General features: G+C 38.7%; 16 protein-coding genes and 1 non-coding gene across 21 annotated transcripts in view; 10 read left to right on the top strand and 7 right to left on the bottom strand.

The window, feature by feature from the left end:
- Positions 1-204: 204 nt before the first annotated feature.
- Positions 205-9,865, top strand: LOC135581189 (polyadenylate-binding protein RBP45-like). 2 transcript variants are annotated; one of them, XM_065114311.1, is made up of 8 exons: positions 205-297; positions 418-801; positions 1,943-2,420; positions 7,647-7,702; positions 7,779-7,909; positions 7,998-8,094; positions 8,182-8,346; positions 9,527-9,865. In XM_065114311.1, exons 2-8 carry the CDS (start codon positions 418-420, stop codon positions 9,527-9,529), a joined length of 1,314 nt encoding a protein of 437 aa, XP_064970383.1. In that variant the 5' UTR covers positions 205-297; the 3' UTR covers positions 9,530-9,865. The 2 variants fall into 2 exon arrangements, with proteins under 2 accessions (XP_064970383.1, XP_064970384.1); XM_065114312.1 differs by having other exon boundaries at positions 222-297; positions 427-801.
- Positions 9,866-10,486: 621 nt separating this feature from the next.
- Positions 10,487-13,749, top strand: LOC103989399 (purple acid phosphatase 18). The gene is made up of 5 exons (XM_009408226.3): positions 10,487-10,708; positions 11,672-12,340; positions 12,834-13,022; positions 13,111-13,199; positions 13,316-13,749. The coding sequence occupies exons 1-5, from the start codon at positions 10,535-10,537 to the stop codon at positions 13,533-13,535; spliced, it is 1,341 nt and encodes a 446-aa protein (XP_009406501.2). The 5' UTR covers positions 10,487-10,534; the 3' UTR covers positions 13,536-13,749.
- Positions 13,750-18,510: 4,761 nt separating this feature from the next.
- LOC135615590 (uncharacterized) lies at positions 18,511-31,361 on the bottom strand. Its single transcript, XM_065114310.1, has 20 exons — positions 30,590-31,361; positions 28,153-28,621; positions 27,969-28,051; positions 27,672-27,785; positions 27,400-27,588; positions 27,073-27,138; positions 26,736-26,792; positions 25,749-25,871; positions 25,532-25,651; positions 25,356-25,463; positions 25,087-25,267; positions 24,026-24,202; positions 23,785-23,945; positions 23,394-23,706; positions 23,017-23,261; positions 22,804-22,932; positions 19,933-20,122; positions 19,291-19,516; positions 18,864-19,019; positions 18,511-18,739 (listed from the first exon to the last, which is right to left on the bottom strand). Exons 1-20 carry the CDS (start codon positions 31,301-31,303, stop codon positions 18,646-18,648), a joined length of 3,915 nt encoding a protein of 1,304 aa, XP_064970382.1. The 5' UTR covers positions 31,304-31,361; the 3' UTR covers positions 18,511-18,645.
- A 3,535-nt stretch (positions 31,362-34,896) lies between these two features.
- Positions 34,897-39,594, top strand: LOC135615589 (protein FATTY ACID EXPORT 5-like). Its single transcript, XM_065114309.1, has 3 exons — positions 34,897-35,239; positions 37,456-37,543; positions 39,240-39,594. The coding sequence occupies exons 1-3, from the start codon at positions 35,041-35,043 to the stop codon at positions 39,310-39,312; spliced, it is 360 nt and encodes a 119-aa protein (XP_064970381.1). The 5' UTR covers positions 34,897-35,040; the 3' UTR covers positions 39,313-39,594.
- Positions 39,595-40,184: 590 nt separating this feature from the next.
- On the bottom strand, positions 40,185-42,399 carry LOC103989846 (polyphenol oxidase, chloroplastic-like). The gene is made up of 2 exons (XM_065114308.1): positions 41,483-42,399; positions 40,185-41,172 (listed from the first exon to the last, which is right to left on the bottom strand). The coding sequence occupies exons 1-2, from the start codon at positions 42,344-42,346 to the stop codon at positions 40,294-40,296; spliced, it is 1,743 nt and encodes a 580-aa protein (XP_064970380.1). The 5' UTR covers positions 42,347-42,399; the 3' UTR covers positions 40,185-40,293.
- A 5,281-nt stretch (positions 42,400-47,680) lies between these two features.
- On the top strand, positions 47,681-50,167 carry LOC103989397 (protein LHCP TRANSLOCATION DEFECT). The gene is made up of 2 exons (XM_009408224.3): positions 47,681-48,032; positions 49,771-50,167. The coding sequence occupies exons 1-2, from the start codon at positions 47,769-47,771 to the stop codon at positions 50,026-50,028; spliced, it is 522 nt and encodes a 173-aa protein (XP_009406499.2). The 5' UTR covers positions 47,681-47,768; the 3' UTR covers positions 50,029-50,167.
- Positions 50,168-51,616: 1,449 nt separating this feature from the next.
- Positions 51,617-54,162, top strand: LOC103989396 (large ribosomal subunit protein eL42). The gene is made up of 4 exons (XM_009408222.2): positions 51,617-51,742; positions 53,338-53,517; positions 53,791-53,865; positions 53,945-54,162. Exons 1-4 carry the CDS (start codon positions 51,740-51,742, stop codon positions 54,002-54,004), a joined length of 318 nt encoding a protein of 105 aa, XP_009406497.2. The 5' UTR covers positions 51,617-51,739; the 3' UTR covers positions 54,005-54,162.
- A 1,182-nt stretch (positions 54,163-55,344) lies between these two features.
- On the top strand, positions 55,345-57,261 carry LOC103989845 (vascular-related unknown protein 1-like). The gene is made up of 4 exons (XM_009408791.3): positions 55,345-56,344; positions 56,465-56,758; positions 56,851-56,916; positions 57,008-57,261. Exons 2-4 carry the CDS (start codon positions 56,465-56,467, stop codon positions 57,143-57,145), a joined length of 498 nt encoding a protein of 165 aa, XP_009407066.2. The 5' UTR covers positions 55,345-56,344; the 3' UTR covers positions 57,146-57,261.
- A 2,343-nt stretch (positions 57,262-59,604) lies between these two features.
- LOC135613779 (NDR1/HIN1-like protein 26) lies at positions 59,605-60,731 on the top strand. The gene has a single exon (XM_065110818.1). It carries the CDS (start codon positions 59,814-59,816, stop codon positions 60,474-60,476), a length of 663 nt encoding a protein of 220 aa, XP_064966890.1. The 5' UTR covers positions 59,605-59,813; the 3' UTR covers positions 60,477-60,731.
- A 3,334-nt stretch (positions 60,732-64,065) lies between these two features.
- LOC135615588 (receptor-like serine/threonine-protein kinase SD1-8) lies at positions 64,066-68,259 on the top strand. Its single transcript, XM_065114307.1, has 7 exons — positions 64,066-66,247; positions 66,322-66,432; positions 66,499-66,701; positions 66,938-67,145; positions 67,225-67,462; positions 67,563-67,713; positions 67,799-68,259. The coding sequence occupies exons 1-7, from the start codon at positions 64,960-64,962 to the stop codon at positions 68,102-68,104; spliced, it is 2,505 nt and encodes an 834-aa protein (XP_064970379.1). The 5' UTR covers positions 64,066-64,959; the 3' UTR covers positions 68,105-68,259.
- A 195-nt stretch (positions 68,260-68,454) lies between these two features.
- On the top strand, positions 68,455-68,536 carry TRNAS-AGA (transfer RNA serine (anticodon AGA)). The gene has a single exon. It is a non-coding gene; the product is annotated as a tRNA-Ser (tRNA).
- A 1,068-nt stretch (positions 68,537-69,604) lies between these two features.
- On the bottom strand, positions 69,605-71,288 carry LOC103989392 (transcription factor MYB102). Its single transcript, XM_009408219.3, has 3 exons — positions 71,016-71,288; positions 70,815-70,944; positions 69,605-70,719 (listed from the first exon to the last, which is right to left on the bottom strand). Exons 1-3 carry the CDS (start codon positions 71,146-71,148, stop codon positions 69,927-69,929), a joined length of 1,056 nt encoding a protein of 351 aa, XP_009406494.2. The 5' UTR covers positions 71,149-71,288; the 3' UTR covers positions 69,605-69,926.
- Positions 71,289-74,674: 3,386 nt separating this feature from the next.
- LOC135615587 (F-box protein At1g61340-like) lies at positions 74,675-75,883 on the bottom strand. 2 transcript variants are annotated; one of them, XM_065114306.1, is made up of 4 exons: positions 75,675-75,883; positions 75,245-75,570; positions 75,090-75,164; positions 74,675-75,008 (listed from the first exon to the last, which is right to left on the bottom strand). In XM_065114306.1, exons 2-4 carry the CDS (start codon positions 75,458-75,460, stop codon positions 74,808-74,810), a joined length of 492 nt encoding a protein of 163 aa, XP_064970378.1. In that variant the 5' UTR covers positions 75,461-75,570; positions 75,675-75,883; the 3' UTR covers positions 74,675-74,807. The 2 variants fall into 2 exon arrangements, with proteins under 2 accessions (XP_064970378.1, XP_064970377.1); XM_065114305.1 differs by having other exon boundaries at positions 75,245-75,478.
- Positions 75,884-79,660: 3,777 nt separating this feature from the next.
- Positions 79,661-81,791, bottom strand: LOC103989390 (uncharacterized). Its single transcript, XM_009408217.3, has 2 exons — positions 81,722-81,791; positions 79,661-80,063 (listed from the first exon to the last, which is right to left on the bottom strand). Exons 1-2 carry the CDS (start codon positions 81,789-81,791, stop codon positions 79,843-79,845), a joined length of 291 nt encoding a protein of 96 aa, XP_009406492.2. The 3' UTR covers positions 79,661-79,842.
- Positions 81,751-97,853, top strand: LOC103989389 (uncharacterized). Of its 2 annotated transcripts, XR_001978240.2 has the most exons (4): positions 81,751-82,309; positions 82,973-84,539; positions 95,524-97,221; positions 97,303-97,853. XR_001978240.2 is itself a non-coding variant. In XM_018826848.2 (3 exons), exons 1-3 carry the CDS (start codon positions 81,853-81,855, stop codon positions 96,857-96,859), a joined length of 3,360 nt encoding a protein of 1,119 aa, XP_018682393.2. In that variant the 5' UTR covers positions 81,751-81,852; the 3' UTR covers positions 96,860-97,275. The 2 variants fall into 2 exon arrangements, 1 of the variants encoding a protein (XP_018682393.2); XM_018826848.2 differs by lacking the exon at positions 97,303-97,853 and having other exon boundaries at positions 95,524-97,275.
- A 2,235-nt stretch (positions 97,854-100,088) lies between these two features.
- Positions 100,089-105,089, bottom strand: LOC135615586 (early nodulin-20-like). 2 transcript variants are annotated; one of them, XM_065114303.1, is made up of 8 exons: positions 104,565-105,089; positions 104,404-104,476; positions 102,652-102,851; positions 102,110-102,307; positions 101,662-101,988; positions 101,465-101,580; positions 100,958-101,392; positions 100,089-100,793 (listed from the first exon to the last, which is right to left on the bottom strand). In XM_065114303.1, the coding sequence occupies exons 5-8, from the start codon at positions 101,867-101,869 to the stop codon at positions 100,677-100,679; spliced, it is 876 nt and encodes a 291-aa protein (XP_064970375.1). In that variant the 5' UTR covers positions 101,870-101,988; positions 102,110-102,307; positions 102,652-102,851; positions 104,404-104,476; positions 104,565-105,089; the 3' UTR covers positions 100,089-100,676. The 2 variants fall into 2 exon arrangements, with proteins under 2 accessions (XP_064970375.1, XP_064970376.1); XM_065114304.1 differs by lacking the exons at positions 102,110-102,307; positions 102,652-102,851; positions 104,404-104,476; positions 104,565-105,089 and having other exon boundaries at positions 101,662-102,041.
- A 13,890-nt stretch (positions 105,090-118,979) lies between these two features.
- LOC135613672 (serine carboxypeptidase-like 42) overlaps positions 118,980-121,896 on the bottom strand; it is a 5,860-nt gene continuing 2,943 nt past the window's right edge. Inside the window, exons 3-10 of the mRNA XM_065110706.1 lie at positions 121,707-121,799; positions 121,447-121,539; positions 121,282-121,367; positions 120,924-121,202; positions 120,660-120,793; positions 119,902-119,994; positions 119,693-119,810; positions 118,980-119,351 (exon numbers count right to left, since the gene is read on the bottom strand). Coding sequence (XP_064966778.1) covers positions 119,187-119,351; positions 119,693-119,810; positions 119,902-119,994; positions 120,660-120,793; positions 120,924-121,202; positions 121,282-121,367; positions 121,447-121,539; positions 121,707-121,799 — 1,061 coding nt within the window. The 3' untranslated portion in view covers positions 118,980-119,186. The remainder of the gene's footprint in view (positions 119,352-119,692; positions 119,811-119,901; positions 119,995-120,659; positions 120,794-120,923; positions 121,203-121,281; positions 121,368-121,446; positions 121,540-121,706; positions 121,800-121,896) is intronic.

The following is a 121,896-nucleotide window of genomic DNA, read 5'->3' as shown; positions in this document are numbered from 1 at the left end:
GTATATTTTAGATTTTTTTAAATTAGAGATATTGTTTGGAAAAAGAAATAAAAGAGGATATACTTTCGGAAAATACTCAAAATATAAATATTTTTTAAAAAAAATCGTCGTGTATATATATATATATATATATATATATATATATATATATATATATATATATATATATATATATATATATATATATATATATATATACACACACACCTGCCCTCCTTGTATCCTTTCTTTTTGGGTCAGGGTTTTCTCCGACCCCGTTTCTGCCCGTACCCTATTCCGTTTCCTCCCATTTCTAGGGTTAGGGTTCTATCCAAATCTTAAATCTTCAGTGGCTTGATCTCCTTCGGTCGCTGTTTATCCTATGATATCAGAGACAGGATTCGGAAAAATTGACCTTTTGTTTGTTTTGGTTCCAAGATGATGCAGCCTGCCGGCGGGATGGTGCAACCCTCTCCGATGGACCAGCAGCCGCAGCAGCAGCAGTGGATGATGATGCCACCGCCGCCCCCGCAACCACAGTACTACCAGGCTGCCCCGGCTCCGCCGATGTGGAACCAGCAGCCCTCCCAGGTTCCCCCCCCGGTCTCCCAGACGATGCCGCAGCCCCAGCAGCAGTACCAGGCTCCGAATCTGATGCCGCCCCCCCAGATGCAATACCAGGCGGCGCCAGCGCCGGCCGCAGCCCAGCCTTTGGTGCCGCAACCAGCGTCGGCAGATGAAATCCGCACGCTCTGGATCGGGGGACTGCAGTTCTGGATGGATGAGAACTATCTTTACAGCTGCTTTGCTCATACTGGAGAGGTATCTATCTTTATCTTTTTTTCCATATGAGTTTTTTTTTTCTCGATTTCTCTGGGTTTTTTTTAATTTTCAACAGTGTTATGTGGATTTCTTTGATCTTAATAGCCAGATTAATGGCATGTTGATGAATTGCTTTTATGAAAAGAGAAGGGAGCAAGTTCCCTTCCCTCGCTGATAAAACATGCGTTCTTTGTTTTATTTTTGTTTTGAAGTCGTTACTACTTTGTGGATAACTGAGATCAGCTTGACTATGTCCAAGTGTTCCAACTTAAAATGGTAGGCTAATGTCTGGAGTCCTTTTCTTCTAGTTGACAGTGGGTTCCGTTAGCAGGGTAAGTGGAAGCTTCTTTTTTAAGTAACTACATCATGAGGTTCCTCTTTGGAGCGTGCAAGTCTTATCAATGATTTACTTATGCAGCAACGTTTAGAAAATTAATATGGTCTCTTCTCTATTCCCTAACTTAATAATGAACGAATTGCATTTCTATAGTTGCTTTAAGCATTCTGATCACTAACTAAAGCACTCAAAAGGACACAAAGCACTGGATTAACTTTATGCATTTACTGAACACTACATAGATACCAATGTCCAGTGTTGCATCAGTATTTAGATCAAATTTAAAGTGTTGGTGACTCAAAAATGAAGCTATAGGAAGGACATAGAAACCCAAATCAACATTAATGAAATTAGGGATTGTATGCCATATGCACTGAGTTGGCACTGGTTGAATCTTGCCTAGGGCCTTAGGCCAACAAGCTTAGGTTTGACACTTGAATTATGATTGTGGACAATAGCATGTACATAGTTATCACTTTACCTAGTTTGCTCAGACATAGGTTTGAACGAAAATCTAAGTGCTACTTCAACTATCAAAATGTTGTAGAACTTTTAATATTAAATGCTGTAACAAGATTACTAATCCTCTTTTGTTCAGGCAGTTCAAGTGCATATTTTCTAATATTTATGTTTTGGCAACAATAGACTTTTTTCCTGTGAGATATTAGTTTGGTCTTTGTTTAATATGTTGTGAGTTAGGCACTCTGATATACCTCCAATTCTTATTCTTGTCTGGGTCTGTGCCACACTATTAGTTTCTGCTTAATGCTTTGGTCTTTCTGATTCATGTAATTAATGATGCAGGTGGTTTCAGTTAAAATTATCCGCAATAAGCAGAGTGGGCAATCGGAGGGTTATGGTTTTCTTGAGTTTGTATCTCATGCTGGTGCAGATCGAATTCTTCAAACTTATAACGGTCAAGTGATGCCTAATACAGAACAAGCTTTCAGACTGAATTGGGCAACATGTGGAGCAGGTGAGAGACGTGGCGATGGTGTCGATTATACAATTTTTGTTGGGGACTTGGCTGCAGATGTCACTGACTATTTGTTGCAAGAGACATTCAAGAATCATTACTCATCTGTTAAGGGTGCCAAAGTTGTCACTGACAGACTGACTGGGCGCTCCAAAGGTTATGGCTTTGTTAAATTTGGAGATCCGAATGAACAAACAAGAGCCATGACTGAAATGAATGGAGTTTACTGTTCAACAAGACCCATGCGGATTGGTCCAGCTGCCGATAAGAAGTCTTTGGGTACACAACAACAGTATCCTTCAAATGGTATGCCTCTATGCAATGTTCCTGTAATTTTGATATCATATGTGCTTTTTTTTATGTGCTGCTTATATGGAGTTCTGCAGGTATCTTATATCTAAGTTTCCTCTTGTTCAGTTGGTTGCATATAGAGCTAATTTGTTGTTAATTGTATCAGTTGAATGATCGGTGTGATAGTGGAATCAGATAAATTAAATATTAAGTTTTTTTTTATTTTTCAATCATAGTTTTCAAGATGAGGGTGTTGCTTTGGCCGATGTTTCCTTTGTCAAATTGGGCTCGTTGAAACATGGTTATTAGTGAAGAACACTTATAGAAACCTCATGTGGTCTCTAAGCAGGATTTCATTCTTATATTCATTTAGGGCTTGGAACTGACTTCAGCTGAGATGCATATCTCCTGTAGTGGTGGCCCCAGTTAGGTCAGTGCTTTGATTATGTTGTTATTTGGTTCGTCCTTTTCTTGTGGCATAGTTTGCTACATTTATTTTATTTTTTAATTACTTTACAGAAGCTCTCTTTAATCTCATTTTTCAACCTCCCACTTATTTTTCCATTGTGGTTCCTTCATTTTCTTGCATTTGTACCTATCAGTCAAGTTATATTACCATCAGTTTTGATTTCCTTTTATCATTTGGTTGAAACCTTCATCCGGTTACAGCTATAAGCATCTTGTAGATCAAAACTTGTCTTTCTGTTCTTTTCGCTGAAATTTGCATGATTCTATTCCTATACTATCTTCAGATTTTTAATTGGTATTCACATTCCTTTCTATTCTGCCGTAAGAAGAAATATCAACCTCTTTTAGTTGGTTTTCTTCTTCTAAGTTCCAGAGCTTACGATGCTGATTATAGTTCTGTTGCCTGGATGTGGTCTCCTTGGTTGTATCTGGGTTAGGGTTGTTACCATGTGATGGTTGTTTTTTTTCCCCTCTCTCAAAATAGTGCTTGTGTTGATGCGTTTAATGCAAGATCAGCTTGGTAAACGATGTTTATCCAATGTTAACAAGTTCCTTGGAGCCTATGCTGAGATTTGAATTGCTAGCATCCATATTCCATATGAAGCTATGTTTGATTGTTGGCTTACTGTTGAAATATTGATAGTTATTGTGTTGTCTTTCACTTGGTAGCAGTGGTTTTTACTTTTTAGTTAGAATGATGACTACTTTTAGGGACGGTAGCAAATGCCATAATCATTAGTTCAACAGCTTGTATATACTGTTCTCTATTAGTCAAATTCGTGATTCATATTTTTCATTCTTTTAGCTAAAATGACTTGGTGTTATGCCAAGGATTGTAACTAATAATTGTTGTGTTATCTTGTACACTTCTTTTTTAGGTCAAGAAAGATCTTCCTTTGATCTTGAAATCTGTGTTTTAGCTATCAATAATGGGGAAATCATACATTGGAGGTGGTCTAAACTCTAAAACATGTTCGATAGTCATACTCTACAACAGCCTTATCAAAGGATCTAGGCGCAAAAAGGCTCCAAGGTTCCAAAATGCCTTGGCACTAAGCACTCACCAATATAAAAAATAATAAAAATATTATTAAGAAGAAAGTAAGACAATATATGAGTTCCATGTAATTTCATATTCAAATTATAACCATTAAATACTGAATGACATTTATTTAACCATCTACAAAACATTAAAGTACTGAATTGTTTGAGTCTAATAACAAAATAACAAAATAACAAAACAAAAGAAGATTAACATCAAAATCAACATGTTTCAAAATTATAGCAAAAATTAACATTAAAATTAGCAAGTACAAATACTAATTGAGGGTGATGAAAGGGCTTGGGCTAACAGCGGGCAACAGGAACTGGAGGTGAGGAGGGATCGCCAAAAGAAATATAAAGGCAGAGAGGGTCGTTGAAAGTAAAGGGAGAGAGGCAAACCCCGAAAGAAAGAGGGAGGGGATGCCATTAGAAAGGGAGAGGGTTGTCGCCTCTGCCCATGGGTGTGAGTGAGGGCTATGTGGAAGCACATATGTGAGCAGGAGTTGCCTCTCAATTTGGGGGGATGCTGGGATAGAGAATACAGGGGAAGAGGGAGATAGAAAGCAAGCTAATTTCGGGAGGGTGGGGGCATTGCGAGTGAGAAGAGGGAGGAGGGGGTCTTTGCACCACCAAATAGAGGGAGAGAGAGGGGTCAAGGGAGCAAGAGAGAGAGAGCTAAGACTCGCCATTGTGGGAAGGAGGCATCTTGCTGCACTACCGCCATTGTAGGAGAGTCAATCATTCAAGTCGTCGGTCGAGTTGCTCACAATAGAGAGGAGACTCGGAATGCCTAGGGTTTCTTACGAGAGAGAGAGGGAGAGAGTCACACAAAGGGTTTGGGGGTTATACGGTATTAAATCACTTACCTGATTGAATCTAATCGAGCTTTAACTTAGGTGTGATCATACTCGAGCACGTGCTTTAGGCCATCTAGTGATCAAGCTCGGATGCACGCTTAGGTGTTGCCCGAGTAAAAGCCTGCCTATAATATATGAAAGGCACTCGGACCTCGCCTGGGCACCTAGGTGAGCACCCATTGATAACACTGCTTTACAAAGGAGTAATGATTTTATATCGCAAGCATATCCTTGTTGTTATCTTTTCATCAATATAATCTTGTTTGTTTTACTCTCCCGGTAGCACATATTGCCACAACCAAAGCTTGAAGTCAGGTATATTTACTTTTTTAATCTCTTATGCAACCAGTTTTTTGCTAACTCCGTTCTTCTATGGTATACAAAATATAATGACAGCAGTGCAACCATAGAATATTTTTTAGATGTTAGTTATACCCACATTACAAACTTATTTATCGGTCCAATCAATGACACAAATTAGACCATACTTGTCAGTTATTATTATTTATCACTTGTTTACTGTAATATTGTCCAGTACAGGTCTGATTGCTGCTTTTTTTACCAGTACTTTACTGGTCAATCAAATACCAAAACCAATATTGACTCTTTGAAAATTTTAAAGTATATTTTAATGGCGCCATTGCCACTTCCCCTTTGCAAAAAAAATTTCTTGCAAAATAATTAGTTATTATATTCATAACATTATTTCATAAATATTCTAAAAGTTCATTAATCTTCTGTGCTTGGCTGTATTCACTGTATTTTATAGAAGAGAAAACTAGGGTATTGTTGTATACTTGTATATCAACCTGGATGTCCAATTGAGTCTATTTAAGATCATCTAGCAAGGTTTTCATAATATTTTCTTATAAATGCTTCATTCTTTTTCCTCTTATCTTTTACAATTGGACAATTTGATTGCATTTCTAGATAGGTTATAATCTTGGTATAATAAGGTCAAAACTATGATGTGATTGTCAAAAGATGCACAATTGTAAAAGTAAAATTAAATACCTCATCTAGGAGGGGAATACAATTGTAATATTAATCTATTCATTCTTTTCAATTAAACTTTTTTACTTTTTCCGAACAGGTGCAAAATTTATGTTTTCTGGTCTGTCCTGATTGTTATAGCTTAAATTGAGCAACCTTTGGAGATATGCAACTTTGTGGTACTATGAGTCTATATAAGGCATATCCTTGTGTACACATTAACCTTTTTAATGTACATGCATAATATTTGAATGTACATCCTTATTTTGTTTACCTATTGAAATTTTGGCATGCATAATATTTGAATGTTTTTTCTAGTTGGTACTTATTGGACATGGTATGAATGAGATTCATATGTTATATTCTGTTAAATTTATCTCTGGCTTAGTGTCAATTCAATTCTATGATGTCAGTTCCATGAGTATCACTTATTAGAAACCAATTGTCTGATAAAAGACTATGCAAGTCTAAGAATCATAAATACTGAACTGAAGGGATAGCTTTTTCCACCCAAGCCTTATGTTTATCTCCATCAGAAGGTCACTCTGAATAAAATAAAATGTAATTTAGCAATTATGTTGAGTAGGGATCTAGGCCATATAATCTTCAAAATCAAGGTATACACCTTTATAAATCTTTTTTTCAGTGACAAATAAGGAATCACAATAGGACAAATACATAACCATGTAATATAGCTTATACAATAATTAGATGCTAGTCACATGCATCTGATTATTATATAAGCGTACTGAGCTCTGTTCGGTACGGTATGTACCGGTATATACCGTCGGTACGTTAGGGCGTATCGATGGTACACCCTAGAACCTTAAAAATACCTGCACCTATCATGCCAGAGCGTACTGATCGGTATGCCTCGGTAACGGTCGAAATCCGAGACGATACTGGTCGGTACTCCTCGATACCAGTCGATATGCCTTGGTACCAGTCAAAACACTGGTACTGCCCGGTAGAGGATCGTCCGCGTACCGGTATCCTCTCGGATTAGTACATATTGTTCGTACCGGACGGTACACATCGAAATTGAGAACCCTGCCATCATGTACATCCAACATCACTAAATAATATAGGCATAAAGGTCGAGCATCTGATGGTGCACTTGGATTATATTTTATAAAAAAGTATAATTGTTTGTTATTTGCTCTAGCTAATTGCTGTTAAGGTAATGACATTCTGAACATTTATCATGTATCTTCGTCCTCGGGGATTTGACAATTTCAAGTAAGTTGCAACAACGTTCTCGATATTGAGTTAATGCTGATCCCTGTTCTCAAGCTTGTCAAGAACTATTTTATGCACGATATTTTACTGGAAAACACTTTTTGTGTGCTTTTTTGAATTTTTATTTGAAATGAATTTTGACCTAATATGAGTTCTAAATTTCTAAGAAAATCTTTGAGGATCAATCTGCCAGGACAAAGTTACAACTTAGGATTTTGTTTGGGCCAGATTGGATCAGATTTCTGAATCTTTTCGGTTATAGTCGGGCTGGGATTGGTCAGTATCAATGGTCACTGATTTCCAATGCGATTCTGACTTGACAGATACTTTATCAGGGCTTTTTGTGATTTACCTGGTTAAGATTAGCTAACCATATTAGGAGATGCTGAGTGCTGATCCTCAAGACCATGATAAGAATATCATTAACCAAGCTTTTTATAAATGAGCCAAACTAGACATTCATCTATGAGTACATGTGAATACTAAAGCGGATTGGTTGTGGTATTTGCATTCCGAATCATAAGTTGTGTTGGGTAGATTAGCTTTCCTTCAAACTTTTTTTTCTTTCCTTTTGTTTTTCATCAATAAAACTTTTCATGACTAGAATCAATTTACAAAGTTATTTATGCTGTTTTTGCAGCTTCCTACCAGACCACACAAGGTGCTGAATCTGAGAATGATCCAAATAATACCACTGTGGGTACTTAGTTTAGCTTTCTACATATATGTAGTGATGGTATTGTGATTTTGCAATTTGCTATCTGGCTCACAGATATTTGTTGGCGGACTGGATCCAAATGTTACGGATGAACATTTGCGGCAGGTTTTTAGCCCATATGGAGAAATAGTTTACATAAAAATACCTGTAGGCAAGCGATGTGGGTTTGTTCAGTTTGGTAACAGGTTGGTTCATGAATTAAAAACACTGACGGGATGGATAGCTCTGTAAGTTTTGATGATTCTTTTGAATATTCTTAATTGATTTTTTCAGGGCCAATGCTGAGGAGGCTTTGCAGATGCTGAATGGGACCTTGTTGGGTGGACAAAATGTTCGGCTCTCATGGGGACGTAGTCCTACAAATAAACAGGTTAGCTATGCTTACCTTCTTAACAGATCTTTTTTTTTCTCTCTCAAAGCTGAGCATTCATTAAACTTAATTCTCTTTTGTTATCAGCCACAGCAGGATCCCAACCAGTGGAATGGGAACTACTATGGGTACACCCAAAGCTATGATGCCTATGGATATGCCCCACCTCAAGATCCTAATATGTATGCTTATGCAACATATCCAGGATATGGAAACTATCAGCAGCAGCAGCCGCCACAGCAGCCACCTCAGGTAACAGACTGTTGATGACATTAGTTTTGCTGAAAATAGGAATTGAAAATATAATTCATATTATATGGTATGACTGTTGATGAACCTAATATAATTCTTTTAATTTTCGTAGCATTATTGAAAATAGGAACTTCTGATGTTAGAACTGTTGTGTTGTGCACAAACTAGACATAATCCTGGGTAATGAACTTTGGTATGACGAGTCAACATTGAGCTTGCTGATCAGCTTGTGATAAAAATGGCAACAGTTGCTTTCCCTTTTTTGCTTGCCAACTTGAGGTGCAAGGTATTCTCAGCCATATATGGGACTCTTCATAATTGTGGTTCTCGGCCATCTAGATCAAGTTGCATACTGCAGATCCTATCTGTTTTTTCTCCTTGGACTCAACCTATTAGGTCAATCTGCTAATTTGAACAATCTGTTATGAAAACATGCTGTTACTTTTTTCTCGTCTCTCTTTCTCGCCCAGTCTAATTGGAATTCTACTTTTCCCACCTCTATTATGCGTAGTAATTTCAGATTCACAAGCCAATCTTTGTTTGCATATGGTTGCTGATCTGATATCATCTTCACCAGCGTGCTATAGTACTAGTATCTTGTTTGCTGCCTCCATTCATTCTCTCAAGGAAAATATCTTGAAATAGACAAATTGAATAATCAAACTGCCTTTTTTTGGGCTTGATTTAGTTCAGTTTTCGTACTGTTCGACTTCATTTTCTGCTGAGATCAGAAACACTGAGCAGTTTTATCTTTTTATTGTTAAAAATTCAATTGTGCCAAATCTATTAGTAGTAGACAATGTTCTACAGGGTGGTAGTTGCATGTGGACGGTCAAATGTATCACATATTGAACATCAATGTGATATGTAATCAAGACTAAATAAAATTATAATAATCAAGATTCATTAATTAATTGATAAATAAGTGAAATTTCTAAATCCTTTAAATCGATGAGGGTGATCAAGAGTGATCATGCCATTGTGGAAATTGTATATCCTTAGGACAAAGCCATGATGGGTATTGGCTTATATACAGTGGCATCACCTTAAAAACAAAAGAACAAGTTGTAGTTTAGCAATAGGCCTTTTCAATAACTCTGTATCTTGATCTCCGTGTGGCATTTTCCTTGCTTGTTATGTTCCCAAGTATACTGAGTAACATGTCAATATTACTGTGCAGTGAGTTGGTAGAGACCTGAAGAGGTGCGCAGTATATGGTAATGGCAAGCAGTTTCCACAGCTCCTGAACATGAAAGATTTAACCGTGCATCCGTTGAAAAAGCTCGTTGGTCATGTCCATTACTCCGTAGGTTTCTCTTCCCAAAGAGCAGCAGTTGTTTGTTTGAGTTACGTTACTTCGTCCCAGGCGTTTGATATCTGTAGTGTTGAGACTATGTTGCTTGCTTTGCTGCCATTTTTCATGACATTTTAACTGTTAAGTAGTCTTTCCAAATCTGAACTAATATTTGTTATGTCGTGGACCATCTAGTAATGATATGATTGCTTTGTTTGATCATAATTTGCCCATGTATTATATAACTGTGATATTGAGCAGAAACAGGCTTTGTTTCCCGCGGGTGAAATCTGCGGTGAGCTTGATGTCTTCTGCAGAGAGGGCATCATCGTTTGTTCAGGATTGATTTGACACCACGAAAATTGGATAGGTATTATTACAGCATCCATCTCAATTCTCTCTAGGAATTCCTCTGTGAATCTAAGACATTGTTGCAAGTACGTCTTAAAATATTATTATGTTCGAGTACAATGTATCTTAGAATGAAATAAAACTGATAACAGTGCAGGTTTTAATTAGTTTAATTTAAACATGGAATATAATGAAAACTATGGATTAACACTTTTTAATTTATAAATTGATGGAATTCATTTCAGACTAATAATTTATGTTTGTTATTTTAATAATTCATAAAATTTTAATTCATTTCAAGCACAGCTTTCACAGAGGATTTGTCCTGTCGTGTCTCCTCAGAGAAGCACGTGCGTACCGCGTGCACTAGTTCATAAGGCTCCGGTGGAAGGATGTTCACGTGCATTGCACCTGCACTACTTCGCTATTGTCCGGTACTCGTCGCTCCAAAAGATGGAATTTAAATTGTTTTATTAGCGATACGCATTTATTATAAAGGAGGAGAGAGAGACGCGAAGAGGAGAAGACAAAGGAGAGGATCAGATGGGGCTGAGAGCGACACGGGCTACGATTCTTCTCTTCCTCTTCTTCCTCTCTTCCCCTCTTCCATCTTCGACGGTGATCGCAGGCGGGAGCGGGGAGGACTACGTCCGGCCGTTGCCTCGGAAAACCCTAAGTCTCCCGTCGAGGCCCAAGCGTTCTTCCGATCCACAGCAGGTGATCGTGTCAACTACCGGTTTCTCTCTCTCTCTCTCTCTCTCTCTCTCTCTCTCTTCTGGTTGAGCTATTGGGATTATGATTTTTAGCTGTTCGGATCTGCTGCTGCTGTTGCCTGGCCTCCTTGACTCTTTCTTTCTCCTTCTGGATCGGGATTCTTACTGAAGATTCTGTTAAATTCTTCTGAAGTAGAATTCGATTCTTGCATTGTTCGGGTTCTCAGAGATATGATATCGAAGGGAAACTTACTCGAGAACTGCTTAAAAAGTCAAAGACGGAGTCTTTTTATGTCTATTGAATTATAGGATTGGGATGGCCGAGCGGAGGGAGGGAAAGCCGATTCAAGAGCTGCTTAAGAATTGAAGGACCAAAATTTTTCTGGTGAATTGTGCAAATTGAAACTGCAAGGGTCTGAGAAATACATGCGTGTACAAAGTTGCTTTTAAATTGCAATGTCTACATGCTCTAGGCATTAATAAAATAGATATGATGTTTTCTTATGCACACGTTAATGCATCACTCGTATGTTATTGCGCGCACTAAAGTGGTATTAGATATTCCGTAAATATGCAAACAAAATTGATCAGAAAACATAGAGTAAAACCTTGAAGTTAATGGTTTGACCAAAAGTTGAATAATTCCATCCAAAAATACTTAGTTTCCATAAATCAAAAGTTAAATAATTTCAACTAAGAATTAATCACAGATTTGAATAGCTGATCTGATGGCGTGATTTGAGTGGTTGATTGAGGGAAATCTCTCCCTCAAAACCTGTATAAATATTCATCACCTCAGTGAATAAAAATCATCCTTTTTACAACATATTCTTCAATTCTACATGTTATATGTAGTTGTATGTTAGCAACATCCTCTTTGAAACAATAGAGTATAATTTTAATAACAAATGACATTATATTTTCTGAGGCAAAGGCATTTAGCTGGCAATCGATTTGTCTTTTTCAGGTTCACATTTCTTTGGCAGGAACACAGCACATGCGAATAACATGGGTGAGTGATGATGAATTTTCTCGTTCAATAGTTGAATATGGAACTTCACCAGGAGAATACACTTCGTCGTCTCAAGGAGAGAGTGCATTTTACAAATATTTACTGTATTCTTCTGGGAAGATAAATCATGTTGTTATTGGGCCCCTTGAAAGTAGCACCACTTACTTCTACCGGTGCGGTGGACAAGGTCCTGAGTTCCAGTTTATGACCCCACCTTCAGAATTTCCAGTAACATTTTCTGTAGTTGGTGATCTTGGGCAAACAGGCTGGACAAAATCAACTCTAGATCACATAAGTCAATGCAAATATGATGTGCATCTTCTCCCTGGAGATCTCTCCTATGCTGATTACCAGCAGCATTTATGGGATTCTTTTGGTGCACTGGTGCAGCCACTTGCCAGCTCTAGACCATGGATGGTAACAGAAGGAAACCATGAAAAGGAGAGTATAGTATTTTTTAAATCTGGATTTCAAGCATATAATGCAAGATGGAAGATGCCATATGAAGAGTGTGGGTCTACATCCAATCTGTATTACTCATTTGAGGTTGCAGGTGTTCACATTATCATGCTTGGGTCATATTCCGATTATGATGAGAACTCAGATCAATATGCTTGGTTAAAGGTCAGTTAATCTGTTCCTTCCCTCTTCATGGTTCAATGGTTTTCATGCTCAACTCTTCTTCTTTTTCTTTCCTCATCAATTGTTGCAAGTTACAAATTATTTGTTAATTATTTTGAATGATTTTTTGAAATCTGAATAAGATAAAATGAATTAGTTGCCTGATTTTTTCAATTTGTATCATGATGATTCCTCCTCTCAATGTGTCATGTCCATGAAATATCTCAGGTTTGGTTCCACCAATTGTGTCTTCTATTCTGTTGAGACAGTGATAATACTAACTTTTAAGAGACATATACTTAAATTTTGGATGGGTAATTCGGTATGTTTAAATTAATATTTCTACTCTCCCAGATTGGTTATTGTATTTTCCTGGTAGTCATAGTCTTTCCTACCTATACTTCTTTATAATTTTCATACTTCTGTTAAATTCTAACTAAAGAGGTATATTGATTTCTGATCCATAGGGTCTATTCTCTTTGGTTTGATTTTACAGACTGATCTTGCTAGACTAGACAGGGAAAGGACACCGTGGCTGCTAGTTCTATTGCACGTACCATGGTATAATAGCAACTGGGCTCATCAAGGTGAAGGGAAAAGCATGATGGCTGCAATGGAACCATTGCTTTATGCTGCTGGTGTCGATATATTTATTGCTGGCCATGTGCATGCTTATGAAAGAATGGTAAGCCAGCACCTCCTGAAATCCTATGTTACATCCACTGCCATAACTTTGTTATATGCTTCATTTGATCTACTTATACAAACCACAGGACCGGGTCTACAATGGTGGTTTAGATCCTTGTGGTCCTCTGCACATAACCATTGGAGACGGAGGCAACAGGGAAGGTTTGGCTCATAGGTAAACAAGATCTTTCTGAATCCTGCTACTAGATAGTGTGAACTAATTTCTTGGGTTTGTGTTTACCTGTGTCCGCAAATGCATCTTCTGTTTTATCTTTGCATCCAAATCTGCAGATTTAATCACCCAAAGCCAGAGTGGTCAGTTTACAGAGAAGCAAGCTTTGGTCATGGTGAACTGAAGATCGTGAACTCGACACATGCAATTTGGAGTTGGCACAGGAATGATGATGATGAATCAGTAAAATCAGATGAGGTTTGGATCAACTCTTTAGCTAGCACTGGATGCATCCATGAGAATAGGCCCGAGTACAGGAAAATTCTGATGTCTCCTTAACATTTACACCCTGAAGCATTTACAACCAAAAGACATCTTGTCGCTAATGTACATATGTATCATAAAACCTATGTAGACTAAGCTCACTGCTGTGAAATTTGATGCTTGTAGAACAATACCCTTGTCGACATCTACATGTAAAAGGCTACAGTCTGGTTTTGCTGGTACCGAGGATGATAATTTCGGTTGTAAAAATGCTATATTTGGTTTAGCACGTCGCATGCTATAGTGGCCTTGTTCTGGGCTCTGCTGCTGCTACGATGCATACTTCAGTGATTTTAAGAGTGTTTGGCATCAAAAGTGTCAATGTCTGCTCTAAAATATTAAAATATAAAAAACATATCATATAATTAATAAATATGATTATATAAATAAAAATATGATATTAAATTAACTAAATAAAAATTAATAGTATTAAAATTAAAAAAAAAAAAGTATATTATCAATCTAGTAAATAGAGATTACTTTGTGTTGTATCTATAAATAGAGATTACTTAGTTAACAATCTAGTGTTAATAGTATATTATTTACTATTAATAGTGGTTAGAGAGGAGAAAAGAATTATTAATAATAGAAGAAAAGGATAAATGTGTCATCGACGGTGGAAAGTGGGGAAGGAGAAGACAACGGTAACGAAGGAAGTTGCGAATGGCAGCAGCAACAGCGAAGGGTTCAATTTAAGATAGTTGCTCGGTAGTGGAAGAAGCTACAAGCTATCACGAAAGTTAGTTTTGCCTAAGTCGTGTGGCACCCTTGTGTGTCCGTCTACAAAGGGTTAGTCTTTCCGAAACCTCTTAAGATCCTTAAAGAAAAGATGTATCAGAGAAAACGTTTAACTTGGGATCCACAAGCAACTATTTCAACAAACACACTGCAAGTATCCACGTGACACTACTCCAGAACAATGCAACAAACCAACTCTATATACTATCTCAAATGCCCATCCAACTATGTGCCACCCGGGTAAGTCCTAGGTGCTATACTGGCTGACCCTCCGCACTACTCTATGGAGCTAGAAAACCCTTAAAATGACTGCTTGGATGGTCTATTTGTAGATAGTTTTGCCTTTGTATGATGACTGCACACAACCTACGTTTACAAGCTCGAAATGGCCATAAAAGCTAACCAAACTCAAGTTATCAAACTTTCTACAAGTTTTCTACATGTTGTGCAAAGCATGAATATAAATTGAAAGACACGAACATACATGAGCATTACATCAAATACCTCGTTTATGGTTTTGTCCATGATATTCTCTCCCGCTTATTCATTTGGCATCCTCGTCGAAGCCTTTGCAGATGTTGTATCTCTTCGCTTTTGCTAAATCTTATTTTTTCTGCTCCGACTGTAATACGCCTCTTGGCTCTTAGCTTGACTTCGCCATTGTTATTGAGTAGTCAAAGTTTGATCTAACATGTTGTTTTAATTCATTAATGACTCTAACTCCAGTGTGGGGTCAGTCGCATTGTGCTTATCTTTGTTAGTTCCTATAGATCATTCAGATAAAGGAAAAGACCTTCCTTGTGCTAGTCTCTCAAATGTCTCATGTAGCTTGAATTAGATAAATGTCTATTAGAGCTTTAACGAATATCTCCTCGTAGACTTTAAAGGTTTTTGGGTCTTTCCTCTACAAAATTTGCTCATTCGATTTCTCTTCTACTTAGTTGTCGCCTCCAAGTAAGTTCATATCACTTCCACTTTAGGCTAGCATTCTGTTATAAAATGTTAAGTTTAGGCTAGCACCAATCAATATTGGTGATGATTTGATAATTATTATCTTTCACTAAGTTTTATTAAAGAGTATTTAAACCTATGCAGAGCTCCTCTGCTGAATAAATAAGAGAACTAGTGTACTCGATTTTGCTCATTTTCGTAAGAATTGAGAAGACAAAAGCAACTCGACTTTGCCTACCTACTTGAGGGTTATACTCCATCCATCAAGCTGGTTGCTAACCTTGACTTGCTCTTTTCTCACACTTCCGAAGCATCAAAAGTGTTTTCACTCCTTGTGTTGAGTTAGATACTACGATTCACCTCCTCATTACCATTGAACTTTTGAAATACAATAAGTTTTACTCAAAAAGAGCAAAATTTTACCCCGACTTAGACCAAGTCTCCAGTAGTTTTGATCGCATATGGGATTATAGCGTCTTCTTCATCATCTCTATTACCTACTCTTTTGAATAGAAATGGTATATCATCACGTATTCTGTGTCCATATCCTTAACCTCTATCCAAGGAAAGCTTCGTGCCTCCACTCCATGTTTCATTTTCTGTGTTGACTCCCTTCACGCAACTTAGGCATCTCACCAAGTCTCACCCAAGTTACTCTACCCCTCAATTTGCATTGAGTTGATGGTAGCCCTCACACCCACCATTCTATGGATGAGCTCTCCGTTGAGTCTGATTTTCATATTAGCACAAAGTGTACCTTAAGTCACTCCCCCTACTTGATCTCACAATATGTCCTCCAACGCATCACCTTATGTGAGATTATGTGACGATTCCTCATCACTCGCTTGATTCATTGAGCTTTGTGGAGTTGTTGTCTTGAAGTATCCCGACTTAACATGTGTAATCAATTGCACATGATTCTCAAAACTTATCCCTCCTAAATATCTACCCTATTTGAGCAGCTTGAAACTCTTTGCATCCTTCCCTCTATAAGTTTTTGAGACCACCATCTCGTTGGACTACTCCGTCTTATTGAACAAACTGTCCATTGTTCTGCCCTCGTGAATGCTGCTAGATTGTGACTCTTCGTTAATACAACCCCACTATACCCCTCAAGGCCTAATAATATGCTGAACTTATTGTACACTTTAGCCTCCTATAGACGTATTATTCCTATGCCAAATATAAAGTTTCGCTACTCCAAGGCACTGAGTTTTGGCCATGGACAATCCATCGCCCGCTTACAAGCCCTTGCATGAGTACTAAATTCTTTGAGTTAGTAATTATCATCACCTCTATGACTTTTACACAACTTTTTCGGTTGTTAAGCAACTCATCCCACCTTGCACGATCTCATCTTTTGTCAAGCACTCTGCTTGCCTTGAGCACCATTAAGTTTGATTGTTAATATCGAACTATAGCTCGAACTCAGCCATCATAACCTTTGTACGCTACGCGTTCTTCCCAACTCGCTTGTTCTCGTAGTGCCTCTCGCATGAAGGGTTGGCTATTCCTCCGAATGTCAATCTCAAATGCCCGCTTCTCTAAGCAACTCATTTTTTTACACCTCAATGACAGTTTCCCCCAAACGATTGTGCATGTAGGCTACCCTCAACGCAGCCCACTAGGTCCCCCACATTTGCATGTCAAGTGTTTGTTTATCCCGATTTGATATCATTTGTCACGGACTTAGCTAGTTTTATCTAAGTCGTATGCAACCCTTGCGTGTCCAGCCGCAAAGGGTTAGCCTCATCGAAACCTCTTATGGTCCTTTAAAGACTTACAAAAGAGAAAACAAGCTAGAGAAAGTGTTTAACTCGAGATCCATAAGCAATCATTTCAGCAAACACATGATAGATAATATAAGTTACAAATATAGAATTCACAAGATCTGAACGGTCGTGCGACAAAGGATCCAAGGTGGTCCACTGAGTTTCAAATTCCTCATAAGTGTCCACATAATACTACTATGGAATAACTTAGTGAACTAGCCCTAAATACTACCCCAAAAGCCCATCGAGTTATGTGTCACCTAGGTAGCTTCTATGTGCTATACTGGCTAATATTCTCCACCATTCTACGGAGCTAGAAAACTCCCAAAATGGCTGCTTAGATGGCCTATTTTTGGGTAATTTTACCTCTATATGATGACTACACACAACCTGCGTTTACAAGCCCGAAATAACCATAAAAGCCAACCAAATTATGGTTGTCAAACCTCTACAAGCCCTCTATATGTTATGCAAAGCATAAACTCAAACCGAAAGACACAAACATACATGAGTATTACATTAAATAGCTTGTTTATAACTTTGCCCATGATAAAGCGACGAAAGGTACAGACAGCAACAGTGGTAATGGCGGAAGATCCAGAAGGTGTCCGTCGATGGTGAAGTAACATATGGTCCTCTCCCTCGACAATAGAAGGAACTACATATAAAATAACGACGATAGAAAGCTATGGCTCTTGCTAGGTCATCAGACTCGTCTGTCATGACAGAGGATGGCTTGGTCCGCTATGTCTGTGATGAAGGCAATTGCAGGAAGCGTCGACTGTGAAGGCAATGACAGAATGCGTCGATAGCAGAGGTAGAAGCAACTCTAAAGTTGGCTCGAGGTCACACGAGCATGCATGGATGGATTTTATGGGTAAGAAACTAATTAGTTAGTTTAATCGAACCAACTAATTATTGTTAAACCAAACTAAACATAAAAATCTCTGTTCCATTACTTTATTTGAACCGAGCACCCTAGACGCCCAACACCTAGGTTTGAGTGCCCAAGTGGCACCTCATTGAAGCATGCCGCCTAATTCACCCATGAGATGCTCGGGCTGCATCTCGTCTAGCTTGACCACCTAGACAAGCACCATAACACTTATTTAAATCACTGATATAATTTTATGTACGAACTTCCAATTAATACAAAGCATCAGCCGATTTTTTGGAACCGCCTTGTGCAGATGGTGCTTTCATTAGAGAGCCAATCGATGGATTGCCAACATGCATCCACCGCAGCTGATCATAGATTTCCTTGGCCTTCAATTCGAGCACGACACCAATCAAATAAGTCCATTCTGGTCCAAAGCTTTCAGCGTCAACAAAGATTTTACACATAAATCAAAACATGAATTATAGTTTGATGGAGCAGTGCAAAAGCTAAAATATGAGGTAATTAGTTGGCATCATAAACACGCTTTCAAGAGAGAAAGAAAAGGAAATTGCAACGCAAACTTTAATTTTCTAGCTAATGTAATACCAGTATTCACACTTACGCATTAATCCAACACTGAAGTAACAGATACACTTCCAGGATATTACATGATTTGGTACAACTTACTGATCACTGCACACAAATGCGGTTTGTATAGATTCAGAATACAGCAGGCTGTTAAATCATGAGAATCAATTTTCCTCGAACGCAACATAAGATTTTGTCAACTACGTTTATCCAAAATTAACTGTAAAAGGTTAACGGCCTCCCTCAGTCTGCGGAGTGTGATGTCACTCCTGCCAGCCTGACCAACCCTCCTAAAATAATTTGAGATACCAAGTTAACGGGAGGATCGGCCCCCCTAAAGTATAAAGAGATGCACAAATAGATTAAAGAAAAAAAAGAAAGAGAACGAAGACGAAAGGAATCATTTCATCGAACCTTTTCTGCAGATCAGCTTTCCTTTGAAGATCCTGGGCGAGAACATGTAACCTCCGTACATGACCATGTAATTTATGGATGGTTTCGCGGCCTTCTTGTGTTGAACACAGCCTCTTAAGAAGATCACAAGCAACAAAATATCCTTCATTTTTGTTCCTGTAGCAGAACACCAAGAGGAATCAAAAGCAAGATCAATATGCACGGACAACAATAAAAGGAAATCCCTAAATCACTTGTAAGTTCATTATATTGATTTACGTGCAAAATGATTATGCATTCGTGTGCACAGAATAACAGGGATGCAAGTCACCAGTGAAAGATTTTATGGCCACATAATAAACATAGAGATGGATAGTATGTCTTTGAATAGAAGAAGACAAGAAAAGGACACAAATATTCTGAAGAAATAGTTTTCAGGTGGCCAAACCTGAGCACCTCTTGAAAAATTATTTCTCCAGAATGAGGTGTATCTATAAACACTTGCAACAGCAGTGGATGGCGAACAATGTTCCTCAGAGTTGATAGCACATGCTTTATAACTTCCTGATCAGGAATGCCACGATTGAGCATACGAACTTGCTTCAGTAAAATGTCTATCGCACCAGCATTAACCATTGTTTCACAACATTTCTCAGAATGCTCTGTCGCATTACCTGAAAGGGAATAATAACATAAAACATGTTAAGTTAAACTCTCACAGCTGCTATGAAACTGATTATCCTGTGCCAAAAGAATTCATGGATGTATTTTCAGGTGTTGATATAGAGTCAGAAATTTCTCTATATCCTAGATTGCTGGTTTATATTGATACCAAAACTAAAACAAATGACCCAAAACTGATCCAATGGCTAAAAGAATGGTTACATTCTAACAAAGATCATGGATGTATCAAATAAAGCATATAAAAATGTGTCTAGACATCTGAGTGAATTGTGTAACTCAAGTTAGGGAAAAGCATAAAACATGTTAAAAGATGGAACCTAACTGATAAAGCTGGTTAATGATCATCACAATAAGAAACACACACACTGGCAATCTGTGAGAATTACTAGAAAAGGAAAAGTCTTACTCAATGTTGCACAGGTATGGCGGAGATATCTAATGCTTTTACAGCAAAAGAGTTCTGAAAGTGCTGCAACAAGCCTGTTAATCAGTTGCACATCATCTTCAACATTTGCATCGGAAACTTTCAGCTTGCATCGTAGGTCAAATAGTTGCTGTCTTGAATGTTTCCTTACTAGATAGCCCCTCCAGCAAGACTGAACAACATGCAAAATCAAATGATTACTAAAGAATGAAAGAAATTGAAACAAGAAACCCTTAGTAATATAACTGTTCCATTACAAGTCTGGAAAAGCAATATTTTAGTAGAGGCTACTAAAATGTATGCATAGAAAATATGTAGGCACTTTAATCTCCCGCTATGCAGAACCAATGTAAGATAAGGCTTCACTAATTAGGAACAGAACAATAACCTGATTCTAGGCAACATACAAGTAAAGCTCAATCAGTTGCATGTTCATATATGTATGTTCACAAAGACAGATGGCATAAGCATAAAAATCCCAAAATGTCTTTTGAGACTTCAAAATTTGTCCTACTTAGGCTACAAAGCAGTAGCCTTATGCCTGAGCAGTAAAAACATGTATATGACTTCTATATATGAACACACATGTATGAGTATATGGAATAGATCTATGCATGCAATGCATGCATTTATCAGTAAGTTGACTTGAAAATTGAGATAATAATGACATACAATACTTGGTATTTAATTTATGTTTACAGTTTTTGCAAATTTTATTTATCTTTTATGCACTCATGGATATCAAATGTACTTCTATAAGAGTTAAAAACTAAAATGATAATTCTCAGAAAACAGTACATAATTCTCATGACATTGTCTACAACTCAAAGCAAAATTTTAATTGATAAAAATCCATATTACAAGATCCTGCAGAAAAGATCAACAACTTTTTGTAACTTAACAACAATAATTAAACTTTAAAAGGCCCAAAAAGGTTGATTAGCAACCAATTGCAGTGATATCTAATCTAATCAATCTACTCATGTGCTAGGACCAGTAACTATTATCATCATATGCAACGATCATTAGGAGTTTGGATCACTAAACAAATCTTGCTCTTATTATATCAAATCAAGAAAGTTCTGATGAATATCTTATCTAATCAAAACTCCAAAATGAGGATTTATTTTCATCAAATTGCCCATTAACATGCCAGTGCTTGCTATCCAAAACAGAACAAAGAATAAGAAAAACCAAGAATATAAAAAAGAAAACATTTTGACAAAGTAACTTGAACTGAATTAAACTATATTTTATTTATAAACCCAATAGGGATCATCAAACTGAATCATGCACCATGTCAGACAATGGTGTTTGACTGGGTTATATTGGCTTATGGCTACAGAAACAATACCATTTCCTTTGAACAATCCAACTTATACTGTTTATCTGATGTGCCATTAGTATATCAAATGTTTTGATATGTAGTTCTAGACAATATTTATTTACATATTAATTCCTTTTATAATGATGACATTGCAAAGTGTCAGTCTGTCTCACTGATATCTAGAGTCACATAGTCTACACATAATTCCTTCAATAATACCAATAGCAAGGAGAATTCCATGATATTCCAGTAATAAGCCATCTGATAATCATATTATGTTTACTAGAATATCGATAGTATTTTCATGGTGGTGGTCAAACTGTAGTGTTGATGGAGGTGGTTTGGGCAGTGATATCCTAGATGTCCTGCAATGGTATGTCATTAAGATGTTAATGCAGAAAATTCTTGGAATGTGGTGTGGACATGATAACAATGTTGGTGGCAATAACGGTGGCATAATGATGGAAATGGTTGTGATTGTTAGTGGGGTAGCTAACTTTGCTGAAGGTGGTGTCAGAAATAGTTGCAGAAGTAATTGTGGACATCATTTCAAGATGGTAATGATCAAGTTGGCACTGTCAGAAGTGTGTTGATGGAGGCAAAGATGGTGTTGATATTGGTAATGACAGCAGTGTCGCCGGTAGGCATAGTGATAGATTTTGAGAAATGGTGGCACTGGAGATAATTATAGTAGTGATGGATGCAATAATTTTAGTGGTGATGAAGATGGAGATGGCAAGGTTGGTAGAAGTGATGATGGTGAAAATGAAGGTGGAGATGATATTTGGGTGACAAGATCATATGTACTGATAATGAGATAGAGATGCTTATAGTGGTGATGTCTGAGCTAATGGAATTGCTAAGCAATTGGTGTTAGCAAAGAGGAAGCAATAGTAATGGAAGTTAAGATGGTGAAGGTGGATGATGGAGAAGAAAAGGAATAAGATGAGGATTTTAATTATATAGATTTAATGATCTAAATAAACATAGATATTCATGATTCTTCTGACATTTATAAATTTTATTGTTGATAAGAATGATGCAAAATAAACTTTTCCTGTTTTATCTCAACGTTTTTTCTACTAGAAAACATAAATCAATCAAACTATCATTTGATCTTCATACCTCAACAGAGAAAATTTACAAATTTATTAGGCATGACCTATTCAAAACCAGAATAAATAATTGTATTCAACCGTCAGTTATGAACAACTATTGATTAGTATGTAGATCTACATTTAACCAAGCCAAGAGAGGCCTCTTTGTTGGCCCAACAAAAGAAAATTACACTTCCTGGTTTAGCTATCTCACTTTTGCAATGTGAAGAATGAAGTATGAAGTATGAACAATAAGTTGTTTCTAATACCTTCATACTTTTTCTGCACATAGAATTATTCTCTCAAACAAAATTCATTATGATTCAAGCATAAAACGTATATACTTTGTCTATTTTTCACATATAATCACAATTGAAACAAATTTCAACGATAATGTCAGAGAAACTATCAAAAAAACCTATGACATACTTGTATTAAAACAATGCAGTGTTTCTCTCTACTAGTTGCTTGCCGAGCAATCCAACCACGAACGTGAGCCTGAACAATGTGAGCTGACTTTTTCCTCAATTCATGAAATAAAATATTTCTCCACCACCTCTGCAGTTAAAAAGAAAAATTCCTTCTAAAAAGAATCGACCAGAAAACTGAAATGTATTAACCAAAGAACAAATTTTGACCTACCTGAATTGTGATGATGCTGTAACGCAGTTTGTTGGTTGCTTTCCTGGCATTCCACCCACGGATAAAAGATTGAAGAAGGATTACTGCTATAGTTTGTGATCTACACATTATAACTTGCCTCCACCATCTCTGTATCCTTACTACTGCACATGGTACTATTTTCAGTTCAAGATGCTTTATCTTGCTGAGCTTAGTCACACTGGATGATCCAAAATGCAGTTTGCTGGATTGAAGTGAAGAAGCACCTGTGTGCATCAAAATGTAATGATTGGGATTTGGAACATTACAGAACTGATTGCATAAAACAATTGATGCATGGTGTAATTGTCAGAACATACGATTCAATTTAGCCACCAAGGCTTGGACAAAAGACATACCTAAAAGCCTATTGCGAGCAAGCTGCCCCCTGGTGTATTGTTGAATTACAATAGCAGCAAATTTGAAGCGATTAAAGGACTTCATACATAACATGCCACGGATACCAACCTGGATCTTTGTGACAGATTTAACCATATTCATGAAGTTCGTCCTTGTGTACCAAGCACACCAATGGCTCTGGATTTTAATTGTAGCAGATCTTTTCATCAAAAGATGCTTCCGCAAACTAAATCCTCTCCAAGCACTCTGTATCAGAACAACTGCCATTGTTTGCTGCTGAAAAGATTCCAATTCTGCACAGGTGGGCTCTCTCTGCAATGAATAAGGTACTAATATTATGACTCAAATCATGCTGTTGATATTTGATTGCAGAGAAGTGGATGAAATTACATTGAAGGAGAATTTTCTGCTTTCTAAAGGAGCAATTTCTGCCCTATGGCGCCTCCATACAATCCAAGACCTTACTGAACTTTGTATAAGTTTCACAGATGTCTTCATGTGGATAAACTTATGCCTCTCAATCATAAACTTCATATATCTATCATACTGTCCTGTATTTTTTTTAAAGAAGTCCACAGTCAAAATCTCTCTTGTCAAAAGTAATTCTTAAAAAATCAATAACTTTCTTTACCGGTAAATAAGGATGAAAAGGAGCAACCAATAACAGCATAAGATTTTCTGCCAAAAGCCACAGTTAGCCAAGCACGAATAGCAGCTTGCAGAACACATGTTGCGTTTTTAATCTTCAAGAATTTGTTCCTCTCAATAAATCTTCTAAACTGAGATTGTATGATTTTCACAGCCCATTCTGGCAAGATAGCATATTTTTAGTGCATTACATCTAAGGTTAACAGGTTTACAAAATGATACTTTTCATGTTACTGAATCATGAGATAAGTTATGTCAGCAACGAAAAAGATAGTGTTCTCTGAGTCAATTCAGAAGGCTCACTAATTAAGAAAACTACTTAACCATTATATATAGAGTAGGAGCATCAAAGATAAATAACAGGATAATAGATAAGGCCTTGTACAAACAAGTATATTAAAAAATAGCACAATAATGATAATATGAGCAGCTAAGATCATCAAAATGATCCTAGCACATGAACTAATATTCTTCAATTAATTTAATGCATCCAACAAAACTTATCTCTGATCTATTTTCTTGCCAAAAGCTTGTGGTGTATAACAAATGCTAAGCCACATATGATTGTTTATGTTGCAGTTAATTTGAAAATGTTACAGTTATTTTTTCAGGCTCCTATAGATAAGAAAAAATATTAAATGTGTAAATAACCCATTTAATTATTAATTTCAAAATCCATGACCCTGAAGAAACCTTGCTTCCATGCTTATAATTTAGAAATATAGCCATAACTTGTGTTCATAGTTAAGCCATTAAAATTTGTTGAAATATGTCCTTCAAGTAATTGTTTTGAATATTCTATTAATTGTTTACTAGAAAAAATCAGGTCACATAGGATAGAGATGTCAATTTCCTCTCAATTAATTCTTGTAGTATCTTAACATCTTCAGAGATCTCTCAGAAAATATCATTGTCATGGTTTATAAAGAAAAAACCTTAGAAAAAGCCTTATCATATACATAAGTAGATCCAACTTCAGTTGAAATGGATAAAAGACACTGATAATGTCTTGACAATTCAAACATTATTAACAAAAAGTCAAACCTTCAGTATCATATTTGTTTAATTCTCCGTTTTGCAGTGGGCATGAATACTTAGACATCTTGTTTTTCTGAGACTTTAATGTAGTAAATAAACCGTTCTCAGATAGTGGAGAACATGTAGTTGATGGTCCAACATCCTGGCCCCAGTCCCATCTCATGAGGCAATACATTTTTCCTCGGTCCTATAAGTGCGTCATGTAATCATACATATGTTAGTGAAGCCTAACCATGTCAAGGACATCTATTAGCTATTTGTGTAAAAAGCCTCACCAAATTTTTTCGGCAAACCAATAGAGAGGCAAGAAACACAATAAGAATTATCATGCTCCTTTCATCAAAGGATGCAACATCACCTATTATGTCGCTTATGTGTAACACCTGTTAAATGCATAAAACATAATCAATTGGGTGTACCAAAATAAAAGAGTAACTAAATTAGTTGCAACCTCAGGAAAGTTTCCCATAATTGTGACGATACGCTGAACTGAAAGTATGTTGCCAGAAGAACCAGTACGACCAAAATTGAGTCGCTTTACTACACATTCATTGTTCTCATCCAAATTTTCCTGAATATACAATCACAATCTATTTATGTTAATAAAAGTTCAACAAAATGAAAGATTTGTAAATTGATGAGCTACTACACATTTTAATTTTCTTGACCTTGGATGAAAAACCACCATGAATGTTTACATCTGAGTAATAATAAATGACACAGCAAAGAGCTTCCCCATCAATAAGAGAAGACAAACCATCAACCTTGATATTATATCTTTCACAAACAACCTGCAGAGGAATTATAGAAACTTCAATGATTAAACAAGATAAAATCATCATGGCAACATTTAGTTCTTGGTTTTTTACAAGTAAATTTGTAAAACCACAAATGGTGGAAGAAACCTTATGCAAAGTCCTCAAACTCATGCCCAACTCAGTGAATAGACTACCTCCCAATGTAAAACTTGTCTATGTACAAAGAGGATCACACTCGAGAGCCATATGAAAGTCCAAACTAAATCAAATACAAGCTAAGTTGAATACAGCAAAGGTTGAGTCAGTTTCTCTTGTTTTTTAATATATTTTATGGTTACTTTTAGAATTAATTTGGGTATACAAGATTTTAAATTCTTCAAGGATCTTCAGAGTTAAGTATTTAAATAATTCGTTTTGCTAGATTAGGATCTATTTGGATCTTTATATGGTGTCAATCTAATATGAAATATATTTTTGATCTATTGAGTCAAGTCCTGTTAAATTTGATTTCAATGATGATATGAGTCAAGTTTTAAGATCTCAAAAACAAGTAATAGTTTTCGCATCTTGTCTGACCTGTACCATTTGCAGAAAATATACCAAGACATTTGGTCCAATATCATCCGTGGTTGAACAGTTAAATAGTTGTTAGCACGTATAGGTCCAGTTGGTTTCAATTTGGTTTGAGGTTAAGCCTTTCTTGTGAGTTAGGTTTGTGTCACACTGGTTAGATTTCTATGTGTCACTCTGGACTCATATCCAAATGAAAGAAACTGCATGACATGCTATAGCAAGCAATACCATAGCAATAAGCAGAAAACACTTATGTCTGGAAGCATCAACCTAGTTATCAAATAAAAGAAATATTTTTTTGGCAAAAAAAAATTAATTAAGTACCTGTATCCACTCAAGAAGCAGGTCCATGATTGTAACTGAACCATAGTCTGGATCATCCTATTATTGAAACAGAAAAAAATGATCAGAAAGGAGTTGTACATATATAGAAAACAAAGGTAGTGCTGGGGGGTCAGGAAGAAACAAATTGTCTAAGATGTTAAAACGTCCAATTTCTCTGGTAATTGTTTTATACTTTTATCCTAAAGCACTTTGTGAACTCAATTTTGTCAAATACAAATCTAGAAGTGGACTATTTCAAACTCAGGAAATTTAAATATAGAATAAGATAAACTCCATTTAATTCAATAGAATTTCAAGCGCATAGTAGAAGATATACCATACAAGATATCTTTAGTTTAATTATCTCCCCAACCAAAGAAGCTCTTTCAATTAACAAAGGGACCTGCAAAGGTAAAATAAAAAGGCATTTTAAACCTCATTTATCAAATTCATAATGGAAACCTACAAAATGATGACCAAGTAGGCAAATGAAATAAATTTCAATAAATGAACTGCATTCAGAACTGAGTTTCAAAAGATAAGGAACAGAAGAAGATGATTAAGTGAAACAGTACATATTGAAGGTAGGTACCATCTTATTCGCAAAAAATGGAACAGAAATGTTACAAAATAATAGTACAATATATAAGGAGCCACATTACACCTGCAACTTCAGAAAAATGTTCCAGAGTAGGGAAAGCGTCAACTCCTTGTCTCCATTTACAATGTCTTCTGCGAGAATTTGAGTTCCATCGGCATCAAACAAGGACACACCAACCACCTTAAGGTACTGCAGAGCAATGTTGCAATTATGCAACTTCTTTTTGCTAGTATCAGGAGGAGCTATCACTTTCTGTCCAAGTAAAGGACAACATGTTTTATAGTGAAATCTAAAATATGTTTAAAAGGTATTAGGATATTTATCAAGATTCTTACTGAGAGTATAGATGCATCACATTGCAAGAGTTGAATGGCTCTAGAGATCAGTATGCCATCCTGAATATCTTCAAATAGATTTTGCACATTGAAATCATATTCTGAAAGTGGAATCTGTGAATAAGATGAAGATGTCCATTAAACATGAACAAAGACATATGGCAATGACAACTCAGATGAAACAAATCGCAAGATAAAGAAAAATTCAAATTGCATAGGAGAAAAAAGGCCAAATAAGCTTTTATCTGCACTAAAAAATATAATAAGAAAATATTAAGAACATAATTCTCATAATACCTGTTGGTAATTCACTTTAAATCCCAGAGTCAAAAGATGTTGAAGAAGATTACCTTCCCCATGCATTACCTGTGATAAAAATTCTAAAATTGAAAAAAAAATCTGAGTCAAGCAATATGAGCAGAAACCAAAACTTTATATAAGATATCAAATAGAAATATCATACTCCTTTTTCAAGACTTACCATTGATAACTTGCTGAGTCGACTTTATATGACAACTATGGTCAAACAACAGAGGAGAGCCACCATCAACACCATCAATGCCATATTTAGCAGGAAGACTGCATTCACACTTAGCTTTGTCAAGTGAGGCAACAAGCAACAGAAACCTCTTTAATATTATACCTCCCAAAGCTTCATAATAACCTGGCCTGTAGAGGCCATCAACCAGCTTATTATATGCATAGGACTTTGCAATATCAACTTGAGAAAAAAAATGTGCCTCTATCATCATCTTGAGAAACAGATATTCCTGCTCTGATTTCCCTTCTTCATTCAGAAGCAAGGAGTCACCACCAAAAATGATATGCAGCCCAACACGGAGCCACATTGGATTATACGACATTAGAGTTCTAGTCGCCTTCTCCTTCAGCCCTAGATCAGTTACTAGTGGACAGTGTGCTTTCATCTTCAGTCTACCTTCGTCTATACTCTGAAATAGTAAATTTCAAATGAGTAATAATATGTTAAGCAGTCTTGGAAACTTCATAATTAACATGACTGCAAAAGTGTGATATGATTAAGAAAACTACAGTCAGCACCAAGGTTCGCAATACCGTACCGTACCGGTATTTTGACCTGGGCTCGGTACCGGTACGGTACGGTGTACCGAGTACTGTAGTACTGCTACAGTGCAGACTGGTACCGGGCGGTCCGCGTACCACTGGCCTATCGGACCGGTATGTACCGCCCGTATCGGGCGGTACGATTCGGTATGGCAGACACTGGTCAGCACCAAGTTCTTAAATTGGTCTCTTATAAAATACAAATGTTGTACCAATGATAGTCAAGTATAAGAGTGGAGACAACGTATTATAAGTTATAACTTAGACATTTTTTCTAGGGCTAATGTCGATAGAAAAAAACAATTAAGAAAAGAACTATAAGTATGGCTTGCTATAACTTCTAGAGAAGCGTCATTCCAGCAATACTAAAGAAAATTACTATTGCTATTATCCAGCATAAAGAAAGATACTGAATATTGAAGTGGTGCACACAAAAGATACATGCATATCTATACATAGTAACTTATGTAGCTACTCTTGGACAACACAAAAGTTTCTTTTTGATTCTCAGGTGGATTAAAGTTGCACCTTAAATGGTATCTTGTTTCCAATTAATAATCTATTTACCTATATGGAAAAGAAAAAAATTATCAGAGAGATAAGATGAAATATTTGAAATAGCCCATGCCTAATGTCTCCACACCTTGTTTTAAGTCCCACCTAAGGGAGGACAAAAGGGCTCCCATTGAATCCTTAATCACTTGGAGCTTCAGAAGAAAAGGGGGTTGTGGATCCAAGAAAACATTTCAAACGCACATACGCTAACTGAGCCAAGCCGCGTCAGTCAGTTGTATAACTGAAACTTTTTAGATTATTTCGGCTATCTTAATTCTGCTGAGTTCTACATCTACTGCTCTAGTAGTCAAAGAGGTTGCATCAAGTCTCACCATGAGAAAATTCTCAAATAATTTTAGACATATTAATCGTGTTCTCTGAGTTTTGATTTTGCTGCTTTGATGGTAAAAGAGGTTTCATCAAGACTCTCTATGATTAAAATCACAGAAGAGAATATTGGTTGTATCTTTGGTTGAGAATCTTGGCAATCTTGTTTTCTATTTCTGCTTTTGGTACTCTGGTACTGAAAGCCAAAGTCCCTAAATGAGAAAACAAATTATTTGTCATTTCTCTGTTGCTCTCTGAATACTACTTTTGATGCTCTGATGGTAAAAGGGTTTCCTCAAGACTCTATATTATACAGACAAAAGGGGTAATACCGATTGTATCTTGGGGTGAGAATTTTGTGAATCTCGTTTGAAGTTCTGCATTTGGTACTCGCTGCTGTAAGTGGTTTCTCAGGTCTCTCAATGAGAAAATTTCAAATTATTTATCATTCCTCTCTTGCTCTCTGAATACTGCTTTTACTGCTCTGGTGCTAAAAATGGCTTCGTTAAGTCTCTCCATTACTGTGCTCATTGAAAGGATAATACTGTTTGCATTTTAAGGTGAGAATCTTGACTAATACCCACATATAGAAGTGAGTTTTCACATCAAAGAAGCATCTGATGTGCCTCCAGATTCTTTTTTTTAACTTTCAGTGTTTTGTTTCTTTACTGTTTTTGTTATTATTTTAGTCAGATCATATTATTTTGCACCATTTTTCTACTTTTCTTAGTGACAGACTGTTTAACTTTCATAATCTGCATTGAAGCTCTGACTAGAGTATGAGAGCTCATATGGAAACTAAACAAAGTGTGCAATGATGTGGTCTCATTCCTCAAAGGTTAGACATATAACAATACTCGAAAAGTTGGAGCAAATTACTGAAATAAGCACTCATCTAATTGGCAATGCGAGCAAGAATTAAGACGGACAAAGTTTACAGTGAAGTGGCTAACCTTGCAAACTTGACTCATCATGAAGAGGACTTCCCTGCAACTTTTCTTACTCATAAAGTGCTCCATCCTTTCCATCATATCCTCCAAGCTGCACACGTCCTTCAACGACACCTTCAGCAATGAAAAGATAGCTGATTCCCTCCTCCAAGCATCATCATCGGACGTCCCTCGCAAGGAGCAATCCCACCTGCGCTTCGGACTCCACCACCGTCCGCCCAGCCCAGCTCCGCCATCGAGACTCTCGCGCTTCCCATTAGAAGCGACACCATCCTGCCTGTCTCCGAACCAGGAAGGGATGTGGCAACCGCGAGAATCGGGGTCCTTAAACAGGAAATTGAGCCAAGCGGAGATGGATCCTGCGAACGACTTGAGAGCCTTCTCGCGTCGTTCCTGGTTTTTACGCGAGGACCGGGACTGCTCGAGCTCGAGGACCTTGAGGCGGCGGCGGGCGGCTTCCGATAGGGAGGCCGGGGCTGCACCGGAGGCGCAGCGGCGTCGACTGTAGGCGTAGGCGGAGGAGGAGGGAGTTCTCTTGGAGGCGGTGAAAAAGATGGGGAGAGGAGAAGAGGGAGGAAGAGGGTTAGGGTTAGGGTTTCGGAGGCGGGTTTTCGGGTTATTGTAGTTGGAGACGTCGCGAAGGTAAGGGGAAGGGGTCGCAGGCGACGGCGAAGGAGGCAGCGCGGCATCGCTATCCGGCCGCCGCCGGCGATCCATTCGGTATCCGTGGTTCTCTATTGGGACTGTTGGGATTGGAAATGAGATGGAAGGGACGGAATCGGTAGGGTGTAAATGGGCGGGAAAAGACCAGCGTTGGTTTGAAATGAAGCAGTTTGGGTTCTCGAATTCGGGTTTCGTAAGACCCGAGAAGAATCGGATTCGGGCTGACGACTTGAATAACTTGAAATTAATAATTTTAGAGAATAATATATGGATGATTTCCCACGAGAAATAACATGTCTTTATTTTTTTATTTTCCCTCAAAACGCCCTTATGTTATTTTTTACACACAGAACTTTCATACTTTTTCGCTTGGACAAAAATATCATTAATTATTTTTTCTTTTTTTCTCACATTTTATTTTTTTAAAACTCATTCAATTGAACTGACTAACCCAAAAATTAGATTGATCGAAAATAAATAATATTCAATATAAATTAATTATATAGAATTGGTTGTGTAAAATATAATTATAATATTTAATATAAATTAATTATATAGATTTGGTTATATAAAATATAATATTTAAACTAATTATAATTATAAAAATGAACATGTTATTCATCTCTCTCAATAATATTAAGTCGATAAACATGAGGCAATTAGATTGACCCATGTGACCTTCCATCGTTATAGGTAGGGATCGATTCTCGATGTAGGTTGAGTTGGTCGGGTCTCTCGAGGCTCACCTATATCGTGATTCATTATCTTGCCTACGATATAGAGATGTCACTGGTGACCAGAGGATATGGTATGCTTGGTTGAGTCCCTCGAGGGTACATCATCAATCAGACTTATCTTGTAATGATAGTGTTGACTTAATCCAACATCATGATTGGTCGAGTCTCTTGATACCATGGTGGTTCGGAGGCCAAACAGGATGGGAATCATAAAGAGTTATGATCAGCAATAGTTGCTTACCTTTTGGGCTTAGTATGATTGGCCAAGTCCCTCGAGGTTATACTAAGACGCCGATTAGATCCTGATCCCCACTAGAAGTCCGCCAAAGACTTTTATTTCATGTGTTGAGGGTGTCGTGTGACTCGCTAGTAATATAGTGGGAGTATAATAAGATAGAAGTTCATGTCTTGATTATTTATTTTTTTATAAAATCTGCATGTTATTTATTTCTACTACATCTTTATTTATAGAAAAATATCGCTTTCAAATTCCTTACGTGATGTCAACCGCTTCATTAGTCTGAATTATACAGATAGGCTCCACAACTTGAGAATTGTTCTCACGACGGAAAAAAACCGTGTACGCCCCTAATACAGTTATGCCTACGCCCGAGGAAGGGGCAAGGGAGAATGAGATCACTCGTTAAATAAAGAACATAAATGACTCTACTCTTGCTCAGTGTTACATGTTGGGCTTCATGACTCTTGAGTTGCAGAGAAAGCATAAAAAGATGGATGTCATCCATTCTCCTATATATTCGTAAACTGTTTGAGGAACAGGGAATGACTCAACAATATAAGATATCCAAGAGCATCTTCTGTGCTAGGATGACTGAGGGGACACCAGTTCAAAACCATGTCATAAAGATGATTGAGTGGATAGAGACACTCACATGTCTAGGAATGATCCTAGAGAATAACCTGTGTGTGGATCTTATGCTTTAGTCCCTATCATATTTCTTTTCATATTTTATAATAAATTTTAATATGAATAAGCTTGAGGCGACTCTCCTTGAGCTCCTCAATATGTTGAAGAAGGCAGAGAGCACTATCAAGAAAGAGAAGCTAGTTCTTTATATTAGTAATACTAGAAAAAAAAGAAAAGCAGAAAGTTCCTTGAGAAGGGCAAGGGCAAGGACAATCCGGGTAAAGCAAAGATTGTTAAGAAAGACCCGGTAAAGAACAAAGATCAGTGCTTCCACTACAGCAAAGACGAGCACGGGAAGAGGAACTTTAAAGAGTACCTTGCAAAGAGGGCGAAATAAAAGCTTGGAGAAGCTTTAGGTACATTCACGATCAGTCTTCATTTGTTAGACTTTTATGATAACACATGGGTATTAGATACTAATAATGCTTATCACATCTGTAATTTGTTGCAGATTTTGACAAAGCCTAGGAGATTAACAAAAGGAATACTGCATAATGATTTATTTATACTAGACATTACTTCATATATCATCAATATAAGTGTATCCAAGAGGATATTATTGAATATAAAGTAAAATATAATATAATAATATTATTCATTTATTTTAAATACATAAAAATCTAAAAATTCCTAAATCTTAATGAAGCTTTTAAAATGACTAACAAAAGCTAATGGCCATTTTTAGTTTTTAAGACATATATATATAATAATAATAATAATAATTTAGATCCATTAGATCCTATTCAAAAATTGTGTGGTCTCACTAAAAAAAAAAAAACAGCGTAACTCATCTCCAATTTTTTTTTAAAAAATATTTTTTCAGAAAAATATTTTGCAAATATCTAAATGATCAATTTTCTATTTTAAATCTTTAAAATTGATATTTTCACATACTTTAGATTTAAAAAAAATTGAATTGGGTCCTTTTCTAATTATGTTCAATTTAAAAATGAATGTACAACCACTCTGGGTCAAAAACTACCTGATTATTATCAAAATAAAATATTTTTTAATTCTTTGATAAATTTTTTTAAGACATATGTTACACAGTTTTAAAATGGGTTACAACATGTTTTAGATCATATTTAAAAACAATATAATCCTATCCACAAATAGTGTAATTCACCTTTCATTTTTTTTAAAATTTTTAATTTTTCAAAAGACCCTGAAAATAACTTTAAAAGGTATAAATAATCATTTTTTAACTCTTTAAAATATTTTTTTTGAATTATTTTTATCCCTTATTTTTAATTTGTGTCTTTTAAAATTTTCCCAATTTAAGATGAATTTACAACAATCATTGGTCAAAATTATTTAAATATCATCAAAGAATGCTTTTTAAACATTTGATTAATAAATTTTTTGTGATTTTATTTATACTATATTTTAATAAAGTTACATAGGTGTCTATTCAAAAACTAGTGTATACTTATCCAAAAATATTGCAACTCATCTCATACCTAAAAATTTTGAAATTTTTAAAAAACCTAAAAATAATTATAAAGACATAAATGATAAATTTTCTATTTTTAAACCATTAAAAGGGGTGACTTTGATAATGTGGGCTCTTAAAAGGTTGAAGTTGTGTGATTTTTAATTTTTTTTTCCAATTTAATGTGAATTTATGACCACTTTAGGTCAAAGACCATTTGAATATTATTGAAGAATATTTTTTAAAAGTTTTAAGAAAAAAACATATTTTTGATAGGGTTACAGTTATTTTGATTCATATTATTAAAATTTTAAATAATTTATTTTTCACTTTTATAAATAAAAATAAAAATTTCAAAAAACCATAAAGATGATTTCCCAAAGACCTAAATTATCTTTTTTTTAGTCTTTAAAATTAGTATTTTTACTAATTTATCTGTCCACCAAATTGCCATTAAATAATATTTATTTGGGTCCAAAGTTTGACAACGTTGATTTCCTTCGCCTGAAAAATATAATATTCCGTGTGGATGCCACACTTTCTTAATCACCATTTCACCAGTTAATAGTGTTACCACCAACTCCTCAAGACTCGATTCTTTTCTTGAGCACAGGATATATCATCGACGACTGACAGATCTAAGTCACAAACAAATCTCTCTCTTCCATCGATCGGACAGCATCTGTGAGGCGAGATGCACGATTTCTGTTTCACGATCCCGTACGGGCTCCTGGTCCTCGTCGGCGGCGTCGTCGGCTATGCGCGGCGGGGCAGCACGGCTTCACTCGCCGGCGGGGCGGGCTCCGGCGTCGTCCTCCTCCTGGCTGGGTTCCTCAGCCTCAAGGCCTTCGAGAAGCGCCGCAACTCCTATCTCGCCTTGGCCCTCGAGACCCGTAAGATACCTCTTGGATCGGCTGTTCCTTTAAAGCTCGCAAATTTATGCCTCCCTAAGTTTGGTCGTTCATTTCTTTGATTGTTTCTTTGATCGGATCCCGTTGCACTTCCTTTCTCAGCTTTTGTTTTATTTCTGATAGAACGGGGGAAATTGCTGTACTGATTGCAACGCACTTCGTTTCATCTGAGCTCAAAGTATATTTTTTGAGTAAGAAGAGATCTTTGTTCCTTAAAATCATCACGATGAATTTTTTTTTAAATGATTATTGGTTGTCAAGTGGACGTTCCGATGGTTAGAGCACATTAGTTTTGCCACGCAAGAAAAAAAAGAGGTAGGCTTCACGCTTAGGTCATTGGCATGAATATTCTTGGTGGTTTTAGTCGATAAGTTAGGACAAACAGACTTTGGTACATTTGTTTCGATTTCATATGCATGATTAAGGAAATTAATGAAGATCATCTCTTTTCTCAACTTTTTTCATTCTAGTTCATTTTCCTCATTTAGTTTTGTGTGTTAAAAGACGTATCAAAAGTTCAAATTGATCATGCGTAAGGCAATTCTCATTGTTTTGGTTCACAGTTTAGGTGATGGTTAACCAAAAAGCTAGGAACTTCTTTTTTTCCCTTTTTTTTTGTGTGGTCTGATAGACAAGATGGAGCAACCTCCTACATACCTAGTCCCTCATATACACGAGTTCAAGAAGGATAGCTCTTCCATTATGTCAACTCAAATTGAATCTGGTTTAGGGTGACGATGGAAAGTAAATGTTTGTTAAGTATCTCTAAATATTTTCGTAAAGAAGTTAGCCACATAGTATTTTGGGTTTACTTTCATTATTTTTCAGAGTAAAGTTCTTAGGAGAAGATCTTGTTGAGAGTGGCTCGTTTCCCACCTGTTTCATATTTTGTGAATCACTGGTAATATCTGGATTCATATATGTTTTGATCATCTTGATCAAAGTTTGTTAACTCAATGCATACGATATATTAATGCACACAAAATTTGTATTTTTTTGTTTTATATAAATCCGTGAAGTATTGCTTGACCAACATAGTCACACAGCATATAAAGGTTCTTCATACCACAGTGTATCGTCCGATACGGCGGCACATATCAGTTTGTTGGTATAACCCACCATGCCATATGTCGATATATCGGTACGGTTCAGTATAGATCGGTAAGGCGAACCATGATATATAAATCACTTGTCAAGCTTTAGGTGAGACTCAGTTTCATGCAATGTTAGGAAAGTAATTTAGGAACTTGTCTAGAATCTGGATATGCTATGTATACATGAGCTGCTATTCTTCATTAATTACATTTGCTGCTCCAGGCAATCATTCTAAGGATGGTAAATAGTTCTGAGTTACAGTCAGTCTACTGATAGTCAAAATAACTGATCTGGTGGCTGCTTAACCATTCTAAGCACCCACCATGTTGTTGTTGTTAATAGTTCTTTAGGGGCTTTCTACCTTTCTATTTTGAAATTTACATGATGTTTGAGTTCCTCTTTAAACATTAGATCATTATGAGCAGTTAAAGGTGTATGTGGTTTTGTATGAATTGTGATGCCTGTATTTTCACTTGAGAACCATGTGCAAGTTCTATAGAAAATCAAGGGGTCCTTTATGATAATACAGTGGTAATAACAGTGGTTTCTTTACAATGGTCAAGTTAGGTATCTTTTCCGCTCTAGATCTACTGAAGCAACATGATAGCTACACAAAGGTCATATATTACTTTCGTTTAGGTCTCTAATAGTTGTATGCTCAGTTGCTAATTCGGAAAGCAATGAAGTGCCAGGATATATACGGCTTCTCTATTCTTTTCTTTGTATTACTGTTAATCACATTTGGACTATAAGGGCCTCATCTCTTAGTCCTGTTAAATAAGAGATTTCAATTACAGTAACTCTTTGATTTTAGTTCATGTTAATTTTACTCTTGAATTGTGTTATCATTTAATAAAAATGCACATTTATGCTTAATTAAAGACGGTGGCATCTTCAAACCAAAATCTTGATATACTTTCCTCCTTTTCATGTCCAAAATTGCTAGTTGTTTCCAGTGCTTATGATTTTGATATTATGTTTCTTGAATTAATATATGTTAACAAGTTTAAGATTAAGTTTATGACCTTATGCTCTGTTTACTAGTCTTCTCCTCTATACTTTTTATCATACACTTTCCTTGACCTTCTATTGTCTATCAACAGTTTGTTCCCTTATCTTAACATTTGTTATGGGCAAAAGATACCTGGAAACTTCCAAAATAATGCCAGCTGGATTAGTTGCTGCTCTCAGGTACCATTTGAGTTGTCTTTCTCTTCAATCTGTGGCATCCATTAAAATATGTACTTAAGTTTCTCCTGTATGCTTGAACTTCTGCACTCAACTTGGTTCCATAGCAGCTGTTCTTTGTGTATTATGCTTGCAACCGTGCATCACTGAGAGCATGTTGCTTTTTTGTGCATCATTTGGATTCTGTTGTATATTTTGTTCTCTATTGAGCGGTCTTTTATCTTTCAGTGGTTCAACAGTGACATCTTTATGTAGATGGATCAGTGGTAATTTTCTTACCCCTTCTTTCATGATTTAGGCAGAAAGGGAAGGAAATGTTAGAATAGACAGGAGTCACTCTCAATAAAAAAAAGTTCATTCAATCTTTATTTGCAATTTTGTACCATAATATAATACAATGAGATAATGCAATGGCAATTTAGATCTTTCTGTTTATATACTGTGATGTCTTTTACATTATAAGCTGAATTGGTTCATCCCAACTTATATAATAGTATAAAGCAAAAGGGTGAGTCTTAGTATCCCATATATAACTTATAATTTAAGCTACTGAATCTTATTAGGACAATGGGAGAGGAATAATATTTTGCAGCCAAGGTATCAGATTTGCAGGTGGTAGGGGATGGGAATAATATTATGCAGCTAATGTATCAGATTGGTGGGTGGTAGTCATGAAGTGCGTCATTAATAACATTGGTGCAATTACAAAACTCATTTGTGAACTCCAAAATGTTACAAGTTCACTGAGATGTTAATTTTTATTTGTGTGTCATTCAGATTTGACATGATTATAAACTGAATATGTCATTGAAGTCTAACTAAGAATCTTTGTGTTATCTCCTCCTTTAGTAGAGGTTTGCAGCAACCTTTTTAAGTTTCCAAAAGAAAGTCCTGAATTTTTTTAGTAACATTTGTATTTGGGCACTCTTATGCTTTTTGATTTCTCTCAAGCAACCAACTACTAAATTTGAGGTCCAGGCAAATTTGATGGTAAAGTCAGAGCTTCTCAAACCAAAGTAAGATTTGGGTCTGATGCAGACTTATTTTTATGAATAGGAGCTAGATTATTGTTGAGTTGGAAATATCCACTTTGTGGATCATGAAAAAGACCCGGTCAGATGTGCTGCAAAAGGGTTGTATCAAAAGTTAGTCAGCTAATATTTCTTATAAATCAAATTAACCACATTAAAGCTATCGAGATAGATAGCTTAACCTAATCCCCACTAAGCAAATGTTTGGGGGTGTATAGAATAGAATGTATATACTAATGCATGAGTAACAGTTTCTGAAGCTTTTGTCTTGAACAAGTCCTTGCCCTAGCTATTTTATATTTAATGTCTGACTGACAAAATGAGTTGAAGTTTTGTAGGATATTTTCAAGTTTGAACTGGAAGTGGTTTTCATGCTTACTAACAGTTCTTGAATTTGAAATCTATTACTTTTATTTTCTTTCCATTTTTTGTATAAGGAATAATAGCATTTCATGCTCTTTTACATGAGTTATTGTATGCTTTTTCCTATTTGTTTACCCCTCCTGAAACTATGGATAAAAGAAGCTCTTTTGCTCTTACAGCTACTGAAATAAGGTGCATGTTTATCTTTTTCCTTTTTGGTTCAAAGGTAGTAAATGAAATTGAGGCACTTATAACTTGCAAGTGGTTCTTAACTCCTAAATCACTACTATCTGATCCATCTGCAGTGCGATGATGTCTCTCTTCTATCTGTACAAGATTGCAAGCGGAGGTAATCATATTCCGCCCAAGGCAGAATGAGTTATGTCGGAAGCATGCATGACAGGTGTAATTCAGGGCATGCGACTGGTTAACATGAATCATGTTTTTTCTTTTATGTGTAAAATTCAGATCAACATTCGCGGATATCTTGTTATATCTCAAACAGCTTGTGCTGCGCGGCTGGGACGAAATTGAGCAAGTTGTGATTCAATAATTTTCACACTATACCTTAGGACATTGTAATCTGATATGATATGACAAATTTAATGATCTCAGTCGGAGGATCATGAATGAAATTTGGTGGGCTTAATGTCAACAAAATTTTCTTCCAAGTAGCTTCAGATAGTTATTTCTGAACACTATGAATATTCAAGCTAAGTGATTAGGTATCTGCAACTGACGCATCTGCTATTGGTAAGAATGGTTTAGCTGCTAAAGTCAAGCATATTAGCCTTTGATCCATTATGGCTTCATTTGCTTTTACTAATATCAGTGAAATTGATAAGATCTGTGTGACTCTGTTTCAGAGAGCCTTAATTGTATGAGCTTTCAGGCTGTCATCCGAAGGCTCCTGGTTTTCTCTACCAATCATAAGGTAGCTTCTGGGTAGGCACTGCCAATTTTTTGAGTCATAATTCCCCGTTTTTCCAGCAAGGACACTATTATGATTACTGGTTCTTTCAATATCTCTTTGCTTTAGTTCTGTTCTTATCTGGGATTGACAAATATATTCATCTTGATCTTTCATCACCCATAGTGATCAGGGAAATTTTGGTGGTCGGGGTGAGCTGATGAGCTCGAATGCGATCTGGCATAGCAATCTGAATTCAGGTATGGCTGCTGTGCCACATCTTGAGCTCAGTGTAAGCTCAGATTCAGGTTGCGTCGCAATCCATAGAAGATGGCTAGGATTTTGAAGTCACACAAGTGAAAGCTCTCTTATTCTGGGAGGTGTACCAGTAAACATGTTGCGCTTATTCCAAACCCTAACAACGGCGCGGGAATGGAAGTCTCCCATGCTCAATCAACTAACTCGATCTTGAGACTACCAACCTTCACCTTCCCCTTCCCCTGCCTCGGCACCAAAGTCACCATGATGCTCCCATCTCCTTCAGCCTTGAGATCCTCCAACAGCTCAGTCAAGCCCAGCTGCAGCCTGGTCTTCAGCAGCTTGCTCATCTTGTCATGCTTGTGCCTGTGAGGCACGTTCACGAAGCTCCCGGCGAGCTCCCGGCCCCCCGGCCCGACCTTCCCGTGGTCGGTCACGTTCACGAACACGTCGAATTTGACGTGCACGTCTCGATCCAGCTCGATCCCTTCAACCACCAGCACCTCCTCCTTCTCCTCCTTCTCCTCCTTGGTCCTCGCCGCCTTTGGCCTCTTCACCTTGGCAGTCACCACCGAGTCCAACTTTATCGGAAACTTCGGCTCCACGACGTTTGCATGCGCCACTCCGGCCACTCTCGGCCTCACTCCGGACGTCACCGTCGGGCGTGTGTTGAGCCATGGGTTACCGACGTCCTGGTACTCGTAGCGTAGCTTGTCTGAGTCGATGCAGTCGCGAACTCGGATCTTGACGAGGTTGGCGTTCTCGTCGTAGAAGACGAAGGAGGCGTCGAGCCAGTCGGGGTCGGCCAGGTCCTTGCGCCGGCCACCGAGGCCCTTCCACACGTTCCAGATGCGGTCGATGTTGGAGTGGTGGGCAAAGAAGACGGGGTCGCGAGCGGCGGAGTACAGGTTGCCCATGTCCTCCAGTTCCGACTGGCTGCGGTCGCCGGTCCAGACGTGGACCGGTCCGTGGGGGACGTTCTCAAGCGAGCCGCCACCGGGGTTCGGATTGTCGCCGGCTCGGTAGGGGTTTCCGAAGAAGAGCCTCGGTGTCGGTGCATTCGAGACGATCTGCAGAAAAATCTTGCAGTTAATATGACACAAAACTAAGCATCAAAAGACAGTATTCTGTCGTCATCGAGACAAGAAGTTTGACCCATCAAGCTTAAGTTACGTTCTCCAAGCGATCATTGACGTAGAATCACATCAATCAACTCCATGAGCCATGGAAAGCCCAACAAGATGACATTGTTTACAAGATTCGTCAATTAATGCAGGATAATTATGGCTGATGTCGCCTATCAATCATTATTTTATGATGCTCGTACAGACAATAACATAATGCATGACTGATTCAGTGGTATTGGAGTCCATTAATTACCTGCCTGTACATAACCTTGAGGTTGTGATCAATCTGCTGCTTATCACTGAAAGAAGGATCGATCCCTCCGAAGTCCAAATCCACTAACGTCGGCGGCTGATGCTGTGCATCCCTTAGGGGATCGTAAAGCGGCGACGTGGGATCCACGTACATCGCTGGCAATCGCATCCCGTCAGGGGCGTCCCAGTTCCAGAACGGAATCGCGAAGCTGTCGTCGCCGATCAACTTCCCGAGTATTCTCTCGAAGAAGTAGAGGTAGCAGCGGTGCCATGGCAGGAAGAGCCATGAGTTGTGCACCTGGAGCTCAAGGTCCGGGAAGCCGACTTGGCTGTACGCCCCGTCGCAGTAGGCGCAGTGCACGTTGGCATGCTGAGTGAAGTTCCGGGGGTCGTCGGCCGGAAGCGCCTTCATGAGAGCGACGCCCTTCGCGAACTTAGCTATGTAATCTTTGTCGACCGAGTGGGCCGCCGGGCGCACCCTCAAGGGCGAGGACGGGTCGGGAATGACGAACTCGGTCGCGTCGCCCGCGGACGGCGGGCAGCAGTTCGTCGGAGTGGCATCCGGAGGGAGGTCAGCCGGCCCGCATGCGGACAGGTCGGGCGCCGCGATCGGTGCCGCACTGGCCTCGCGGAGGGACGTTAGTGCAGCGGAGGCGCCGTAGAGGCTGCCTAGTCCGACGAGGACGTGGCGGCGGTCGACTGTGGGATCGACGAGGGGTTGGTTGTGGTCTCTGGTGGAGCATGAGATGGGGGAAACGCGGTGGTGGTGTTTGGAGCCGGAGATCGATACCGTGGTTCTCGGAGGGGAGAAGGGGCATGAAGTGGTGGGGATGCTTGTAGTGATTAGCTGAGAGATAGAAGCCATGTGTAGCTATAGGTAATGCTGGTTGATCTTGTGATGAAGAGCTTTATAGAGCGTAAGCAGATGCTACAGATGAAGCCAGTAGTACCACAGTGGAACTAAGATATCACTCATTAGCTGTGAATAGACTCGAAGGAAGGTTCATAAGATGCGCCTCGGCACGCTAACAAAAGCGGACCTTCCCACGTCGTTTGACGACGAGAGTTGCGAGTCACATTGTCACGGGGTTGTCAAGCTACTAAAGTACTTCATGATCGCTTAAACATGAGGTTGGGTTCCATGTTCTGCCCACAGATGTTGGCTGCAGTTCCATGAGCTATTAAAGAAGGTGCAGAAATCCAAAAATGATGCGTTAGATGATTTCTTGGGTTGGTCTTAAGTAAAGTTGTGATCTCGGAAGGAGTTTAAGTGCAGTAAAATATTCCCATGGATGGTATGAATTCAGGATCATGCTCGATAGCAGCTGGGTCGTCACCATTCCATGCCGATCTGTGCAAATACATGTATCTAATTAGGTTGAAGATCTTATTTAAATGTCCGCAAAGATGGATTGGTTTATCACATTCATTTGATCTAAGCTCTTGATCAAAATATCAAAAAAAATTAAATCCTAATATGATGCTTGAGAGATATCTATTTTGATACCAAATATTTGTTTGTTAAGCTAATTGATCGATCAACTTCTTTTAACTTAAACTACTAATTTAAATAATTATATTAAAATTAAAAATAATATATTTATCAAAACCTTATAATCAATCTTAGGCTTACTTAATTTTGATATGGGACTAATTAGGCAGTTATAATTTTTTTCCACTCAACGGTTTGACATTATCATCAAAGATCGATATAACCTAAACTAAATCTTAACGTAAGGCGTAATCCTGGCTCTACATCAAGTCTTCTGACTCGATTTATTGATATATGTAAAAAAAATTTAACACCTCGATTAGTCTCACGAAATAGACAATATTAAGATTGACTTATAAGAATTTAATGAGTTTATTATTATTAATTTATCTTAGATATTTTAATCAATGGTTTATGTCAAATGAAATTAATAATTTAATTAACTAATTAGGCTCCAATCATGATATTTTGTATTGACACGAGAAGGGGGCCCAAATAAAAAAAAGAGACTATCTATTTTCTCATCAATCCAATCACTGTTTACCTTTGTTTTTTTCTTATCAATGAATAGATCTCTTTACTTGTACTACTTAGATGTCTTGTTTTTCTCAAAAAAAAAAAAAGTGATTCGATTGATGGGATTTGATATGATACTTATGAGATTGATGGGATTTGATCTGATACTTATGGGATCGATGAGATTGATATTCAAATATTCTTTTTAGAATGTATTGATTTAACCCCATAAGCAACAAATAGCATATTGCCACCAAAAGCAAAACCTTGTATTTCTTATCGAGAATCTCCTAATTGATTGTTCTACAATATTGGTTATTCTATAATATCATTAATTATGACATCAACATTATTTATGGGTTTATTAATATTATTTTATTATTTACTCAATTTGTTTACTTATTTAAGGAACAACAACCTCACAAATAGAAATTGATAAACGAGTATCAATTTATATCTCCTCTATATTAAAATTATTTTTTTAAAATTATTCACTCTCACTAATTTTATTATTTTTAAATTTAAAGAATGTTATATTACTACATTTGTATCCTTCGGTAACGATGAGGGTAATAAAATTTGTATTCCTTGATTTTTTCTATATAACTAAGAAAATATTTTAAAAATAAGTTTTAAATCTAATTTGTTTTCATATAGATTGAAGATTCTTATCTCTACAAGATAATCATAAATATATAAATGTCTTACTATCGAAACTATATTTCAATCCAACATTTGATTACAGGGTCATCAATCCAAGATTCAAATTAATTTTATATAAACCATCACACAAAATTCTAAAATCAATTTTTATGGAATCATAACTATACTGAGTTTACTCTTATCAAACTAAAGATAATAACCTAAGTCACCAATTCTAAATAGAGAAACTAAATTTCTAAATAATGTATAAATATAACATATGTTTGTAAACCTTACATTCGAATGTCATCATACTATACTCAAACCCCTAGTCAAATTATTTAAACTAAAATTGATAGTAATACACTTATTAGCTCAGTAATAGGTACTCAAATCTTAGCTTATCAGCTTGTTTGACTCAAAATATTTAAGCTTAAGTTGATGATAGTATACTCAGAAGTTCTTTATAAGATAATCTTAGTTTTGTCTACTTTCGATGTGAAACTAATCAATGTGTTATGTAATTTATTTATTAATATATCAATTAATGGTTTATCAATATATATAAATCTATCTTCAAAAGCTCTTAAATATCTTTGTGTGCTAGTTGCAATGATCATGAAGTTTTTATATAATTTATAATTATCATTCTTATGGATATTAGATTGAACGTATTAGATCTTTCCTAAGTATTTATTTCATTAATCTATTATGTAGTACTTTCATTAGTCAAATCTATGAACCTTTTAACCAATAATATGGATTGAGATTTAATACACCCAAGATAAATTATACATACTTTAACAATTTCAAATAATTTAAACCTAAAAATACTAGAAGTATAAGAGTATAAGGAATGGAGTACCACTAGAAAATATAAAATAATATCAATAAAAATATAATAAACTAATGATATCATCCATATTTTATTTTTAGTTGAAGTATTGATATATTTAGTATTCACTCAAAATTATTTATGAGTGACTAATACCATCAATATAATCTTAAACTGTAATATATAAAAAATGGTATCATTCTATCCTATCACATAATTATTTAAAATAGATACTCGTTTAGATTATATAAATATCATCTTTATATATGTCATTATGAATATTATTTTTTATTATCATTTAAGATTAATTTTTTAATATAATTTTATAAGCTATTAGTCTATAGGTTACTTTGATAACTCTAGGACTAACTTAGTAATATAAAATATAATTCAAAACATCTTATAAATGACTAAACATTCTTTATAATTTATTTCATATAAGCATACCAGGTCACTTTAGCAATTATAAGTTAGAAAAAACTTAGGGATATAAGTTATAAATAACATTCACTAAGTATACTTTAATTTAATTTATGTAAAAATAGTTTAATAATAATAAAGTAATAATCATGATGATTTTTAGCATAATCAATATAAAAAAATCATATAGTGATTGTAATCATGATAAAATATAAATCATGTCTTATGTAAAAAATAAATATTATTTCATAATTTTAAATAGATACATATAAATAACTAAATAAACATCCAATAATAATTATTAAAATTTAATTATCATAAGTAAAAAATTTTACGAATATATCATGTGACAAAACTATAAAAAAAAAATCTATAATTTATACTTTTTAGTTTTGTATAAGATCTTAAATTAGCCCAATCGACTATATTTAATTGGATAAGCCTAGAATCGGACCACCTGAATTAGGTTCAATCGATTTGAGCTGAACACCAACCCAATTAAACTAGTCAAAATTATTTTGAAACTATCAACATCCAGTGGAACTAAAATAGAAATTAGGTCAAAATCGAGATACGATCAAAATCCAAGTATGATCAAAAACATAATTAACCAAAGTCAAAATCAGTCAAATCCAATTTTGGGTAGATTGGTTAAATTTTATAGTTAGGATTTAAGTTAAAAAATATTTAATTTTGAAGAGTAGGATAGGAAAGAAAATTAAAGGATTATGTGATTTAGGATAGAACTTGGTCAAAATATTTAGCCAAAATTAGGGATTTTGTGGTTGAAATTAGGGCTAAATAATTAAAATCACTTGTCTCAAGTTGTGATTTCTCCTTTGGCTTCGTCTGTTGCACGTCTGTTAAGCAGCTCAACATTGGTGGCTGCTCTATAACTGATGTCCTTGCCCCGTGCCATTGATGACATACTACCACAGTTTGCATCGTCGTTAGTGCCACCTTGCCCACGCATACGCCCAACTACATAAGTCTTCATTGACAAAGGCAAGCAGCTCCACCTCCTACACTGTGTTGCATTGTCGTGCGTCATTGATAGTCATCAGTGTCCTATCAACATCAGCAATCGACAGTAGCAATGTCATCGCCTATACAGCCACACGACGCAACCACCAACACACCACACCGCACGAGCTCTTGTGATCGTCGACTTGAACCACCACCTGCCACTAGGGCTATTGCACAAAAGTGTTACCGCCACACTTTTGCTGTGTTGTCTGTGGTACAGGCTGCTGCACAATAATGTTGTCGCCACACTTCTATTGTGTTGTCTATGGTAGGGTTGACACCATAGTAGGTCACTACCCTTCACTCGATACCTACCTTCACGAGCCATGCTACCAACAATAATAACATCAACCCGATTATAACCCGCATTAGTGTTGCCCATTGTTAATGATCGTCGTCCACCAAATGCCTTTGTTAAGTTTTGTTGCCATGACCATACCTTCCTATCATGCCTTGTTGTAACAATCATTTCCTACCATTGACCCCTCAATCCACATCTAGCCAAAACTAATATCATATAGCACGGTAACACCCAACCTCGCATAATCGTCGCGTGACCCTAGTTCACCCTCAATAGGGTCATTATATCACCACAAAGCCGCCCCATGCTGTGCTAGCAACGAGAGAAACAATCACCTGCAACAAGGCTGATAACTAATACAGGCCACCACACTCAATAAATATAATCGCTAACAATAGGCTAATGATGATATATCATAGATCAAAATTAGATAATATTTTTTTGTAAACGAAGGATGCTAACAAATAAATTTAATCACATAAATAGATTTAATTTTTTTATAATCTAAATTATTTTGACTTTTGTTATAAATTATAAGCATAAAAAATTTAATTATGCTTTTGTTACACGAAAAAGATTAATATCGGACTCAAAATAACTTTCGATATTATTTGAAAAAAATTTCATCTATAAATGCATCATTGTCGAATTTAAAATTAATAACGATGCTAAACTACAAAGAGAACTAGATCCATCTTCTTCTGTATTTCTATCATTTACATAATCACTAAAAGTAATAAAATAAAAAAAATTATAAAAATTAATAAAGAGTCTTATATTCCATCTATGAGTAGGAGAGTCTCTCTCACTATATTCTAAGAAATTTTATCATAGAATTTTTTTATTAACGGATAATCATAGTCAAAATTTAATTAAATATATAATATATCTTATTTAATTATATAATCTAATTATTTTTTTAATGTACATAAGGATAAATTAAAAAGAAGCAATCGGGGTCGGATAAATGAAAAGGGCAACAAAGTTCCCACCTTTCCGGTTGCTCTTCCGCTATACGCACCGTAGAGAATAGAATTGGAAAAGGAGAGAGCGCCATGGCCTCAATTCCCTGCAATTTCTATTTCCAAATCCCTTCTCCTTCTTCCTCTTCGGCAAGGCCGAGCTCTCCGTTTCTCGCCCTCACGAGGCGGCTCGGATGGTTCAAGCCCTCTAAGATGAGGTCCAAGGTGGGGCCGGAGACCAACGGCTCGCGAACTACCTGCTGGTTCCGATTCGGTAACCGGGGTGTCGATGCTGAGGGCGCCGGAATCTATGGAAGTCAGACGCGGGATGATTTCGATCGGGACGATGTTGAACAGGTCAGTCCTGCTTTTGATTCTTTAATTCTTGGCTTTGGAGGCTTATTTGGTAAACTTGTTATCTTATACCCTGCGCTACGGTTCTAAAGTTGTGAGCTCTACGTGAAAGTGGAGATCTTTGTGTAGGTGTTTTTGATGCGTGAGGAGAGGGTTCAAGAATTGGAAATCGCAAGATGATGGTAGGGATGGAAAACATGACTTTGGGAAACTTTAACTGAAAGCAGAAACTTTGGTTAAGGTTTTTAACAAAAACAGAAACTTAAATCTAAAATTAGTTTAAGAAAGAAAGATACTTAGGATCAAGTGATTCGAGAAAAGAAGAAATTTTGGGAGTTTTTAAAGAACTGTATTTTAAAGTCGGAGAAACATAAACAATAATGAGATATGGTGATGTATTTATCCTAATGCAAGTGGATTGAGTTGAATAGGTTTGATACTCTTGTGTGCAGGACTGTGTCATAATGGCAAATCAACAATCCTGATTCATTTGGATGAATGAAGACATGTATGGACAAATAAAATAAAAAACCCAAGTCACAATATTTAAGGATTCACTTTCATTTTCATTTTGGATACATTGGTTAAATCTTCAATCTTTTGGATATATTACTTACTAAAAAGCGATAAAAAGAATTAAATTAGAGAAAACTTTTTCTGCATCACTATTTTAAAATTGCTACTCTTAATCTGACCAATCTCGATTGCTTCATAATAAATGCAAAGTTAAAATCTGCCTATGCAAGCAATGAACTGTGGGCTCATCAATATATTTGGTATCTTGTCTGATAGAAAATTTGCTGTGAAACAAGAAAAATAGTTTTTGGGTCACTGACATTCTTCTCCTGCAAGAAGTTGGATACTGTTTGTACAAAGCAAACTGTGAATTGACCACTGTTCATTTCACTTGCTTTCATGGCCTTTAGTTGTCAAACTCTTTGGTTTTAGTTCCACCCTTCTTCCTTGACTTGCACCTTCTGATTTGCATTTTGGATGTCAACTTAGTAGTGTGTATCACCTTGACGTCGACTCATTGGACTACATTAATTAAATATACTTGTTAATGTTTATTGATTTTGAGTTATTCAAGTTTTTTTTGCCAAGGAATTTGGTCAAAAGGGGATTTATCTCATTTGCAAGTGTCCTGTTTTGGTTTTTTAAACTTTTCATTGCTTAATTGGACGCCCATTCGGTTATTATTTGATGAAATTCCTCATTTAGCTTGAAGCAGCCTGATTTTATTTTAAATTAACTTTGAAATTTCAGGGGATATAAGTTTAGCAGGTTTCAATTCACCACCATATATCAGTAAGAATAATTGATCGACTGCCATAACAAACATGACAATTGGTTTTTTGACCAAAAAATGCTTATAAGACAATATTAATACATCATCTGGAGTAATCTATGTGTATGCATTTATATACATGGACACAAGTTGAATTTTCAGCTGGCATAGATCATATATACCAATGCTACCAATTTCACCCTGGTGAGGCCAAAATTTGGTCTAGCACATGGGTTTTGCTGATCATATTGGATTGAGCTGTAATTGCACCTAGTAGGATTGTTTGGGTTCTTGCAGGCTTTCTCAAATTTCTCTCCCAACTTTTGCATATCATTCACATACCATTAATGATGAAAGGAAGAAAGCTATATTTAGTCAGGTATTACGTTCTTTATTCGTGTGGACATGTCTAGTATTTATTGGTATAAGAGAATGTCTACCTGACTTTTGCAGTATTTCAATTATATGGGAATGCTTGCTGTGGAAGGTTCATATGATAAGATGGAGTCACTTTTAAGCCAAAACATTCATCCGGTGGATATCTTGTTGATGTTGGCTGCTTCTGAAGGTGACAAACCTAAAATTGAGGAACTGTTGAGGGCAGGTGCAAAGTATGATGTCAAAGATGCAGATGGAAGGACCGCATTGGATAGAGCAGTCAGCGAGGAGATCAAAGAATTAATCTCGGGCTATCCTGTTAAAACGGCATGAGCAAGGATCTGCTCAATCATAATTATGTAATTTTTTATTTTTTATTATTGTTGGTCGGTATTAGTCATGTCAAACATAATGGATCAGTATTTTCTACAGTCGATTACCAAGTAAGTAGTGGATGTTTTCCCAAAGATAATCTTTTTGCTTTTACTTTGACAAAATACTCTTAAGCATCAGTTTGAGCACCAACTCAAAGGTGAAAGAATGCAGTTAAAGAGATTATTGACCTAAAATGTGCAGATTTCAGATTACAATTTGCTGTGAAATGAACGTTGGAGATCATTATTGGCTTTGCCACAGAAACCCCTGGTAAGGAAGAAGGATGTATGGTTTCTCTGGAGTTTCTTTATTTGGTTGGAATCTCTCTTTTATCTTCCAATTCATTATACTCTGATCAATTGTTATATGTGATCACTGTTTCTCAAGAATCAGTTGGCAAACTAAGCTAAAGCTTCATTCATCGACTTGCATGCTAAAATCATATCATGAAGTGCTCGGTTGTTGTTTCTTGTCATACGACCTGTTTGTGATATAGAAATCTAATCTGTTTGCAAACAGTGTCATCCAATCCTTAAATGGTTTACTTTCACTGCATGATAATGTGGACTTATGAGCCATCATCTTTTCTTTTGTTCGAGTCCTAAACACATTGGCAAAGTTTGAGTTCCTATCAATCTTCTAAAACTTGGATGAAGCTGAGTTTATGTTTCAGACTATTCTGCATGAGTTCTCTAAGAAACATGCAATCTTGAAGAGGGCAGAAAAATATCTGCTTTGAGCATACTTTTCTTAGCTAAGCTGATTACAAGTAGATTACTACTCTTAGTTAATGCTTGCCAATGAACAGTCAAATGGCTATACTATTAGATGATGGTAGGGCTTTACCATGTAGGTTTGGAGTAGTTGACTTTTATACAAGTCAAACAAATTGCAACTTATATATTTGATAATGCTTCATATGCAATACAAAGTTGTGTCCCAAACAATTCAAGTTAGATTTCATATTGTCCTAAATTACCCTCTTCTCTTGCAAGCAAAAAAATCAACTAATGTGTGAAATTAAAAATATGGAATTCAAGCTAATGCACAACTTTTATCTTAAAAATACATAATGTGTGAAATTAAATGCCACTAAATCAACTATGGAGAGAAATCTAAAGAAGGATCTATATGATCAATGATGTTTGCGTGCACACATTCCGTTCTATTTATTTATTTATTTATTTTTTCATTAATCGTATGCTTGTGATAATGACGACAAAAAAATTTCTATACTGATCAATCAAGTTGATTCTTTTTGAGTAATTTATCTAAAAATAGAGAGCATTACATATAACTAAAAAGATAACAAATTACATGAAAATAATAATTCAAAGAATTCACGACTTCACCTTACATTAAAAATTGTGAAGATGATGATTGTGATGATCATCCGGACATAGGAAACTACCGCAAGCCGACATTACCAAATGGGAAGGAGGGTTGGGTCTCAATTCAAATGGGCTTATGAAGCCTTCCAGCCCAATCCTTAAGCTCGAGCCCAAAGCTCACCAGAGGCCATGGCTTCAGGGGTAAGATCGATATTTCGTTGCTATTGAACGTCTCAAAGCCCTAACCCCGTCCCTCATAAAAAGGGATCGAATCTGATCCGGCTTTTCTTCTTAGGCTTCGGAGGCGGCAACCACAACGCCAACGCTGAGCTGCAAATATGGTAATGCGATCGATCCTCTTCTTCTTCTGGATCTGAGAAATTGTGGATCTGTTCGCTCGATCCTTCTTTTTCTTGATCCAAAAACATTACATTTTTTCGATTTGTCGTGTCAAAAATCGGTTTTAATGTGATACGTGAGCGTGAGGTAGGGAGTCATTGGAGGCTTATGTTTGATTGTCGTTGGTTAGGCCAGAGGTTCTGGGTAATAGAAAAAGTGCCTCTTTACGTCTTGTAGGAATTTTAATGAGGTATGCTTGGCTTATTGTTTCATATGTTTATAATCCTACCTCGTCCATGCGTTTTGACAAATATCCTCTTAGTTTTTGAGATCAAAATCGATTTTTTTTTTTTTTTTGTAGTTGATGGATTGCTGCATTTTTTTCTTAATTTTTTGACTAATTATGTTCTAATAAGTTTTCTTTTTCTATTTTGTGAGTTTTCATTCTTCTGGACGTAGTCCATTTATGTTGTTAGAGTATTAGGATTGGTCCCCGTTCAAGATAGACGCTCAAAGATCTTGAGTGCTAAAACCCTCTATTTTTCATCATTTGTCTTGGACCTAATTTAGTCTTAGAGAGAACCAATCTGTCTGGGCACCCAAATTAATCGTAATCAAACTATTCAGCACTCTTATATTGTGTCATGTGCGATGGTGTCTTCTTTCTTTTGAATCTAAACACGAACATGATTATTATTTCATCTCATGTCCCAACCTCTTTTGGGAAGCCCTGGTGTGGCAGGGTAGAGTAAAAATATGCAATTGAGAAAAGTTCCCTTGTTCTTTGTCCATGTTGCTTGTTTTCTGGAGCGTTTATATGTCATTCCAGACAGCTTCATGCATGCCACAGAATCATAATCCTCACGAGAAACTCTTGAATTGGAATTGCATTGTGTCAACTTCTAGCTTAGTGATTAGCTACTAGAAAGCCATGTTCTTTCCTATGTTATGTAGCTAGAATTGATGCTGTTATCATTCAGCATGCCATTTTATGTATGTGATAAAGCATAAAGGAATCATGCTCACTTAATTGCACTAGATGATGTAATCTCAAGTTGTAAGTACTTCATTTGGATACAATATCAAATTAGACTCTAAATTAAGCTTAAGTCAATTTTAGTATGTCAATGCTCATTCAGGGTGTTGAACTTCTTTTTAGGTGTATGATATGTATGCTTTTGGTATTTGGATTAAAAAACTTGGTGTCTTTGGATCTTGAACCTTGATTTAACAAACCCTGTTTGTATATGATGGTTAACAGTATTTGATTTGTGAAGAAAGGTCTTATGGTATTGACACTACACTTTAATAATTATAAGATGTTTGTAGCTAGAATTTAAGACAATTATGTTACATAGTATTGCAATCTTGCCTTGCTAAAAGCTCTTTATTATAACATGGTATTCAAATATCAGAGTAGATGATCGATTTGAACTTCATGTGGATTTTAATTGTTTACATTATCTTGCTGTATTAATAAAAAGGGTTGTCATTACCTTTATTTTAGCAAGCTCTTCCTCTCCTAGCTTTATTTGAATTTTTTTTTCTTTTTTCCTATTTATTGACAATGAACTTTACCATTAACTTTAACATACAGGTGAACGTTCCTAAGACAAAGAAAACTTACTGCAAGAACAAAGCATGCAGGAAGCATACTCTTCACAAGGTTACACAATACAAAAAGGGAAAGGATAGCCTTTCTGTTCAAGGGAAGCGTCGTTATGATAGAAAACAGTCAGGTTATGGTGGACAGACAAAGCCTGTCTTCCACAAAAAGGTACATGTGTTTTGTGGCACATCTAGGGAAAATAATTATGTGGTTGCATAAATTGTCATCATTGACCAATTGCAATTTATTTGTTTGTTGATTTGCAACCAATAGTTGCTTTTGTGTTTAATTATCGAAATTAAGCAGTACACCATTATTTGATTTCTAAAGCATTGTTGATTAAGTGTTAGTTACAATGCATTGTGGGATGACAGTATCAGCTTCGTTCATTACAGCTATCTGAAGGTTAGAGTAGGTGTACTAATCATAACATACTTACAGGCTAAAACGACCAAGAAGATTGTGTTGAAGCTACAATGCCAGAGTTGCAAGCATTATTCGCAGCATCCAATAAAGGTTTCAACCATCATATTTTACTGTTGATTTCTTGTTTAACATTTTTATCTATTTAACTCTATTTTCGTTCGCTATGCAGAGATGTAAGCACTTTGAGATTGGTGGAGACAAGAAGGGGAAGGGGACCTCTCTCTTCTAGTTTGTTTTTGTTGATGTTTCACCGATCTAGGATTTTTTGGGAAAGACTGATTGTAGTTTGTTCTCTGCTGATTTTAGTTTAAATTTTAAATGACTGGAATGACAATGATGTTTAACTTTTGCATGTTTATTTAATTGATGCTATCTTTCTGCTGCCTATATTCTTTGTTGCTACACCAAATGAGTTAGTTCAGCAGACCAGTATGATCCAGATAATTCAGCACGAACCTGGAGACCGGTATCTGGTCAAATATTAAACAGATACTGGATATGTTTATTTTTCCTGATTGAAGTTGATAATTTAGAGACATGAAGTTGTGATTAATTTTCACAGTAGGACAGTGTTTGTTGGAAATACATTTAACATCAGATAATTATCTTAAATGCAATTATTATATGGTTTATACATTTAGACAAGCTAGTAGTGCAATACATTGTCAATGCAATTTTCTTTTTAGATTTTGATGATCCAAGTTTTGAAGTCATAACAGTATATTGTGTCTTTAGGAGGTTTAACCAAATCATCAATCACTGGTAATGCTTCATCTTTATAGGGCTTAAATACAACATCACTCCTGGTAATATATGTTTTTGTGATGATTTTACTTATATATCATTGCATTTGCCTTCTCAATTTGGGAGACTTGACATTGTCAGTCAAGGTTTTTCCTGATAGTTGTTTTTAATTATTTAATTTTCAATCTCCTATTGAATTTCCTGTTTAGCCTGCTCATATGTGTGTGATCCTGGCCTTTAACAATGACACAACTAGTTCTCAAGGCCAACCAGAATGTTTGAGTTTTTCTTGGAGCAAGTGAGCTAAGTTTTCTGCAAAAATTAGTAGTTTCAGAAACACACAATCCACGGTTCTGTCAACATTAGTTCTGGAGAAATGATTTCTTTTCTTATTATGGTAGTCTCTACACCTCCAGAAGTAGTGCCTTAGAACAATAGAAAAGTGAGTTAAGAGACAACTACTAATCATGTGAGCTAATAAGGTGTATGATTGAGTAGGAATGTCCCATCGCTTATTAGATTAGGCATGGCAGTCTCAAAAGATTATATGTTAATAAGGAAACATGAGGGAGTTCAATTTAGGTGCAATGTTCTGCTAGAGCAAGCCAAGAGTATCTTGTCACAAACAACACCCGTTGCCAAAACCCTACCCAGTCTCTTTTCTTAATGGCTGCTGTTGAGACCAGCATCATTCTCTCAAGAGAGAAAGAAAGAAACCTGGAAATTTTGATGTTTCAGGTATGGCAAGGAGAAGGGTTATGAGACTTCATAACAAACCTATATTAGTAACCAGTGGTAAAGATGACCAAAAATATTAATAATGATTTATTATTAATGGCAGTAAAATATTTATATAGCTGACACTCAAAAGAATATGACTTATATAGCAGTATCAACTGTTCTTGGGAGTAGTGATGAATGGAATAAGACAGGTGATGATGCCACACTTAAGAATAGAAAGATCAGTAGACTGATGTGGAGGCACTTACGTGGCACCAATAAAGCACTGAGATGACACGTGTGCGGCAACACATGGAAGAGGCTGTTGTGCACAGGAATGCTGTGAGCTAAAGGAACATGTGAGTGTGGGACTGACCGAGCTAGGGAGCAGCTGGATGAAGAAGAGGTAGGGAGGAGTTGAAGGCAGCACAAGGAGAGGTCCTTTTCAGAATAAATTGGGTGGAGTAGGACCATGGAGAGGCAGCAGCTGATTCAACAGCACACATGGTTGCACCGGCATTCAGTACAGTGGAACTGTGTCTACAGGTTCACGAGGATTTGTATGTAACCGCGACAGGGATCCAATAACAGCCCCCATGTGAGCAGTGCCACCAACTTCCCCGTTATCGCCTTCCTAATTCATCAACAACAGCTACAGCTCAATCAAACCCTAGCAGAAGCTGAAGACAAAACAAAAGAAGGAAATAAAGTTCATCGTTCGGAATCAGTATTATGTCTGAGGATGGATGGTGGTGGTGAACAGAAGAGAAAGCATGACAAGCAGAAATGAGAGAGAGAGAGAGAGAGAGAGAGAGAGAGAGAGTTTGGGGAGTCGTGGAGCCAACGGAGCTCTTGAACGTAACTGTAAAAACGGTTCAACAACGGGCACAGGGAACGACCAAAGCTCGATTAGCAGGGAAGAATTGTTCATGGCCAACGGCAGCAGATAAGAGAAGGTAAAAGGAAGATAAAGAGAAGAGAGGATTTGGGGAGTGTTAGGTCGAGTTGTGATGTCAATCCATCACATTGTTCCTCCTCTTTGTTTTGTCTTGGAGTTCCTTGAGTTTTAACTTCCTTTCAACCCAGCGGTCTGCCCCACTCCAATGTAATGATGCACTTTCTCTCTTCTTCCTCTTCATTATTCTTCATCTGCTCCACTTCTCTCTCTCTCGCTCTCTCTTTTTCTTTGTTTATATATAGACCTCACGAGGCTCTTCTCCTCAAGATGGAGGAATCGATCAACTCGTCATCTGTGGACGGCGCGCCCGGCTCCAAGGTTGGCTCAGCTTCTTCCGAGGAGAGTGGCTGGACCATGTACTTGGAGGACTTCATGGCATCAGAGGAGAAGCAAGAAGCGGGTGGCTTCTACTCCAGCGCTGTCAATGGGCCTTCTGCGATCTCCGATGCTGCTTCGTGTGTTGCATGGACGCCGTTGAGTCTGAAGAAGAGGAAACGGAAGGGGCTACTCGAAGATGACTCCTTGGAAGATACTGCTATCTCACCTGTTAGTAGCTCCAAGGTTATCATCTTCTTATACCATTTGTTGAAGGAATTCTTTGGTTTCAGTGACATTATCTGAATTGTCTCGTTTGTATGCATTCCTTGGAACAGGTTACTGATTTAAATTACTTGACCATGAATCCAACCAAGAAAGATGATCACAGGGAAACACCTCAGGTGATTTAGCCAGCAGCTGCTTCCTTTTCCTTGTTATTTTTGTTCTACCTTTCCTGTCAAATTCGATTACATATCCCTTTGGGTCTTCCAGGAGGGCGTTGTTGGCTCTAGGAGTAGCCAAGAACTAAATGGATTGAGTTCCACTGAGAGGAAGAATGAATGCACTGAGCAGAAGAAAAATGGGGTTTGTCTAGTCCCTTTGTCCATGTTAGTTCACTATCTAGGCTAGAGTTTTAGCTGTTGTAGTTCAAGAAGAATATGGTAGATTACCATAGAGAGGAGTTCCTCTCTGTTCCTGTATTTGTGCAGATGCATAGATCATGTGTGTGGTTTTTATAAGGGAGCTTTTGGTGTTCACATCAAAAAAAAAATATTTGCTTGTGCAGTTTTTGTGATGACCAATATTTCTTAGGACTCACTATGTACATTGCATGATCATACCCTCCCTCATCACCTTCTACTCTTCATCTCAATCCTAGTAAAAGAATTCCTGTGTGCACTGTCTTCCAGTTTCAATCCAAAGCAGAGGGGGAACTTCCCAAGCTCATGCTGGAATCCCAGTCATCTTTTGAATCCAGATGACAGCAATACTATGCTCTCAGAACCTGACATTCTTCAAGACTTTTGTGACCAAGGAGTCAATGATTCCATGCAAGTGCTTCTGTGGTCTCTTCAAAATCATTTCTCTGAATCATTAACATAAGAGATTCCAGGATTTAACTATGGAAATGACTGCCACAAAAGTCTAATGGTAGGAGTACACAAGTTGAGAACAATAGACGCTTGATTGGGGTGGTGGACTATCCACCTTGTTCACAAAGCCTCTATCCCAGTAGATGGACAGCTCTACTTTTTAGGTCTTGGCATCTACACAGGAAAAGGAGACAGTCTTCCAACCCAACCACATGCACCACTGGCTATACAATACATCAATGCTCACTATAACCTGTAGAGAGAGAGAGAGGGAGAGAGAGAGAGAGAGAGTAATAGCATCGCATACCCTCAAACAGTTTTGTGTATGAATGCTAGCTAGCATAAAGGAAGAAAGGGTGTTGAAGAATCAACATGCTGATAGATAGATAGATGGATAGATAGATAATAAACGGGGCTTTCTCAGAGTACCGCAGCAGAATTTTTTTCCTCGTTCGAAGCTAAAGCTACAGTGAGTATTTGGCGTGGTTCCTCTTCCACCCATCATCTGTCCTTTTGTCCATGAAACTTCTCATTCTTTAGGATGGCCAAACTTGTCAGAAGCTCAAGTGGCAGGGACAACCACGTGCACAAAGATCATGATACATCTCTTCTTCGTAATCTCTCGGAGCATTCCCACGTGGAATGCCGTCGACCGTACTGTGGTGCTTCCTTCTCCCATCCCTGGCTTGGCTTAGGGTGGGGACTTGCTCTGGGGTTGCACCCCCTTGAGTTGGGTAGGGACCCCTCTCTTTAAATCTCTTCTGAACTTAGATTACATGCTTTTAGTTTGCTTGATCATACATATACATGTGCATGTCTATGTAGTTTCTTATCTTCGGGACAAAGCTATCCCACTCAGCCACAACTACTGCATTTAAGATTCTGCTCCTTCAGATGATAGCTCGAGTTCTTGCTGGCGCAGGAAGGAGAGAGAGAGAGAGAGAGAGACGGTGATCTATAAAAGGAAGACTGTGTGATAAGATGAAGTATGTGATAATGTCGTATGAGAACAACATACATAATGTAAAATTGTGAGGACAATGCGGAAATAGAAACAGATAACCAGGTGGAAGACAAGAAAGGGAGACAAGGAGTGGGATCATCCAATCATCTTGTCTAGAAATAATGATTGGCATATCTATGGCTCCAAAGTTGGATTCTTCCCCACTGTACAAACTTCTTTATTTGTAGTTTTTGTTACTCCCCAAGAATAGTTCCATTCTTGAGTTCATTCTGTTTTTAAGATTGACAAGCTTTACATTATTTCAAAGAATAATTTAATGACAAAAAGATGGTTACATTTTAAGTAGTTAAAATATTAAAAATCATCCTTAGGAAATATAATTATCCTTTTTCTTTTCTTACTAAAGAAGAAGTCGTGGACTTAGTTTCAATAAGTTTTGCAAATTTAAGAATATCGAGTATTCTTTCCAATTATCCGAACCGATGGGAGTGAGTGATATCCACTATTATTAATTTGGCATTAAGTATTTTGAATCAATTGTTTGAAGGGTTAGAAGAATCCATTTTAACTCAATGATTCAAGATAAATAAGGAAAAAATAATTTTATTTATTTTGCATGAACAGTGTGCATAAAAACTTGTTTGACAACTTATTATACCTACCTAACCGGTAGGTAAAGTATTTAAGGTGTTGAGTCGGAATCTCGTCCTCTTGCCTATCATTAAAGTGTTCTAAGAGGGGCTTCGAGTGATCGATCTAAATGTGGAAGGAATTAACATTTGATTAGTACAGGAATAAGATTCGCATGTACTACTCTTCTCTGGCAACCTGAACTTTTCTTGTAAATGCTGATTCCATAAGGTGTTTGTTTTGCTTTTTATTTTGCTTTTTTCTTCTTCTTCTTCTTCTTCTTTTCCAATTCAAAACATAAAAAACCTTTTTCTGGGAGACCAAAAGACTGCATTCACCATCATATAAGCCTTCTTTTATGAGCCACTTGGGTTCCAAGGTAGACTAACCCGTGAAGCTTGGCAGAGATTCCATGCATTCCTTCCTTGCTTCCTTCAGCAACCCAAAAAGTGGAAGGAGATGACAACCATCAAGTCATAAGCTTTTTGCTCTCTCTCCATCAACATCCCTGTGCTTGTTAACTCGGCTACCCTCGACGTGCTGCTCCCTGTAAGGCATCCATCCGTAGCTCAGCTCAAATACATACACATCCAACAGCTTTCCGGCGACCATGCCCGTGTTTCACTCGCCCTGCCTCCCCACCCAAAGCCGGTCCAATCCCCACCACCGACCCCGGCTCACCGCCAGCCGGATTCGAGAAAGCCTGACGACCCGGTTCACCAAGTGTGTCTGCTCCCTTCTCCTCACCCTCCTCCTCATCGTCGGCATCGTCGTCTTCGTCCTCTGGCTCAACCTCCGTCCTCACCGACCCCATCTGCACATCGCCGAGTTCGCGGCCCCCGGCCTCGCCGACCCGGCCGGTCTGTCCGACTCGGTCATTTCATTCAACATCACGGACCGGAACCCGAACCAGAAGATCGGCATCTACTACGACGCCATGGTCGGCTCGGTCTACTACAGGGATCGGCTGGTGGGGTCCGGACAGGTGATGTTTCCGTTCTACCAACCTCCGAAGAACACGACGGCGATCACGGGGCAGATGGCGGGGGCGCGAATCGCCGCCGGGGGCACCTTGGCGGCTCAATTGGCGGGGGACGTGGCGAGGGGGCGGATCGCGCTGCGGTTCGAGCTCGGCTCGGCCATCCGGTTCAAGGTGAAGACGTGGGACACCCACCGACACCATTTGCATGTGGAGTGCGACGTGGTCGTGGGCTCCGACGGCGGTGCTCTGCCGGAGTCCAAGAACAAGAGGTGCCCCATCTACTTCATTTGAAACCACGCCATCGTTTCTTCTTTCCATGCTTCATTTCTGGTTTGCATGAGCTCTCTCGTTCTGCGATGCTGTCAATTGATTCCTTGAGACGTGGGACATCGCATCCAGAATTGGCATTACAAAGAACAACATCAATTTAATATTTCACATTTATGTAGCAGTGGATTCCCCATCCATCAAATGCAAGAGTGAACAAGTGTCGGTATTAGATACGAACAAGAAATCCAACACCCTCTTCTCCGATTTGCTGTTCAATGTGTGTTAAATTCGAACCAGCTCTGGCAAGACATTTGCTACTTCATCCATCCCTGACGTTATTTTCTTCGTATTCATCGGATTTAATTCCATCCGTACTATATGTAATTGCTAGGGATTTTTTTTAAAAAAAAATCTCATGTTTTAATTTTTTTTTTATTAGCGCTCATTTTTTCATTTATTTTCGTAGAGCGTTTTTTATTTTCTAAAAGATAATATTATCTTAACTTCCATCATTGGTCGTCACTTTCGTCTTGCTTTGCCCTCGTCCTCGCCTATGTGCTCCTTCACGAATCTTACATCTTGATGGATGTTGGTCGTAGAGGGGTCGGTTTTAGCCTTAGACTCGTTTGCTCTTGATTCCCACCATTGCCATGTCATCATGCGATGCTCGACGAATTCATGCATGACTAGATCGAACATGGTCCAACACGTAGCGAACCTTCAAAGTGCTCCGCTTCATTAATCAAATGATGATAAAGGTGACGAAGTTGATTGAGCTCTGACACAACATGAAGGATCGCTGGTGAGGTCGATAACACGAGAGCTAATATGTGGTGAGGCAGGTGACACACAGGGGCACGTAGAATGAGGGGCGAAGGTGATGATCGATGAAGCCCAAAGTATTTTTTTCTTTTAGAAAATAAAGGATAATATATGATAATAAATAAAAAAAGATATTAATCGAGAAAAAAAATAAAATGTGTTTTTTTAAGAATTTACCCTTATTACTTTATAGAAAATAACATCATGAGTAATGCAAAGTTCATTCCAATAATCATGTTGTAGAGATGCAAATGCATGTTGATCCCTCAAATATCTGTATGCTAATCTAGTGGATGATTGCCCTTTCACATCAAATTTCCATGTCCATTTATCCTGATAAGGCTAGTAGTAGAGATGTCAGGGCATTGGCTGTCTTCTGCTTGCTGTTTTAGCAGCAAAAAAATGTGATGCTGCCATTAGAGAACAGATAAAATCTTTCATAAATAACATGAAAATTTGGCAACATCATATCAGAAATGACATAATGATCCTCGAAATAACATAAAATTCTTCAAACAACTAATGGTGGTGAAGGTGGAATATTGAAGAACCCTCCAACAATGTCCAAAAGATGGATCAAAGTTTCATTAGGGCAGTAACCTCTTGAACAAAACCACAAAGATGGTGGCCACAGCCAATGCTACCAAGGAAGCTTGAATTGCATGGTCATCGTTGTAGATAGCAGTGGTCGTCTTGGTGATTGCCGAGCTGCAACTCTCGGTTGAGGTCCCCAGAAAATTCTTGACGAGATGAAACAGACTGTTCATCATCTCAGACAGCTTCGTTTTGGTGTCTTGCAAGAGGTCCAGCAACCCAGTGCGTGAGTTTTCTGAAGATGTCTCCTAGTTCATCACCACAGGCACTTCCAAATCATCGACTCCAGGGTTTTTTGCTGCCGGAGTGGGTGAGGATTCCTTAATCAGTCAGTCAATTCGACAGCATGGAAAACATCAGATTCAAGTAGACATATGCTTTACTCTTCAGGTGAGTATCACAAAACTCTTTGAACTGCTTATTGTTCATCACAGCTTCCCAGACATTTTTGTCCGATGCAATTGCAGCAACTACTTCCTGTACAAGATAGCATGCTATTAAAGTCCGAAAACAGATGGTGTAGGAAAGGGATTACAAATGCAATTGTTTGGATGGCTGCAAAGTGAAGACATTTTACATTTTTTGCATGATAATCCACATGAATTAACATATAAACTTCCTCACAGAAGATCCAGAAAAGAAATCACACCAAGATTCTACTTCACACTTGTTTGCTTGCTCAAAAGACTTTTCACGCTTTGTTGCATGCATGTTGGGGTCGAAAAACACAAAGCAAAAAGTTGCAGTAGCGATGGAACCTGAGCGGCAGGCAGTTTCGGTAACAAGGAGAGAGCCTCGATTGCAGCACTGTTTCTGAGGTGAGAATCTCTTGGCCTCTTCCTAAGAGCCAGATCTTGGGTTTCAGATTCTTCGCTGAACCTGGCAGAGGAGATTGATGTGTACGTGATAGTAATGTCAGTTGATAACACTCACTGTTACAAGATTTACCATCTTTACACTGCGCATGTATGACAGCATAACGCTTGTGTATACATGAAAGGGATTCTCCAGTGAACTCTACTTGCAGTGGCATCAGTCAGTGATCAAGAAGATGAAGTTTTTGTTGCTATATGCTGCTGTATTAATCTGATGCAAGAGAAGATAAACACGGAAACCGTGAAAACTATTACAAGCATGCAACGTGCTCACGTCTGGATAGCAGCTTTGAGATCCGACGTCGCGGCTATCGCTTCCTGGAAAGAGGGAGTTGCGTCGAACGCAAGCCACTCCTCCACCACCTCCTCGTGGAGGGCAATCGAGAGGCCTTGTTTGTTCGCCGTAGAGACCACGGCGGCGATGTTGGACGGAACGCCACGGCGGTAATTGACGAGGGAGATGGCCTTGTTGTTGGCGGTTCTCAGCGCTCTGACGGCTCCCATCTCCTCCAAAACTTGATTTCCAGTCCGGAGAGGGAGACGAACAGACGTCGTTATGCAGTATAAGAGGGTGATCATCTCCCGTACGTTACGATCCACCAATCTTGTCATCTAACGCCGTCCATCGTCATGTTGATACCATCAAAGACATTGATGCGGCACCAGCCAACCACTGAGGATTCTTGCAATCGCATCTCACATTGAGGGATGATTGAGATTTTACGCTGAATGAATGGTTGAGATATAACAAAAGAATTGTTAGTAAACCTTTACGTGGTGGTCGAGGTGTCAGCAATGTGAGATACTAAGGTGTCAGTGATCCAGTCCCCGATGTGTAAGGTTGTCTACGTGGATGCTCGGGTGGCGAGGGCGAGCGTCGGGTCAGGTCAAGTTCAAGGTGCCTTTTGGGCCAGATTCAGGTCACCCATATCTCATCTGTACTGACCCCCTATTTTTAATTCGTGGTTATCATGCATATCGTTGATTTATTCTTAGTTGTTTTCACTCCGAGTCACACATGACGAGTTCTTCGATGGCTCAACAATGAACTTTTAATTCTGTTTCCTTGACCACCTTACCTCTTCTTGGATTGGTCAGAAGTGTGCATCAGTGGTTTGGTCAAAATTAATCGAGCTACAAAACTACTACATCTTCATCATCATCAAAGCAAAGAGTTGAAATAGATAATATTATCAATCACCTTCAGAAAGCGAAAAGAAGAGTTGCATAAAACAATATCAGGCTTCAACCACTAACCGGTGACTAATTATAATGGTGACTGAGTTGAAGCACAAAGATATTGGGAGATTTTAGCTGGTTTTATTTGTTGTGTGTTTGGTGATTGTTGCTCTCTGTGAACACATGTTTGGAATTTAGGACAGTGCAAGGACCGAAGTTTTTGTTCTTTATGGGAGTCCACTTATGAGCATCGTCAACAGCTGATGCGGTGTTGAAAAGATCAATTACTTTGGGCAGCTGCAGCCACATCCCGTCGCTTTAGATTGATGAGTAGCAACTTGATGATGCCTTCAAGTTTCTTCAAGCTGCTGCAGGAGTCAGACCAGTTGCAGCGCAAAGTCTCCGGCAAGTGGGGGCATTAGGAAGAGGAAGAGGTCAGTTTGTAATCCACAGTGAATGTATTTTTAAGGTAGAAGTGATTGACGATTAGTGTTTTAATATAACTCCTACTTTGATCAAATCTTGAGAGAAAGGATCTGATCGTGTTCGTCTCAATTGGCACTGTTCTTGTAGAAATTTCTTGAAGGATATCAAACACCGATTATCCTTTTCTCTCTCTCTCTCTCTCTCTCTCTCTCTCTCTCTCTCTCTCTCTCTCATTTTCTTTTCTTTTGGGAAGAAGAAGAAGAAGACATGGTTAGAATGGTTGATCTAAAGATATGGGAATGGCTTCACATCAGAGCTGATGTAACACAACAAAGGTCCATTCATTCGAGATGCAGTCCTTGATAGGGACTGAATGGTTGATCTAAAGACGGTCGAACCTGGCGGCTCCAGCTGCAGTTCACCTTCCCTGCAACTAAATTAACATAAGAATGCATTCAACACGATGACACTGCTTTGCTTCAGTCCATGGTTGTATTTGAATCCGACTGCTACAGTAATCGCCGCGTCTCTGGACATGGCAGCTTAGCACCAATTTAGTCACTTCCAATCCACCTCTTCGTCCTCGAGAGATCATCACTAGTCCAACCATGGAAGAGGAGAAAGGCAGGCATCGCTGCTCTGTTTTCCTCGCGTTCATGATCCTGTCCACCATCACCCTTCGGGCGTCGCACGCAGCAGACACTCTTTCAGCAGGTCAATCCATCCGTGACGGCCAGACGCTGATCTCCGCCGCCCAGACGTTCGAGCTGGGATTCTTCAGCCCTCCCAACTCGAGCAATCGGTATCTGGGGATTTGGTACCAAAAGCTCTCACCTCGGACCATCATATGGGTCGGAAACAGGGAGAGGCCCATTCCGAATATATCTGGGTTCCTAACAATCGACGCACAGGGAACTCTGATGATCTTGGACAAGATTGGCACGTCTATCATGATAGCATCTAACACAGGCAGCACAAATCTCACGAGTGCTACGCTGTTAGATTCGGGTAACCTCGTTTTGAAGCAGTGGAACTCTAGCCAAGATGCGCAACCCCTGTGGCAGAGCTTCGATCATCCAACCGATACTTTTCTTCCTGGAATGAAGCTGGGGTTGGACGGCAAGAGAAACCGGCTGCTCACGTCTTGGAGGAGCTCCGATGATCCTGGGCCTGGCGACTTCTCCGCCGGGATCGACCCGAACGGTACAAAGCAGTTCTTCATGTGGTACAAGGGGGAGGTGCAATGGCAGAGCGGACTGTGGAACGGGACAAGTTTTGGACTAGTTAATCGGATGACATCAGGCCAGTACAACATCACCTACACCCCTCACTGGATCGATGGCTACTACTACTACACTTTTGGAGACAGCTCTTTGATCACGAGGGGAGTGATGGAGGTTTCAGGCCATTTCAAGCAGTTCATATGGTTGGAGAGCGAAGAGGAATGGGTTGTGTTATGGGTGCAGCCGAAGGAGCTTCCTTGTGAAGTCCGTGCAACTTGTGGAGCCAATGGGATCTGCAGCGGCAGCCACGATAACTCCACTACTTGCCGGTGCATGTATGGTTTCGTTCCCGCTTCTTATCAGCGATGGAGATCCAACGACTGGTCGGAGGGGTGCATGAGGCGGACGCCGACGACGGAGTGCGAGAGGGATGTATTCTTCGGGCTGACGAATGTGAAGCTCCCCATCTTCTCCTCAAGAGAAGGGAATCCCAGTGTGAGCCTGGAGGACTGCGAATCCAGCTGCGGCAGGGACTGTTCTTGCACTGCTTATGCTGCAGCCTCTGCGAATGGAACTGGATGCCTGTTTTGGTCTGGGGGACTGCTGGGCCTCCAGGATGGCACTCAGGATCTCTATGTCCGTCTTGCAGCTTCAGATCTTTCACAGGATTCAGGTAAGAACAAATTCTCAGAGATACTCTTCGTTTTAAGTCACCGTAGTTACTCAGATATGGATAATTGACTGCAGAAAGTAAAAGCAGTAAGCCTTTGATCATATCGATCCCTCTGGCGGCTGCAGGCACAGTTCTTCTATTTGGTATCTCGATGTGTTACTACAGGAGGAGAAGAAAGGACAAAGGTAACGGTTATCTATTCAGAATACAAGACGTAACAAGTCCGATGTGTTTTGTGCTCTGCTCAACAGGTGAGAAGGAAACGAGTCAATTGCTATCTAGCAGATCTCCTCCTTCGGCATCCTCCGTTTTGTCTTCTGATGCGATCAAGCCTGGAGAAAACAGCAAAGGCTCTGATTCTTCTTCGTTCAGCTTCAAATCCGTATCGGCGGCTACAGATCACTTCTCTGATTCAAACAAGCTAGGAGAGGGTGGATTTGGGCGAGTTTATAGGGTAACAGTTGCTGCTTATTTTTTTCCCTTGAAAGCCTGAGACTGAACACTCTGTTCACCGTAGCTTCTAACATCTAATAGGTTTCAGCAATGCTGTGGTTTCCTTTGTTCTTAATAGCTTCTAGACATAGATTTTACTGTATCAAAATCTAGAGATCTTAGCAAAGAAAATTTCATAAGTAGAGTTTCTTCAGGATGATGATCGATAAGTAGTGAAATGGGTCATGGATGCAACAGGGTCTGCTGGAGGGGCAGCAGGTAGCAGTGAAGAGGCTGGCAAGAACCTCAGGACAGGGAATCGAGGAGTTCCAGAATGAGATAACCCTTATTGCTAATCTTCAACACAAGAATGTTGTTCGCCTTCTTGGTTACTGCATCGAGAAGGAAGAGAACATATTGATATATGAGTACATGCCCAACAAAAGCTTGGATTACTACATATTTGGTTAGTCAGGAATCTCATTTAGTGGCACTCTCTGGTGTCGTGCATTTAAATGCTCATGCTCATAACATTGTATGAACAGATCGAATAAGACGATCGGAACTAAGCTGGGCTAAGCGTGTTGTGATAATTGAAGGCATTGCTCAAGGTCTTCTGTATCTTCACAAGTTCTCCAGATTCAGAGTCATTCACAGGGATCTAAAGACCAGCAACATACTGTTGGATAGTGAAATGAACCCCAAGATATCCGATTTCGGGCTGGCCAGAATCTTTGAGCAGAATGAAGACCAAGCAAACACCAAAAGAGTGGTTGGTACTTAGTAAGTGAACCTATCAATCTCCTCTTTCTTCTTCTCTCTCTCTCTCTCTCTGAAAGCCAGCAAACACTTCTTTGATCGGAACATAACTATTTGAATTCAGTGGTTATATGCCTCCCGAGTACGCAATGAATGGCATCTTCTCCACAAAATTCGACGTCTTTAGTTTCGGAGTAATAGTACTGGAGATCGTCAGTGGGAGGAGGACCGCTCGCTTTTTCGATTCCGAGAGCTCTTCGAATCTGCTTCGATACGTGAGTTGTCTTCTATGAACTTTGGCTCATGAATCTTACTGTTCTTCCTGACCTGCTGTTGCTACTCGACTCTGCAACTCTACAGAGTTGGGAGCTGTGGAGAGAAGGCAAGAGCTTGGAGTTGCTGGACAGTTCACTAGACATTCCAGAGTCCGGAGAAGAGATCTCGAGGTGCATCAACATCGCGCTTCTGTGTGCTCAAGAGAACGCAGCAGATCGACCAACCATGTCAGCTGTGGTGTCGATGCTGACGAGCGGCGCTGCGTCTCTACCAGCTCCCAGGCCTCCTGCATTTTTCCTCGTCGCAGTATCCAAGAAACGCTTCTCTTCATCCCTGGAAGGGACTTCTACAGAAAACGATGCTACTGTCACAGCCCTAACAGGTCGATAGAGGTACTCGAAACTGCATCCATCTATAATGGATTCAGAAGCTTTCTCTGTTGTGCAATGTTTCCAATAAGTGGTAAATGAGAATTTAATTCCGTTGCAGTAATTTTGTGCTACACCGGGGATGTATTGTTAGCTTTAACTCAAAGTACGGTCGAAATTATTCTATCATATCAAATTTAGAATCTTGATTCTTTCCGAAATTTATGTTACGATGCATATAAGATTAAACCGTCGATCATATCAATCAAATTACTCTTTCTAATATTTATTACTAAAATGATATTAATCAAAATCAAGGATCTTACAGTATTCTAGATTTAAAAGAAGACATTGAAATTAATATCACATGAAGTGGACGTGCCGGAGTGGTTATCGGGCATGACTAGAAATCATGTGGGCTCTGCCCGCGCAGGTTCGAATCCTGCCGTCTACGAAACATTTAGTGTCTTTTTATTATTTTTCCGCGTCGCAATAATCACATCTGCGATAATGGAAATCCATATCTAAGAGTCTGACAATTATATCTATTTAACGCATGATGTGAAATCCATCTGGGTAAGCTCAAAGGGTTGGCGCTGTCGCCCGTTGGAAAGCATGACTAACGTGTCCTTTGCTCCCCACCCCAGCCAGCATTGCCAACAGCGACATGCCAAGGAAACAAGGATGACCTTTTTGTGTGTGGTCGGTGGACTTCCACGGCGACGGTGGAAACGAAGGTCCTCCTTTTGTGCTCTGGGCGGCGGCTGGTGACGGAGCCTACGCGACGGTCAAACCACCGCGGTGAAGTGAAAGTTGTCGACGGCTTGGCATCCCAAACAAAGGTCGGCTTTCTTCTGTTCCTTCACTATGACGCCCCCATCATGTGTTGCTGATGCCAATTCAATATTTAGACTATTTCTAATTATAAATAAATAACGTCGAAACGTGTCGCGGGCGTAATCTTTATCCGATGCCACGGCCACCGTCATGGGGAAGAAATCTGAGCCGTACAGGTAGAGGGCCACGCGTCGAGGATGGACGGCTTCGATCGAACACTCGTTTAAATCTGTATCTCTCACGTGGGACACGGAAATGACGTACTCTCTCGCTGCCTAATAATTGCTAGCAGCTCATCAATGATGAGACGGGACACGCGCACGGATCTTGAAGACGCGGCATGCAAGATGGGTACGTACGTATGGACACGTGAGTCACGTCCGCAGCGCATGCTTCGTTCTCTTATCGTTTACATTTCCTTGGTAGTCTAATCTGCCAGTTGGATGTGATCCGTGGTTTCTTCATGTTAATACACGACGAAGTGATGAGGTTAATGTGCCCACGCAGACAGGTGATTAATTCCTTTCGGTAATTAACCTTCTCAAATAGTAAAGCACAGAGACAACAAGAAGCACACTCTTCCAGCATTCAACAACTAGCTATTTGTGATGTGCGGCGCATAATACCTCACTAGGTTTTTAGTGCTTATGCAACATATATTACCTTATAAATAGACCAACAGAAGTAAAACTTATACAGCATCATTATATATATATATATATAATCCGAACTAAGTTCCAGCAGATATAGGTAGAAACTGTATCACACATTGTGTCAAAATACACAGTAAAAGCATGAGAAAAATAAATCCTTTTCATGATAAGAGAAATAATAAGAAAATGGAAAAAAAAGGACTGAGAAAAGTCTTGTGCGTCATGCATTAGCATCTGGGTGCAGAACTTCGTGTCTCTTTCCGTATCTCAGCTGCTTTTGCTTTCTTATGACTCCCTCTCTCTCTCTCTCTCTCTCTGTCGCCCCTGTGAGTCTTTTGTGTTGTATCTTATTCTTCACATGCAATTGCTCACATCCAAGAGATCAGGGATTTGGTACTTCAACCGGTTGCTGCAGTAGCTCTCTCTCTCATCTTCGGTGCTGCTGTTCACGTGCGTCGACGATGAGTTCAGAGGAGTCGGGCTTGATGCAGGCGTCGAAAACACAGAAGTCAGGCTATATCCCTGGCTGCTTGTGCCGCACACATTGGAGATGTCGGCGATGAGTTGGGTGAAGGATGGGTCCAAACTTTCGTAGTTAACACCCGTTGCAGGCACGAAATCATTCTGGGATAGGTTACCCTGCATAATGATGTCCTGCCATGGATTAAAATCAGCAGATGTATGCAACTGGCCCACATTGGGTTGCATGAGCTGTGCCTCATCAGGGAATGGATCATTCGAAGGGGTGCAAGTAGGTAGCCTTTGGGATAGATGCTGTAGCTGTTGTGTCTGGAAGGAAGCCAACTGTTCTTGGAATTGGGGAGTCGGGTGTTGTTGCTCTGGGAGTCCTTGACCGAGGATGTTTGGGTTTTGGCATTGAGCAGATAGGAGGTTTTGGGCCATCATTAGGAGCTCGCTGTTCACCAGTGGCTCAAGACCTAATAACCCAGATAGATCGAACTGCGACGACGTTGGGTTGCACAAGGAGGAGGTCAGGAGAGCAGACAGGTCGAGGAGATCGAGGCGATGGGTGTGGGTCACAGGATCAATGCCCATCCTGAGAAGCCTCTTCCTGATGTGCGTATTCCAGTAGTTTTTTATCTCGTTGTCGGTTCTTCCTGGCAAGCGAGCAGCGATCGCAGACCACCTGGAAGCCACGGCAGAGTTGAAGCACATAAGCAAAAATTAATTTTCCTTGTACTTGTTACCTAAAACCAAGACACTTCGCTGTATAGCACTTACTTGTTCCCCAAAAGACTGTGTAGATGAATGATCGCCTCTTCCTCCTCAAATGAGAACCTTCCTCTTTTAATGTCCGGCCGCAGGTAGTTCGTCCACCGAAGCCGGCAACTCTTGCCACACCTTGCAAGGCCTGTCCATACACCAAGGACATGAGCGGGTTTCACAAAGGTACTCATCGCTACGACTAACTCAACTCCATACCTGCTTTCTTGGGAAGAGTCCTCCAGCTCCCTTGCCCGTGCTTCTGGATGTAGTCGATGAGCTTCTGGTCCTCCTCAGGTGTCCATGGCCCCTTCTTCAGTCCATCCTTGTCACAACAAGGCGCTCTCCCCATATCGAAGACAAGAAGAGATCTAGTGCTGTTTCGGCTGGTCTCCTCGATTGATTTGCTTCAGGAAGCGTAGGATGGGCTAACTATGAAGGATTGAGGCAGAGTTCAAAGTCTAGCTTAATCACAATGAATAGGAGATGAATCGTACTTGGGGTTATATAGAACGAAATAGCAACGAAAGGCTGAGAGGGAAGAGCCAAAAGTCAATTGGATTCGGTACCGTCCTTTGTTTATCTCCGTGGCGACGTGTCCTCTCTCTCTCTCTCTCTCTCTCTCTCTCTCTCTCTCTCTCTGGGGTTAAAAACCAGGCACGGTGTGGGAGGAGGGTGACAGCCATAAAGCGTCGGAGGGAGAGGGGGGACCCTTATCCCGTTCCCATTGGTGTTAGCTCATTCCAGGTGGTGACACGTAACTGGGTGATGCGACGGATGGTTGGCCCCAGGTTGTACTGCGGGCTTGTTTTCACCTTCACGGTGTTCTTGCTTGCTGCTGCTGTAAAGACTCGACCTGCATGACAAATGTGATGATGTCTGCACTCGTATGATTCAGCCGATGTAAGACGAGACTATGAATTCGAGGCATATGCCCCTACAAATTATATATCGAGGAAAGTTTGTGAAGCGGAGACTTCGGGCTCTCGATGATTGCCACCTAAGCATTCACAACAATCACATCCTTCGGGCCCTTTCCAGGCCAAAGTCAACAATTCCGACGGTCAATGATAACAGATGGATGGTCTAGATTGCTTTGAGTGTATCACGGCGGTTGCTGCTCAGGTGTCTGGTCTCAGGCAGGGTCCAGCTCTATCCCCTCACACGATGGACACATTTGTCGGCTGCAATCCAAATTTGTTTAGCCAATACATATATCAGGCTCTCAATCATAACGTATGGAAGCCATCCTGTGCTGTGGCTTGCCATCTAAGTAGGCCATACGACGACACAGTCCGCCATTGATGTCGGATTCGCCCTTTGACTAATCTTTTGTCCCACTTCAAGTCCCAAATGCTCAACATTTGATTGATTTCGATAGACTTTATCGTCTCGTTGTCTCTTGGACTGTACGCACTCAATTTCCCAATCCTGATGATCAAGTTTTCTCAGAAAACATATTTGATATCTTGATCTGTGCATGGCATCCAACTTCAACGGAAAAAGAAAGAGTCATGAACCCTGCAACCACATTGAAATCGTGAAGAAGAAGAAGAAGAACGGGAGTGCCGTAGTCGATGGTCGTCCTAAGACTTCCTCTGTGTTTCGGCCAATGGTTTGCTGCCTGCACAGCACCGTACATACGTTGGGATCAAACCCACTTGTCGTCTCCCGTCTCCGCCTCTGAGGCTTTCACTGTTCGTGACGTGGCTGCTTGTCTTTTCCCAACAACATCAACACCACTGTCGCATAATTGCTGGACGCATCCACCGTCACCAACGCCGCTAGCGTACCCTCTACGTTCATCACTATGGATAGGAAGTGTGTGTATGAGTGTGCATGGTAGTGTGATTCACCCTCAACCACATATAGGTGGTGAAGGGTTATTTTGGTGTCACCTCAATGAAATATCATTTACGAGCATATAGTCGTATTTTATAGTCCTAACTAAGAAATGCAAAGCCTAGGTTTGACAACCGATCGCTGGAAACAAAGAATCAACTGCAGAAGGAAGGGAAAGATGAGAAACTTGACAGTGGTGTATTGGCAATGCATGGTTGTGATCGACCTTGTATGACGACTGTGATAGCTACTACATATAGTATTCGAGCGTCATAATTGCACGACAACAGTGAAGACTGTGAGATCACTGCCCCAGAATCTAATAGATTAATGCACCGTAATCGTCCAGGTGGTTGCCTCCCTGCCTCGCGCCATGGGAGCAGGCCATGTCTTAGATCAGCAAACCAAGGAAATTAAAGCTCATGCCTTGATCATTGTGCAAGCAGGTGGCGATTTCCTTTGTTATTAATTGGAATAAAGAAGTGGTATTGCTAGATTATCTAAAGCTTATTATGATTCGGAGATCTTACCGGTATCGTAGTCATGCCTGCAATATCATAACCCTTTAGATCGGTGTTAGCAGCACTGTCGGGGTGGACAGATCTTGCAATCGGAAGCGTAGAGAGAGTGAGCAAAGTGTGATGAGCAAAGTTGTTGTAGTGAAAGGATGAAAGAGAAGTTTGACTGTGCTTCGTGATGGCGGACTTGTTGAACTTCATCGTACGGAAGGGTAGACCTACGGATTAATGTAATGTACTTGAACAGTAGGGGATCACATAAAATAATTTAGGGTAGACATGCTACGACTCGTTTCTTCAGATAATGCCCGACTTACGTGTGGAAATTATAGCCTACAAACTTTGAATGGACGACGGCTAGCTAGCTTGCTAATGAAGGGACAATTCAGTCGCAAGGAGCCTGTGAGGACCGGTTAGCTTTCATGTCTTTAGAACCTGTGAGCAGAACAAGCTATTGCTTGATTGACTGAGCTTTTTGGGTTTCCCATAGTTGCTTATCATTCCAGTGTTTGCAAGTTATCGGTGGCCAACCATCTCACCAGCTGATGCCTGACTACAGAAACTATGTAAAGTGCTCAAGTTTTAGGTGTCCTCAAGCTTGAAGGTCGTATCTGTCACTGACTTGGCTTCTGGAGAATTAGGAGGCGAAGGTGAACCATCAGCTTGGCACCTTAAAGCAAAACTTGATGACAAACCAAATTGAGTGAAAGAATCAAAACAAAGAACAGTAGGCCAACAATAACAAACGCATGGGAGAGGAAGAGGCTCTCTTAAAAGTCCCTTCCAAGCATGTGATTGGCTTTGATGCTTTGAGATCAGATGCCACCTCTCTCACAAATCTGCATACAGCATTTCCTGCACATCAGTGTGGTGTAGCTATCTTCTCCCCTAAGACGTTTATTTGGGTTCTCTTACTCGTAAGATCGAACAGAGATTTACAGATGCGATAGTTTGTAGAAATAAAATGATTACATTAATGGCATGACCAAAAAAAAAAAAAGAATAAGACCTAAAAATATCTCAATATAAATTATAAATAAAAATTTAAATATTTTTAACTCAATTAAATGTATAACTTTTCACAAATCTAAATGATGGTAAAAGATCATATAGTCAACTCTAGATAAATATATATATATATATATACATATATATGTAATATACATACATACATACATTCATATATATACATGTTTGTATATATATACATATTTGTATCTAAATATGAGATACAAATTTCATTATTCTCCACAGACTTGACTAATTTGCTTATTGAATCTGCTATTCTTTTTTCTGGTTTACAATATTTCCGTTTGAATACTGAATGAAGATAGTAGCATCATTGTTGCACGTTGCACAAAGGAGTGGATAGGAGAAGCAAGAGATCCTCCTGTAAATTAAACGAACAATACTAGCTCTCAGGAAAGGATCATTTCCCAGTTGTATTTATAGAACAGGATATATTGTAGACTATGAAAGAATACAAAAGAATTCTGTCCAACACTGCACTGAGAGAAGTAACAAACAGTAACTATACACAATCACATGACAAGAGATCATCCTCTATACAAAGCTTATCGTCTTCAATGAATGGATTGAAGATGGCTTACTCACAGTGTAGATCTACAAGTTTACTTGCACACTACTCAGTTCACGTGAAAAGAGCGATAGCAACACTAGAAAGCTGCACACCATTAAGTCTCGACCTCGCAACTCTTTGTTGATTCGGTGCGTGTGGAGCTTCCTCGTTGATGATGTCAAGATCACTATCTATCGTATTGCTCTGTTTCTTAAAGAGAGACTTCGAAATTGGAGTGCTGAAAACGAAATGCGACTCCCTTGCGATCAAAGTCTGCACAGATTGTGACAGACGCACGTAAGAACCACAGCAAAATTAGGACTACCATCAAATGTATATACAAGAGTGACTTACTGCTCCATTTACAGTCTTGGAGACCAACAACAGTTGTTTCAGATCACTATGATCGACTTTAGACAGTGTCTTTACCTGCAAGGTTAGATTGAAATGTCAGAATTCTAATCTTCAATACGAAGTAAGAGGAAGAAACGAATTAAAAAGGAGAGTACCAAAATATCTAGAGGCAGAGCCTCTAAACGATTTAATGTCTGCGTTCTCCACCTTGTAACCCGCCTCTTGGATGGAGCACCACATGGGGAGGATAAATTGGCTGAATCCATAGTCTTAGATAACACAACTCTTTTTCTCCCCAATATGCTTGTGCGATGAACAAATTCTAAGCCGGCTGGCACAGATCGTTCATGCTGAACCTTTCCTACTGCCATATTTTACTGCCACCCACTCTGCAATTCCAAGAATGACAACACGAGTCAGTGGCCAAGAGTCCCTGGCAGCAGAATCCAACACGAATTCGACAAAATCGTGCAATTGACACCTAAAGACAACAGTTGTATTACGGAAAGATGATTAGCCCTATCGATCTAAAGCAACGAGCAGGTAAATCAAAAGACACCCAAGCAAATCTCTCATCAGACATACCTGCGAACAACTCCGAATCGGGACAATGTGGGCCTTCAGATCCTCTTGAAAACGAAGACTCCTCCGAAATGGATTCGGTCGGATGGATCGACTCCTTCACGGCTTCACCTGACCACCACCATCACCGTCTCTTATATAGAGGGAGGGAACGAAGAAGAGGTGGACTCTGCAGTTTGACCTAATTGCTTTCCATGGAGACTGCTGGAATAGTCGTCGAAGTTCCGAAGCGAGCAAAAATATCCGACAAAAAGCAAGAAATAAAATAAAAAAAGCGAGCCGCTGGTCCACCGTGGATAGCGTCCAACGAACGCGTGACCGACTTCGACGTGGCGGAATCTGGGCGGTTGGCGGAGTAGCCGTTGGGGACGGTAGAGCCGATCGGTACGTCCATTAGATCATAGCCAAACAGGATTATTTACCCAAATCAGAGCCTTCCCTAAGCCAACAACACCCAGTATGCTATTGATCATAGAATCTAAATGACATATCCAACTTATGTTTAATGATAGAAAATACTTCATGAGTAAAAAGGCACCCAAAGAACAAATGTTGATAATAAGGATGAGCATCCAAAAAAACTGAGAAGTTAGTAAATGACTATATAAACAAATAGCACAAGGAACAATCAAAACTTTCTACAAGCTAGACAAAAAAAAAAAAAAGCTATAAATGATCAATTGCATACTGGGTGGTTCAAAAGCCATATGTAGCCTTGGTTGATGGATGCCCTTTTGCCAAATCAACAGTCAAAATCACATCAACCAGCAAAGAACTAAAACACTATGGTTGTTAGAAACATTTCACTTTTGATCAAAAATCAAATTAGAAATGATAGAAAATTTATTAATACAATCTATGTTAATAAATATAGTTTTAAAAGTAAGAGGCATATCAAAAATCTAATTATGATCAAGGACACTACTAGAAATTCCATGCACGGAAAATCAAAACGTAACTCATGTATCATATGATAATAGGAGAATAATTAGTCTAGGAGACATAAAATCATATTTATCATACACAACATAGTATTAAATAATTCTAGATATATTCATAAAATTACTAATTCTTTTAACTTATAAAGTCATAATAGTGAAAGGTACATTCGGGATACCTAAGTCACCTCGTGCCCCAAGCCAAATCCACGAAAACACCTTCCATTGGTCATCGACGATGATCATGAACACTCTTTAGCTTCAACTACGTTGCCACAATCTTCATCCTCAACACAACCATAGCCTTCCTTAATGCCCTCAATTTAGCTACATCCAATAAAAGAGTATCGTCCGGAATATCTATCTAAAGTTCCTCAATCTCTCCAGTAGTAGGAGCCTTAGGTACTGTGGTCAATCTCTATATAATAAGACTCATCATTTTCACCCGAGATTGAAACTAGAAGACTAAAGAGAAAGAATTCTTAGTTATCATGTAATAAGGGGCACATGAAATAAATGGTTGCAACTGTATCCTTTGCATTAAATGACAAATATGCTAATATCGAGTCAAACGATCACTTCTTAATTAAAGCTTTCCTTGTCATATTGACTCAGGTCCTTGCCTCACTAATGGGATCCTCAATCAAGGCATCATCGATGAGAAAAGAGGCTTCAACATCCATGTGTTCATCACGACATGTTAGAGCTTAGTAATTTTTTAGGATGCGTAACACGATCTGTTAGCACCATTTGCTTCTTTGAACCCCTCTTCCATTTCGATTGAGTTTGCCCGCTGGTCATCTCTTTTCTATTTTAATCCAAAGATCAAACAAGTCCTCATCAAGATGATCCCTCTCTTTCTATAGGGCTACAAAGTTGTTCAATTCTGAAGGGGGTTGCTCCATAGCACTCAAGGGGGGAGATGATGAACTCGGTAAAATAGGGAGAAAAATCATAAAAGCATTTGAGGCTAGTGGATAGATATCAACCTTATGACGTACACATCCATATTTAAAATATACTGTTAATAAATTTCAATAACAAATCAGTTAAAGATTTTGTCATTCAAGCATCCTAACCAAATACCCTATTCAAGGGGTTTTGTTAAATCAATTTCGATATAAACTCTAATATATATCTCCTTTTAAAGGTGAAAGAAATTCATCAATACAGAGATGATAACTGAGTAAGAAAGTCAACTGAAAAATACAATCCTAATTCCATTGCTTGAAAGGAAGGATGACAAATTACATCCTAATTTAAGACTAAGGGAATAATCTTAGTGAGAGACTATAATTTATCCTTCTAAGATATTAGATGAAGAACTTTCCTTGTTATCATCTATGGTCCCTTTATGAGCACACTAATAATCACTTTTTAAAAGAAAATTGAAATAAAAAAAAACTTTAATCATATCAATAAGAGATGCACATTTCCACAAGTGTAAAACCATATATCGTAAAAATTTTAGAGTAGGAGGACATTAGAGAAGATACCAACCAAACTAGAAAGCCAAGATTTTTTCAATTCCCAAAGAGTATCTTTATCAAACTCAATAAAATATTTTGAAGAATCACAAATCTGATCAAACAACGAGAAAGATAAAAGAAAACTTGTATCTAGCTTAAAAGGATCAATTATAATTTTTGCTCATGAGAGACCATTCTTAGAAGAAGAGCCATTAGATTAGTCTTTCTTTGAAGATAATAGGACATGAGATGCTCTTAGATTGGATGAAGGAATGGACCCAGACGATAAGATCACAGTCAAAAGAGACAAAAGAGTTTTTGATAACACATTCACCATCGTTAAAAAGGATCAAGCACAATATCAATCTATGGAACAACACCATCCGAAAGAGGGACCAATTGAGTGAAATAAGAAGCTACAGGGATAGAAGACGATTGGTTAGAGTTACGAGGAGTAAAAAAGAATTAATGATAAAAGGAGAGAAAAAATAATAATGTGGTTATAAGGTTTTTCTATCTTGGATTACAAATATTATTATTTTTATCCAATAAAACTTAATTTATGCATCTCTTTTTCGCAAGATAAATAAAATATCTATTAAAGTTTTTTTCATACTCATTTTATTTTAAAAGATCTCTCCCTATTTCTAATATGTGGACAAAATAACGATAACATGCTTGACTGACCAATGTTAGTGAGCAATGTTGCATCCTCTCCTACAACACTTTTAGTTAGCACATCATGGATCTCCATGAGGTTCCTAAGAGCTTAACATTTTGTGACCAAATATTACAATGGTGTCCCATGATTAAAATATAACTAATTAGATCCTTAACAAATGATGCCAAATGAATTGGGATGAATTAATTCTCCATGAAAATTATTCGGTAAAATTCTCAGTAAAATTGAGCATTCGATACACATGTCTTTGTACCCGAAGCCAATTTTTTTCCCCCTACGGACGATTTGATGATGGCCGTCTTTATCTGATCACCGTAAAGCCTCCAACTAATCATTCTATTAGAGCTGACAGTCTCTTCGAAGGAGAGGCTTTCATTGACATTGCCATTCCTCCAAACCGACGAGATTATCTACGTTTCTTCACACATCAAACAGCAAAAGAAATGCATTGCTCGTGGTTTTCTTCGGCAGCAAGCTCGCTAGTCTTGTCAGTTATTAATGCTAGTCTGGTGATTGATACCTGTCGAAAGAAAGATCAAAAGAAATGGCTAAGCCACCAATTAATGGGCACGGCTAATATTCCTTAGCATTTGGTGTTCGATAACATTAATGGAATGACCGATTTCTGAGAGAGAAAGAGAGAGAGAGAGAGCGATAATGGCTAAGGATGCTTCAGCTTTGGAACTGAGAATCCAACTCTGAGATTGTTCGTAGCAGCAGTTCTCCCAAAAGCTTCCTAATAGTAACAAAAGCTATTCAACTACTTGGGAAAGGACTCTTATGACTGCCGATCCTCAACCATAGGACATGTAACCACACTGCGTCATCTTTCTCTTGCCTGTCTCACCTTAATGGTCGATCGAGGAGAAGGGTTCCAAATCCAGAAGACAATCATCAAAAGGAGCTAAAGTAGCTAAATAACTGGATCAAAATATCCATCATACATGTATATGTATGTGTGCGTATACACACGCACATCTTATCATTTCCATGATCAGAACGCCACCAGCTAGCACGCGAGAATGCCGTTCCTGTTCCATGGATCTCTATACCTGTATCTGTATGTATGTATCTGTATGTGTCTATCGATTGTAAGACTTGAGGAGCGCACCGCAGAAAGTGCAAATGATAGCCCGCCAGGTCTTACGATACACCGGCACGTAGCAGAAACGCGTGGTCGTCTCCATGTCCGCCACCCTCGCGCAGGCCCCACAGCGCGAGCAGATCCCCGCCGCCGGCTTGCTGCTCCTCGTCGTCCGCCGCTGGTCCACCAGAAAGCACATGAACACCAACTTCTTCTTCTCTCACAGGCGCGCACACATGTACACCTGATCTCCGCCCTCTGACCTGCTGCGTGCTTGTTAAGATGACTGATCGAACGTGACGAAGAAAAGAGGCATTAGAGAGAGAGAGAGAGAGAGAGGATGACCGGCTCGGATGGCAGGCGGTGACGAAGAAGAAGAAGAAGTCTGTAGGCAGGGCGGCAAGCAGATTCCAACACCGGTATTTAATGAAGGTTGGGGGCGAGAATACGTACAGCTTTCCAATTAATTGCGGATGGTTGGGGTGAGACGAACCAAAAGCCTGTTCAATAAAGGCTGCCTGTCTTCGTGTCGACCAAATGGAATCAGAGACTTCTTCTCCATCTCGCAATTCAGCCGCTACTCTTACCACGAGACACCCTCGCTCTTCCGATCTCACCTTGTGCACCCACCGAGAGATAAAAACCAAGAATGGGTTGCAATCCTCGGCACTATTTAGGCCATAGCTTTCATTAGTTATTGTGTTGAGGAGTTCTCCCCGTCGTCGGTCTCTGCTCCCCATCTACAAGATTTTCGATAAAAGGCGTTGCTGGCTTGATCGAACCAAAGAAGATAAGAAATCGACACTCTATATGGATTCATGCGCATCCGTATCTCTTTCGCATCCCCATCTATACATATTATCTCTTATAATTAATTATTTTTAATATTTCGATCTTTATATTTAAAAAAATTATATTAGACATATTTATAAAAATAAAATATTTAATCTCGTTTCTTTTTACGAAATATATCATATGCTTAATAGTAAATCGAAGTCAGACAAAATCAATACGTGCTTAATGATAAATCTTACGATATTTTCGTTAGCAGAATTGATGGTGTGAGGAGAAACAAAATTAAATATTTAGTGTTCGTATAGAAATCTTAAGATAACTTTTGAAGATATAGGGATCGGGATGCTAAATGTAACCAATTATAATTAGGCCGTGCATTATAAATGAAGCAAGGGCTATACTTATTTTTGAAATATCATTTTTTTCATCTCTTTCACCTATAATTAATTAATTACGAGAATAATGGGGCTAATGTGATCAAAACCTAATATGAAAAGAACAACCAATTAGGTGGATTAAGGTTAATATTGATGGTTCTTGCAAGATGATAGTATTGGTTTCATTCTACAAGAGAATGTTCAGTAGAAACATTTTACAATGCGATGCCCAGCTGAAATCACATTGAGCATCATTGGTCCATAATTAAACCAAAAAACTTGTAATATATAGGTCATTCATATTTAATTATTTTGCAATGGGTTAATACTTGTAGGTAGTTCTGATCATGATTTCGGAACTATCAGTTTTTATTTTAGAATTATCAGTTTTGATTTTTCAAAATTTAAAACTGAATCGGAACCAAATCGTCGATTCGAATCATTGTCTTTTTTTATATATTTTTAATTTAAAAATAATTAAAAATATAAAAAATATATTTATAATTTATATTTTAAAAATAAAATATATAACTATAATTTGTGTAATAACATAAAACAAATATGATATAAAAAAATATAAATTATTAAAATTTTAATCAAATAAATAACCTAATTAAGATATTTCATCTAATATCCTATTAATTCCCAAAGTGAAATTGCACGTGACTCATCACGTGATCCATTGTCCCAACCGAGTGTTAAAACCCTTAAACCTTCCCATCTCCTTCGCCTCCGCCCGCACACTGCGCCCCTCCGGAGTCGTCGGAGACGCCATCTTTCCTACGTCCCTATGAGCAGAACTCCCACGCCCGAGCTAAAGCCCTAATCCTCTCTCTATGAAAGCCCTAATCCCTCGGTCCCTCTCCATCCAGACCTTCTTGCCGTCGCCCCTCTCCTCTCCTCGCTTCTCCGTCTTCTTCCTACACTCCGTCGCTGGCGATGGACCGCCGTCGCGGAGGCCGCAATCCCATATCTTGCCCTCCTCGCCTGCCTCTTCCTCCCAGTCTTTTGCTTCTCCTTCCTCTTTCTCCTCCTCCTCCTCCTTCTCGACGAGGCATTACGAGGAGGAATGCAAGAACGTGAAGGTCGCAGTGTTTTGGGACTTCGAGAACTGCAACATTCCCGTTGGCGTCAATGTTTTCCGGGTGGTGCACCGGATCACGTCGGCCTTGCGTTCGAACGGCATCAAAGGTCCGGTTACCATTACCGCCTTCGGAGACGTGTCGCAGCTCTCTCGGACCACTCAGGAGGCTCTCGCCTGCACCGGGGTCTGCCTCACTCATGTGCCACATGGTCGGTTCATTTTTTGTGCTCATATTTGAACATCCACGCTCAATTTCATGCAAATTCGATCCTGTTAATAGTCGACATGTTATTTTAATATCCGCTCTCAATTTCATGCAACTTCGATCTCAATTCCAGCGCTAAAATATTCAATCATTTAGATGATGAATTGTTCATCTAGAAAAATTATTTAAAATTCTTTACTTTCAAGTTAATTGGGCAGTTTCTTTGTATTCTTTTTGTTTCTTTATGTCACAAATGTTACTTTTTAAGCTGCTTACTTCCTTGAAATATGATTATGTGAAAAAGGTATAAAAAGGTCACGGTTCATGCTCACGTTGTTAAAATAAGTCTTTCACTCTATTTGTGAAGAGTTTGCTGATTCTAAAGTGTAAGAATCATATGAAGTTGTTGTGAGTCTCTCTTCTTTATTTTTCTCTTCTGTTCCTGTTTAAGCGTTTGAATCATTTGGTCACCACAAAAGGCAGACCTTTACGCCTTAGCATTCATAAGTAAAATGTTGGACAGGAGTATTTCCTTTGCTATTGCTAGTTTTAGTATCTTGCTAAGCAAGAAAATGCCAGCAGATGATTCATTTCTCATCCCATTTTCTTATTTTTTTTATAAATGTCTCTACCATTCATAAAAATCTGCAATTGTTGTGCATTGTAGGTGGTAAGAACAGCTCCGATAGATTCTTTATGGCTGATCTTGTCTATTGGGTTTCACAAAACCCTCCTCCTGTCCATTTCTTTTTAATATCGGGGGACAGGGACTTTGCAAACATCCTCCACCGGTTGAGGATGAGCAACTACAACGTACTGCTCTCCAGCAAGGATGGTGCACCTGGCGTTCTCTGTAGTGCTGCAACATTTATGTGGCCTTGGTCTAGTTTGGTAAAGGGAGAGAGTACTATTGTCAAGCATTTTAACCACCCACCTGATGGATTATATGAATCTTGGTATGGCCATTACAAAGCTGTCCTGGATGACCCTTTCTCTGACATTGAACAGGCTACTAATTCACAATGTGAGGAATCTATGGAATTAATTTCTGAAACTAAGCCTCGCCCAGTTCCTAAGGCTTTAGTAAATGCGATCCGTCAGATTTTATACTCATATCCTGAAGGGTTGAATCTCCCAGAACTTCGAGCTGAGCTCAAAAGGATCAACGCAACTATGGACAAGGACTTCTTCGGGTATAAGAAGTTCTCACACCTTCTTGCCTCAATGCCAAATATACTGAAGATGATACCCAATCCATCTCTTGAAGGCCAATCACTTGTTGTCAGTACACATAGAAAAATAGCAGATTCAGTGCCATCGAGATTTAAGCCGGTTCAAGATGTGGATGTTAGTGATGGAGAGAAAAACGGTGCTTCGAGACAGAATGGAAAACCACTCCCAATTACTCCTCCAAGTAATGAGTCAGAGCCTGCATCTACTATATCTGAGACTATTGCCCATTTGAAAGAGAATGACTCAGATAGTGGTAAACAGAACTCCAGTCCCACTCAGGGACAGCATGCTGTAGATAAGGGGAGCCTACTAGAAAGAATTAAGGGTTTTATTTTTGGACACCAGCACTGCAAAACAGAGCCTTTTTCTCCCAGTAAAGGGAATGACATGGAAGGCAATGCCTATGCTTCCACCTCTGAGCATTCAAACAATACTGCCGCCGAAAAAGGATTTGTGCAGAGGATTATAAAAACCTGGAGTTACCGTAGCAGTGGTCAGCGTGTTGGGGGAACTGATAGCATTTCTGGACTGGACTCCACTTCCCATGAGGATTCTGGTGAGGCAAAATCAATTTGCAAGCCCACTGAGAAGTTGAAATTTGAAGATAAAGCAACACGGTCGAAGCATAATTTTTCCAATCAGCCTAGTACTAGTCCAAATTCAACAGAAGCAAGTGAGTCAATTTCAAAGGATAAGACCATCGAACAATCTGAAACATCCATTGGTTCTCCAGATATGAATCAAAGCTTCTTTAGCCAGATTGCAAGCTGGTGGATGTTCTGGAAATCTGGCAAGGACCAGAAAATTAGTTCTACAGCTTATGAAGAGGTTACCAATTGCCAAGAAGATGTTGCATGTGGAAAGTCCAATAATGATCTGGGTAATATCATTGGTGAGACAGAACCTCATGATGTCTTTTCAAAAGGGCACTTTTGGGATGCTCTAGAATCATTTTTGCTGACTTCGAAGGGATCTGAGCTTATTCTAAAATCGAGAACAAGGTAAACCTCTGTCATCTCTACACAAGTGCAATCTTGGGTGGATATGATATTCAGATTTGTTAATGTTATTTTAAGATAGAACTTTTTTGCAAGTGCTGATATCATAAATTGAAAATGTGTCTTAACTAAAATGTTCTTTTCCTGTGGGATGTGTAACTCTAATGTTGTTTGTCCATAGATACCAGATCTTTTCCTCTTCGAATCATGATCAGGTTTTCACATCCTGATTTACAATAATTTTGCGTCTTAGTTAAATCATGATAGGTGATGGGGATGGTTGATACTGGAGATTATTCTTCTAAGTTATCTAGTTTCATGGATATAAGCCAAGTGATTAAGTAAAGAATAAACATGCATATGATATATTCCTTATTTTGAAATCCATTTAAGACAATTTAAGCGCTAAAGAATTAAGAAAAAATCTGTAACAGTTCTCTATTAATGTATGTTGCTTTTTATATAAGCTTGTTGCTTTCTGTATAAGTTGTTGAATGGAAATGAAATGAGAAAAAAATAGTTCAAAAATATAAGATTGCTTATCATTTTTTCAACCATATTCTTGTACGGCAACCCAAGTCTTCTGTATTCAATAAATTGTCATATATACATATACATACTTGCTGCATATGCATATATAGGCACACTTCCCATGCTTATCTTATGTTCATCTTTTAGATCTACTTGAGCCCTTGAATTGTCATCCACAACCTGATCTGTTTCTACACCCACTTAGTTTACTTCGAGCTATTGACTTTACAAGACCAAAGTACAGTACTTTTGTATGAACAACTTAACCTATTTGTTCATTGCATTACTAAATTCAAACATAACAATTAAACCTCCATATCATGAAACTAAGCACCATGTTTTGTACTTGCATGCTTACCATGACCTAGGATGTTTCATATTCCAGATACCTATCTGTTGGCCTTTGGAGTTGTTATACAAAAACCACAATGTACTTGCATTATAGAATATGCATTCTGGGAATTACATCTTTGTTTGTGTTGGCCTTTTTCTAACTGTTGTCTTTGTTAACGTTGCTTGTTGATTTATGTTAAATTAATATTCCTTTTTCCTTTATAAAGTCATTTGTTTTTGTTGCTTATACCTATCTTTTATAAGATCTGGTTCTTTGGATTGACCAGGCTTGACTTCAATTTGGTTGAACTAGTTAGGGATCATTAAACTCCAATATGGAAATCCTTGATATACTAGGGATTGTTGTATCGGACAAATTCATCTTATATAGTTGAATCCTTGTGGTCTAGCTAGTACTAGTAGTTGTTTTGGTCAATTATAGTTGTTAATGAATGAATGAATTAATGAATGATTTTTTCTCATGTTATGACATAATGTATGTGCAAGTGGTGTGAGGCCACATTTTAATTCTCAATGATGTGTGTGAGACTTTCATCCCTAGAAGTTTTTCCTTGAGCGACTATTGGTATATAATCAACTTTTTCTATTATCTTTCTCTATCATCATCCTTTCCTTCCTCTCTCTTACCCTTCCCCTAACCTGAAATAAAAAAGAAAAAAAGTTACTCTATTTGTCATGAATTTGTCATATATCACCATACCTACAAAGCAAGGTTTGCAAAATTAGCCACATAATACGAGAAATATTAAACAAATATAAAATTACAATTATGTTAATTTTAATTTGTATGCATATACATTTTTTTGTGTCACTTCAATAGAGTATAAAATGAGCAAGAATTATTTAAAATGGTACAAACATGTGTTAAGGGATTTAACAATATAATAGTAAAAAAAGGTAACATAGTTATTATTAGGTGTGGAGGTAGCGGGAGACAAAAAAATCTTTAATAGACCTATAAATAAAGGATGCATGCAGTTGACCCATAATGGTTGGGAATTTACATTGTTGTGGTGGGAGATGCTTTTGTTTGATATCATGCTTCATGATAATTTGTTATTAGTGGTGAAATAGTTAAAATAGATGAAACAATTATTATTAGTGGTATGAGCATAGATAGAAAGAGACTTAAAAAGGTCTTTAATGTAAACTATAAATAAATGATTTATGTAGTTGACCTCAAATTGTTGAGACTTTATATTGTCGTGGTGGGCATGGTTTGCCTTAGCGGTCCGTACCATTGTACCGATCAATCATTAATATGATACATATCGAATTATATTGACATATCAATATGTGGTATAGTGGGACATATCGACAAATCGGTATGCATCGCTTGTATCGGTCCTCTACTGGACCGGTACATACTGCCTATACTGGGCAGTACGTCACCATATTGTCATGGACAAACTTCTAAACAGGATGTTTGATGTAATGCTTATGTATGTCCGTGTCTTTTGGTATGTTCATGTCTTGTACAACATGTAGAGGGACGACCGAAGGCTTAATAGTCCAATTTTAGTTGGGTTGGTGGTCTCTTTAGGCTTGTAAATAAAGGTTGTGTCATGTGGACACGTGCGAGAGATTTTTGGTCTGTAATGGACCATTTTACCCTTTGTTGTGCAACTGTTCAGAGCTTGTAAAGTCTGTTTGTAATTTGCATTATCTATGAAGTGTTTTTCGGAGATGTTTGCTTGTGGATCCCGATTGAGGCATTTTCTCTAACCCGTTCTCTCTTTCGTGGGTCCTAAGGGACATGAGAGACTTCGGGAAGGCTGACCTTTGCGGACGGACACGCAAGGGTGCCGCACGACTTAGGCAAAACCAGCTAAGTCCATGACAGATGGTATCAGAGCGGGACAAGCACTCATAGAAACACTTAGCATGCAAACGTGGGGGACCTATCGGGGCTGCGTTGAGGGCAGTCAGCACACGCGCGACCGTTTAGGGGAAAACGGGCATGGAGATGTAGGGAAAAGGAGTCGCTCGGAGGAGCGGGCATATGACATTGGCATTCAGAGGAATGGCCAACCCTTCGCGCAAGAGACATCGCGAGAACATGCAAGCTTGGAAGAATGTGGAGCGTACAAAGGTTGGGATGGCTGAGTTTGAGTTACGGCTCAACGTTGACAACCATACTTGATGGTGCTCAAGGCAAGCGAGGCGCTTGGTAAGAATGAGACCATGCAAGGTGGAATGAGTTGTTCAGCGATCGAAAGAGTTGTGCAAAGCTCACAGAGGTGAGGGGAATTACTAACTCAAAGAATTCGGTACTCATGCATGGGCTTGTATGCGTACGATGGAATGTTCGCGGCCATCCCAAGGCGACCGAAACTCGGCGCCATGGAGCATTGAAACTTTCTCTTCGGCATGTGAAGGATACGTCCGTAGGAGGCTGAAGTGTGTAACGAGTTCAGCATGTTGTTAGGCCTTGAGTGGTGCAGCGGGGGCTGTATTGACGTGGAGTCGCAATCTAGCAAGTGCGTTTGCAGGAGGCAGAACAATGCACAGTTTGTTCAGCAGATCGAAGTAGTTTAAGGGGATGGTGGTCTCCGAAACGAAGAGAGATGTTGCTCCAACGGGACAATTATCCAGGAGGGATAAGTCTTGGCTCTCCAGAGGGAGAATCATGTGGGACGAATCTCACAAGTTGAGGAGGAGTACCTCAACAAACAACAACTCCACGAAGCTCAATGGACTGAGCAAGCGACGAGGAGTTGTCGCATGATCTCGCTCGAGAGAATGCATTGGTGGATGCATTGCGATATCAAGTGGGGGAGCGACCCAAAGCAACCCAAATGAAGGCACACTGATTTGGAGATCGGACTCAAGGGAGGGCTAACCCGTGGAATGGTGGGCACAAGGGCCACCATCGACTCAATGCAAAAACGAGGAGCGGAGCAACTTGGGTGTAACTTGGCGAAGTACCCAAGCCGCATGAAGGGAGCCAGCATATAAGTTGGAACATGGAGCAGAGGCACAGTGCTTTCCTTAGACAGAGGTCAAGGACATGAACTCTTGCAGAGGCAAGAGTAGGATCATGTTGTTCCATGGGTCCTTCATTCTGACGGAGCGGACTCATCTTGCATGGTGCCGAAGACGAAGGGAGCTTCTGGGCACATGCACCTTATTTCGGAGAAGCATTTGATGGAGGAACTAAGGCGACTCAATTTGCGGAGGCGAAATTGGGTTTAAAAGGCCTTAGCACGGGGCAAGAGGACTCAGAGGTGGGTACTCTTGAAGAATATACCACAGTGTTGCCATTCAAGTTGCCATGAAAGAAGCGGTGCGCAGCGAAGATTGTGCTGGTAGGGGCAGAGGCCCACGATCCAGACAATGGTGCACTAATTGCAGCGAAGTCGGGGGACTTCGGGAGCTACTAGGCGACGGACTGTCCTAGAGTGATGCTTCATCTAGGTGTGACCCAAGAGTGGGTGGATGAAGGTCGATTGCCATAGGAGCGAACAAAATCGAAGGTGGAAGAGACCCTGCGATGTATTGGCAGATGCCACACATGGAGGGTTCACAATTCGAGTTCTTCCCACAAGGATCAGAATGCAATAGAGATGTCACCAGGAGATGACATGGTGCAGCGGATTGTGGTGGAACAGTTCGTGGCAATGCGATACACATGACATAGTCTCGTGAGGGACTATATCATACGGAGGTATGATCGGGAGCTACTGGAAGCTCCACTTCGGTGAACAACACGGTGACAAGAAGGACTATGGATTCAAGGAGTGAAGGCCATGGTACCGCAGAGGCGGGTCTTCCGTGCGTGCATCGAATTTTGCATCGGATGAAAACCTTGGTCATCAGCATATGGGGGCTGTGTTTCACCAAGGGAAAAGTTCGAATGCAAGTACCAGTGAGTTCCATGGGAGGGACTTGATCATGCAGAGGTATGATCGAAGCAGCTGGAGAGTTGGACTGCTCCAGAGCTTATATTCGCTTAAGGGAGCCCGACAAGTCAGAGGACAAGGTCGAGTAAGCGAACGTTGCTACCAAGGAAGCTAAGGAGAACAAAATCGGTGCAAACCCTATAATGCGATGGCAGAGGCCATGCATGGGAGTTGCAGTCTGTCTTTCCATCGACCAAAGGAGAGCTGCTTGGAGAACACAGAGGTGTTGAAACAGGGGGTCGAAAGGGGCGAGGAAGCGACGACGAGTCCAGAGGGACTTAGCTACCCAAAATCAAGTATCAGTTAGAATGTAGGTGGACTCAGAGGAGTGCCACGGAAACATATCTACTGATCGTGAAGAAAAGGGATGCAGATGCAAGGCGACGGATAGTAGGGCCATGGGCATGGCAGCGCCATGGTACCGCAGAGGCGGGACTTCCGTGAAAGTCATTGATCCCTTGCTCTCATGGAGGGAGAGCGCTTGGTCGTGAAAGGGGCCGAGGAGGTAGAGCATGCAGAGGCAATCTCCAGGTACCGAGACAAGGCTGAAGGGCAGAGGCCGAGGAACTTTGTAAGACCGATGCCAATGAGCTTCTCATCAAGATAGCCGAAAGTGAAGGACTTCGGGTCATGCAAGAGTGCATAACCAAGGAACGAAGCAGGCAGTACGCGGTGTTGTACCTTCGCTACTCAGGGGAGTAGGCGGCAGGGTTGATGGAGAAGACGGTACAATCCCAGAGGCGACCAAACCTATGAGAGAATTACTCCAAGTTAGGGTGAAAACTTCCTGCATTCCAGAAGTTCGATGACATTGAGAAGGTGAATCATAGTAACTAACTCAACGTAAGGAGTGCAAACACTTCAAGTGCTTCAGAAGTGTGAGCAGAGAGCAGGCGAAGGCTAGTAACCAGCTCGATGCATGAAGTACAACCTCGAGGAGGCGGGCGAAGTCAAGTAACCTTTGCCTTCTCAACTCTTAAGAGAATGGGCGAAACCGAGTACCCCAATTCTCTTATTTATCCAGCAGAGGAGCTCTGCATATGTTCAAAGACCCTTCGAAGATAATGGAAGACAATAGTTGTCAAATCCTCACCAACAGTGATCAGTGTTACTGAGAGTAGATTGTCCGCTTCATTTCCCAACGAAATTCCAATCGAAAGCGGAAGTGATGCGAACCTACTTGGATGTGACAACTAAGTGAAAGAAGAGTCAATGAGCAAATTTGGTGGAGGAAGGACCCAAAACTTCAGAAGTTTACGAGACGATGCTCGTTAAAGCTCCAACAAGCATCCACCTAGTTCAAGCAGCATGAGGCATTTGAGAGACTGGCGCAGTAAGGATGGTCTTTTCCTTCATCTGGGGGATCCGCAGGAATCAACAAGGATCAACACAACTCAGCCAACCCCACACCAGAGAGTCATTGGTGAGTTGAAGCAGCATAGCAGATCAAAAGGTTCGACTACTCAAAAACAACAGCGGGGAGCAGTTGGGAGTCATGAGGTGCATTGTAGCTGAAGCAGAAGATTGAAGACTCAGCAAAGGCGAGGAGTTGCAGTGTCGACAAAGGCTTCAACGAGGACGTTGAAGGATTAAGTGGGGGAGAATGTCACGGACAAACTTCTAAACAGGATGTTTGATGTAATGCTTATGTATGTCCGTGTCTTTTGGTATGTTTATGCCTTGTACAGCATGTAGAGGGACGACCGAAGGCTTAATAGTCCCATTTTAGTTGGGTTGGTGGCCTCTTTAGGCTTGTAAATAAAGGTTGTGTCATGTGGACACGTGCGAGAGATTTTTGGTCTGTAATGGACCATTTTACCCTTTGTTGTGCAACTGTTCAGAGCTTGTAAAGTCTGTTTGTAATTTGCATTATCTATGAAGTGTTTTTCGGAGGTGTTTGCTTGTGGATCCCGATTGATGCATTTTCTCTAACCCGTTCTCTCTTTCGTGGGTCCTAAGGGACATGGGAGACTTCGGGAAGGCTGACCTTTGCGGACGGACACGCAAGAGTGCCGCACGACTTAGGCAAAACCAGCTAAGTCCGTGACAGTATGGTGAACCTTGATGGTGGTAGATGCTTTTGTTTGATATCATACTTCATGATAATTTATTATTAGTGGTGAAATAGTTATTATTAGTGGTACGAGTAGAGACTTAAAAAAGTCTTTAATAGAAACTATAGATAAATGATGCATATAATCTACCCCAAATAGTTGGGACTTTACATTGTTGTGGTGAGAGATGCCTTTGATTGATATTATAATTCATGATAATAAAACATCAGTTAACATATTAGGGAGAATGTCATGGTGACTTATTTTAAGATTTGGAGCTTGCTAGTGTCATTGGGATGCTCTTTTAACTATCATGACTTGGTTGAGAGGTTGATTTACGTGTCTCTATGCTAAGGTAACTTTAAGAATGATACACATTTAATAGTTGCGTTTAAATAGCTTGACAATGGTGGATATTAGATGGTAGGCTATTAGATGAAGAGAAGAGAGAAAGGTAGAGAGAATCTTGGACTCATTCCAAATCCTCCAAACTCACATCGAGGGGAAGATTGTGACTTGTTCCATTGACACGTCTTGTCCGAATAAAAAACTTTCACTCGTTTAATAAGTCACGATCCCGTTGCAATTCCTTTGCCCCTTTTACATGCCTAAATATACAAAGATAATGAAATCAACAATAATTAAAACATGGTTATTCAAATATTTATATTCTTGCTTTTAGGGGAAGATAAGTTTTCAAATTCATTTGTGGCAAATAATTTTCCTTTTTGATGTTTGTCTTCCATTTTGGCACCTAGGGTGATTCCTTCCCCTTGTTATATTTATTTAATTTTGTCCTCTTATGCTTGATCTAGGAAATAAGGGTAGAAATGAGGGGATGTCATGATGTAACAACCTTATAAGTTTCCCATGTAAGTGCCTTGTAAGAACCTCTATCATATTAAAATTATTCTAAAGATAAAAAGGAAATTAGTTAGATTAAAATTGTACATGTTAGCAGAATGCCAACTTGACTTTACCATTGATCTAGAGGGCTTTAGGTTGACCCTTATTCTTTCCAAACTTGGTACAGATTGGAATGTGTCTCGATTTCCATCAATATAGTGATGGTGACTTCAATTTTGGTAGCAATAACTTCTATCATCATGATGATAAGGATGTAAATTATCAAATGGTAATACATAATAAGAAAATCAAACCTCCGTTTAAACCTTAAATAGGTTAAAATTTGTATATAGAGACAGGTTTTGTGCAAAAATAACTTAGAGACATGCAAATGCTATCTAAGTGTATTCCTTGACGTCATATAGGCCTTCGTCAAGGAAGCCACTCAAGATACAACTGGACATCGAATCTGAAGTGTGCATGATTATGGAACATGAGGATAAAGCACACTAGAATAAACAAACAGAAATTGTTGGAAAGACAAAGTCATTGAGAAGTCAAAGGAATCAAAAGCTTTGATTGGGAGTTGAAGCAACTTTGAAGGATGAAAGTTGGTCGTTTTTAGAACCGAAAACAATAGGCTACGAAAGGCTCTATCCGTAGCCTTTCCCTTCTTGCTAATTGGAGGTAGATTGTGGAGTGTGCTGCATGGCATGTCACAAGTGCTCTTTAATTGCGTAAGCCACATTGTAGGCTTGTGCCAAACATTGCGTGTATGGGGACAATACTTCATATTTCACGTCATGCAACATGCTTTGTGCTACGGGCATGATGGTGTGTTGGATGCACGAGATAAATGACACAATAGTGAAAAAGGTGACTTTTATATTTTCTTTAAAAGCTTTAACAATCCCGTACAAAGCATAAAATTTTCTTTAAAAAATAAGCAACTATATCAAATAAATAAATAATCAATGATAATAAATGCTATTGTTGGTGTATCTACTATGTGGTCAATGAGATAATCTTTTAAGGATTTAATCTCATTTATTAAAATATTTATTGGAGGAGTGAATCATCTTATAAATTTGTTTCTTTGATCTAGATTTTAATCAACTTAACATAGTATGATATACATCTTTATGAGTTTGCACGATAAAGTCTATTTACGAGTGTTTATTTGTTTAGGAGAGATTTTAAAGATCATCCAAATCTTTGATTACGAGGATGGACCTTAGCCTACATGAGCTTTTTAGTGGTAGGAATTCAACTTCTTTGATAAGAGATCCATTGAAGGAGATTTAATGTCGTAATAGCAAATTGATTGGCTGGTTAAGGAATACATTGATTGACATCTATATATATCAAGTCTTATGTAGAGATATAGGAAAAACATAATTCTAAAAAGGAGAGATTCCTCTTGGGATGTGTCTTTTTATACACTTCATTTAGCTTTATACACATCGCGAGATAATTTTCTAGAATCTATAAGCAATATAATTAAGTTTTTTTCAAGTAAAAGCTTTAGATATCTTGGATCAATTATTCAACATGCTTGAGAGATTGATGAAGATATTATATATATAGTAAAAATAGAATAGCTAAAACGGCGAGAGGATTGGAGCCGTGTGTGATCATTAGATACCTTTGAGGCGAACATTTTATACAATGATTTAAAAAGGCATTGTGCCTGAGTGCCTCCTTTAAGGGCCAGGCGATGCGTTTCAAAGAGGCATCGCCTGAGACCAAGGGCCGAGCGCTTCGGCCGAGCGCCCGGTCCAATTAAGCGAATTGAACTAGACTTTTAAGTCTGGTTTGGTTAAATAATGTAGTTTCTTACCTCATAAGCCACCCTTCATGCCCCTGCGACCCCAGGGAACCCTAGCATTGCTTTTGCCTTCGCTGTCGGTGCTTTCTGTCGTTGTCTCCCTCGCAGACGTAGCGGACTAAGCCTTCCTCTGTTGTCGACGGATGAGTCTGACAGCCCTTGTAGCTTCCTTTTGCTCTCGCTTTATGTGTAATTCCTTCCACTATCGATGGAGTGGACCGTAAGTTCTTTCGCCACCGACGAACGCCCTTTGGAGCTTTTGCCGTTGCCGCTACTACTGCTGTTCGCATCTTCCGCCATTGCTGTTGTTGCTGTCTGTAGCTTTTGCCGCTATTACTATTGTTGTTCGTAGCTTCCATCGCTATCGCTGCTGCTGCTACTGTCCGCAGCTTCTACCGTTGCCGCTACTATTGTTCGTAGCTTTCACTGTTATCGTTCGCAGCGCTGCCGTAACAATCTTAAACTAATCTTCTGTTATTGTTAATATTTTTTCTTCCCTCTAACTATTGGTAACAGTAAGTAATATACTATTAACAATATATTTTTAATTTAATATCATATTTATATTTAAATAATTATATATACTTTTATTATATTATATATATTTTTATATTTTAATATTTCAGAGTTTCTCTCTTCGTTTGGTCGAGCGCCTAGTGCCTTAGACATTTTGGGATCTTGGTGCCTAGCATTTTTTAAATCATTAATTTTATATGATAATAGATAGATAATAATGCTTTATAGATCTGAGTATTGAATAACTAAAAAATAACATATACAAAAACGATTGTATTGCTAAGATATGAATATTGAGTTGGACGTGTGGAGTTGTTAGGAAAGATAGTGAATAAATATTCTTATTGTGAACAATTAGGTATCCTTTACTTTGATAAAGGATAAAATAAGAGAATTGTTTAAGATGATATAAACATATATTCAGAAGATTTACAAATGTGGTAGTTAGAAGAGGTGAACTGATTATTGTTAGTGGTATGAGAAAAGTTAGAGGAAGACATAAAAGGATTTTAATTAAAACTATAAATAAAGATTTAAATACTCTTTAACTTAATTAAACATATGGTTTTTGATAGTTCTCAATGGCATGACAAAAGATCGATGTAGCTGATCCCAAATTTGGAACTTATGGCTTCTTCTTCTTCTTCTTCTTCTTCTTCCTCCTGTTCTTGTATCAGCAATATAGTATTCTGTTTTTCCATCTTTTCTCATTTGCATTAGTGTCTTAGTGCCAAAAAAGGAAAAAACATTTGGTTCTGCAAGCTTGATAAACTTTGGTGACATTTTATTATTCTTTTAGTTACTGGTCATGACACTTATCTTACTGTCTACCAAACAAGCATTTTGTTGACTATCTGATGGCAATTCAAATCTGTTCCAGTGCCTTTTTTTTTGGTATATATTCCACTCTTCAGATTTAAACTTTAGTGTGAATATGTTCTCGTGGTGTGCTTCAGGGGCCAATTGGTGCATGGGTTTCAGAAGGAAGGCCTTTGGATCCTTAAAGATCTCACGGAAGCCCAGATTTTTCAGCTGGTAAATCTGATAATTATGGAGAAGAAATGGCTGGAAGAGTCAACTTCTCAGATGTTCCCTTTTAGGCTATCTCTTGCTTCTAAAAGAAAGTGTGGTTCATCACATGTGCTTGGTTCCAGTGGTTTAAGTTCTCTTTTCACAGGCAGAATATCAAAACCTTACACACACAGGCAAGTTGAGCAGGAAACATTGGATCAAAACCCTGGATGTTTTAGGAATGGATTCGACAACACTTTAGATGCTAAGCCACCCCAAAATTTTGTTGAGTTGAAAGCATGGTTTCAGAAAGCAGCATATAAGGGTCCTGAGAATATTGAACCTGAGGATTTGCAAAAGCTTTTTGAGAGCAAGTTCAACACAAAACTCATTTCTTCTGTTTATGGCTATCCAAGTCTGCGAAGTTTGATTGCAGCTTGCTTAACTGATGTTGACTTTTCCCATGGAAAAAGAAAATCATCTCCAAGCAGAGAAGAAATACTATCTGATTGCCACAAACTCTTGCTTGAGCTTTTTGATGAATATCCTGAAGGTTTTAACATGAGCATCTTCAAACCAACATTTATGCAAAAGTATGGCTATATTCTGGATTTTCAAATGCTTGGCTACCCCAAGCTTGCATCTTTGTTACAGATAATGCCTGGGGTGAGGATAGAATCCTCTTTTATTATACCTTCTGAAAGATTCCGCTCAGATTCCAGCTGGAGTAAGCAGCCAATCATCGGAACACTTGATCATAGTTCACCAGATGACAAAAGCAATTCCATTAACAAGGACAGTAAAGGTGATAGCACCGCTGAAGACTATGCATGGGAGGAGCTAGGCCCTTTGTCCGAGACAGTTAATCATGGTGGTAATACTGTTGCTCAGGTGAATGATAAGAAGGTGAGTTATGATGAGGCTTCTCTTTCAGATGATGATTTTTCTGATTCTGAGGGTGAGAGTCTCTCCCAATCTGGTGAACTGGAATCAAAGTCTAAAAGACGCGGAGAGGACAGCTCTCTTCTTCAAATCCTTGATTCATGGTATGGTAGTTTGGAAGGTAATGAGAAGGATCAAGCTCAGGCTGTTGATGGTCAGGTGGATTGCTCCAAGATCAAAACCAAGGAACTCAACCCTATCAATGAACAAAAAGTGAAAGCAAGACCCACAAAACGATATTGTTTTGTGTCGAAATCACCGAATGATGAGAAGGAAAAGTTGGTGGATAACATTTTGGGTAGTCTGAAGAGAGCTGGAGATTCGAAGCTACATAGTTAAAGAAACTTCATCACATTTTGGGTAAGTCTGAAGAGAGCTGGAGATTCAAGGCTACATAGTTAAAGAAACTTCATCTAAATGTTGCTGTTTTAGTGATTATATCATTAGCTTTATGCTGCCGATCTATGTTGAACTGCCGATAAGATACACGGACTTTCACCAAAGCAAATTCGGTGGGTGGTCTGATTCTTGTGCCCAACCTGGCACAATAACCTTTGGTGGTGTTACATACAACAAAATGCACATCGGACGAGTTGATCATGCGGACATTGGGTGTTTTTAAGCAGATACAAGTACTTTCAGTAAGTACACCAGTTCATCATTCAACCTAATTCTACACTAGAGAGATATTCTTTGAACAGGTGGGTGATTTCTGTCTTGAGAGAGTTTCTCATGAGGCTTTTTGATGTGTAATACTGCAAGCAGATTATTTATTTTGGCAGGTAAAATAATTTTATTGCTTACCAGAACAGAGATAACCCACACCAAAGAAGTACCAACTAGCTATAAGTTCCCTCTTCCAGAATGCAAGCCAAACCAATCACAGGGGATACAACTGATACAAACATCAAAATAGTGGAAACAATACCCAAAAAAAGCCAGATGCCACCACATAAAGGACTCTCATCAACAGCTTCATTATCCTGACTTCAGCAGCATCGACAAACTTTGTCACTGGATTGCTGTGAGAACTTGTAATGAAACAAAGCATTCGAGGAACGTGATCTTCTAAGAACTTGAGGGTTAGGCTAAAGTCCCATCTGAAGCAAACTGCAGCAATTGAGCACGCTCAGCTCAGGTGTTTACTTGCAGACATTCATTTGTGGAGTAGATGAATTTCCTATTGCTCATAAACATTGTACTATTTCTAATGCCAAGTGAAACACATATAATAGGACATCAAGTTTTATATGCCCAAAGGTAATAAATAATTAACTATTTTTTTTGAAACAAGGAGCAATTTCAGTTGACTATGTGAGATTGAATGATAACCGAGCAGATTCTTTAGCCAAGGAATAAAAAGACAAGGTTCAATGGGTAATAGCATATCGTCGTGTGACTTGGTAAGTGATATTTAATATATTGATTCTTATGATTTGTAGTGTTGCTTTGTAATGTTAACCAGTCTATTGTAAATTAGGTATATTTTTGTAATATACTCTTAAACAGTTAGGGATCAAGGGGGATAATTATATATTACTTCCTATAGTTAATTATGATTAGTATCATGATCCTCATACTTAAAAAGTAATATTGAAGTTTCCTACGTTTGCAAAGGTAAAATATTTAACTTTAATTCTTCTTATGTCGTTAACTTCGTCGATAGAAAAAATCGCACGTGTTATCACGTACAAACAAAAAAGGCACGAATAAAAAGGATAAAAATATAATTTTATTATATTTTAAATTATTAAATTTATATCACCTTCTTACCTTAATCGATTTCTTCTTTATCTCCTTTTCCAACTTATTCTCATTCGTTGTACCTTGCTTGCCCATCAGACTTGCTCACTCATTGCTCGTCCGTCACATCTTGCTCACCTGTCTATTGTGACACTTCTTCGCTCATTGCCCCTTTTCAAACTTGCTCGTCGTCGTCTTGTCATCCTCGCCTTGGCCAATGACGGTCTTGTCATCATCAGAAAAACTTGTTATTTGTGTGTCTCCACTTCTGTTGTTTGTGGTGCTTATGTTGTTCACCGAGGTTGACTAGTTCTTGGATCTCATTGGATACAACACCAACGAGTATCAAGGATTAGAGTGTTACAAGGGTCCCAAGCAATAATAGTTCTAGTAGAACCATGAGAATAGAGAGGCCAAGACATAAAGACAAAGATCTTATTATTGAATTATCGGAATGATGAAACCTCGGTAAGTGTTTAATTTTTTTTATTTATGCATATTTGTTGAATCATAATATATCTTTAGCTTTCACACGTGGCTAAGAGATGAGAAGCTTATTTACCAAAAAGACAAAGATGGGTTGTGCTAGAAGCCAAGATGTGATTGAGCAAAACTTCTGCCATGTTGTAGCTCTTAGACTCTGGTGAATGTAACAATGGCTGCATGATGACCAATTTGATGTTTTCTCAGTCATGCATTGAACTATATGTAATGATCAGAAATGAACAGTCTTCACTCGGCCGAGTGATGGATGCTTATGATGTTATTTTCATGGATCTCTGCATCATTTTTTTATTATTATGAAGCTTTCCTGATATATAAATAAACTTATCAATCTTCTTCTTCAAAATTGTCAGGATTAATCGAATGGTTCTTGCTATTCTGGTGTACGATTAGGAATAACAAATAGAGATTTTTTCGGCAGATTATTATGTTTCTCGATATGCAGTTTGCATGCTTGTAGTCGAATGGTCGACACTCGCACGGGGTTGGCGGGCAGCTGCGTGTTGGGTGACTCAGAGGAATCCATCTCTTTCCCCACAGCGTAGAGGGGTTCTTCTTCGGACGCACCCTCCGGTGTGATCTCCCAGGGCCCTGCAAACACTGACAGGCAGCCGGTGGTGGAACGAGGATTGTGACAGGTTGAAATGGGGGCCATTTCTACTGCACTGTTGGCTAGTCATAGAATGTTTATTAAAGCTTGATTTCAATATGATAGTTCCTTGCGGCATGATGTATATGAAATCGACAATATATCACATTATGGGGCTATTTATTTTATAGTTGGCAGCTATAAGCACAGATAAAGAGCACACTTCATTGTAGGCTGCCCTCCTCCTTGTTCTAGCTGCAAGGTTGAAGAAACAAAGTGTATTCTTTATGTAGCTGTCATGTCATGATTATAACATATAGTGTCGAGCGAGTGCAACCGGCAAGTAGGTTGGAAAGATGAGAGAAAGAAGAAATCGATTAGGGCTAAAAGTTGATATAAATTTAATAATTTTAAAAATAATAAAATTATATTTTTATTCTTTTCATTTGTGTATTTTTTTTTGTACGTGACAATATGTGTTTTGTTTTTCCATCAATGATTAACAACGTAAGAAAAATTAGGATAAAATGTTTTACCTTCGTATGTATATATAGAGATTCTAATATTATTTTTTAACCATAATTAATTATAGAAGATAATATGTAATTATGTTGGGATCCAAGCTGATTCATATTTTTTTTCAAATATTCGAGCGGAAAATCTGTTTATTCCGGTTTTGGCACCATTAAATGAGTTTGAGATCAGTTCAAGCAGAAGAATATACATAACTAATTGAAGTAGAATTGGGTTCACATTTTAAGAAATTAACACCATTTACATGGTTTTGAGTTTTGTATGCTTTTAGCCTCTGATAAAGAGAAGTGTTGTTTGTTTAAGAATATATATCTCACTAATCATCACAGGCCATGTAGTGAGGTGATTCAGCATGCATCTTCTTCCCCAGTGAAAGGTAAGGAGGCATGCGAGAGAGAAGAACGGAGCCAAACACCAACTGCATGCATCCAGTGGCTAGTGCTGCCTGTCGTGTCAATTCGACTCGGTCTGCATCCCGGAATGGGGAGAACAAGATGAAAGAACAAAGAAACGGCGAAAGATTTGGGCTGCTTTACCCTCTCTATGGAAAAGGTTAGAGGCCATGGCCACCACAATAAACTGGTCAAAATAGCCAAGTTGCTAACCACCATCAGCCAGGGACAGTCAAGGCATGGTGGCTCTCAGTTCGTGGAATCCATGGCGGGATGCATGCATGCGTTAAGATCTAAAGCCCAACTCTAAGCCTCACATCAGAAGAACAAAACACAAGGTAGGGGGAAAGGAAAAAGAAAAGGGAAAAAGACTACACAAGAAGTTTGCCTGTGGCTACAGAAAAGCCGCAAAAGGGAGGCTGGTGTCCACCACGAGTCCGAGGGAGAGCATCATGACCACCATCAGCAGCGACATCTGCACTGCAGCGCACGACGACGCCATCCCCACCACCTGCGCGGCAATCGCATGCAATTGATCCAAAAGAGAAACAAAAAAAAAAGAACCAACAAAATTGACTCCTCAATCATCTTTGCGCAAGACGTAAAAGCAAACAGCAGCACAACTCATGCGGTGGGTCTCAAAGAGTAAAGCGCCGGCGACGATAGCGCACGCACCTGAGTCTCCGAGCCCGGGGTTGGAAATGGGAGGATGGTGGCCGTATCGGTCTCTCCCACGGGAAGAGGAACCGCTGGACTGCTGCTAATGAACGGGACCGAACCCGCGGTCACCGAAGACGACGGAGTGGCCGCCGGAGTCAGCCTTTCCTTCGGCTGCAACGGGCCAAAGTCCACGGGCGCCGGGCTGGGGCTGGGGCTGGGGCTGGGGCCGGAGCGGGGTGAGCTAACAGAAGTCCACGAGTTCGAGGGAGAGGGAGAGGGAGAGGAAGAGATGTCTCCTCCGGATGTGGGTGCCGGAGAAGGGAGCGAAGGGAAGCCCGGCGACGGGTGTGGAGTCACTACTCTAACAGGCACCTTCTCAACCTGCTCGCAGCTCCTCTGAGAACTGTTTCTGGTAGCGAGGTAATAATAACCAGGGCGCGAAGGCCGCCACTGGCAGTGGAACGACAATGGGATAAGATGGACCGGCGAGTATATGAATCAGAAAGAGGTATATGAACATACCGTGAAAAGGGAGGACTTGCCATCGTAGATGAGGATAGATTGATCGAAGCTGCAGAGGTCGAAGGCCCTTCTGTTGCGGAAGAGGTACAAATTCTGCACCTGCTGGTGCTTGAAGACTAAAGTTGACAAGCGAGAGAAGAGGGTGAGCCATTAATGGATTACTCTGCAAGTAATGATGGTGTAGATTGATCACTCACCGAGAGAGTCTCCGACATGAACTACGGGAGATTTCCACTCTGCAAGGCCATCTACCACAACTGTCACCATAGCTTGAGAGGTTCGGAGGAAGAAGAGGAGCAGGAGGCAGGAAACGGAGGGAATTGGCCACATCGCAGGGGCTGTAAGATTGATTCCGAGACGGAGCAGCAGGAGATGCAGATTTGAAGTAGCTAGAAGAAGAAGCATTCAAATTGGAGCAGCATTTAGTGTCATCAGACTTTACAGTCGGATAGCTACGAGGCTTCAGTGGGGGACAGGCAACGAGCGAGAGGAGGGCTCTTCGGTAGACGAGCTCTGTGAAGAATCTGCAAAGCAACGAGAAAAAAAGTTAGTAGGGTGAGAAACTGAGATGGCGAGAACAATTATAAAGTGATATACTTTTAGAGACAGTAATAAACTAGTACACACTAATTGTGCAATGATTACTTTAATCAAGCTCGGTCATTCAATTGCATAGCCCAAAACAGTTCGGACAGAGGAAGAAGACACAGCGCACAGGAGAGGCGTGATGGGTTCTTTGTTTGCATCCCTCTGGTATTTGGTCCCTGGAGTCAAGTCGGCATCACTTTCCAGATCTGATGCCGGGACTTCGAGATCACTTTTCTTGTGCCATGGTTCTTGAACCTATAATTACAGCCGAAGCAAGTCACAAAGATAAGGCAGAACAACAACAACTACTACAATGAGGAATGATTAGTGCATCGCCGTTTGTATGATTGAAAAAGAAATCATATCAATTACAAAAGTGGAAGATGACAATTGCAACGATGTTCTCATCATATGATCCAAAAAGGTTCCGACGACAGAAAGATCGACGAAAGCAATGAACAAATGAGGTATCGAGATACTAAGCCATTTCTGTATAATAGAGAAGTAAATTTAAGTTTTCTTTCCTTTTTCCACCCTTAATCAAAGAATGCAAACAGCAGTCTCAAGAAATTTGCATATGCACAAAAAATGGTAATTACCTCTGAAACAGTAATATCAAGCATAGACCTCTCATAAAGAAGACAGGTTCGACCTGTCAGAAACAGTCCTCTGCTTTGGAAGCAAGAGAGGCCCACTTTTTAGATGAATGATTCTTTCATGAGTCTCCACCTCTTTCTACCACTGCAAGAACACGAGGTGGTTTTTTCTTCTCGGTGACTGGGATTAGATTCTCCATAAGCTGCAAAGGTCATATATAGTTAAACCTAGAAAATTCATGATTTAGATTTATCTTGACAAGATACAAATGTTTGAATACCAATTACACAATAAATCTAATTACATGCGTTGTTCAGAAACAAACAAAGGAATAAAGTCCCTCGATGCTCCCAAGAATATGTAGGTAACCTCCAAATTTATTTCAGTCTCACCAGATGATCCACGATTACTTCCTACTTTGAAAAACCAAAATACGTATTAGATCTGACCTAATTAATTTAGAAGATCCCCGACTTCGTCACCCTCATTCCCCGTATAATCCCTAGTAAACTCCCTCTCCTCTTTGTCCACTCATCAAGGAAATCAACTGCAAAAGAAGAGAAGAAGGCGGTGATCGCCTTTAGGAATCCTGTAGGATTCTTCCTGTTTTCATTATTTAAATAATTTAATTACTGATTGATTATGTTTCTTATAATTTCTAATCATTTCATTTTAGTTTTAACCTGGAGAGAAAAATATGTGATGCATGTGTTTTCATGTTTTAAACTTGATTATTGTTGATTACATTTAATTGTTATGAAATTTCATATCATGAATTGATAATATTCATGCTTTCAGGCAACAGATAAATTATTTAGCATGCAAACTATGTTTGGATTTTGAATCTAGAGGTTTGAAAATTAATCTATGATATTAAATCCTTAATCTGAAAAAAAAAAAAGCTTGGATCTAGTTGAGATCCTGGTGCCGGACCAGTCAATGCACTATGCAAAGAGGTGCATGGTCTAAACTAGATTGTGGCTATCGGTGTTCCTAGAACAGATAGATTAAGAAATACTCAACATAAGATGAACAAAATTAGTTTCAAAGGGCACAAAATGTTTAAAGGAGACTTGCAGATGCTAGAGCTAGATAAGTTAATCATTTAAAATAAGTGATTAGTAGTAGGTTACCTACAAACACATTGCGAAAAAATATTTGCTTATTATTACTTTGTGCAGAAATATTGTCCTTAATAGGATGTCAAAGATCATTCATGCAGGATGACTGGAGAATGGTATTCAAAGATTCATGCAGCCACCCCCAAAGAATTAGGATGTCGAAGCTTCATTCTTTGTGTATTTCTCTTTTCTAAAATGATCAACCTATGCTGCTGCTTCTGCAAAGAGAGAAGGATTAGATCCTTATGTCACAGAGAAGTGAAATGCCAATTTAAAATGAACAATTGTGTTCTACTAAGCAGCAAAGATCACATCTTCATGCCCTAAGTAGAATTTTGTTCTTTTTCTAGATATCGAAAACTTAAAATTGCTTTGACCGGACACTAGGGGATGGTACATTTCTTCATTAAGTCAGGTTTCTCTCCTGAAAGATGTTAACTCAACATGCAAAAGGATAGATATCCGATGTTTCATGTCCACAAAATCACATATAGCCAGAATTTGATGTTATTGCAGTAATACAATACCATTAATAATGAAGATGATCAAACTAAAACAAAAGCCCTTTGAGATTTCTGATTCATCATCAAATCTAGACCTAGAAGGACCTCACATTGTCAAAAAGCAAAATACCTCTTCTCAGAAGATTGATAGCATTTTCCTCCTCCAGACGCAACATCAAAGATTCGAGCTCTACAGTGTCTTCCTGCGAAGATGCCCGCAGAATTTATCTTGCTAAACAAACAATTCACGGCCATACCAGCAAATCAAGTCTAAGAAGATATTTTACCGACCTGTTTCTATCCCTGGACCTGGCAGCTGACTCTGTTCTTGATTCATCATCCCCTTCTGCCTCTGCAACGCAGCCTTATCCACCCTCCACTCCATTCCCAAACCCTGGAATCGGATTCTCCACCGCTCCTGCTGCGAAAACCGGTCGGCGATTACAGGATCCAGGCGAAATCCCGCTTGCAACTTCGCTAAGGAAGGAACCACAACGTCCCCGCCCTGGCCAGGAAGTCCTCCAACGACATCTCCCCATCTGCCGTGGCCGCTGATCCATCACCGTCAGCCGCGCTCCGCCCGGCGGCCCCGATCTCCTTCCACATCTCCATCCTGACGCCTGCGGCAAGCGGCAGGGGGGCTCAGCCTCACCGTGGAAGCACCGGAGGGGATCGCCCTTGCTGGCCGAGCCAAGGTTCCTGCCGGATCGTCGCCGCTGGTGGAGCTATTGGCGGAGCTGGGAGGGGTCCGTCACGGTGGCGTTGGCGCGGGAGATCCGAGCTAGGAATCCAAAAATACTTAGCACTTGAAACAAAGAAATAAATTCCCAAATATTTGGAATTACCAATAAATTAATGAATCTTTCGACGGAATATTTGGCCAATAAAATATTAATTAAAACTCGATATAAATCAACTCAACCAAACTTCATCACAGGATAAATCAATCTAATTAAAAACATAAAATACAAGTGCCAGTGTTCTCTCCACTTCTGGCGTTACTGTAAGTTCTTATCTATATCCCTGAACCAATTAGCAATCAATCTTCTCTGTATCGCTGTTACTTGATATTAGAAAGAAAGTAATTTAATGGACAAATTAAGTTCTTTAGTGATTTTATTTTAATGCTGCTCTCACGTCAGTGGGTGCAGCGAATGGACTATAGTCATTCGTTATTCTTTGGTTTTAAGGTGCAACAAATGTAGTATAGTGATTCGTTATTCTTTGGTTTAAAAGCTATTATAAAAAATTTATGAAATTATTGATAAACTAGAGTAGGATACAAAAGTTGATGAGAAGCTTATTGATATGTTTCTTATTTATATAGGTTACGAGGAGGAGGATTTATCTGGAGTAGCGATATTTAATTGTGAAGTTGGAAAAATCTTATATGTTATCGTGCCATCATAAAATGGTGCTCATGTTCAAGATGTCGGTCTTAGATCGATGTAATGAAAATAATTTACGGGCGAGAGACTTCATGAGTGAGTATACTAGTTGATCAACCATATGTACGTGAGAAACACATAGTTGATGTCGGACAACTTGATCTCGCATGAAGTAAAAATCGATGACAATATGTTTCATGCGGGAATGAAACACTTGATTGGGGCATAGGTAAGTAGCTTCGATATTATTACAATATATTATAGAAGTAAAAGTAGAGTCGATGTTAAATTCCTTAAGTAGATTTGTGATCCAATTGAATTCTACAATAGCGGTGGTGATGACACGGTATTCAACTTTAGTTGTGGACCATGCAATTATCTTTTATTTTTTAGAATTCTAATTGATTATGTTAACTCCAAGGAAGACAATATGCCCGATGTGAATATTCTATCATCAAAGTTTCTTACCCAATCAGCATCGACAAAGGTATGAAAATGAAGTGAAAAATGTTTACGGAGAAAGATGACATAATTGAGAGTCCCTTTAAGATATTAGAGGATTCGGTAAGGAGCCGACTATTTATTGATATTGAGTGGGTTCTATAGTAGGATTTTTATCACATAGTTTATGTGATTCACGGGTAGAAAGGAGAGTTGTAATATCTTTTACATCCTACATGTTTATATTTGATAATAAATCTTGAATAAATTTTATTTATGATAAAAAAAAGACATGATGTATACGTTGCTTCCTCCTATAGTCAAAGACTTCCACTATTGAAGGTTCCTCCCCCTTTGAGCTCCGTCGCCCTTCCGGTCATCCCTTCTCCTACCCTATAAGATTTTTTCCCGTTCCTCCTCTCCTCTCCTAAGTGGGTGTTCGACGATCAACAACCTATGTTCGTGTGCAAGGTGACCCCTTCCCCTCAATGCAACATCTCTCTTTTTTCTCTCTTCCCTACGGACAACGCTCCTAAGGGAAGCACAGGTGCTGCAAGGGCTACATCATCTTCCTTGCCACGACAGAATTGAAAGGAACTTCTAGTCCGGCCCGGATCTGCCGCCTCCGGTGACGTTGATTAGATCAACACTTTCATCCTCGACGAACGATGACTGTCTTCTTTTGCTTTGTGCTGTTCACTCACTTGTAGTCCTCACATACTCTCTATAAGTAAAATAGGATCTCATCTACTGTGATCGGTCTCCCTGTTGTGGCGCCTCTAGTGCTGCATTCACGAGTGCTACTCTGAAGAGGTTCGTCGGTCAAATCAGCAACAACTATGAGCAGAGTTTGTTACCAAGTAGATGGGGAAACGGTGCTGTTACTGTAAGGATGGGTGGAGAAGATGGCTATGACAAGGTGCAGAGATGGCCGTGCTACTTCTCGGGGCATTGTTGCGGTGCAGACTAAGCCCAGCGAACGCCCTCAACCGCTTGGTTAGAGGACAACGATCGACAGAGTGAGGTAGCCGGACAATGTTCAGCAACTAGGCAAGTGGGCCAACTTTGCACTCGGTGTAGAGTTCTAGATGCAAATCAGAGCGCCGGAGTTACAACGTTTGATAAGGGGTTCTACACAGGTGATCCTCGACAAGGCCGACGAGGTGGCCCAGTGATCACCTCCTAGAGTGCTCCACCGTCGATCTTGACCAACAATCGATGGGAGAGGGAAAGCTACAGTGTGGTAGAGATCAGAGAGCTGCAACAGTTCTCTACCGAATGAGAGATGGCTGTGATTTTTACTAAGAAACACCACCAACCAAACCAGCGAAACAGGGGCTGCGCCCACTTGGTGAGGATGATCGCTTGGGAGTGGTGGCGTTGTTGCTCGTTGGAGCTAGTGCGGTTAGTGATGGAGTTCAAGGACTTTGGAGGTGTCGCGAGAGGTTAGATAACGAGAAAGTAATGGTAAGTCTTTGCTCCAAGGTAAGGGTTTTGATACTATGACAAACTAGCGAGATTTCCTCGCCAATCTTATATGCTGCCAAGTATCAATTAGAGGTCATAGAACTAATTTATGGCCGGAGAAATCAATATACGAACAAGTGCAACAGAAATGATTTCCAAACGCCAAATGAAGAGCGTGCCATATGTTCTCAGAGAAGGCCTGCGCGCGAGTGGAAGGGAAGGGAAGGCGTCGTCGAAGCCGCTCGCTCGAGGTTGCTTTTCTTCTTCTGATGCTGCTGCTGCTTCTTGTTCATCTCCTCCTCCGCCGTCTTCTTGCTCCCCTTTTCTTTTGAGGATTGCACCGACGGTTTCCCAGGGAAGATCTTGGCGATGGCCGGCATGCACGAGCAGCCGAAGGCCATCTCTCTCTAGTGCTCTGATGAACCCTTCTCTTCCTCTAAACGGTTTTTGCTTCTCGAGCAACTTCTGCAACTTGTGCTGAGGAGTGCGTGTTCGCGAGTCCTTTTCTAGCTGAGAAACTTGCTCAGCAAGCAGTCGAGCTCCTCGTCGAGCACGTTTGTTGACTGTGATCGATTAATTTATGGCGAGTGTACTCCATGAATAAGACAAGAACGGTGCCACGAGTTAGAGCTCGCTGGCATTCCCTCTACAAGATGACGACTCAAGACTTGTATGCATGTTATCCTGATGCTCGAAAGTTCCCAAAGACCAAGTTTACATGGCGGCGAAGGAGTACTAACATAGAACATGGGGTTTGGAAGTCACGAGTGCAAAACCTTATCTTCCCATCTCCACGGCTAAAGAAACAGTACCGAATGTCATTGTTGCTTTCTTTTTCTTTGACTTCATTAGAGAATCATGTAGAGTGGTGGGTTTGAAGTCACTGATCTAAAGGCTGCAAATGATACAAAGGCGACACGCAATCCCGGTGGATTAACTTGCTTCACATGGCTCCAACAAAAGCTAAGGTTATGAGAGGATCACCATTCTTGTTCTTGTCAATTATATGGACCACCGACGGAGGGAATCAGGTGGGACTATCGATGGGTGTTCTAAATGGACACAAAATTTTATTGATGAATCAGGTGGGACTGTCAAGCAGCATATTGACGGAGGGAAGCAGGTGGGACTGTCAAGCAACATATTCATGAAAATAATAGAAGATAAGGATAATTATTAAAAAAATTTATTGAAAAAAATGATAAACTTAAATACATTAACATGTCCCTCTCCTATTTATACAGATTAAGAGGAATGTTCTTATATAGTTGAGAAAATCTTTTCTTCTATCATGCCCCCGTAAGATAGTGTTTTTGTCAAGAATATCAATCTTGGATCGATGTAAATAATAGTTTATGAGCGGGAGTCGTTGCTACTATGATTACTGTTACTGTGAGGGCACAGGCGTTCCTTTCGTTCCCCTTAATTTCATCCTTCATTCTTCTTAAGTCCGTCGATTGTTAGCAAATCAATATTCGATAAGGGCAAAACTTTACTTTTCTCAACGACGTTAGTATCGAAGGCAAGAGCGAAGCTTCGCTTTTTCACTATTCTACTATGATACCATGATGAAAATAATAAAAGATAAGAATAATTATTTATTAAAAAATAAAAAAAATTAAATATATTAACATATCTCTTTTCTATTTATACAGATTTCCTCGTATAACTGAGGAAATCTTATCTTCTATCACATGTATTCAAAGAAACCTAATCGATACCCACAAAGATCGGAGAACAGGACAAACTTTTTGAATTGGAAAAATGAGATTGACTAACATAGCACACATGTAGTCAGCAAACGAGCTCTGCATCTTATAAAGACAGCACCCTATTTTTACAGACTAGTTAAGCAATTTCAGAAAATTCTGTGTCCATAATACACAGATTTTGTATTCTTTCTCTCTCTCTCTCTCTCTCTCTCTATATATATATATATATATATATATATATGACTAAAAGAACTTCCATGATTTAGATGAACTTCATGAGCATTCGTCAGATGCCATTAAAGCCGTGTCTATCTTGTTACAGAAGAGACGGCCGAGACTGGTAGGGGAAACTAGGCACCACCAAGACAGCACCCTCTTGTCTCTTCTTCTTCAGCTCCCCCCTTTCAACTATTTTCTCCTTCTCCTTCACGCCGTTGCTCTTCTCTAGTTTGTGGTTGAAGCCAGCGCCAACTCCGTCGACTGTCGCGGTTGGTGATCTCATTGGTGAAGCCTTGCAGAAAACTGCAAGAACAGAAGAACCAAACCCCATCCGGGCTAGCTATTCCTTTGAACTCTCTTCTTTTTCTTCAGATTTGTGAGGTCTTGGTGGTCTATTAATACCGAGGTTTAATTTGCTTGGTGGCGAAGGTTGTGCGCCGCGTGTCAACAGATATCATCACGGTCAAAGAGGAACTCGTCTTATATTACTTGGTAGCCAAGAACCAGAAGACGGAAGTAGGGACGAAGAAGAGTCAAAAGATAAGTGTTCATGTCAAGGAGCTGAGAAGAAACTGGCCGCAAACCAGATGGAAGAGCTGTGGCTCAGAGACGAGTCAAAAGAATCTGCTTGATGCACCCACTATGAACCTACGTGATAACATTAGCATGTAGTTAGTTGACCCTTGTTTTAAGAAGGTCTGGAAAAGATAAGACAAAGATCGAAAGAAAGGAGCAGTGCTGGTGGGTGTATCTTTGAGATAAAAAAAAAGTATACAATATTATTTTTCTGTAGATTATACTGTGAATTTGTATCTATTTATAAAGATGAAGATATACTTTTGAAAAGGTCATTTAAATATATATGTATTGTTTCATAGTAATCTTATTCAATATGACCCTCCATTTTATATAGATTAAGCTTATTTTTCAACATCCTTTCTTAAATTTAATTTTCTTTCTTCATGTTTTTGTAGAAAGCTCTTCCATTTGATTTTCTATATTCTTTATTTTTTCATAATATCTCTGTTCAGTATAATCCATACCGTATGATTGTCGAAAGGACGGTTTTGATTCCATGAAAAATTAAATTAATTTTATTTTTTATTCTATCATAATGATTGATTTCCTCAGAACCAAAAATAACAAAAATCAAATTATTATTATTATTTATTAATATTTAATATTAATTTTTTTCGATCATAGAATCGAAACCATCGGTTCTGACTCTGATTCAAAATCGGTTCCGTTTACGATTCAGACAATATGATGAAGACCGTGAGCTGATTCAAACGGCCAGCTTGAGTGTTCCAGTTGCAAATAGCTTGATTGATCCTCTTCCTTCAAGGAAGAGAGACGGATATTGATACTACGTGATCATCTTTACATCAATCTCAAATATATATAGTGGGAAATCCGTCGTTCCGGCTTTCTCTTTTTGAGGAATCCATCGTCTTTCGGATCTTTCTAACAACTGGTTAGTAGAAGAAGGAAGGACACCGGAATCTCTCTACGATGAAGATATATTTCTTGTGGAGCAACTGCTACATGGAATATTACTAATCGAAATATGAACGAACAAAGGAATCAGCACAAGATATCGTCCATCCCTATTGCGAGCACACAGCCGTCCCGCCGGCCGTCCGTGGCTCAACGAAGCCCCGGTCGCATGTGAAATGGCAAGTACGGCGTCGTCAAAGCAGCTTGCTCCAGGTTGCTCTTCTTCTTCTTCTTCTGCTGCTGCTGTCTCTCCTCGTTCACCTCGGTCTTCTTACTCGCCTCTCCCTTCGATGCTTGCGCCGATGGTTTCACGGGGAAGACCTTGTGGAGCACAGGCATGCAAGAAAAGCTAGAGGCCATGGCTACAACTCTGATGAGAACTCGTGTCTCTTGTTTAACTCGGAGGCTTTTTATAGACGACAAAGTACATCATACTCTCCACTTACTTTCTCCAGAGCACGGAGATGCCTCCTGGTTCATGGAAGAGCACTGTGTTTGACCAAAGACCAAGTAGTATAACTTGGAGGCCAAGGAAAGAGGAACCACAGACCACGACAATGATATCTTGGCAGAAATTTCCATGGCGTAGCTATTTTGACCCATAAACAAATGACATACCTTTAGTGACGGGGAAAGCTGACAAGGGGATTTCATGGTGCCTGAATCATACATAGCCACATTGACAAAAACACAAAAGAAGACCAGTGGATGAGACTTACAGAGCCGAGTGTATGAAATTACTCCCCATCAAATTCTATTCCTCTATTCATTTGACTGAAGGTGCAAACACCAGATGCAAGACAAGTGTAAGAAAAAAAATCTAGGAGCTTAATTTATCTGACATCACATTCTGGGAAGATAAGGATCAACATATCAAGCTGTTTCTTGCGTTATCCACAGTTGATGTGACCAGCCAACCAAGCTTTGTAAGCTACAATTCATATATTATATAACACAATGATCAGCAAGATTAGTAGGCATATGTAGCTGTTTTCTTATTGCCACCTCTCCAGACTTGTTGGCGTTCTATAATTTCCATTTAACTATGAATTTTTGTAGATGGTCCCCTTTCTTTTAGATTAATATTCAACATCATTGCACACCGAATCTTATAAACAAATGTATTTATTATTAATGAATAATAGCAAGTCAAATATGAAATATGGGATGATTCTGGAAACTACTTGTCATATGTAATGTTGGGATTCAAATGTTGAGATAAATAGCTTAGTTTCTATTATGGACAACTGAAAAAATATGTGCTTTGATTGTAATGATCTCTTAAGAGATATGATATACAATTGAGCATGTTAAAAATTATATCTAAAATTTAGTCAATAGGTGAATTTATAATATAGAATGTAATATTACAGATATTAGATTATTGTATAACAAGTATTTCTATGTATATAGATGGTGCAACAATATATACTGTCAGATACAGCATGGTCCAATGCAATCTAACCTATGTCGTGAGTCTGGAAAAAAGGGAAACAAACCATGGAAATGAACACAAAATGTTGTCATGGCTGAAGCAACAAGCGACACTTTCAAACACCATAAAGTCATCATGAAAATGCTTAAATACATTAATATGTCCCTCTCCTATTTATAGGAGGAAGGATTTCTCTTTCTCAATAGAATAAAGAGATTTTCTCATATAGTTAGGAAAATCTTATATTCTATTATGCCCCCACAAGATGGTGCTCTTGTCAAGGATACCAATTTTGGATCGATGCAAAGAATGATTTACGAGCGAGAGTCATGAGTAAAGCAAGAGCAAATCGCTGCTGCTACTATGATTGCTATTGCTGTGAGGGCACAAGTGTTCCTTTCATTCCCCTTAAGTCCGTCTTTCGTTCTCCTTAAGTCCGTCGACTGTTGGCAAATCAACGAAGACTATCGCGGTGAGGAAGATGAGGATTGACCGTGAAGCCTCTTAGGAATTTGGTTACAATGGCATTGGTCACTGGTCGAAGGCAAAGGCGAAGCTTTGCTTTTCTCAACGATGTTGGTCGTTGGCCAAAGGCAAGAGCGAAGCTTCGCTTTTCTCACTGCTCTGATACCATGATGAAAAGAATAGAAGATAAGAACAATTTGATCTGTCGAAGCCTGATGAGGGGATCAGAGTGGAAAGTGAGGAGTAAAATCTATAAACCTGTTCGGTCCAATCCATAGGTGGGCTTCGACTGGACAATAGAGGTCATGCTATATTATAAAATATGATGATGATATATTATCGAGTCAATATTTGTGTTCTTCATATTATTGTGATTCTCTAGTTATTCTAGAGAAGACTTATTATAAATCTATTATCATTATTGATGGTAGTGGAGGTTTAAAGTGGATTACGGTCCCGTAATTTTTTTTTAAATTTTTTACGTAAAAATTTGATGTCTCATTTTATGATTTATTCATTATCCTAACTGGTTAATATTTATTTTGGTAAGAAGTTGATATTTGAGGAACTTATTTTGATATATAAAGAGGAAAAATAATTATTTCGTTTCAATATATTTTTAATAAATACGTATTCAAATTTTGTGTGGAGCAATAAATTCTACAATCTGTCACATCAAATTTTATCATGATCTCATCAATTTCAGATCCTTTGACTGAGTTGGAACACCTAAACTAATTCGGAACACGCGATCAAGAAATCCTAAGATTAAGATAGATGCTTTGACAATTAGAACACCATTGGTTGTACCAAGATTGACTCTCATCAATCGCATTATTAACAATATTATGTGTAGTATGTATGATATATAAATAAAAATAATATTTATTATTCAACGGATTTGTTAATAAGAATATTTTTTGTACTCCTTTATCACATAATGAATTGCTATTCTTATCAAAATTATTATGATTGAAATTTGTGAAAGCATTCAACATGATTTTTTTATTATGTTTTCAATTTATGAACTGTAATACTATTATTGTAGGAAAGAACTGATACTAAGATAATAAATTAAAAGAAGGAACAATATATTAGGCAAACTCAGAATAGTACATACAAATCATTTGTCTATCGGATTTGAGTTTGTACCCTCAAATCTCTTTCAGTCTTTTCAAATCTATCAGAGAGAAAAAAAAATTTTTTTGAGTCATCAAAAATTGTTTCAACCCTCGTTACACTCATTTTTCATCAAGTAAATAACTTATCAACTAAAATCCATGTTGACTAATCAAACTTGCCAAACAAATTGTTCTCTAAATAGAAAATATATCAGTGGTAAATTAAGAATTCAAAAAAGACAAGTCAATCTCAATCCTATATTGGATTTCTTGTGCAGTGGGACATCCTTGCGTTTCTATATCTGCCTTATTGGGTGACTCTTCCGCGAGACATCCTTGCACTGCTACATGTCTCATTTGTCTGCTTCTATAGGAGGATGACTATCTCCACGACCACAAGGAATCAGAGCTAAGATGATGGCGAAGAACTTAGCGTAATATATATGTATATATATATATATATACACGCATAGAGAAAGAAAGATCGATACAGAAAGATGAAAGCATTTGAGGTTTTTTGTTTGTAAACCCACTTCACATGTGTTAATGGAAATGTTCCTTTCATGAGAAAAGAAAAATAAGTTTGACTTGGGTGTTGTAAATAGTGAAGCTGATTAATCGAATTAAGTCCAAACATATTCTTTTGTGTTGTTAGCAATGAAGCAAACACCATGATCTAATACCAAGTCAACAAGTCAATAATCACTCAAGTCATTGTTCAACGTACTCGGTTATAATGTTCCTTATTCAATGATCGAAGGATAAGTCGAACCCTATACCCTCATTACATGAATATATGTTAATTATGATGCATGCGGCACAACTTACGGTCATCCAACTTTGAACGCAATATGACTCGACGAAGTGTGAAAGCAGCTTTCTTAGGATGTTTCATGCTGATGGACAAAAAATTGTCGAGAGGTCTCTGTAAGTGTTTTACTGTCAAATATGATCTTATCCAAAGCTTCAACATCAGATAGGGCACACTACCTACACTGTTAACTGTTAGGGTTACAGGTATCTTACAAATCGCTTCTCATATTACTGTCTTGCTCATCGGAGATAAATTAGCAGAAACTTCTTTAAGTGAGATATTATGGGTTGGATTCTGAGAGACAGGTGAGAACAAAAGATGACAGGATCTTTGTTGCAATTGGTGGCTGTCTCAACTTGCAGATGGTGTCATACAAAACAAATCAATCAATCATTTAAAACATGACGTTTTCTTCTTTGATTTTTATTATTTATAGGAGATTGAGTTGATTCTGAAACTTAGAACAACAGCATTAACCGATGCAAGCTTAAACGACAACACTTACACACACTAAACACGCGTGCAAACCCTTTTCTGGAACTTGAGAGAACGCCAATCCATGCAAGCTTCCATTGAGCCTTTCTATCCCTGGTGACTTGTTGTGTGGCTACGAAATGTAGTTGTAGTCTGTTCTGGGGTGGTGCAAGAATCTTCTTTAAGTGACTTCAGTTTTCTTGACCTCCTCTCTGATCTCGATATCTTCGTCGACGGAGAGGATCACCACTTCAGGGCCACACGGCCCCGGAACGATGGCCTCTTGGACGTGAACATGCTCCACGACATCGACAACTTCCGTCTCCTCAACTATCTCCTTCTTCTTCTTCCTGTAGAAGAAGAGTGCAGCAGCCAGGAATGCGAGGAAGAATAGCCCGCCGAGACAAACGGACACCACGATCACCGTCGTGTGTCCTGGCGGCGGAGGACTATATGGTGGTGGTGCTGGTACCACGGGTGGACTATATGGTGGTGGTGCTGGTACCACTGGTGGACTATATGGTGGTGGCGCTGGTACCACGGGTGGACTGTATGGTGGTGGTGCTGGTACTACGGGTGGACTGTATGGTGGTGGTGCTGGTACCACGGGTGGACTATATGGTGGTGGTGTTGGTGCCGGGGGTGGATTACATGGTGGTGCTATTGGTGCCAGGGGAGGACTATATGGTGGTGGTTTTGGTGCCAGCGGTGGACTACATGGCGGCTGTGGTTGAGGTGGCGGCAGCGGAGGCGGTGATGGTGGCAGCAGTGGTGGGGATGGTTGTGGTGGTGAGCAGTATGAGCATTCATACTTCTGAGAGCGAGGCATTCTGAAGAAGAATAGACGGAAATGTATTCGAGTTGTGCAGTGGAGGCCAAGTTCAAAGGCTGTGGGTATTTATAGAGGAATTAATCGGGACATGCGTGTTTAGGAATATGACTGTGAAGCTTAGAATAAGAGGCTCTCTCCATCTCGGAAAGCAATTGACTTGGAACGGCGCCATGCGCTTGTGCTGGAAGCAAACGAAACGAGTTCAGACCATCTTCCAAATCTTACCTCTGACAGTCTATTTCTATGATTTCTGAAGCCAAAATGATATAGAGAAGGTGTCCTATGGGTGCTGCAAGAGAGTAGTCACCATAATTCTACATTTCACTCCATGCCAATCTAATTATTCTGCATCACAGAATGTCTGGTTCCCCTCTCCGGGAATTAATCCCACTTGGATGTGAAACGCATGCTGTATTCAAGAAATGGAATCAAGTCAAACAGCATGCTGGCATGCCAAGTCAATCGGATGGTGCACATGGATCTGCCTTGTGCCTATCTATCGTCAGTTCCAAGAAAAACGAGATCAAGCTCACAACACCACATCACCCTGCAGGGCGTTGACCAAATATTTTGGAGTTCTTGAGGTAGCTACGATTCCACAGTGACGACAGACAGAGCGCTCCAGCGTGGGCATGCATGCAAACAGACTTGGACCGAGGCAACGTCCACGTCATTGGTGGAAGCAAGCAAGCAATCAGCTTACTTGCATTAAGACGGCAAATAACAAGTGGTGCAATTAATATCTGCATTCGATGCCATTGACTGCTCATCAACCTTCCTTCTCTCCATCGATGATAACTGCCTCCGATAATGACTTCGAGGTGACGAGAGATTCTAAATCATCCACGCAATGGCTTCAGATCTCCACCTCAAGTAATCCTAAGGATATGAATTCTTAAGGACTGTGCAATCATCAGTCATAAGAGGAAGGAACCTATGGATTATTAGTGTGAGCATGTGGTTGCTAATAGGTCTCATAGGTTATTCTAACCACGAAAATGTTTCTTCTAGAGAAGCATTATCTGATTCGAACGAATCAATAGATGATGTATCTATCAATTGTTTCTCCAAGAAAACAAAACTAATGGTTCCAAAGTTTGGTTCTCACTTGAAATGGTAATCTCCTGCAGCTGTGGGTGATCATAAATAATTTGAAAGGTACGCTTTATGTCCAGATTTAACAAAATTAAAGGCACTTGCAGTTAACACTGTTGTTGTTGTTGCTTTATTTTAATAAAAGAAAAGATAGGTGATGAACACAGAATTCGACTTCAAGATTTTATTATAATTTATTAATATTTTTATCAACCAAAGTTAACTGTCACATGACACATTTCTCTAAGAAAGGTGAAACTTGCATAGAAATATTAAAAATATCTCATTCTTGGATTCTATCTTACTTTTATGTCATATAAATAATTTATGAATGATAATATTAATCATGAAATTAAATATCTTTGCTACTGGATAATTAGCGTAAAATTATGTTAGATCTTATGAACATGGATTTTAATCGATTTTAGTATAGAGCTAGGTTGTCATTCGGAAGTGACCCGAGGTATCTTTATAATTTAGGTGTCCTGAATTATAAACGGTAAGCTAGGAGGTTGCTCAAAAGCGCCCATCACATTGATGCTTAAATATGGTGCCAAGTAGGTAAGAGTTATCTTATTGTTTTGGATTAATAAAAGTAAAGAAGTTAGTCTAAGAATAGAAGGTTAGATTAGCAATTGAGAATATAGAAACACTTTCAAGGAAGAGGTTATAATTGCTAGACATTATGATTATTTACTTACACAAGACTAAGTGGGTAGATAAAAAAATCTAGAGATATTGATAGTATTGGATTTAAATTTTGATATACTAGAAAAGTTAAACATAGAAATAGTGTAAAAATTATTATTAATAAGGATCTTAAGAATAATATTATAGATATAAAAAGATTTAAAAATGAAATTGTAGTTCTAAAATTTATGAGAGAACAAGATGCTTTGAAAGTCAAACCAAAAATGAATTTTGGGAAAGCTTAGTTGTTATCAATTAAGGAATGTCTATAACTAAAAAATTTATGATGGAAGGAGATATAAATGATCATGTAAAGAAAACATATGATTAATATAAATAGGTGCATGAGGGCTTTGGTTATAAAGAGAGAAATAAAAATGATGGTATGATTTTAGATTTTGTAACTTAGTATGATCTTATAATTATGAATATTCACTTAAAAAAAATATTTAATTACTTATAAGATTGGTCACAACTACAGTCAACTACATTTCTTTCTTACTAGAAAGGTAGATAAAACTATTTGTAAAATTAATAAAGTTATACTTGATGAAAGTTTGACTTTTATTTAATATTTAAAAAATTTATATTATTAAGATGAATGAATGAATATATGGAGTTATTAGGAAAGATAATAAAAAATACTTTTATTTGTGAACAACTAGGTATGATGAGAATCTTCAATCTTTCATGATGTCAATCATTTTCATGACATTAATATTATTATCCTTATAGAAACAAAACATGAGTGTTTAGTCAATTAGAGAATATGTTTCCTTATCTATGGTTTCACTACTATTTAAAGCTTAAAGTTGAAATGTTTTTTCATTCAAATGTTCTGAAAAAAGCATTTTAGGAGACAATAGTAAAAAAAAAGATAAAAGAAATTAATGTTAATGGTATGAGAGGTGATGAAAAAGACTGAGATTTATGGTTTTATTGTAGTTATTGCTACTGCAATTTGTTTCAGTATCAATGGAGCTCATTTCCCGCTATTCTACATCTCTATACAACTAAACATCAGGAAGAAAATCCAAGAAGTTCCACAAAGAAATGGAAAGCAATCTCAAATAAAGTCAATATGTTTGACAGTGTTAGAACCATATTTGCCTACAAGAAACAAATACAACAACTTGCTTAAAATAAGAAACCAGTATTCTCATTATTGCTAGCTATTTGCCTATGAATAACAAATGCATGGAACAAATTCAGAAACTTTGCCTGCTTCCTTCATCAGCTTGCCGAAAACCACCAGTTTTCCATTTAACTAATCGAAGGATGTGTCGAGTTTGGCAGCCTTTGGCCATGAATGAATGAAGTGAACAGGCGAAGAGCTCTAGCTGGTTGTGCATATGGAACCATGTGAGATGCACCTCTTACAGTTGCAAAAGTCAGTAGGTTCCCGTATTCCGTTACCCAGCCACCGACCTTGCCACGATGAGAAGAAAGAACATCAATACATTTGCTCGTTTTTTAGAGGAACATTTGCACAAGTAGATCATAAGAAATGGAACTAGCAATATAGAAAATAATCAAAATAGTGATACAGAAAAGTTTAAGAAAATAAAGCAAATTTGCACTTCACAATCTTGATTTTACAGTACAACAAGTAGATTAATCCCCAGCCTGAAGAAATATCAAGAATAAATGCATGTGCATGAGTGGATCAATTGCAATAAACAATGCTAAAGTATCTGTTTCTTAGGAAAAGAACAAATTAACAATGTTGTTTTCGATGTGTCGGAGAATGACAAAGGAATTTTGATTACCTGGCCTTTGTAAAACCAAACTCCATAAGGAACCGTTACATGGAAATTAAAGTCATGGGCTAGTTCCCGTACAAGTGTTCTCGAGCCCAAGAGTGGCACAACAGAATCTTGGTCACCACTGTAGTTACAAGAACATCAAGCAAAGATGTTCAGATTGAGTATGCAACATTAACATTGGGAAGATGTGCTTTCATGGTAAAAGAACTCACCTGAAAACCCAGACTGGTGTGCCATGCCTGATTATTTTCTTGAGCAAGGGCAGGATATTGATATCACCATCTGTGCTGCTGTAGTTCAGGAGCCTGGCAGAAGCAATATTTGGAAAATCAATGAAAATTATCATGAAAGAAGTATCATAAGTTTTGTTAGATAAAATAACATGAATAAACATTATAGATGAAATGAGTGAGAACATTAGGAAGAAAATATTTGGGAGATGGTTTACAAAAGATGGACAATGGAAAGGGATAAGATTTCATCTTCATTTGTTGTTAGATAAAGAACCAACATAAGTTGCTACTAATGAGTATTTATTATGCTTTCAATATATTTTTTCGTGTTTTGATTCAGAATTTCAAATAACTGGCAAATGCAACTTCCAATTATAATATGAGAGAACAATAATAAGCAGATGAGTATTTATTGTAAAACCACATTTCATTTTTTATAGACTATCATGCACAGTGATTCTCTCAGAGTTCATGGCCTCAAAAGTGATTTTGATCCTAATGCTATTTACCCTAATTATCATTTCCCATATATCGATATTAAAACTATAATGCTTCCTCTGTAAGGTTTTAAGGATCATATGCCCATCCAAAAGTGTCAAAACAAAAGAAAAAAAAGAAATTAACTTCATATTGTTATACATAAAGCTCAAATGGAAACCATCTCTAGTTAAGAGTTTATCATATACATATGGATACAAAGGAACAAAATTGAACTCGATAAGAACTAGAGCACTTACCCACTACACATGCCCCAAGAATAAGGCAATTTTGTCCTGTTAGCATGAAGGGCAAGCTGAACTTGTGGAAGATTGAAATAAAAATACCTTTCTACTGACATGCAAACATCAACGCCAACACTCATCTTAGTAACCTAATTTGAAACAAGGAGACACACACACAAAAGAAATCCAATGAAAAGAAAAATAAATAACAATTGCTTATGATAATAAAAACTTAACATTAAGAAGGCCAATTTGTTATAAATAGAATAGAAAACATACATATTTTCGCAATCTCAACTCTTGTTCCACAATTGATGGGTAACAGACATCTAGAATCACATCATATTCATTTATGTAATCCCCAACAATAATATTTGCCTTCTCAATGGCATCATTGCATGCTTTGCTCACATTGTGTGGATTACTGAAGGTGTAATCTTCAAAATCACATTGGTTCATTATTGTGAGGCCTATTTCATCAGATATCATTCCATGGGACCAGAAAAACTCATATGTTGCTGGAGCATCCCTATCAAGCTTAAGAAGTGGGTTCCCAATCTAACAATAACACAGAGATACAGTGTAAAAATTAATATGTCGTAAGAGATCTGATAGAAGCAGAACTAATTCTCCTTACCGCAACTCCTTTGATCTTGAACTTGAAGCCAGTGGAATGCTGATTATGATCTAAAAGAACATTGGCCAATTGTGGTATGTAATGCCCTAAGACAAATCAGAGAAAAATGGTAACAAGATTCATTCAATGTATATGAAATTTTCTTAAGGGTATTCTAATAGGCACCTGCATAGCTTTCTCCAGTTAGAAATAAGTTCTTCAATCTGAACTCTGGAAATTTGTCATACCATCGCAGAAGAAATTTATACATGTCATTAGCTTGCAAGAAAAGATCAAGGACCAGTCAGAAGAGAGAATGAGAAAAGACACTAATTATACAGTAAATAGAAAAGAGACATAGTCAACAATATATTAAGAATTTAGAACTTGCAATTCCATAGTTAATTTAACAAAGGCCTGTCTGGTTTGGAGTCTCATAGACCTACCAGTTGATTCATCTCCACAGTTATAATCAGAAGTTGTATTGGAGTAAGACCATCCAACTCCAGCAGGAGATTCAACAAAAAGGAGATTTGAAACTACAAAGTTGAAACAGATAAGATAACGACCTATATCATTGACAAGAATTTAATGTTCATCAGAATTATATCACATTGCTACAAAAGAAAAAGGCAC

Source organism: Musa acuminata, chromosome BXJ2-6 (genome assembly GCF_036884655.1).
Source record: "Musa acuminata AAA Group cultivar baxijiao chromosome BXJ2-6, Cavendish_Baxijiao_AAA, whole genome shotgun sequence".
NCBI lineage: Eukaryota > Viridiplantae > Streptophyta > Magnoliopsida > Zingiberales > Musaceae > Musa > Musa acuminata.
This window is presented reverse-complemented; position numbering and strand designations above follow the sequence as displayed.

Bases quoted from the DNA above. Each gene is read 5' to 3' on its own strand.
- LOC135615588 (XM_065114307.1), top strand. From the start codon at position 64,960: ATGGAAGAGGAGAAAGGCAGGCATCGCTGCTCTGTTTTCCTCGCGTTC. The intron at 66,248-66,321 runs GTAAGAACAAAT...AATTGACTGCAG, and splicing joins AGATCTTTCACAGGATTCAG to AAAGTAAAAGCAGTAAGCCT. The intron at 66,702-66,937 runs GTAACAGTTGCT...TGGATGCAACAG, and splicing joins GATTTGGGCGAGTTTATAGG to GGTCTGCTGGAGGGGCAGCA.
- LOC135615587 (XM_065114306.1), bottom strand. From the start codon at position 75,460: ATGGCAGTAGGAAAGGTTCAGCATGAACGATCTGTGCCAGCCGGCTTA. The intron at 75,165-75,244 runs GTACTCTCCTTT...CTAACCTTGCAG, and splicing joins CTCTGCCTCTAGATATTTTG to GTAAAGACACTGTCTAAAGT. The intron at 75,009-75,089 runs GTAAGTCACTCT...CAATCTGTGCAG, and splicing joins CCAAGACTGTAAATGGAGCA to ACTTTGATCGCAAGGGAGTC.
- LOC103989845 (XM_009408791.3), top strand. From the start codon at position 56,465: ATGGAGGAATCGATCAACTCGTCATCTGTGGACGGCGCGCCCGGCTCC. The intron at 56,759-56,850 runs GTTATCATCTTC...TCCTTGGAACAG, and splicing joins CACCTGTTAGTAGCTCCAAG to GTTACTGATTTAAATTACTT. The intron at 56,917-57,007 runs GTGATTTAGCCA...TGGGTCTTCCAG, and splicing joins ATCACAGGGAAACACCTCAG to GAGGGCGTTGTTGGCTCTAG.
- LOC103989396 (XM_009408222.2), top strand. The intron at 53,518-53,790 runs GTACATGTGTTT...ACATACTTACAG, and splicing joins AGCCTGTCTTCCACAAAAAG to GCTAAAACGACCAAGAAGAT. The intron at 53,866-53,944 runs GTTTCAACCATC...TTCGCTATGCAG, and splicing joins ATTCGCAGCATCCAATAAAG to AGATGTAAGCACTTTGAGAT.
- LOC135615586 (XM_065114303.1), bottom strand. From the start codon at position 101,869: ATGCTTCTTCTTCTAGCTACTTCAAATCTGCATCTCCTGCTGCTCCGT. The intron at 101,393-101,464 runs GTATGTTCATAT...TTCCACTGCCAG, and splicing joins GCAAGTCCTCCCTTTTCACG to TGGCGGCCTTCGCGCCCTGG. The intron at 100,794-100,957 runs GTGCGTGCGCTA...ATTGCCGCGCAG, and splicing joins CCCCGGGCTCGGAGACTCAG to GTGGTGGGGATGGCGTCGTC.
- LOC135581189 (XM_065114311.1), top strand. From the start codon at position 418: ATGATGCAGCCTGCCGGCGGGATGGTGCAACCCTCTCCGATGGACCAG. The intron at 802-1,942 runs GTATCTATCTTT...TTAATGATGCAG, and splicing joins GCTTTGCTCATACTGGAGAG to GTGGTTTCAGTTAAAATTAT. The intron at 8,095-8,181 runs GTTAGCTATGCT...TTTTGTTATCAG, and splicing joins GTAGTCCTACAAATAAACAG to CCACAGCAGGATCCCAACCA.
- LOC103989397 (XM_009408224.3), top strand. From the start codon at position 47,769: ATGGCCTCAATTCCCTGCAATTTCTATTTCCAAATCCCTTCTCCTTCT. The intron at 48,033-49,770 runs GTCAGTCCTGCT...TGACTTTTGCAG, and splicing joins ATCGGGACGATGTTGAACAG to TATTTCAATTATATGGGAAT.
- LOC103989846 (XM_065114308.1), bottom strand. From the start codon at position 42,346: ATGGCTTCTATCTCTCAGCTAATCACTACAAGCATCCCCACCACTTCA. The intron at 41,173-41,482 runs GTAATTAATGGA...ATTTTTCTGCAG, and splicing joins TCAAGGTTATGTACAGGCAG to ATCGTCTCGAATGCACCGAC.
- LOC135615590 (XM_065114310.1), bottom strand. From the start codon at position 31,303: ATGGATCGCCGGCGGCGGCCGGATAGCGATGCCGCGCTGCCTCCTTCG. The intron at 28,622-30,589 runs GTTAGCCACTTC...TTACTATTTCAG, and splicing joins TGATGAGTCAAGTTTGCAAG to AGTATAGACGAAGGTAGACT. The intron at 19,020-19,290 runs GTTTGGCCACCT...GTTCTGCTACAG, and splicing joins ATTTTTCAAGAGGTGCTCAG to GAACAAAAATGAAGGATATT.
- LOC103989392 (XM_009408219.3), bottom strand. From the start codon at position 71,148: ATGGGGAGAGCGCCTTGTTGTGACAAGGATGGACTGAAGAAGGGGCCA. The intron at 70,945-71,015 runs GTATGGAGTTGA...GTGTATGGACAG, and splicing joins GACTCTTCCCAAGAAAGCAG to GCCTTGCAAGGTGTGGCAAG. The intron at 70,720-70,814 runs GTAAGTGCTATA...CGTGGCTTCCAG, and splicing joins CACAGTCTTTTGGGGAACAA to GTGGTCTGCGATCGCTGCTC.
- LOC103989389 (XM_018826848.2), top strand. From the start codon at position 81,853: ATGAAAGCCCTAATCCCTCGGTCCCTCTCCATCCAGACCTTCTTGCCG. The intron at 82,310-82,972 runs GTCGGTTCATTT...TGTGCATTGTAG, and splicing joins CCTCACTCATGTGCCACATG to GTGGTAAGAACAGCTCCGAT. The intron at 84,540-95,523 runs GTAAACCTCTGT...GGTGTGCTTCAG, and splicing joins ATTCTAAAATCGAGAACAAG to GGGCCAATTGGTGCATGGGT.
- LOC135613779 (XM_065110818.1), top strand. From the start codon at position 59,814: ATGCCCGTGTTTCACTCGCCCTGCCTCCCCACCCAAAGCCGGTCCAAT.
- LOC103989390 (XM_009408217.3), bottom strand. From the start codon at position 81,791: ATGGCGTCTCCGACGACTCCGGAGGGGCGCAGTGTGCGGGCGGAGGCG. The intron at 80,064-81,721 runs GTTTTAACACTC...CGCGCCTGTGAG, and splicing joins GGAGATGGGAAGGTTTAAGG to AGAAGAAGAAGTTGGTGTTC.
- LOC103989399 (XM_009408226.3), top strand. From the start codon at position 10,535: ATGGGGCTGAGAGCGACACGGGCTACGATTCTTCTCTTCCTCTTCTTC. The intron at 12,341-12,833 runs GTCAGTTAATCT...TTGATTTTACAG, and splicing joins ATCAATATGCTTGGTTAAAG to ACTGATCTTGCTAGACTAGA. The intron at 13,023-13,110 runs GTAAGCCAGCAC...TACAAACCACAG, and splicing joins TGCATGCTTATGAAAGAATG to GACCGGGTCTACAATGGTGG.
- LOC135615589 (XM_065114309.1), top strand. From the start codon at position 35,041: ATGCACGATTTCTGTTTCACGATCCCGTACGGGCTCCTGGTCCTCGTC. The intron at 35,240-37,455 runs GTAAGATACCTC...GTCTATCAACAG, and splicing joins CGCCTTGGCCCTCGAGACCC to TTTGTTCCCTTATCTTAACA. The intron at 37,544-39,239 runs GTACCATTTGAG...ATCCATCTGCAG, and splicing joins GGATTAGTTGCTGCTCTCAG to TGCGATGATGTCTCTCTTCT.